Source organism: Anomaloglossus baeobatrachus, chromosome 5 (assembly GCF_048569485.1).
Source record: "Anomaloglossus baeobatrachus isolate aAnoBae1 chromosome 5, aAnoBae1.hap1, whole genome shotgun sequence".
NCBI lineage: Eukaryota > Metazoa > Chordata > Amphibia > Anura > Aromobatidae > Anomaloglossus > Anomaloglossus baeobatrachus.
In genome coordinates, this window is record NC_134357.1 from 451,227,977 (window position 1) to 451,372,155 (window position 144,179).

Sequence of the window (144,179 nt, forward strand, 5' to 3'; positions counted from 1 at the left end):
GTGCGTTTTTGGCCTCAAAACTGCAGGACTTTGCTTCCCCAGCAAAGTCTATGAGTTTTCATTTTTGCTGTCCGCACACATCTGTTTTTTTTCAACTACGTTTTTGTGGTGCCACAAAAACGTAGCAAGTCAATTATTCCCGCGTTTTTCACTGCGCTTTTCATCCATTGAGTTCAATGGGATGTTGAAAGAAGCAAAGAGAAACGCAAATAGCTGCGTTTTGGTGCGTTTCTAAGACTAAAAACACAGCTATAAAACGCAGGAGGTGGGTAGTAAAGTGACGTGTACAGGAAGAGGATTCCTTCTGTCAGTATATACAGAAGCGTGAATCCTCCCGGTACCGTCACCGCCGCTTCCACCTCCCGTCCTGTGCATGTATGCTGCCGTGCGGCGCCATGTACAGGCAGGAGGTGGAAGCGGCTGCGAAAACAAAAGTTAACAGTAGAAAAAAAAAAAAAAAAAAGTTATACTCACCTGTCTGCAGCCTCCCGGTGCCATGCCTGCTCCCATCTCCTCTCACGGTATCTCCACCCCCGCTCCGGCTGTGTGCAGACGGCCGGGAAACCTCCGATGGATGCAGGACCTGGCGATGGATCACCTGACGCATCAGGTGATCGTAAGTATCGCGGTGACGCGGGCGCCCGGCCGGTATCAGCGGATGCGTCAGGAGACTTCATCCCTGATTACCGGCAGCTGCTGCAGCGATCGGACGGGATCAGACTCCCGCCCCATCGCTGCAGGAGCTGCCGGTAATCAGAACATAAGTAAGTATTATTTTTTTTATTTTTTTTTGCACCGATGCATCAGCTGATTGTATAAAAGCCGATTATACAATCAGCTGATGTGTGATGGGATTCAGGCACTTGATCCTGACACATCATCTGATCGCTTTGCCTTCCAGCAAACCGATCAGATGATATTGGATCCGGATTGGACGGCGCGGGACCCTGACCCAGGATTACTGCGGAGGGGGGTTCTTTATTTCAATAAAGATGGAGTCACTAATTGTGTTGTGTTTTATTTCTAATAAAAATATTTTTCTGTGTGTTGTGTTTTTTTTTTTATCTTTACTAGAAATTCATGGTAGCCATGTCTAATATTGGCGTGACACCATGAATTTCGGGCTTAGGGCCAGCTATACAGCTAGCCCTAACCCCATTATTACCCAGCGAGCCACCTGGCATCAGGGCAGCTGGAAGAGTTGGATACAGCGCCAGGAGATGGCGCTTCTATGAAAGCGCCATTTTCTGGGGTGGCTGCGGGACTGCAATTCACAGCGGGGGTGCCCAGAAAGCATGGGCACCCTGCACTGTGGGTTCCAATCCCCAGCTGCCTAGTTGTACCCGGCTGGACTCAAAAATTGGGCGAAGCTCACGTCATTCTTTTTTTAAATTATTTCATGAAATTCATGAAATAATTTAAAAAAAAAAGGGCTTCCCTATATTTTTGGTTCCCAGCCGGGTACAAATAGGCAGCTGGGGGTTGGGGGCAGCCCGTACCTGCCTGCTGTACCCGGCTAGCATACAAAAATATGGCGAAGCCCATGTGATTTTTTTTGTTTAAGGGGGGGGGGCAAAGAAATCCTGCATACAGTCCTGGAAGGAGGATGCTGAGCCTTGTAGTTCGACAGCTGCTGTCTGCTCTCCTGCATACACTATTGGATGGAGGATGCTGAGCCTTGTAGGTCTGCTCCCCCTGACTTTCCCTCAAGCATACAGTCCTGGATGGAGCATGCTGAGCCTTGTAGTTCTGCAGCTGCTGTCTGCTCTCCTGAATACACTATTGGATGGAGTATGCTGAGCCTTGTAGTTCTGCAGCTGTCTGCTCTTCTGCATACACTAGTGGAGAATGAAGAACACATTGAAGAAGGAAATGACATCAGACCTTTTTTTTTTGTTCACTGATAAAAAACGCATAAAGACGCGGTGAGCAAAAACGCAGCAAAAAAACGCACCAAATTGCGGCAAAACGCGTGCGTTTTTTTGACGCGGGTGCGTTTTTGTGCGGTTTTAGCGGCCAAAAACGCACAAAAACGCAGCGTCAAAAAAATGCAGTGTGCGCACATAGCCTAAGTTTCCAAATGCTCTTAAGGATTAGCAAGCACCCAAGCATGCTCATCACTAGTGTTTACGGTATCTCTATCAGGAGTCTCATGGTCAGTTTGCCTCCATTAATCCACAAAGTGGTTGAAGTGCTACAAACACAAATATTGCGTATTCACCGTAAAATCTTTTTTGGAGCCTTCATTGGAATTCACAGACAACCAAGGGTGTATGCTGCTGCCACTAGGAGCCTGACACGAAAAAAAAAAAAGTTAGCATCTCTCCAGCAGTGTGTATACCTACCAACTGGCATAAAGCTAAATCAGTTTATCGGAAAGCCGTAGAAGCAATAGTAAAGTAAGAACATAACCGAAACACAATGTAATTGAAATATCAAACTATACACAATGGAGGGTGTTATGATACTAAAGAAGGCTCCAAGAAAGAATTTTTATGGTAAATAAAATTTTTCTTTATGAACTGCACTGAGGCACACAGGAAACCATGGGATATCCCAAGGCAGTCCCAAAGGTGGGCAGAAGCCAACCCCTCAGGGCTGAGCTCGGGCCAATGCAGGTTCCAGGCCCATACTCCTGAGGCTTGAATTGCATCTGACGAAGCGTAGGTGTGAACTCTGTAGAACCTAGTGAAGGTATGAATGGAAGACCAGGTAGCAGCTTTTTGTAGAGCTGCGAGATGGAAGCATGGTTACAGATGGATAGTATGCCCCCACTGCGTGAGTGGAGTGAGTCATGACCTTGAGTGGGTATGGTCTGTCTTATATCTGATAAAGTTCCAGGAACACAGACCAGATTCAGTGAGCATTGGTAGCTTTGGAGGCAAGATGGCTTCTGTAATCACAAATGTAGAATCTGCACATCTGAAAAGTGCCATCCTCGTGACGCAGAGATTTAGAGCTCTCACAAGGTCTAGCTTTAGTGACCTCTACCGTGGATGAGAGGGAGACTAACAAAAAGAAGGTAGTACAATGTCTTCTTTAAGGTGAAATGAAGAAACTACCTTAGGAAGACAGGGCGAAATCGAATGCAGAACCACCTTGTCCTGATGGAACATCAGATAAGGAGAACTGCAATAAAGTCGCTAGTTCAAACACTCTGATAGAGGTGATAGTCACAAAAAAAGGCAACCTTCCAGGAGATAGAAACCGGTTTTAGCGACTCAAATGGAGAGATGAGAAGAATGTGCAGAACAAGGTTGAGGTCCCTGGGTTCTACTGGGGGCTGGGAAGGAGGAACAGAATGAGCGATTCCCGGAAGGAAAGTCTTGATCTGAGGACAAGATGTTTCTGAAAAAGAATGGAAAGTGTCAAAACTTGAGCCTTAAGAATATTAAGGGACAAGCCAGCTTTGAGACCTGACTGCATGAAGGCCAAAAGGGAGTCTAGGGAAAATGTCATGGGGGCGATTTGGTTGGCAACGCACCAGTGGAAGAAGGCTTTCTAGGTATGATGGTAAATGGGAGAGGAAGAAGGCTTTCTTGCTTTGATAATGGGCTGGATGACCTTTTTTTTTTTTTGAAGAAGTCAGTAGGGAAATGAGGCTTCCTCAAGGTCCCTGATGCTGGCATACAAGCGAAGCGGGTCACCGGGGAGATGAGGCTTCCTCAAGGTCCCCGATGCTGGCGTACAAGTATGGCGCCAGAGGAGAAGGGGGAGGCGGAGCTGAAATGAGAGCACAAGTTCCCCCGTGGTAGATGGAGATTATAGCATAAGTTGTAGCAGGGGGAGTGCTGATAAAAGGGTGTGTGAGAAGCCAAAGTGCGTGATTGGCAAGTGCAGCTGGGGGGCATAACCCGGCCACAAGAGTAGGCTTCTGCTGAAGCCTGAGTCTAAACATTGTGGTCGCTGGAGAAGCCAGGGTGGCGTGGAGGGTGATGAGAACCTTCGGACACGGGGGAATGAAAGGCAGGGAAAGGAGGTAGAGGCTAAGGAACCTCAGACTGGAGCAACATTGCTCCCTAAGATAAAATATTGTTACTTTACATGACCACCTTTAATACCCATGGCCTGTTGGGACCTAGGAAAAAGGAATACCAGTCCTGAAGGCCATGGAATCCACATCACACGATGGCAGTGGAAAACAGACATCAGACATTTAGAGAATCATTATAAGACGACTGATAGGTAATGGTTGTCTGTCGATCATGCACAGCAGGCTCTGGAGGGTAAGCGAGCAGGGAAAGGGGGGCAAGGATAGTTTTCTGGAGAGTCCCTAACACTCTTCATGTGTTAGGGGGTTAGGGACCTGCCAAACAGACCTGTGAGGTACCAGTAGTGACACAAATCCACAATGTGGTCTCGATGTCTAGATGGGATGACAGAGTGAGAGGTTACACTGTTTCTCAAATCTCAGGATGTATGTGGAAGAAAAAGAAATGTAAGGTAGAAATGAGGCAGATGCGGACCAGTGTCTGCCTCCTACTGACACTAAGCTCAGACTGATTTTGCTTCCTACCAGTTGGTGGCTGTATACGACTGGGGAGAAGCTAGCTTTTTTTCGTGCTTAGTGTCAGCCTCCTAGTGGCAGCAGCATACACCCATGATTTCCTGTGTCCCCCAATGTAGCAATAAAGAAAAAATATATATATGCTTAGTGCACCATTGTAATATTGGTTCTGGTGGTCTGTAAAGTGTCTTATGCTGCTCACACCAGTCTTAGGCTGGGTTCAAATGTCCTGTAGTCATCCACTATCACGGATGCGTTAGGCTGTGTGCCCACGATCAGGGTTCACAGCATTTTAGACTCAGTGTGTTTTCCCTGCGCCCAAAACGCTGCATTGTACAGTACAACCACAGTGGATGGGATTTCTAGACTACCCATGGCCACTGTGCTTGTTTTTCCATCAGCGAAAACTGACCTGTGGTGCCACTTCCCGAGCCGCAGCATGTCAATTCATTGCTGTGGAGATACAAGTGTTCTTCACAGGTAGAACACAGCAAGAGACTGCAGCTACCCGAGCCCGGATCATGGCCATGAGCAGCTGCAGTCTGCTGCGTTCTCCTGCGGAGGAGTCTCAGGGCCCCGCAGGTCAGGATCCACCGCGTCCAGGATGCAGCGGGTCCTGATCGTGTGCACATACCCTTGAAGATCCGTTTCTAAAATGTTCTACAAATACAACTTTTTTGTCTGTTGTTAAATAACGGATGTCAGCCGGATCTGTTTTTAACATGTGGAGTCTATGGACAATGGATCCGGTAACAGATTGCTACTCATTGTCCATTTGTAATGGATCCATTGCAAAGGCAAGTACAACAGATGCCTAAAATAGCAATCCATTAACGAATTTGTTGTCCATAGACTCCCATGTTAAAAAATGGATCCGGCAGAAATCGGTTTCCCAACGGATCCATTCTAACAGATGACTGCAGGACAGGACATGTGAACTTAGCCGTATACTGTTTCCGCACCCCATGTCAGTGTTTTGGGGTTTGGGGGGGGGACCTGGCATTTTTTCACAAATAAATGACTCCAGGCATCATGTCCTCTAGTAAATGTTTATTTAGCAAACTTCACTCTTTAAACCAAAAAAATAGAACATTATTTTTTTTTCCTCCCCTCCCCGTATTACAAAACAAATTGCATGAGTTTCCGCTAATCGACCAAAAACTATTTATATCAAAGTGCTACAATGTCAGTGATTGGTCCGCAGTGCGAGGACGATGTTACCGGCGCCCGCCGTTCTATAAAATATACCTCCACCTATGGGGACGCAGGTCGGTATATTCTACATACAGGGTAACACGGAGGGGCACTTCCTGAACTCTACAGCTACATAATGCAAAAAAAAAAAAAAGTTTTACAGCTGAAATGTCTTTTTTTTCCTATTGCAAATATTTGAGGTTTCTGTTCGTGATACCACCTAGTGTCGGCGGCACAGTCAGCCGGTTTTATGGATACAATGTTCCACGCAGGCACAATACGGTAACACACGTGAGTAAAGAAATATATGACGAGATCTCTCCGCAGAAAGCGGAACACAACCCTATTCTTCTGCCACATAAGCCGGCATGGCCAGGAATTTGGTCCCCCCTGTGGAAAAAAAAAGGGGTGCATAGTAATCAATAATCTGGGGTGCAGCCTTCCTGCCGAGGTGCTGTTCCTTTAATGCTGGATCAGGAGCTAATGTGAATTTGCCTTGTCTGTCAGATTTCCACAATTGGAATACCCCTTTAATTTGTTTGTACCACATGGTATCGTTGACACTCTTATTTCTAAAAATGTATTTTTTTTTTAATGATGTGAATTTCTACTTTTTATCATTGTCATTTTCTGTCCAACTTTGGCATACATTTCTTTATATAGGTAGCAGATGGAGCTTCGTTTTTTTTTTTTATACTCTCCATAGACAGTTATATTCTGGCAGCCTGCAGCGGCCACTAGGGGGAGCTCACGTCTTACAGTGTTCTTATAGAGTCAGAATTTGCTCCCCTTGGTGGACAGATGATAAACAGCAGATTGGTTTTCAAGGATAAGACATTCATTTGTATCATCCAGTAAGGTTTAATCAGGGTAGGATTCCACTTGCGAGAGACTTGCGCGTATTTCGCATTGCATTACGCGGGGCGGCCTGCCTCTTTCCCGACAGGAGCGTCTCAGCTGCATAGAAATACATGCAGTCGACCCACTCCTGTCAGAAAGAGGCCGTCTGTCCCGGTAATGCAATGCGAAATACGCGCGAGTCTCTCGCATGTGGAATCCTACCCTTAGGGAAATACCTTTCTCCCTCCCCACTATGCCAATGGCACTTCACAGGACCTGTAAATTGCAAAATCAGTCCCACCAGTGGGACCCGGTGTATAATTACTGAACACTATCAAAGGCGATATTGAAGTTTATAGTCCTCTCCCACCCGAAAACGGAGCTCTGTGTCCCAAAGTGCTTTCATAGTATATAGGTAATGATTCCTTATACAAATTAAAGGGGAACACTGGAAAAATGATTGAACTAATATATATTATATATAGAAAGCGAGAGGAATGGATAGGCATTACCTCTGAATCACATACAATAGTCACAAGATTTGGTCTACCTTGCAATCACCACCAGAGGGCAGTGCGGGCAGGATTGTATCTGAGACTGCGATCCGAGTAGCTGTAGATATTGCGATGTTGAAGTGTTTTATATATCCCCTATATACCGTGTTTCCCCGAAAATAAGCCCTAGCATGATTTTACAGGATTTTTGGAGTATGCTTGAAATATAAGCCTTACACTAAAAATAAGCCCTAGTTACGGTCAGGGCCGGTGATAGGGGTAGTCATACTGCACAATTTCTCAGGGCCCCACTCTGTTAGGGGCCACAGCAGTTGTATTCTAAGGCTCAGATTAAGGACGTTTGACACAGTCATGTGACTACGATTAAGTCTCTTAATTGCAAGAGTCTAAAAAAACTGAACAGGAGCCAGACTGGTATATAGGACTGGCATTAGGGGGATGGGAGAGCAAACTATGAACTTTCACAGGACTCCTATTCTCCTAGGGGCTAGGGTTTATATAATGATGATAACACTGCAAGAGGACCTTTGTGACATCACATCATGTGACCAAAAGTCATTGCAGGAATCTAAAGCTGAAGAGGAGACAGGCTGGTATGTATGTGCAGTGTGTGTGGATGGAAGGATGGATAAGAGATAGGTAGATAGATGGATAGATAATAAAGATGATAGACAATAAATAGATAATTGAGATAGATATAAATCTACATATATATCTATATCTATATATATAATCTATTATATAAAGCTGAGTGTGTATGTGTATGTATGTGTGTGTGTGTGTGTGTGTGTGTGTGTGTGTGTGTGTGTGTGTGTATTATCCGCTAAAGGAATCCACACCGTCACATTTACAGTCATGACATTTTGCACAGACATCCCATGTGACTCAGGGAACATCGTAGACTAGGTTTTGAGGGGAAGTTTTAACCCCGTTCTTTACAATTATTTGCCAAAAAACCTGCCTCCATTAAGGTCAATGGAGCTGGGAGCCACAATGCAGCCAGAACTTCCGAAGAATCTTGGCATGTCACAATGCAGCCAGAGAAAGAGACAGACTGAGAAAGAGACAGACAGGGCAAGAGAAAAAGAAATAGAGAAACAGACAGAGAGAGAGAGAGACACTGGGAGGGATACAGACAGACTGTCACTATCCTGGGTAACACCGGGTACTACAGCTAGTGTGTATGTATGTATATGTATATGTACAGTTAGGTCCAGAAATATTTGGACAGTGACACAAGTTTTGTATGTTAGCTGTTTACAAAAACATGTTCAGAAATACAATTATATATATAATATGGGCTGAAAGTGCACACTCCCAGCTGCAATATGAGAGTTTTCACATCCAAATCGGAGAAAGGGTTTAGGAATCATAGCTCTGTAATGCATAGCCTCCTCTTTTTAAAGGGACCAAAAGTAATTGGGCAAGGGACTCTAAGGGCTGCAATTAACTCTGAAGGCGTTTCCCTCGTTAACCTGTAATCAATGAAGTAGTTAAAAGGTCTGGGGATGATTACAGGTGTGTGGTTTTGCATTTGGAAGCTGTTGCTGTGACCAGACAACATGCGGTCTAAGGAACTCTCAATTGAGGTGAAGCAGAACATCCTGAGGCTGAAAAAAAAAGAAAAAATCCATCAGAGAGATAGCAAACATGCTTGGAGTAGCAAAATCAACAGTCGGGTACATTCTGAGAAAAAAGGAATTGACTGGTGAGCTTGGGAACTCAAAAAGGCCTGGGCGTCCACGGATGACAACAGTGGTGGATGATCGCCGCATACTTTCTTTGGTGAAGAAGAACCCGTTCACAACATCAACTGAAGTCCAGAACACTCTCAGTGAAGTAGGTGTATCTGTCTCTAAGTCAACAGTAAAGAGAAGACTCCATGAAAGTAAATACAAAGGGTTCACATCTAGATGCAAACCATTCATCAATTCCAAAAATAGACAGGCCAGAGTTAAATTTGATGAAAAACACCTCATGAACCAAGCTCAGTTCTGGAAAAGTATTCTATGGACAGATGAGACAAAGATCAACCTGTACCAGAATGATGGGAAGAAAAAAGTTTGCAGAAGAAAGGGAATGGCACATGATCCAAGGCACACCACATCCTCTGTAAAACATGGTGGAGGCAACGTGATGGCATGTGGCATGCATGGCTTTCAATGGCACTGGGTCACTTGTGTTTATTGATGACATAACAGCAGACAAGAGTAGCCGGATGAATTCTGAAGTGTACCGGGATATACTTTCAGCCCAGATTCAGCCAAATGCCGCAAAGTTGATCGGACGGCGCTTCATAGTACAGATGAACAATGACCCCAAGCATACAGCCAAAGCTACCCAGGAGTTCATGAGTGCAAAAAAGTGGAACATTCTGCAATGGCCAAGTCAATCACCAGATCATAACCCAATTGAGCATGCATTTCACTTGCTCAAATCCAGACTTAAGACGGAAAGACCCACAAACAAGCAAGACCTGAAGGCTGCGGCTGTAAAGGCCTGGCAAAGCATTAAGGAGGAAACCCAGCGTTTGGTGATGTCCATGGGTTTCAGACTTAAGGCAGTGATTGCCTCCAAAGGATTCGCAACAAAATATTGAAAATAAAAATATTTTGTTTGGGTTTGGTTTATTTGTCCAATTACTTTTGATCTCCTAAAATGTGGAGTGTTTGTAAAGAAATGTGTACAATTCCTACAATTTCTATCAGATATTTTTGTTCAAACCTTCAAATTAAACGTTACAATCTGCACTTGAATTCTGTTGTAGAGGTTTCATTTCAAATCCAATGTGGTGGCATGCAGAGCCCAACTCGCGAACATTGTGTCACTGTCCAAATATTTCTGGACCTAACTGTATATATATATATATATATATATATATATATATATATATATATATATATATATATATATATATATATATATATAATTAATCACACACCTGTAACAGAGTTTGGAGAGTTATGTTGCTGTGATGATTATAATTGAATAAATGGTGATTTTTTTGTTGTTCAGGAATAAAGGTGGATTGTTGTTCATATTAAAAAAATAAGGCGTCCCCTGCAAATAATTCATATATTTTTTTGCTCCGAAAAATGGGCTAAGACCCTGTCCTATTTTCGGGGAAACGCAGCACGTAAAGGATATCCCCGATAGTTCACCTTCAGAGTTAAGGTACACATCTTATACTTTCTGTCTACAATAGCAACCTTGAGAACAAGATGTCTGTACAACTGACACCCTTAGGGGTGGTCTGTACCCATATATATATATATATATATATATATATATATATATATATATATATATATATATATATATATATATATATATATATATATATATATATATATATATATATATATTTTCTCATCTTTTATCAGTTCGCAGTTACAGACCCCACGGCCAGATATTCGGGGGAATGAAGCGTTGTAATATTTATTAAAAATAAAGAGCTCATACGTATATACACATATATATTTATATTTTTGTTAAGATGGAAAAATATAAAAAGTAAATTTTTCTTTAAGGCTTTAAGTGCTGATATGAGGAAACAATGTAAATGAAACAAATGATGTGTGGGCACTGAGGGGTTAATTGGCTGGGGAGCTGAATGTACAAAGGGGTCTTTCTGTGGGAGATGTTGTCCAAATGATAATTAAAGGGAATCTGTCACCAGATTTTTGCCACCTAATCTGAGAGCAGTATAAAATAGGGGCAGAGACCCTGATTCCATCAATGTGTCGCTTACTGAACTGCTTAGTGTAGCTATGACAAAATCACAGTTTAATCAGCAGTAGATTATCATTACAGGACTACTTGACGTGCTGTCCTAAGTCCAGCATATTAATGATCTTTGTATAACTGCTAGATCTGCAGTAGAAAAAACATTGATTTTATCAAAAAGACAGCAAACAGAAAAGTAGGTGACACATCGGTGGAATCAGGATCTCTGTCTCTACATTATGCTTTCAGATGAGGGAGCAAAACCTGGTGACAGATTCCCTTTAAGGGGGGTTGCCATTGATATAGGCCAGATTCATTAAGCCTGCCGATTTGTACCCCAGTGTCAATGATGGGTGTATAGGAGTAAGAGGCGCTGAATTAAGTGGTTAATGAATTCAACACATCTGTTTCCTGCACTGTGGTATGAAACGGCAGTCTTAATGAATTGGGTCACTTTAAATGAATATATCGGATATTTTTTGCCATGTCCCAGCTCTGCCTTCTTTGGAACCGGTGGCCAAAACTGGCATGAGAACGCCATAAGACAGATTCCCCCCACAACTTTGTGTTGCGCAAAAATATTGCCATAGTTGAAGGTGTTTTACACCAGTATTTTGTCCAAAACACCCTGATGAAACTGGTCATACATCGCTATAGTCGTGGTCTACAATCTGTGGCTCTCCTGCTGTGGAAGAACTACAGGTGACCGTGACAATTGAGGCCTTCTATGATTTGTACTTCTCCAAAAGACAACATTAGAAGGCTTGTCATCTAAGGCCTCCATCAGGACTCCACAGGAGGTAGATGCAGATGGCATCATCGAGTACGGTTTGCTTTGGCACCAAACACCAAAAAGACAGTCAGCTCCATGGCATAATAACTTGGCAAAGAAGAAACTTCTGAATATCAGGATCCCACATCTAACTGGGAGAATCTCTGCAACCCATCGGCAAAGTTCACGTAACCTAGACCGAGTGCGGAGGATTCTGCAAGAGGAGCATGGTCTGTCAGTAAGTGTCCGGGAAAAGGATAGCATACGATTGGTTCATTGTTACACCAAATTGTGACACAGATATAATAGATGGTGTAAATGTAAACCCCCATACACATTAGATGGCAGTCAGATGAACACTCATTCTGCCGCCAGCTATCTTGCTCAACTTTCCCATCCGCTTGCTCGCATGAGTGCTCCTGTGTGTTCTCTATGAGAGGTGCTGCCTGACATCTCGTGAACAGACAGATCTGCAGTCCAATATTGGACAAGCTCAATCCTTATCTCCCCCAACATCTGTTGTTGGGGTTCCCCATACACATGCAGGCCGAACCTGTTGATGTTGGCCGACGTTAGTCTAATGTATATTGGGGGAACTTGAGACTAGATAGCCTAAGATGTGCCATATACTGTATATCAACTGGTGTGAGCCACTGGAAATTGTAAATTTGGTGTTTTTTATGACTCTTTAGTAAATTGACTCCAGTGTCAAAGGTACCAGGGCTAATCAGGGTCAGGATGGGTTATTACATTTCCACCGCACTTTAAAGCCCCCCATACACATTAGATAGGTCAGTGGGATCGGCCGGAAATCTACTGTGTATGGTGGCCTTCCATCTGACCCACCAACAGATGATGTTGAGGGACATAAGGATCTGGCGTGAAGATAAGCAGCAGCCAAATAATTTTGTCAGCAGCTGTCTTATAGAGGACACTGGAGCACTTGTGTGGAGGAGATGGCGGTCAGCTGACAATCGTGGGGCCAACATTTATCTAATGTGTATGGTTTGCATTAAATACCCCCATATATATTAGATTGCAGTTAGCAGAACCTGCCGATACTGATGGATCGGCCTACTGTCTAAGGCTAGGTTCACATTTCCATTGTTTTGCATCAGTCACATGCGTTGCTTGACACTTGTGACTGATGCGTTGTACAACGGATGACAAGAATTGGAATTCATTGTCACGAAAAAGCGGATTCTGTTGTAAAACGAGTGATCGTTCACAATAGCCGGCGGCAGGCTTTTGAGAGCGATCAGCTGATTGCCCGGCTTCTGTGAACGATCAGCTGTTCTCCTGGCCGGCGGCTTTTGAGAGCGACTGATCGCTCTCAAAAGCCGGCGGCCGGGAGATCAGCTGATCGCTCTCATAAGCCGGCCGCCGGCTTTTGAGAACAACTGATCGCTCTCAAAAGCGATCAGCTGATCGTTTGGCCACCGAGAGCATGCGCAGCGAAATCAAAAGGATTCCGCTGCTCAAAAAAACGTTACACGCAGCGTTCCTGCCGTCCGACGGTCAGTCATTCCAGACTGATCAGTCAGGCGGCGGCTGCAACGCAAGGGCATCAGTCACATCCGCCGCTCATACAAGTCTATGGGAAACAATGGAATCCGCCAAACGGATTGCGTTGTTTATCAGAGCGGCGGATTGTGACTGATCCTAAATAACGGAAATGTGAACCTAGCCTAACGTGTATTGGGGTGCTGACCAGCTGATGGTCGGGAGAGCTGTCGATTGGAAAATGTTCAACTTTGGATTTCTGATTGTATTGTTCTCACCAAGATAAGCCTTCCAACAAGTCAATCGGCGGCTTTCTCTTAGCGAGCATAAAGCTGGGGTCACACTAAACGACAGCGACAACGACGTCGCTGTTACGTCACCATTTTCTGTGACGTAGCAGCGACCTTGTAAGTCGCTGTTATGATCGCTGCTTAGCTGTCAAACACAGCAGCCGAAGCAGCGATCATAACGACACGCGTCGCTGTGCTGCAACATGTGCAGAGAGCAGGGAGCCGCGCACACTGAGCGCTGGCTCCTTGCTCTCCTAGCTACAGTACACATCGGGTTAATTACACGATGTGTACTGCAGCTACATGTGCAGAGAGCAGGGAGCCGCGCACACTGCTTAGCGCTGGCTCCTTGCTCTCCTAGCTACAGTACACATCGGGTTAATTACACGATGTGTACTGCAGCTACATGTGCAGAGAGCCGGCGCTGGCAGCAAGAGCGGCGGAGGCTGGTAACGAAGGTAAATATCGGGTAACCACCTTGGTTACCCGATGTTTACCTTGGTTACAGCTTACCGCAGCTGCCAGATGCCGGCTCCTGCTCGCTTCATTTCGTCGCTCTCTCGCTGTCACACACAGCGATCTGAAGCTGGACATTCAGCAACGAGCGGCGACCTCACAGCAGGGGCCAGCTCGTTGCTGGATGTCACACACAGCGACGGGACTTCGCTGCAACGTCACAGAAAATTGTGACGTAGCAGCGACGTCGTTGTCGTTGTGTGTGACACCACCTTAAGAGAGCTCCAGTTGATGGAAAATTCAGATTAGAGAGTTGTCAGCCAAACGATCAGTAAAAGTATTGTTCGTCTGACAGCCGTCTCAGGTGTCCAGCCCAGACTTACAGACACCTGTTCATCTTCTGTTTATCCTTAGGTCTTCAATATCAGATTGGGAGGGGTCTCACTCCTGGCAACCTCACTAATTACAGGGGTCCCTGGGCATCAGAACTGGCACAGCTCCCCCCATTTACAGCATCACTTGTGTAATATACTAATACTTGTTCTGCAGGGTATCATTCCTGGCAGGACGTCCATTACGCAGATGCCAGACTACTATCTGGCCTCCAATAATTATGTCCTGGAGAAGAAGCTGGCATACAAAAGGAACCCATTGCTTCTTTATATCCATTAGGTGCAGCGCTGGGTACAAACCGCTGGCATGTTAGATGGACAGGAGAGGTTGCAGTGCCCTTTGATCCCAAAGCTTAGAGCGGCTTTTGTGCCTACAGCTTAGTTTATGACTTATTACCGAGGAATTCTGCCTTGCTGCTGTGATGTAATAGTATGCTGTAGGATGGGAAGTGGTTAATTATGGAGACATAAAACGTCAGCCACGTTATACTATAAGGTCCACTAAAGAGCGGCGGCAGAGGCTGCCATTTTCTACACTAGACGTGATGTTCACTGATAACCTTAAGGTGTCAGCAATGAGGTTGGGGATCCAATGTGACTGCCTCCGCTGTGTACTGTAGGAACCTGCTACAATTCTATATACCAGTTGTGCTAAAAAATTGACATACCCCGACAGGATTTTTACTTTCTTGGCCTTTTTTCAGAAAATATGAGTGATAACACAAAATCTTTTTTTCCCGCTCATGGTTAGTTGGGTGAAGCCATTTATTGTCAACCTACTGTATTTTCTCTTTTTAAACCATAATGACAACCAAAAACATCCAAATGACCCTGATCAAAAGTTCCCATCCCCTGGTGATTTTTGACCTGATAACATGCACAGACGTTGACACATATGGGTTTGAATGGCTAATAAAGGTAACATCCTCACCTGCGACCAGTTTGATTTTTCTTCCAAGTGTCTCATTGTGCATCTTGAAACAGCCACACCACTAGTTTTCAGTGAGTCCTGTATTTCAGCTGATGTTATTTGTGTTTTTTTCTTTGCCTGCCAAACAATTTTCCTGGCAGTTGTGGCCAAAATTTTTGTTGGTCTACCTGATCGTGGATTGTTTTTTTACAGAGCCCCTGATTTTCTTTTTGTTAATCACAGTTTGAACACTGCTGACTGGCATTATCAATTCCTTGGATATCTTTTTGTATCCCCTTCCTGTTTTATACAGTTCAACTATCTTTTCCCGAAGCTCCGTTGACAATTCTTTTGCTTTCCCCGTGATTCACAATCCAGAAACATCAGGGGCTAGATGAAAGATACAAGAGTCTGTCTGGATCCCAGAAACTCACTCGGCTTTTATACACACACACAAGCAAACAGGTCACAGGTGAGGATGTTACCTTTATTAGTCATTCAAACCCATTTGTGTGCAAAAATCACCAGGGGATGTGAACCTTTGATCAGGGTCATTTGAATGTTTTTGGTTGTCATTATGAAAAGAGAAAATACAGTAGTTTGACAGTTTGACAATAAATGGCTTCACCAAACTACTAACCACGAGTGGAAAAAAAAGGTTTTTTTGTGTTATCGTTCATATTCTCTGAAGAAAAAAAAAAGGCCAAAAAAGCAAAAAAAAAAAATATCTGCCAGCGTATGTAAACTTTTGAGCACAACTGTAAAGGCCGCTTTACACGCAGTGACATCGCTAACGCGATGTCGTTGGGGGTCACGGAATTCGTAACGCACATCCGGCCTCGTTAGTGACGTCGTTGCGTGTGAAACGTACGAGCGACCGCTAACGAGCAAAAATACTCACCTTATCATTGCTCGTTGACAAGGTGCTCCATTCCCAAATATCGTTCCCGTTGCAGGATGCAGGTTGTTCGTTGTTCCTGCGGCAGCACACATCGCTATGTGTGACACAGCAGGAACGAGGAACAACATCGTACCTGCGGCCGCCCGCAATGAGGAAGGAAGGAGGTGGGCGGGATATTCCGCCCACTCATCTCCGCCCCTCCGCTTCGATTGGGCGGCCGCTTAGTGACGTCGCTAGGCAGGTTAAGTAGTGTGACGGGTCCGAGCGATGTGGTGCGCCACGGGCAGCGATTTGCCCATGACGCACAACAGACGGGGGCGGGCACGCTAGCGATCTCGCTAGCGAGATCGCAGCATGTAAAGTGGACTTTAGTCACATACGACCATCATGAACTCATCTAGTGAAATGAAGCGCTCAGACACCAGCGAGTCGGAACAGACCGAGTGACGTTTCTGGTTACATGATGTAAAAGATTCGGCAAAACTCCCAACCTCCTGGTGTCTAAAATTATGAGGGTACCGTATAAAACATGTCCCGACTACAGCGCCCCCAAAAAATTGGCATAAAGAAGAGATGTTGGCGGAATGTGACTAATTTATGACCCCCCTGATAGGTATCTAGCAGCTAACAGAGAACAATAGCTTACACTGTTAATTTAATGTTTGATCCTATGTATCATAAAGAGGGTAAAATTACATTGTCTAATAAATAAAAGTCAACTGTTTGCCATTTTCAAGATTACTGCTTCCAGTTAGTGAATGGAAACACTATATAGGGCTGGCGCAAACCACACCCTCCCATATATTCCATGGTCAATACTATATATATATTTCTTGCACCCCACTCCCAAGTAGTCACTGGAGTTACTTGACCCTAAAGGCACGCCGGGAATGATGGAAACCAAGTCCAGACATGGCTGAGAACCTGGTTGCTATGGACATTGCCTATAAAGCACTCTACAATGTCCCTAGCAACCAGCCTGTCTCAATAACTTAAGGCAGATGAGGGGACAGGGAGGGGTGGCAGGACTGAAGCCAGATTTGCCTCTACTGCTACTACTGGCCAATATCTAAAGCAACTAACTAAATTTGGAAGAAATTAGTTGTCAGAAAGGAGAAGCTGCTAAAAAAAACAAACAAAAAAAAACAACAAAACAATGTGAGCGCAAGTTGAGCACTTCCTAAGGTAGCAGAGCTCTATGGAGTAGCTTATGTCTTGATTCACACTGTAAACGGTGTAGTGAGGTAATACGAGCGAGCGATGCCACCAAGACTGGTAAACAAACCCATTAGAAATGACTCCGACTGGTCTCCTCAGAGAGGAATTGTCTCTATGGGCACAGATCTGAAAGAGGTAGATGAGACTTGGCACTGGTACGGGGTCTTGGTTCAGAAGACCATTCTGACGAGGTGGCTGGGTGAAGGTGTGGCGATCGTAACGATCTTACTGTAGCTGCAAGACTTGTGCTTGATGAATGCCGTCCACCATCTTGTTCCATGCTGCCCTCTAACCCACCACCATCTTCACATTTTTAGGGGGGGGATCGTTGTGGTTTCCACCAGGGTGTGGAATGCCGCAGTCTCTGATCCTGAGGTATGATGTGCTGTTGTCAGACAAATGGAAGAGGTTAGCTTAAAAACAAAAATGGACAAATAAAAATAACTGCGAGGTCTCGAAATACGAGAAAAAAATAATAATAAAAAGGCACCAAGATGGCGCCAAGTGTTCTGTCTGGGTATCATATGAGGTAAGATAAGAAATGGTTTCACCGGGTTTACTTGAAGGCTTGGTGAAACTGAGGCAATGTTGTAGGGTTAATGTCTGAGGTATAATGAGGCAGGGGCAGATCGCTGCCACCTGATGCCAGGAATTGTTGATTTTCTCCCATGGATATCTCAGTGTTGGGTAAAGAGAGGTTACAAGGAGGGAGATTGACCGGCAAGAAGCTGAGGAAATGGTTAAAGTCTATGCCCGATGATAGGGGATCGCACAGGGCTGAGAGATAGGACTCATCCAATGCGGCTTGTGGCGTACATGCCACCAGCTCGGGTGAAGTGAGGGACAGCCCCACAGACCCATCAGACATGAAAGTATCCATTTCACTTTTGTGGAGGTATGAGGTAGAAGTGAACTGGAACCTGCTTGATGGGTCCGTAGAGAAGGTGGGCACACTTTCGGATGGGTAACTGAGCCCTAACGACAATGAGGTTGGCACTAAGGACTGGGGAATGCCAGCATTGGGTATAGGCTGAAATGGCGTAGTGTACATGCCCGAGGATATCATGTCTCTTGGCTGCATACACATGATGGATCCCCACTCCTCTTTCACCACTGCCGATTGGCAGCTCATGAGGGTCAAGTCATCTTGAGGTTCTGTCTTGATCCGAGGAGCTTCCTCACAATGGCTTTTCTTCATGTGTCGCGTTAGGTGGTCCTTGCGTCCAAACATCTGGGCGCAGCAGTGACACTGGAAATCTTTGCGGCCTGTGTGCACCACCAGATGGCGCCGGACATCCTTGCGGGTGTAGAAGCAGCGGTCGCAGTGTTCGCACGGGTATTTCTTTTCTCGGTTGCCCATGGATGGCCGATGGTTGTGGCTCTTCAGGTGTTCAAGCACTGACTGGCGGTCTCGGAAAACCTGAAAACATATGGCACAGCTGAGGTCGCCCCTGGCAATGGCATGTAAGGCAAGATGGCGGCGGTGTCCGTATTTTGTGCTGTAGTTCTTGCTGCACTCCGGGCACTGCAGGGCTACTCGGTTAGGGTTGTGGGTCTGCAGGTGATTCTTCAGGTGGTCTTTTCGGTGGAACATTTTGCCGCAGTGTGAACATTGGTGGGATTTCTGCATAGAGTGAGTGGCCATATGCCTGCAGTGGAGAAGAGAAGCCACAATAACATACAACGTTCCCATCACTTGTCCTTCTAATATCATTTCTATTCGATTTTGAGTTTCAATCCTTCTAAATTTGCAATACCTTTGCTTGCTGACAGTGGATGGAAACATTCCCACTCAGACTTGACAGCCATCCTGACCTGACCTGGACTCCAGACTGATACACTGTAACAAACCATCAGCACAGGAGATTTGCGCTGATGTCTAAACAGGATACGGTGGTAACAGTCATTAGGTTGAAATGAATGAATTGTTCTGGGAATGCACTCATTCACTGACAGATAGCAGTGGTCTTAAAAACAGTGTGAAAATAATAGCCATTTTGTGGCCTCGCATAAGCTTGTCCGCTCCCTGCCACTGGGCGCCCACAGTTTTCCTTTAAGCTACTACTCTTTCCTGTCTATAGATGGCGCCACATTCATGACAAGATACTGCAGAGGGGGTGCCATGTTTAGGGGGCTACATAGAGAACTTAAGGCATCTGTCTGTACCTGCACAGCTTGTATTTGGATGCAAAGGTCTTGTCGCAGAGCAGCTGGGGGCAGGTAAACCGGCGGGGAAGAGGTGGGCTCTCCTGCTCACTGCTACAAGGGGCATCAAGTCTGGTGGCGTCATGCAGGAGCTTGCTCTCAGCCGCGTCTCCCTCCTCCTGGGGTTTGGCCTCCGCTTTCCAATCAGTGCTGTGATTGTTGTTTGCAGCATTAAAGAAAAGCGTCTTCATCGCAGAACCAGTGGTGACTCGGCCGCGTGAGCGGTCATTTCCCCATCCGTGCCAGTGTGATGCCCGTCCTGGTGAATGGACAACAGTTAGAATGAAGCATTATAATGAACAATGTATGTTGTGAAGGATCATATGAAAGCTGTGTAACATGCCCTGAATTGGCAACATTATTACTTCTCACCCAGCTTTCCCAGACACAGATATGACAAGAAAAGCAGCAGTGTAGAACTTGCAGATCTATTTCTTGACAACCTGGTGTCAACCAATATGGCCGGCATTACAGCTTTCAACCAACTATTCTAAACTCCTGATCTGCAGGAGGAGCACAGTATGTATACACATCGCCTGTAAGTGCTACTAAAGGGTTATTCCCAAGATAGGAGCTCTCACATCCATAGGATGGGGCTAACTTACTGAACACTGGGTGCCAAATCCTGAAGACCATGACCAATCATGAGAAGGGGGCTTTATAGGTGGGAATTGATGGGGACCACAATGGGCAGTAATGCTACGATCAGTAAGTTAGAGGATAACCCTTTAATGGTAGTCTTACTGCTAGTCACCCAGCTTTCCCAGGAACAGATATAAATGGCTTGGTGATGTTACAGATGGCTCTTACCTGCTGCTGAAGATCTGGGATCACCCCTCTGGGAGACAGCGGAGGAGACGCCTCACCATCTTCCAACCTGCAAATAGAAGATGTATAAATCAACCTTAAAGCGATTGTCAAAGGTATTTCTTTATTTGTCCCTAAGCTTTCCCTTAACAAAATTAATAAACTTATAAAAGACAAATATGAAAAATCCAGGACCTGTCTAAGGTTGTGACATACAGTGTACATGGTTTACACCCAACTGCTCTGCCCAGTATATGTAATGTCACTGCTGACAGTAGAATATGTGCAGTGCTGAAGGTGGAAGAATGTGCATGTATCATCCCTCATTCCTCTCCTGCACTCTCAGCAGCATAGAAGTAGTTGGATCACGCATGCTCAGTTTCCACTGCCTCCCCGCTCTGTCGCAGTCATTGTATCAAGATCGCACTTGGAACAATCCCTGCTCCCTCTCCTTCTACACACGGGACTCCGGATTATCCCTGCCTATCAGGAGTCCATGGCAGGGACCACACTTCTTACTCATTTATGTATATCAGAAGAGAAATGAACCGCAGGATGGGACTGTGAGTATCAAAGTACTCTAGGATGGGGCTATAATGAGCGATGTATTCCAGGATCTACTCCAGGACGAAGATGTTGAGGAGGGATCTACTCCAGGACGGAGATGTTGAGGAGGGATCTACTCCAGGACGGAGATGTTGAGGAGGGATCTACTCCAGGACGGAGATGTTGAGGAGGGATCTACTCCAGGACGGAGATGTTGAGGAGGGATCTACTCCAGGACGGAGATGTTGAGGAGGGATCTACTCCAGGACGGGCCCGCCGAGGAGGGATCTACTCCAGGGTGGGGCCGCCGAGGAGGGATCTACTCCTGGACGGGGCCGCCGAGGAGGGATCTACTGCAGGACGGGACCGCGAGGAGGGATCTACTGCAGGACGGGACCGCGAGGAGGGATCTACTGCAGGACGGGACCGCGAGGAGGGATCTAATCCAGGACGGGACCGCGAGGAGGGATCTACTCCAGGACGGGACCGCGAGGAGGGATCTACTCCAGGACGGGACCGCGAGGAGGGATCTACTCCAGGACGGGACCGCGAGCGAGGAGGGATCTACTCCAGGACGGGACCGCGAGCGAGGAGGGATCTACTCCAGGACGGGGCCGCGAGCGAGGAGGGATCTACTCCAGGACGGGGCCGCGAGCGAGGAGGGATCTACTCCAGGACGGGGCCGCGAGCGAGGAGGGATCTACTCCAGGACGGGGCCGCGAGCGAGGAGGGATCTACTCCAGGACGGGGCCGCGAGCGAGGAGGGATCTACTCCAGGACGGGGCCGCGAGCGAGGAGGGATCTACTCCAGGACGGGACCGCGAGCGAGGAGGGATCTACTCCAGGACGGGACCGCGAGGAGGGATCTACTCCAGGACGGGACCGCGAGGAGGGATCTACTCCAGGACGGGACCGCGAGGAGGGATCTACTCCAGGACGGGACCGCGAGGAGGGATCTACTCCAGGACGGGCCCACGAGGAGGGATCTACTCCAGGACGGGACCGCGAGGAGGGATCTACTGCAGGACGGGACCGCGAGGAGGGATCTACTCCAGGACGGGACCGCGAGGAGGGATCTACTCCAAGACAGGACCGCGAGGAGGGATCTACTCCAAGACAGGACCGCGAGGAGGGATCTACTCCAGGACCGGCTTGGGAGGAGAGATGTATTCCTGGATGGGGCTGGGAGGAGAGATGTATTCTATGGTGGGGCTATGAGAAGCGATGTACTGTATAAAAGTGGGTATAAAAGGAGTGAGGTACTGCTTCAGGATGCATCTGTTTATTGAGGAGCTGTGAGGAAGAATCTACTGCAGAATGGTAATGTACATAGAGGAGTGATACACTGCAGATGGACATAACTGGAAAGCAGCAGATACACTAGTGCGTTTTAGGTTTTTTCTACCTCAAAACCTTGATACTTGACAATAAAAACACTGCAGTCAGGAAATAGGTTTTGCTTTGTTTTCCTGTTGAGAATTTTGTGTTTTGCCCACAGTACATGTTTAGGGCTCATTCAGACGACTGTTCCGTTTGTCCTGTTTAGTGCCTGTTTTTTTGCGGACCTACTGACAAGACCATCTTTTCAATGTCTTTTATGTAGGATCGGATGGCACAGAGAATCACTTCCATGCGCATCAGTTCCTACAAAAATAAAAAAAAATGGATGCCGTATGTCCGTTCCAATATTATGGAACATGTCCTATTCTGTTCCGTGATAACGGACCGTGACTCAATACAAGTCAATGAGTCTGCAAAATCCCCGGAAGCACTTCCTTGTGACTTTCGTCGGGTGCCCGTGCAGTCTGTGTCCCGCTCCAGCCTTGCAGCTGCCCGCACTGCAGCGTCTCAGCATCTGCCCGCACTGCAGCGTCTCAGCATCTGCCCGCACTGCAGCGTCTCAGCATCTGCCCGCACTGCAGCGTCTCAGCATCTGCCCGCACTGCAGCGTCTCAGCATCTGCCCGCACTGCAGCGTCTCAGCATCTGCCCGCACTGCAGCGTCTCAGCATCTGCCCGCACTGCAGCGTCTCAGCATCTGCCCGCACTGCAGCGTCTCAGCATCTGCCCGCACTGCAGCGTCTCAGCATCTGCTCGCACTGCAGCGTGTCAGCATCTGCCCGCACTGCAGTGTCAGCAGCTTCAGGGATGACGAGCACCGACATTAGGAGGTTAGCAAAGTTATTTACCTGTGGTGATGAAGTCCTGCACTCCTGACATCAGCGCTCGTCACTGACTTCCATGTCCGCCGCGTTCTCACATCAAGTCTTGTGGGCGGCCCGAGACTGTGATTAGCGGTGATGTCACAGGCTGCTCGCGATACTTCGTTTGTGAACTCGGCGGACAATGGAAGTCAGTGACGAGCGCTGATGTCGGGAGTGCAGGACTTCATCACCACAGGTAAAGAACTTTGCTAACCTCCTAATGTCGGCGCTCGTCATCAAGTGACGAGGGCTGACGTCAGGAGTGCAGCGGTGTTCATCACGCAAGTAATGTACCTAGCTAACCTCATGAAGTCAGCGCTGGTCATCCCCTGCAGTGACCTGGCCTGACCTATTGATGTTAGCTCAGGTCACTGCACTGCTCTCCCAGCCAATGGGGAACATTCTGTTCAATAACTGGGATAGTGAGTATGGTATGGATCACGCTTATTGGATTATGTTGGACCCGGATTTGTTTTTTATTTCCAATAAATTGGTGAAAGAGGGAGTGTTTTGGGGAGAGTTTTTTCAAATAAAAATTTGTTTGCTGTTTATTTTTTTTTTTATTATTATTGACTGAGTTAGTGATGTCGGGTATCTGGTAGACGCCGTGACATCACAACCCTGGGCTTCATGCCAGGTGACATTACACAGCCGGTATCAACACCATATATTACCCAGTTTGGCAATGCACCAGGGCATTCGGGAGGAGCCGGGACTGTCGCAGCTAATGGATGAGGCAATTCAGGCTGGCTGCTGGCTGATATTTTTAGGCTGGGAGGCTACCAATAACGTGGGTCTCCCGAGCCTGAGAAGACCAGCCAGCAATTGTGAGGCTTTATCATGGCTGCTATCAAAATTTTTGGGGATTGCACGCCGTTTTTTTAAAATTATTGTACTGTACAATATAGATCCGCCCACTGGCGGCTGTGATTGGTTGCAGTCAGACAGCGGTCACTTAGCATGGGGACATGTCTGACTGCAACTAATCATAGACGCTGGTGAGCAGGGAAGCAGTGAATATTAAAAGAGCCTAATGAGCGTCTGGCTCGGGAAGAACAAAGAGTTGCCGCGGGAGCAGTGTGAGCCGCCCCGGTGATCGGTGAGTATGTAGCGCTTGCTCCTACCCCTTTACGCCGGATTCTGTTCCCCATAGAACTTATATGGGGACCAGCATCTGGCCAGATACCCTGGACTATATTTAACTCTCCTTCTGGTTTTTTTTTTGCGGTACGCAAAAAAACCGGAAGTCACACGGATGACATACGGAACGAAACGGGTCGGATGCGGTTGTTACACGGACTGTATATGAACGAAACGGGCCGGATGCGGTGTCACACAGATGCATCCGTGGAAAAACAGGACCGTTTTTTGCAGACCGTAAAAACGGAACGGTCGTGTGATTGTAGCCTTAATAAAATGAGTCCTTTTTACCAAAAACAAAACCTTTTTGCTGCATTTTTTTCTACTCATTGTTTTCTATGTGAAAACGCAGCTTCTTATTTGCATTTAAAAAAAACAGCATAAAACGCTGCATGTGAACACAGCCTAAGGAGAATGTTGGTATTGGAGCCGCACTCTCCGCAGCAGATCTTGGCAGTTCCTGGCAGTTAGGGAGGGCTGCCCACACTGATAACAGGGGTGAGTGGACAGACGACCCCCTCCAGGGGGTAAACACACCAGGTGCCGGCTGTTTCACGCACAGAAAATTATTTTCTGAATCTATAAATGATCAGCGCTGATTTACTGATCAATATAAGCGGCTGCTGGAGGTTTTTATATTTTGATTCTGGAATCCCCCTTAAAGGGGTGTGCACATGGATAATGGGGTATATACCTAGTGGTCTGTATGTGAGGTGCAGGGTAATCTGGGGTCCAGCCTGATTTTATGGGGGCACAGAAGTGAATGTGTCTGGATTTTCTGACTATTATATTATTAATGACTGCTTCTGCGGCTTCTGACCAGATTTGATGATGTTATTGGGGTGCACGCCTCCAGGTGCTGGATTGGGGTCTCCACACGTGGGGGGCTGTGTACCCCTGATATGCTGGGCGCACATGAGGATGATGATGTGCAGTTCAGATGGTGGAGGGAATGATGGATGCCCCGAGCACTACCTACCCCGTTATTCCGCTTCCCGCCGGTTCCGTTATCCCCCGAGGCCGCAGGACGGAGCTGACGTCCGCGGAGGATTCTGGGAGAGACGTGACTCCGCGGCGTGGAAGGGAGCGGGGCTGACCGAGGCTCCGGAGAGCAGGACACCGGTCCACCGTGGCGGGAGAGCGGGCACTGCGGTGATGGTACTGCCTGAGGCCGGGCCTGGGGTCTCTGCGTGTCAAGGCCTCCCGTCACCCACCTGCCACCACCAACATGGCGGGTCCTCCCGCCCGTCCTCTACTCTGCCTCCGCTAACATGGCGGCCCCCTTGGGATTGCTTCCGGCCGTCATGGAGCCGCTGAGTTTCCTCCTGCTCCTTGTACTCCCGGGACTGCACCGGGCGGAGAAGGAATGGGACCCGGCCGGGTATCTGCTGTACTGCCCCTGCATGGGTGAGTCTGAGGGAGACCCTGTGCACCGAGCCACATATACGGGAGGGGAGACCCCGTGCACCTAGCCCCGTATACCGGAGGGGGGGGGAGACTCCATGCACAGAGCTCCGTATACGGCAGGGGGACTCCCCCGTGCACCGAGCCCCATATACCGGGAGGGGGGAGACCCTCCGTGCACCGAGCCCCGTATACCGGGAGGGGGGAGACCCTCCGTGCACCGAGCCCCGTATACCGGGAGGGGGGAGACCCTCCGTGCACCGAGCCCCGTATAAAGGGTGGGGGGGAAGACCCCCGTTCACCGAGCCCCGTATAAAGGGTGGGGGGAAGACCCCCGTTCACCGAGCCCCGTATACCGGGTGGGGGGGAGACCCCCGTGCACCGAGCCCCGTATACCGGGTGGGGGGGGACTCCCCCGTATACCGGGTGGGGGGGGGGACTCCCCCGTGCACCGAGCCCCGTATACCGGGTGGGGGGGGGGACTCCCCCGTGCACCGAGCCCCATATACCGGGAGGGGGGAGACCCTCCGTGCACAGAGCCACATATACGGGAGGGGAGACCCCGTGCACCTAGCCCCGTATACCGGAGGGGGGGAGACTCCATGCACAGAGCTCCGTATACGGCAGGGGGACTCCCCCGTGCACCGAGCCCCATATACCGGGAGGGGGGAGACCCTCCGTGCACCGAGCCCCGTATACCAGGAGGGGGGAGACCCTCCGTGCACCGAGCCCCGTATACCGGGTGGGGGGAGACCCCCATGCACCGAGCCCCGTATACCGGGTGGGGGGAAGACCCCCGTGCACCGAGCCCCGTATACCGGGTGGGGGGAAGACCCCCGTGCACCGAGCCCCGTATACCGGGTGGGGGGGAGACCCCCGTGCACCGAGCCCCGTATACCGGGTGGGGGGGGGACTCCCCCGTATACCGGGTGGGGGGGGGGACTCCCCCGTGCACCGAGCCCCGTATACCGGGTGGGGGGGGGACTCCCCCGTGCACCGAGCCCCGTATACCGGGTGGGGGGAAGACCCCCGTGCACCGAGCCCCGTATACCGGATGGGGGGGGGACTCCCCCGTGCACCGTATACCGGGTGGGGGGAGACCCCCGTGCACCGTATACCGGGTGGGGGGAGACCCCCGTGCACCGTATACCGGGTGGGGGGAGACCCCCGTGCACCGAGCCCCGTATACCGGGAGGGGGGAGACCCTCCGTGCACCGAGCCCCGTATACCGGGAGGGGGGGAGACCCTCCGTGCACCGAGCCCCGTATACCGGGAGGGGCAAGACCCCCGTGCACCGAGCCCCGTATACCGGGAGGGGGATACAGGGTGCACAGAGCCATCTCCATGAGGCAGTTGGGGGCTTTCTCTACACTTCTATCTTGGGTGGGGACAGCTCCTCTGTAACCTCATATTGTCCTTTCTCTATGAAGTGTTAGGTCTTTTCTTACCCCAGGGTATCTCCACCCAGTCCTGCACTGCTCGGCTGCCAATTCTCTGCCTGCTCCAAAAGAGCACAGATTTCATAGCGTCTACTCTCCATGTTACGGCTTCTACGGTGTATACACTGTTCAGGAACAGGAGATGTTATGAGCAGTGCATGGCAAAGCAGCACAGAGTGTTTCAGCATTTACATATAAGCAGGTGGGGAAGTCTTGGGTGCAGAATGTAGACGTCACGATATGATTTTCACTCATTAGTGGTTGCATGTCCTTGTGCAGGGCGGTTTGGCAATCAGGCGGATCACTTCCTCGGCTCTTTGGCCTTTGCCAAGATGGTGAACCGGACCCTGGTCGTCCCTCCTTGGATTGTTTACAACCACCATCGTCCTCCATACACCAATGTGAGTGTCCACATTCAATGCTCCTTCACAGTCTCTGACATCCATTTAGGCAGTTATGTTGTGTGTTGCTGTCATGATGGGGGATGTGTCAAGTAGCACCATTGTTGAGCACTAATCTGTGACCTTTTCTGCAGGTGCACGTGTCTTTTGAAGAGTATTTCCAGCTGCCCCCTCTCAGCCAGTACCACAGAGTGATGAGCATGGAGGGCTTTATGGAGACGTTTGCTGCTAAGTACTGGCCGGTGGAAAAGCGTGTGGCTTACTGCTTTACTGCGGCTGCTCAGAGGAGCCCTGATAAGAAGAGCTGCCCTATGAAGGTGGTTGTGGATCTAGTATTCAGTGTTGCTGTTTTGATGCTATCGATCCTTCTTGGTCAACCAACCGTTCACCTTAATATCGCAAATCGTCTCCTATTCCTAGGATAGAGGATTAAATGCTGTATGCTGGGGGGAGTCCTGATAAATGGACTTTTATACCCCCAAAAATTAGGCTTTCCATACTCGGTCTTCAAAGTGGAGTAGAGGTACGCATGCTAGACCTCCACCCCATTGGTTGTCTAATGGGCTGCTGGAGATGGGCACATCATTCTTTTATTTCTGGCGGGCCCATTGATATAATGAATGAAGTGGAGTCCTAACATACAGCGGATGAAATACAGGCACATCTCAATAAATTAGAATATCATCAAAAAGATAATTTATTTCAGTAATTCAATACAAAAAGGGAAACACATATATAGAGTTATTACACACAGAGTGATCTATCTCAAGTGTGTATTTCTGTTAATGTTGATGATTATGGCTTACAGCCAATGAAAACCCAAAAGTCATTATCTCAGAAAATTATTATAATTACCACAAAACACCTGCAAAGGCTTCCTAAGCCTTTAAAATGGTCCCTTAGTCTGGTTCAGTAGGCTACACAATCATGAGGATGACTGCTGACTTCACAGATGTCCAGAAGGCAGTCATTGACACACTCCACAAGGAGGGTAAGCCACAAAAGGTCATTGCTAGAGAAGCTGGCTATTCAGAGTGGTGTATTCAAGCATATTAATGAAAGGTTGAGTGGATATAATATATAGGAATAGATCACTCTGTGTGTAATGACTCTATATAATTCCCTTTTTGTACTGAATTACTGAAATAAATTAACTTTCTGATGATATTCTGATTTATTGAGATGCACCTGTAAGTGTTGAATACACCACCAGTTTTGTAAGTAAATTTCTAAAGGTGTTATTGCCAGGAATTTTTCACTAGATGTCAGTAATAGTCCATCAAATTCACATACGCAAAGAAATCAAACCATAGATGTCCATAAATTACAGTTATGTGTAATACTGAGAAATGACACAGGGAAAAAGTATTTAACATATGATGAAAGGGAGGTGTAAAAGGTAATTTAAAGTCATGACAGTAGCTGAAATATATCAGTAATTAGAAGGCAATCTTGACACTTAGTAAAAATCAGTTGGTTCAACTGATGGCCTATAAAAGGTTTCTCATACCAAGGTGCCACACAAGAAAGTGCGTATGATGGGTAAAACCAGTGAGCTGTCTCAAGACCTTCATAATCTTATTGTTGCTACACATATTGATGGCACTGGTTACAGAAAAGAATTCTAAACTACTGAAGATTCCAGTGAGCACTGTTGGGGCCGTTAACGGAAAGTGGAAAGAACTTAATTTAACCATGTACCATCCATGACCAGGTGCTCCTTGCACGATTTGAGACAGAGGAGTGAAAAGAATTATCAGAAGAGTTGTCTAATAGCCAAGGACTTCGTCCTGTGGTGAGCTACAGAAACACATGAAATCAGAAGAGACAATAGATTCAAAGAAAACAATAAGTAATACACTCAACCCCCCTGGCCTGTGTGCACACTCCATTGCTGAACAAAAGACATGTTCAAGTATGCTTATGTGACTCCCTGGCAAAACCAGGTAGTCACAGATGACTGTACCCCCCACCAAGGGTACAGGAATCGCCTCCTCCTTGGGAATTAACAGCATATCCCACACATAGGAACACCAGCCACAAATCCTAGTCGCCCCCCCCATGACAGCCAGGACACACCAGTGGGCGGGACCAGGCGGATGGGAATGCCCCCCTAGGGGTCTTGGTGACACGGGGAGGGAACCAGTTAGTCTTTCAGTTGAGTCTAGTTCAGAGGAGGTCGGAGTCTTTGAGTGGAGCTGAGTGGAAGTTGCAGTCGGGAGTCAAACATTGAGGAGTCTGCAGTGTGGTCAGGGTTGGAGCCCTTGGATCACGGGAGAACCGACTAGGTGGCAGACGGCTTTATAGGGCCCAGGCGACGGAGATCCGGTCGCGGGAGACCTGAAGTGGACCGGGGCAGGGTTGTAGCCCACCGGTACCGACAACGGGAATCCGGTCCGGAGGCCGTGCACAGGCGGGGTACCTGGACCCTAGGACGAGGCAAGCTTCAAGCCTCTTGTTAATTGACCAGCGGGACAAGGTACCAGGCCTTGTTCCCGAAGAGAGAAGCCCAGATAGAGCAGACCGGCAGCCCAACACAGGGGACAGGGTGTCCTCCAAGAACCCATTAAAGTCCCACGGGTCAGTGTCTGCGGGCAACGGCTCCCTCTGCGTCCAAATCTGCAGGGGAGCGGATTTCTCCCGTTCCAGGCGGGGTTAATCCATACACCACAAGACACAAGTGCAGGAGGAAGGGCCCCTACATTGTCAACCCGTGTGTGGGACCAGTACACCCCTCCAGAGGCAACCGGCATCCGGCCTGGTTTACAATACAGACTTGGTGTGAATTCTTCCTAATTGTGAGTACACCGGTGTCATCCAGTCCAACCTGCCGACAGTGCCCCAGCCCTGCTCCTTACCCACACCTGGGCCCCGGGACTACACCTTCCCCCTACCCGTGGAGGGGATACCACCTTGCTGCCCCCACGTCATCGTTTCCAGACGCCGGCCCCGAGAGGCAGCGGCGGTGCCACCATCTCATCACCACAAGCCACGGGTGGCGTCGCAGACAATCTCCCCTGTAAATACCTCTCTTTTTCACTGTGTGCGAGGACGGGTGGTTGCATGAGCCCCGGGTCCGGTCACCACTCGAGCCCCGGACACTATCCCGGATCCGAGCGCCACTCGAGCAGCCCCAGTTGATGCAGCGGAGGCGGCACCCTTCCGTGTCATTTATTAAAGTTTGCTCAACAACGTTTAGACTAGTCTGTGAAATACTGGGAGAAAATACTCTAGTCAAATAAGACCAAAATAGAAGTTTTTAGATGCCATAATACACAGCATGTTTGGAGGCCAAAAGGCACTAAATCACCCCAAAACACCACAGGAAGTAAAGTTTGGAGGTGGGAACATCATGGTGTAGGGCTGGATGACACCGGCAAACTTCACGTAATTGAAGGAAGAATAGACAGATGTACTGAGACATTGTTGATAAAAATTCTGCTGCCATCTATCAGGATGATGAAGATGAAATGAGGGTGGACATTTCAGAAAGACAATGATCCCAAACACACAGCCAAGGAAACTCTCCATTGGTTTAAGAAAACAAAAATAAAGCTGGTCCAGCCAATCACCTGACCTAAATCCAATAGAAAATTTATGGAAGAAATTAAAGCTCAGAGTTCATAGAAGGAGCCCACGGGACCTTCAGAATTTGTAGAGTGCTTGTGTGGAAGAATGAGCCAAAATCATACCCGAGCAATGCATGGGACTAGTTTCCCCATACAGGAGGCATCTTGAAGCTGTCACCACCAACAAAGGCTTTTGTACAAAGTATTAAATGTCGGTAAGCGTGTTCAATAATTTTTCCCTGTGCCATTTTTCATGTTATGGTGTCCCCTTGCTGTTTCTTTGTTTTCTAATTATAACGCTCCCCTTACATGTTGAGTAACAGCAATATGTAGACACGGGGTTCTGTTTTGTGTCCATTAACAACCCTTTTAATTGCTATTGTATACTCCTTCCAGGATGGAAATCCATTTGGCCCTTTCTGGGATCATTTCCACGTGGACTTTGCCCGCTCAGAGCTGTTCGACGGCATTAATTTCAGTGCTCATTACAAAGATGTTTGGCAGAGCCGGTGAGTAACGAGCAAATATGTTATCAGATGCCCCCAAATCCTTCAAAACACACGCACCTTAGTAAGCCTGTGACACGTTTTAATAAAAAAACAAAGCCTTCGTTTCATCCATGGCAATTGAGATCTTAAGTGTAAATGCTTCCTGCACTAAGGTGTCTTTATATGATTTTGCCAGGTACCCCGCTTCCACGCACCCTGTCCTGGCTCTCCCAGGGGCACCAGCGCAGTTTCCTGTACTGGAAGAACATAGGAGTTTACAGAAGTACATGGTCTGGTCAGAAAAGGTCGTTCAGGAGGGAGAGAAGCAAATTGAGACCCTGCTCATCAGACCCTATGTTGGGGTGCATTTGCGAATCGGCTCCGACTGGGTGAGGCTTGACTCTTAATAATGGTTGGGCAGTTGGAACTATTTTAATTTGTACATTTATAATTAGTGACGAGTGAGCACTAAGATGCTCAACTGCTTGATACTCGTTAAGAGCAGTTGGATGCTTGGATGGGCGTGACTCAAGTATAATGGAAGTCAATGGGGAACTCAAGCCTTTTTCTAGATTTCCTGGAAAAATACTTGAGTACCCTGTTGATTCTCATTATACTCAGGTGCTAGTGTCGCGCCCATCCGAGCATCCAACTGTTCTTAACAAGTATCCAGCACCTGAGCATCGTGGTGCTCGATCAGCACTAATTATAATGTATATTATTATTATTATTTATTCCATGGCGCTTTACAAGTGAAAGAGGGTATACGTACAACAATCATTAACAATACAAAACAGACTGGTACAGGAGGAGAGAGGACCCTGCCCGCGAGGGCTCACAGTCTACAGGGAATGGGTGATGGTACAATAGGTGAGGACAGAGCCGGTTGCGCAGTGGTCTACTGGACTGAGGGTTATTGTAGGTTGTAGGCTTGTTGGAAGAGATGGGTCTTCAGGTTCCTCCTGAAGCTTTTCACGGTAGGAGAGAGTCTGATATGTTGAGGTAGAGCGTTCCAGAGTATGGGGGAGGCACGGGAGAAATCTTGTACGCTATTGTGGGAAGAGGAGATAAGAGAGGAGTAGAGTAGGAGATCTTGTGAGGATCTGAGGTTGCGTGCAGGTAGGTACCAGGAGACTAGGTCACAGATGTAGGGAGGAGACAGGTTGTGGATGGCTTTGTATGTCATGGTTAATATTTTGAACTGGAGTCGTTGGGCGATGGGAAGCCAGTGAAGGGATTGGCAGAGTGGCGAGGCTGGGGAATAGCGGTATATGCTGTAATATAGCAGTTCCCAGTCCTCTGCTGTGCAGAACTACACTAGTGAGAGGATGGGGGAATGGCTCCATACGGTGATAAATACAGCACCAATTTTATTGTTTAATTTAGCAGCCTTACTTTGTCATTTATGTATTGTCTCCTGTTCCTTACAGGTTAATGCTTGCAAGATGCTGAAGGATGGCACGGCCGGCCCACACTTCATGGCTTCCCCTCAGTGCGTCGGGTACAACCGTCAGAAGGCAAAGCCGCTCACCATGAACATGTGTCTGCCAGACTTAAAGGAAATTAAGCGGGCGCTGACATACTGGGTAAAGAAGACCAAGGCAAGATCTGTATATATAGCTACTGACTCCACGTCTTACACTGCGGAGCTACAGAAGGCTCTGGGGGAGAAGGTGAGCAGGCAACAGAGCTCCTTAGCATCATACTCCAGTCACATCCAAAGCTGCGTTCACAAATTACTGTTGTCTATTACGACACCTTGTTGGTGAGTTAGTTAGTGAATGTTTTGCATACTAAGCGCTGGAAGGAAAGCAGCAGAATTGTGATTGCAGCTTTGGAAGTCATTGGGTCCGTTTCACACATCCGGCATTTCGCCGGATCCGGCACACATGCAGTACAGTACATTCATTTACAGTGGAAGTGCGACACCATGCGGTTGTGTGCTTCATGCACCACCGCATTTGTCCGCATGGTGTTGCGCTTCCACTGTAAATGACTGTACTGCATGCGTGCCGGATCCGGCGAAATGCCGGATGTGTGAAACGGGCCTTACACTTCCTTTATTAATCTTTTCTCTTTTTTTTTTCTTGTAGGTGAAAGTTGTGAGTTTACAGCCAGAAGTGGCACAAATAGATCTGTATATTCTGGGTCAGTCGGACCATTTTATTGGGAACTGTGTGTCGTCATTCACAGCGTTTGTGAAGAGAGAGCGCGATTTTCAGGGGACGCCCTCCTCCTTCTTTGGGATGGATTCAGTGGTTAGGAAGCCAGATGAGCTATGAGATAGCATGGTGTGGAGCAGCCATTGCCCGGGTGTACTTGCCTTGGTCAGGGCGATGAGGCACCAAGGGGTCAATTCTAAGCCTCACATGGGAGACCTGTACAGTCAGGTACCTGGAGCTCCCAAGAGATTTGGTCCAAGGTCTAGTTTTAAAGGGATCTTCTGATTTTGCACACGATTTGCATATCTCTGGGATATGCTCTCACTTAATGATCTTTGGGGGTCTCAAACCGTAAAGTGAATTGCACCAGTTAGAGTTCCCTTAACTGCAAGTAACTGGGAGCGCTGCTCTTTGGGGAATGTGTGTTGGTGCATCACTATGACCCTTTATCCTTAGGATCAGTCCTAGCTAGAGGGTGAACCTTCACTGATCATACAGTAATGACATATACTAATGGACATGGGGACAACCCTTCAAGGGGCTTCCACCATTAATGGTAATGATTTGGAAATGACTGTGGAGTTCCCCATAAAGGGTCTGCATATCTCAAAAAAGATGGCAGTACTCAAATAGGTCCCCTTTTTTGCATCTTCTATTTATTAGTCCATCCAGTGTGGCAACGTTTCGGTTCTATTCTCAAGCACTTGAGAAAGGTTCAATAGAACCGAAATGTTGCCATACCGACTGGATTAATAAATTGGTCCGTCCCCCCCTTTTTATTTTTTTGGTAATTATTATTACTGTTTATGGGATGGTTGGATATTGTCCAGGAGGGTTTGCACCATTAGGCATTCCATTAGTGTGCGGCTCCTTTTTTTTCTTTTTGTATATGACTGAATATATATCTTATATATATTCTGCTTAAAGGGACATTCCCTTCAATTAAGGACACCTATAAGATGCCCTGATATTGGAACGAATGAGGAGGAGTCCAGCTTGAAGAGTCCCTTAATATGCTGAAACTTTTACTTTGTCTATGTGTGACAAAACCTCCAACTCTTCGGCCTCCTTGCCACTTCTGAAGGTACAGTAAGAGATGTGGCATCTCACACACCTCTCTCCTATTCAGTATTTTTAGGGGCTCTTCAGCTTGACTGCTTCCCATCCTGGAGAACATCTGACCATTCTAATCTCCTATGAACTTTCCGTCAAAATAATTTCCAGTAAACTGTAATACCCACAATGGCTCATCCCGTGCGGTCAGTGGACCCTGTAAAATGTGACCATAGGCTGTCATCGGCCCACAGTAAGCTGGATGTGAACAGAAGCTACAACACATCCAATAGTGATCCTTGAGCGGTGTACATAGGGTGACAATAATTGAGTCACTGGCACATAATTAACGTGTTCCTATTATTTTATACTTATTTCTATAATAAAATATTAAATCTGATCAGTTTACAGTCGTCTTTCTGCATAAATGATGGTATTGGGCTACTGTTAGATCTCTGCTTGCTTTTAGCAAATGGAAACCTGTGTATATTGCACCCTGAGACTGGGATGCCGTTAATGGGGTTTCATATTTCATTCTTAAGCCCCCAGTACCCCGCATATACTTGGTTTGCCTTACTACTTGCTTAGCCGACTGCTATCTAGCCCCATACAGAGTAACATCCGGCTCAGTATGATTTTTTTTTTTTTTCTGTTAATAAAACTAGCCTGAGCAAAAATGATTTTTCCCTTTTAATATTTTCTTGTACCACCTTTTGAGGCAATCACTGCACACAAACGATTTCTGTAACCTTCGATGAGGCTTCTGCCCTCATCCACAGGTATTTTGGGCAACTCCTTGTGAGCAAACTGCTTCCTGTGTCTCAGGTGTGGAGGCGCCTTCTCCAGACTTCTATTTTCAGTTCCTTCCACAGATGTTCATGTTCCATAGATTTAGATCAGGGCTCGCAAAAGCCACTTCAGAAAAATCCAATGCTATGCGCTTCGCCATTCTTAGATGCTTTTTTTTGGGTCATTATCCTGTTAGAGGACCCATAACCTGTGACTCGGACCAAGCTTTCTGACACTGGGCAGCACATTTCTCTCTAGAATCCTTTGATAGTCTTGAGATTTCACTTTATCCTGCACAGATTCAAGACACCCTGTACCAGATGTAGCAAAGCCCCCCCCCCCAAATACATAACAGAGCCTCCTCCATGTTTCACAGTAGGTACGATGTTATTTTCTTTGCTTCATTTTTGTGTGTGTGAACATGGAGCTGATGTGATTTTGCCAAAAAGCTCCAGTTTTGTCTTATCTGTCCAAAGGACATTCTCCCTAGCTTTATGGCTTGTAAGTATGCATTTGGCAAATTCCAGTCTCTTTTTTTTATTATTTGCTTTCGACAGTGGTTTCCCCCTCAGTCATCTCCCATGAAGTCCACTTTGGCCAAGACAGAGACGGATGGTGCGATCTGACACTGATGTACCTTGACCTTGGAGTTCACCTCTAATCATGGGTTTTGGAAGTTGTTCTGGACTCTTTGGTTACCATTCGTATTATCCGTCTCTTCAATTCACCATCAATTTTCTTCTTGTTGCCACATCCAATGAGGGCGGCTACATTCCCATAGATCTTAATCTTCTGAATACTATGTACAATTGTAGTCACAGGAACATCAAGCTGTTTGGAGATTGTCTTATAGCCTTTACTTCTAATATGTTTGTGTATCGTTTTCTTCCTGATCCCCTGAGACAAACCTATCCTTAGTTTTCTTTGCTCCATGTTCAGTGTGGTACACACCATGATGCTAAACAGCACAATGACTACTTTTCACTATTTAAATAGGCAGACTGACTTACTAGTTTGTAGACACTTGTGATGCTAATTACAAAACTCAACTCAATTTAACATGTCCCTATAGTCAATTATTGTCAATCTATTTTAGAGGTACGATCATTTTTGACGAGGCCATTTTCATATTTGTTTGGTTTTGAACTGTGGTTAAACAGAAAATGTCGTATTCTAATAAAGTTGATATTCAGTAAATATAAATTAAACTTTTTTTTTTTTTTTTGCCGGATTCAAATTATTCTTACTTTACCAAAATGAACTAACAATTTTGTCCAATTTTTATTTTAAAGAATAACGATTCTTTTACTTTTTCATAATTCAATAGTACACATGAAAATAATAACTTTATTATATATTTTTTTAAAGAATTCCGATACTTTGTCCTCCTGGACTAATTATTCATTCTCAATTCCTGGGTAAAATGTGTCTTCAGTGTCTACAGACTTGCCATTATTGAGATAGGAGATGACAGTTTGTGCTCGTAAAGTTCTATGGAGAACTGTATCTGAAATTGTAGGCGAACTTGCAATAGACTGTCTGTATTGGCCTGTAGCTCCTCCTCTTACATAGAATTTATAAGATACCAATTTTACCCATGAATTGAGAGTGAATGATCAGTTTTGGCTGTGAAAGAAGCAGATTTCTCTGATTAAGATATATGGATCTATCTTATCTTATCGTAAGCCTGAGATCACATGTCCAGTAATCATCTATAAGGCTAAGGACACACGGGTATTTAGCATCCAATGCGAGAGCATAAGATGTGTTATGATAATGACCCTCAGCTTCCGCTCTTGCTGCGAGTGTAAACAGAGTGTCCTCATATTGTGGTGCGTTCCTGCGATCAGATCACAGCTGCGGAGAAGAGGGAGGGACTAATCTCCCTATCGCCCAATTATCAGCTGATGTGCATATCGCACTGCACTTCGGTGTCATGCGAGTGTAGTGTGATGTTTCTCTCGCACCCATAGACTTATATGGGTGCGAGTGAAAAATCAGGTTCCACCTGCAGCATGCTGCGATTGTTTTCTCTATCTGATTAGGGCTGATTTTTTTTTTTTATCATATTTCACTCGCTCCGTTTTACTCGCCTTGTGTCCTTAGCCTTAGGCGGGCTTTGCACACTACGACATCGCAGGTGCGATGTCGGTGGGGTCAAATTGAAAATGACGCACTTCCGGCATCGCATGCGACATCGTAGTGTGTAAAGGGTCGATGATACGATTAACGAGCGCAAAAGCGTCGTAATCGTATCATCGGTGCAGCGTCGGCGTAATCCATGATTACGCTGACGCGACAGTCCGATGTTGTTCCTCGCTCCTGCAGCAGCACACATCGCTGTGTGTGAAGCCGCAGGAGCGAGGAACATCTCCTACCGGCGTCACTGCGGCTTCCGTAGGATATGCGGAAGGAAGGAGATGGGCGGGATGTTTACATCCCACTCATCTCCGCCCCTCCGCTCCGATTGGCCGCCTGGCGTGTGACTTAACAAGGAGGCGGGTCGCCGGCCAGAGCGACGGTCGCAGGACAGGTGAGTCCATGTGAAGCTGCCGTAGCGATAATGTTCGCTATGGCAGCTATCACAAGGAAATCGCTGCTGCGACGGGGGCGGGTACTATCGCGCTCGGCATCCCAGCATTGGCCTGCGATGTCGCAGCGTGCAAAGTACCCCTTAGAGCGGATCCTGCAGAGATCAATTGGCATAAAAGTCCTGGAAACACAACTTTTTTTTGTCTGTTGTTAAAGGGAACTTATCGCCAGATTTGGTGGCTATAAGGTGGCCACCACCAGTAGGCTGTTATATACAGCATTCTAGAATACTGTATATAGGCGCCCAGGCTGCTCTGTATAGCATAGAAAATAATTTAAAGAACCTTTTCTCGCGCCTGCGGAGTACAGTAAACGAGCACCTGCGCATGTGCACTACAATACTTTGATCTACCCTGAGTAGGGCAGATCAAAGTGATCCTGTGCAAGACTGCAATGCAGGGCAGATCAAAGTGCGCCTGCACAGGAGATCGGCGATCGCCACAGAGTGGAGGCGCCAAACTGGAGTCCAGCGACATCCATTGGACCGGACTACCCCTATGTGAGAACTATAAAAGTGTTTGTACTGTATATGTTCTACAGAGCAGCCTGGGCTCTTATATACAGTATTCCAGAATACTGTATCTAAGGGCTTGACTGGTGCTGGCCGCAGCTTATAGTCGCCAAATCTGGTGCCAGGTTCTCTTTAAAAAACTGATGTCTACCGGTTCTGTATTTTTTAACATTGGAGTCTATTAAGAATGGATTGCTATTTAGATACCAGTTTTTGTTATAGGATCCATTTTAAATGGAAGATAAATAGCAAGCCGTAAACAGATCCGTTCTCCATAGACTCCCATGTTAAAAAAAAAAATAAAATCAAAAAACACAAAAAAAGCCCAAATCATCTCTGCAGGATCCGTATTAACAGAAGATTACAGGACATGTGAACTCAGCCTAAGAAAGTTACTCTACTTATTTTCATGTCTGCTGTTAATTTCTGAAAAATTAAAAGGATGGTTATGCTTGAAATAAAAAAAAATGCTAAGTAATTAAGAAATTAAATATATAGTTGTAGGTGCATAACGCTTCGGGGGAGTTGGGGTTAAAGAGGTGATGCAGCGTCTCGATACGTCCAGTCCTGTTGCACCAGTCGTGACCAGCACTGGCAAGTACAGTATTGTGAATAAAGTAAGATGAGGCATAGTGAGCGGCCGTCTCTGCAACGCCTGCAGCTCCGCTCACCTTCCAGTGCGGCAGTAATAGGTAATGGAAAAGCCCTTTAAATTTTGTGCAGTTATCGATAGACGCTGGTATGAGATTTGTGACACCGGAGGTCCAAGCCCAGCCGCTGCAGGAAATGGACCCATCTATATCGCCGTGTACCACAGGGCATCGTGCCGCCACGTAAACCAATGTGGTAACATGGACGTTTCCAATCATCTTGATATTTATATGTCAGACAGACAGAAGTCGCCGCTGTTCAGAGAGCAGATCACAGGCCGAAGCCTGAGGCTGTACTACTGTCATTTACCATCCATTGCAATATTACATGTGAGCCCTGAGGACACCTATACAAATATATAGAATTTAAGATCAACGCCCCATCTCGAAATGGAAATAACCTGAAAAATAGACGAATAAAATATCTGAATATTTATCCTATAATAAGGCAGAATAAGGGAAATATCGACACTGCAGAATCGATTGTCATGATCACGTCACCTCCAAGAGACGGTACGAAGAAACATATTCTGTCCATCAAAAAATAAAGCAGTTTTAGGCGGGCTTTGCACGTCGCGACATCGCAAGCCGATGCTGGAATGTCGCACGCGATAGTCCCCGCCCCCGTCGCAGGTACGATATCTTGTGATAGCTGGCGTAGCGAAAATTATCGCTACAGCAGCTTCACATGCACTTACCTGTCCTGCGACCGTCGCTCTGGCCGGCGAACCGCCTCCTTCCTAAGGGGTCGGGTCGTGCGGCGTCATAGCGACGTCACACGGCAGGCGGCCAATAGCGACAGAGGGGCGGAGATGAGCAAGATGTAAACATCCCGCCCACCTTCCGCATAGCCGCTGGCGGCAGGTAAGGTGATGGTCCTCGCTCCTGCGGCTTCATACACAGCGATGTGTGCAGCCGCAGGAGCGAGGAACTACATCGTACCTGTCGCTGCAGCATTATTATGAAAAAGTTGGAGCCTGCAACGATGATACGATAACGACGCTTTTGCGCTCGTTAATAGTATCATCTAGCATTTACACACTACGATCTCGAAAGTGACGCCGGAAGTGCGTCCCTTTCAATTTGACCCCACCGACATCGCACGCGCGATGTTGCAACGTGCAAAGCCGCCCTTAGGACTTGGAAGTCGAAGGGTCCTCCCCAGGGACTGTCACCTGAGGGTCCCCTCCCCCCCTGGGACTGTCACCTGAGGGTCCCCCCCCCCACCCCCCCGGACTGTCATTTGAGGCTCCCCCCTAATACATTTTTATGTGATTTTAATAGGGACTTCCAATAAACTAGAATCATACAATATTTGACAACATATTGTAATTAATACAGAACTCATCAAGGAAGTTGCTTACGGCTTCTCTTCACTAAAGTCATTAATGAGGTCTTCAAATTCCATACTTTTTGTCAATTCACTTTCAATGCACAGAAGAGCCAAAGATGACAGACGATCTTGACTCATGGGTGAGCATAAATAGTACTAAATGTGTTTCAGCTTAGAAAATGACCGTTCCCCTTCGGCATTAGACCCAAGTATCGATAAATAAATTCTGAACGCAATGTGAACATTGGGAAAACTGGAAGTCAGTTTATCTTTAATTTGAGATCTCAACGTTTGAAGAACAGACTTTTTGTCCTTATACAAAGTTATCTAACCTTAGAAACTCATCTAGAAAATCCTCAAAGTCTGAGGAATCCATGTTGACTAACATACAGTTAGGTCCAGAAATATTTGGACAGTGACACAATTTTCGCGAGTTGGGCTCTGCATGCCACCACATTGGATTTGAAATGAAACCTCTACAACAGAATTCAAGTGCAGATTGTAACGTTTAATTTGAAGGTTTGAACAAAAATATCTGATAGAAATTGTAGGAATTGTACACATTTCTTTACAAACATTCCACATTTTAGGAGGTCAAAAGTAATTGGACAAATAAACCAAACCCAAAAAAAAAAATTTTATTTTCAATATTTTGTTGCGAATCCTTTGGAGGCAATCACTGCCTTAAGTCTGGAACCCGTGGACATCACCAAACGCTGGGTTTCCTCGTTAATGCTTTGCCAGGCCTTTACAGCCGCAGCCTTCAGGTCTTGCTTGTTTGTGGGTCTTTCCGTCTTAAGTCTGGATTTGAGCAAGTGAAATGCATGCTCAATTGGGTTAAGATCTGGTGATTGACTTGGCCATTGCAGAATGTTCCACTTTTTTGCACTCATGAACTCCTGGGTAGCTTTGGCTGTATGCTTGGGGTCATTGTCCATCTGTACTATGAAGCGCCGTCCGATCAACTTTGCGGCATTTGGCTGAATCTGGGCTGAAAGTATATCCCGGTACACTTCAGAATTCATCCGGCTACTCTTGTCTGCTGTTATGTCATCAATAAACACAAGTGACCCAGTGCCATTGAAAGCCATGCATGCCCATGCCATCACGTTGCCTCCACCATGTTTTACAGAGGATGTGGTGTGCCTTGGATCATGTGCCGTTCCCTTTCTTCTCCAAACTTTTTTCTTCCCATCATTCTGGTACAGGTTGATCTTTGTCTCATCTGTCCATAGAATACTTTTCCAGAACTGAGCTGGCTTCATGAGGTGTTTTTCAGCAAATTTAACTCTGGCCTGTCTATTTTTGGAATTGATGAATGGTTTGCATCTAGATGGGAACCCTTTGTATTTACTTTCATGGAGTCTTCTCTTTACTGTTGACTTAGAGACAGATACACCTACTTCACTGAGAGTGTTCTGGACTTCAGTTGATGTTGTGAACGGGTTCTTCTTCACCAAAGAAAGTATGCGGCGATCATCCACCACTGTTGTCATCCGTGGACGCCCAGGCCTTTTTGAGTTCCCAAGCTCACCAGTCAATTCCTTTTTTCCAGAATGTACCCGACTGTTGATTTTGCTACTCCAAGCATGTCTGCTATCTCTCTGATGGATTTTTTCTTTTTTTTCAGCCTCAGGATGTTCTGCTTCACCTCAATTGAGAGTTCCTTAGACCGCATGTTGTCTGGTCACAGCAACAGCTTCCAAATGCAAAACCACACACCTGTAATCAACCCCAGACCTTTTAACTACTTCATTGATTACAGGTTAACGAGGGAGACGCCTTCAGAGTTAATTGCAGCCCTTAGAGTCTCTTGTCCAATTACTTTTGGTCCCTTGAAAAAGAGGAGGCTATGCATTACAGAGCTATGATTCCTAAACCCTTTCTCCGATTTGGATGTGAAAACTCTCATATTGCAGCTGGGAGTGTGCACTTTCAGCCCATATTATATATATAATTGTATTTCTGAACATGTTTTTGTAAACAGCTAAAATAACAAAACTTGTGTCACTGACCAAATATTTCTGGACCTAACTGTACGTGACTTTAGTTTATTTTCATCTCTTGACATGGTCTTGTCTGTGAGGAAACTGAATGTATCACATAATTCACTGTATGACAAACGGCTTTTCCTCATCTCTGTCATTAGTCAGTCAACGATAGTATAAAATGCTTAGACTCCAAAAGTGTCTCTTGCAGTTATTTCCTTTTCTCTAGCGGTGTCGTGCGTACCTCTGTTCGCTGTGACCGCACTTTTGAATGCCGGGTACTTCCAGTCACGTGCAGTATGAAGCCGGGTTTACATATCCCGGCTTCAGAGAGGTCTAGTGCGCATGACCGGAAGTGCCCGGCGTTCAGAGAAGTGGTCACTGTACCGCTGATGATGCTGCATTGAATAGCATGTTAGTACACCACTGTGGGCACATTACCATGCAAAGAGGGCGGCTAATCGGAAGATATATTGCCCTTGGAACTAGTCCCCGAGCTCATTAGCATAAAATAAAAGATATTTAGAAATACTTTTTCTAAAAATCTCTTTATCTATGCTAGTGTATACAAAGACAGTTAGGCAGGGATTAGAAATATACACCCACAACTGCTTGTGGTTCTGTGTGCATATTGCACCTGACAGGTTCCCTTTAAGTTGGTGTACGTAGGGCCTACGCACACCTAAATCCAGCCCTGCACCGTCCGTTCCCCCCGAGACTGTCACCTGAGGGTCCCGTCCCCCCCGAGACTGTCACCTGAGGGTCCGTCCCCCCCCCCCCCCGAGACTGTCACCTGAGGGTCCGTCCGTCTCCCCCGAGACTGTCACCTGAGTGTCCCCCCCCACCCCCCCGAGACTGTCATCTGAAGGTCGATCTGTCCCCCCTGAGGCGGTCACCTGAAAAGTTCCCTCTAAGCTTGTGTACCTAGGGCCTACGTAGACCAAAATCCGGTTCACCCGAGGGTCCCCCCCGGGCCTGTGTCACCCGAGAGTCGGTTGGGCCGTCCCCCCCGAGCCCGTGTCACTCGAGGGTCGGTCAGGCCATCCCCCCGAGCCTGTGTCACCCGAGGGTCGGTCGGGCCGTCCCCCCCCGAGCCTGTGTCACCCGAGGGTCGGTCGGGCCGTCCCCCCCCGAGCCTGTGTCACCCGAGGGTCGGTCGGGGCCGTCCCCCCCGAGCCTGTGTCACCCGAGGGTCGGTCGGGCCGTCCCCCCCCCGAGCCTGTGTCACCCGAGGGTCGGTCGGGCCGTCCCCCCCGAGCCTGTGTCACCCGAGGGTCGGTCGGGCCGTCCCCCCCGAGCCTGTGTCACCCGAGGGTCGGTCGGGCCGTCCCCCCCCGAGCCTGTGTCACCCGAGGGTCGGTCGGGCCGTCCCCCCCGAGCCTGTGTCACCCGAGGGTCTGTCGGGCCGTCCCCCCCGAGCCTGTGTCACCCGAGGGTCGGTCGGGCCGTCCCCCCCCCCCCGAGCCTGTCACCCGAGGGTTCGGTCTGTCCATCCCCCCCGAGCCTGTGTCACCAGAGGGTCGGTCCGTCCGTCCACCCCGAGACGTTCATCCGAGGGTCGGTCCGTCCCCCCCCCCCGAGGCGTTCACCCGAGGGTCGGTCCCCCCGACCGAGGCGGTCACCTGAGGGTCCATCCGTCCCCCCCGAGGCGGTAACCCGAGGGTCCGTCCGTCTCTCCCGAGACTGTCACCTGAGACTCCGTCCGTCTCCCCTGAGACTGTCACCTGAGGGTCCCCCCACCTCCCCCGAGACTGTCGCCTGAGGGTCGGTCGTCCCCCCCCCCCCCGAGACTCACCTGAGGGTCGGTCCGTCCGTCCCCGAGGGTCGGTCGAGACGCCCCCCCCCCGAGTCTGTCACCTGAGGGTCGGTCGGGCCGTCCCCCCCGAGCCCGTCACCCGAGGGTCGGTCGGGCCGTCCCCCCCCCCGAGCCTGTGTCACCCGAGAGTCGGTTGGGCCGTCCCCCCCGAGCCTGTGTGACCCGAGGGTCGGTCGGGCCGTCCCCCCCGAGCCTGTGTCACCCGAGGGTCGGTCGGGCCGTCCCCCCCCGAGCCTGTGTCACCCGAGGGTCGGTCGGGCCGTCCCCCCCCGAGCCTCTGTCACCCGAGGGTCGGTCGGGCCGTCCCCCCCGAGCCTGTGTCACCCGAGGGTCGGTCAGGCCATCCCCCCGAGCCTGTGTCACCCGAGGGTCGGTCGGGCCATCCCCCCGAGCCTGTGTCACCCGAGGGTCGGTCGGGCCGTCACCCCCGAGCCTGTGTCACCCGAGGGTCGGTCGGACCGTCCCCCCCGAGCCTGTGTCACCCGAGGGTCGGTCGGGCCGTCCCCCCCGAGCCTGTGTCACCCGAGGGTCTGTCGGGCCGTCCCCCCCGAGCCTGTGTCACCCGAGGGTCGGTCGGGCCGTCCCCCCCCGAGCCTGTGTCACCCGAGGGTCGGTCGGGCCGTCCCCCCCCCGAGCCTGTGTCACCCGAGGGTCGGTCGGGCCGTCCCCCCCCCGAGCCTGTGTCACCCGAGGGTCGGTCGGGCCGTCCCCCCCGAGCCTGTGTCACCAGAGGGTTGGTCCGTCCGTCCACCCCGAGATGTTCATCCGAGGGTCGGTCCGTCCCCCCCCGAGGCGTTCACCTGAGGGTCGGTCCCCCCCAACCGAGGCGGTCACCTGAGGGTCCATCCGTCCCCCCCGAGGCGGTAACCCGAGGGTCCGTCCGTCTCTCCCGAGACTGTCACCTGAGACTCCGTCCGTCTCCCCTGAGACTGTCACCTGAGGGTCCGTCCGTCTACCCCGAGACTGTCACCTGAGGGTCCCCCCACCTCCCCCGAGACTGTCGCCTGAGGGTCGGTCGTCCCCCCCCCCCGAGACTGTCATCTGAAGGTCGATCTGCCCCCCCCCGGCGGTCACCCGAAGGTCCGTCCCCCCCCCCCCCCCCGAGGCGGTCACCTGAGGGTCCGTAAGTCCCCACCCGGGGCAGTCACCTGAGGGTTACGTCCCCCCCGAGACAGTCACCTGAGGGTCGGTCGGGCCGTCCCCCCCCCCCCCCGAGCCTGTGTCACCCGACGGTCGGTCGGGCTGTCCCCCCCCGAGCCTGTGTCACCCGAGGGTCGGTCCGTCCATCCCCCCCGAGCCTGTGTCACCAGAGGGTCGGTCCGTCCGTCCCCCCCGAGCCTGTGTCACCAGAGGGTCGGTCCGTCCGTCCCCCCCGAGGCGGTCACCCGAGGGTCGGTCCCCCCCCCCCAAGGCGGTCACCCGAGGGTCGGTCCGTCCCCCCCAAGGCGCTCACCCGAGGGTCGGTCCGTCCCCCCCAAGGCGGTCACCCGAGGGTCGGTCCGTCCCCCCCAAGGCGGTCACCCGAGGGTCAGTCCGTCCCCCCCAAGGCGGTCACCCGAGGGTCGGTCCGTCCCCCCGAGGCGGTCACCCGAGGGTCGGTCCGTCCCCCCCGAGGCGGTCACCCGAGGGTCGGTCCGTCCCCCCCGAGGCGGTCACCCGAAGGTCGGTCCGTCCCCCCCGAGGCGGTCACCCGAGGATCGGTCTGTCCCCCCGAGGCGGTCACCCGAGGGTCGGTCCGTCCCCCCCCCGAGGCGGTCACCCGAGGGTCGGTCCGTCCCCCCCGAGGCGGTCACCCGAGGGTCGGTCCGTCCCCCCCGAGGCGGTCACCCGAGGGTCGGTCCGTCCCCCCCTGAGGCGGTCACCCGAGGGTCCGTAAGTCCTGCCCCCCGAGGCGGTCACCTGAGGGTCCGTTACTCCCCGCCTCTACGAGACTGTCACCCGAGGGTCCGACCGTCCCTCCCCGAGATTGTCACCTAAGAGTCTAAAGAGCTGGAGCCAGGACTGCTGGGTTGTTTTAAGTAACCCAGTCTCCCTGCATACATTGCTGCCGTATGTGGGCGTGGCTAAGCAGCTGTTGCTAAGGAAGTACAAGCCGCGGCCTGTTGACCGTTGCTAAGGAAGTGAGCGCGTCGTCGCCGGGCCTGTTGCTAAGGAAGTGAGAGCCGGCGGTCAGTCGGCATCCGGCGGCGGACAGAGGGACGGAATGACCGGCGGCTGGGACATGGCAGGTGAGGGGCAGACGCTGGGATCACGGGGCACTGTGTGGGTGTATCTACACATGGCGAGGCGGCGGCCGGGCACAGGACAGGGCCGAGGGGGAAGCAGCATGCCCTGGGTGCTGGGGGGACGGGAGAAACCGGGGCTCAGTGAGTGGAAGCTCAGCACAGTCTGTATCAGCCGCCGGGATACATACAGTGTAAATCAGCGACCTGGAGCGTGCCCTCTAAATGCAGCCGGAGCCGCGCCGGCCTGGTGATGTCACAGTGGAACCTTAGGGGGCGATGTCACAGTGGGACCTGAGAGGGGGGGGGCGATGTCACAGAGAGACCTGAGAGAGGGGGGCGATGTCACAGAGAGACCTGAGAGGGGGGGGGGCGATGTCACAGAGAGACCTGAGAGGGGGGGGGCGATGTCACAGAGAGACCTGAGAGAGGGGGGGGGGGGGGCGATGTCACAGTGGGACCTGAGAGGGGGGGGGGCGATGTCACAGAGAGACCTGATAGGGGGGGGGGGGCAATGTCACAGGGAGACCTGAGGGGGGGGGGGGGGGGGGGCAATGTCACAGGGAGACCTGAGGGGGGGGGGGGGGGGGCAATGTCACAGGGAGACCTGAGGGGGGGGGGGGCAATGTCACAGGGAGACCTGGGGGGGGGGGGGGGCAATGTCACAGGGAGACCTGAGGGGGGGGGGGCAATGTCACAGGGAGACCTGAGGGGGGGGGGGGCAATGTCACAGGGAGACCTGAGGGGGGGGGGGGGGGGGCAATGTCACAGGGAGACCTGAGGGGGGGGGGGGGGGGGGCAATGTCACAGGGAGACCTGAGGGGGGGGGGGGGGGGTGGCAATGTCACAGGGAGACCTGAGGGGGGGGGGGGGGCAATGTCACAGGGAGACCTGAGGGGGGGGGGGGGCAATGTCACAGGGAGACCTGAGGGGGGGGGGGGCGATGTCACAGGGAGACCTGAGGGGGGGGGGGGCGATGTCACAGGGAGACCTGAGGGGGGGGGGGCGATGTCACAGAGAGACCTGAGAGGGGGGGGGGGGCGATGTCACAGAGAGACCTGAGAGGGGGGGGGGGGGGGGGCGATGTCACAGAGAGACCTGAGGGAGTTATTTCACACTGAGCACTGAGGGTGCTATGTCACAGTGGGACCTGAGAGGGGGGGGGCGATGTCACAGTGGGACCTGAGAGGGGGGGCGATGTCACAGTGGGACCTGAGAGGGGGGCGATGTGACGCCTGGGACCTGAGAGGGGGGCGACGTCACACTGGGACCTGACTTGGTGAATATGATGTCGTCTGCTGGCTGATGTGATGGGTTATGTCGGGTGTCTGATGATGTCATATGTAGTGATGTCACGGCTTCCCTCCTGGCTTGGTGGATATGATGCTGGCTGATGTGATGGGTTATGTCGGGTGTCTGATGATGTCATATGTAGTGATGTCACGGCTTCCCTCCTGGCTTGGTGGATATGATGCTGGCTGATGTGATGGGTTATGTCGGGTGTCTGATGATGTCATATGTAGTGATGTCACGGCTTCCCTCCTGGCTTGGTGAATATGATGCTGGCTGATGTGATGGGTTATGTCGGGTGTCTGATGATGTCATATGTAGTGATGTCACGGCTTCCCTCCTGGCTTGGTGAATATGATGCTGGCTGATGTGATGGGTTATGTCGGGTGTCTGATGATGTCATATGTAGTGATGTCACGGCTTCCCTCCTGGCTTGTATACCCGGTGATTCTATATCTGCTTAGTCTGTGCCTCATGTTGTGTAGTGCTGACACAATGGCCATGATGTCTCATGTAATACAATGCCATCTCAGTGGCCGACATGATGTCCTACAAGTTTCTGAATGAGGTTGGATCTCTGATGTCATATTGTGTTTTACCTTGCAGTGATGTCACGTTTTGTCCGCGGCTTGTATACAGTCTATACGATGCTCTCCGCCTGGTGATGTCCCATCTGATATACACGTTCTCTGGTCACTGCTTTATCTGTGATTGGAGTCTCCGCACATATTTAGTTATTGGAATATTTATACATCTTTTTGAGATTTTCCTTATGGATCATTGCCCAAGCAGTGTTGCTACTCGCCGTGCGCACCGATATACTGTCAGAGCGGCATTTATCTTCTCTTGCGTGCTGTATATGACCCGTCCAGCTTCATGTGTATTTATGGTAAAACCTTTATATTAGAGATGTTTTGGGAATTTTCTGTTATTTCACTTGTAATTTGGTATTTATACGGTATATGATGTTGGAGCGTGACACTTCTAGAGATGAGCGGGGCTACACAGATACTGCGTCTCCCCTCCTGCAGGTACTTATTCTGTGTCAACCACTGATTTACTAACATGTACCCCCCCCCTTCCCCCAAGGATAAAAAAATAGGTTCTTCAGCATCTGCAAAGTGATATGTACAGTACATTGTCCAAGCTAATAATGTGCACCTCAGCTGCTGCAGAACCCCATAGTACACTCTTCATTAGATGCAAAACTAAATATTACACAGCTCAGCCGCTGCAGAACCTGACAATCCACAGCTCAGCCGCTGCAGACCCTGGCGATCCGCAGCTCAGCCGCTGCAGACCCTGGCGATCCGCAGCTCAGCCGCTGCGGAACCTGACGATCCACAGCTCAGCCGCTGCAGACCCTGGCGATCCGCAGCTCAGCCGCTGCGGAACCTGACGATCCACAGCTCAGCCGCTGCAGACCCTGGCGATCCGCAGCTCAGCCGCTGCAGGAGCCTGACGGTCCACAGCTCCGTTGCCGTAGATCTTTAGATGATGTGTAACCATACCCTAAACTGCCATGTTTTGTCCATGACTATCATTAAGTATATCACACTGAATGGCCCCTTTATTCGGGGCACCGATCTAGTTGGGTTTTTCACCTCATTTGGCCTTCAGAGCTGCTGGAATTTGTGGCACAGATGTCATTTGGTGATAGAAACGTTGGCCCTGCTGGACATCCTGACTGGTTCTAAATGGCCTTTGCTACCTTGTGCCAAGAAAACATTCGACCACCAACCTGCACTGTTCACTACGGACAGGAAAATTCATGCTGCTGCTACCAAATTCTGATACTGTCATCAGCTCAGTGCCACACAAACTCTGATTGGTCCGAATAGGCGATGGGTTTCCACATTGGTCACATTTTAGCTGATTTGCCCACTGTACTGCTACCCTTAGACAGTATCTGTGCTGGAACTACAGCCCATCCGGGCAAAGTAGACCCTCAAATCTCGCACCTCTAGGCGTCCCCAGCTTGTTCTCCTACTTCTACCTTCAATTAGCCAGGGCTAGAAGATGGCTTTATACACAGTAAAAACCAGACGTTTCCATCCACTATCGAAAAAGACACATCTGCAGGTTTTTCTCACTATCTGACATGAAATCAGAATAAACCTTTCCTGTTTTAGGTCAATTGGGAACCAAAATTATTTATATTTTCCAAATGCCAGAATAATGAGAGAAAGAGAATGTTTTAAGGCATTTTTATTACTTTCTGAAAAGTCAAAAGTTTACATACACTAAGGCGGGCTTTGCACGTTGCGACATCGCAAGCCGATGCTGCGATGTTGCACGCGATAGTACCCGCCCCCGTCGCAGCAGCGATATCTTGTGATTCCTGGCGTAGCGAACATTATCGCTATGCCAGCTTCAAATGCACTCACCTGTCCTGCGACGTCGCTCTGGCCGGCGACCCGCCTCCTTCCTAAGGGGGTGGGTCGTACAACGTCAGAGCGACGTCACACGGCAGGCGGCCAATCAAAGCGGAGGGGTGGAGATGAGCAGGATGCAAACATCCCGCCAACCACCTTCCTTCCGTATAGCCGCCGCCGGCGGCAGGTGAGCTGATGTTCCTCGCTCCTGCGGCTTCATACACAGCGATGTGTGCTGCCGCAGGAACGAGGAACAACATCGTACCTGTCGCGGCAGCGTAATTTTGAAAAAGTCGGCGCCTACACCGATGATACGATAATGACGCTTTTGCGCTCGTTAATCGTATCATCTAGGATTTACACACTACGATGTCGAAAGTGACGCCGGATGTGCGTCACTTTCGATTTGACCCCACCGACATCGCACGTGCGATGTTGCAACGTGCAAAGCCGCCCTAAGAGTACTATGCCTTTAAACAATATGGGACTGCCGAAATGATGATGTCATGTGTTTAGAAGCTTCTGATAGGTTTATTGGCAACATCTGAGTTAATTAGAGACACACCTGTGGATGTATTTTAATGCACACCTGAAACACACCGCTGCTTTGCGTAGCATCATGGGAAAGTCAAAAGAAATCAGCCAAGATATCAGGAAGAGAATCGTGGACTTAAAGATGAACCAGACTTGTTTAGGTGCAATTTCTAGATATGCATATGTGCCTCGTTCATCTGTACAAATAATACGCAATACAAACAAGATGGGAATGTCCAGCCATCATACCACTCAGGAATAAGACGGGTTCTGTGTACCAGAGATGTATGTAATTTTGTCAGACATATGCATATGAACCCAAGATCAAAAGCAAAAGACCTTGTGAAGATACTGGCGGAAGCTGGTGAGATTGTGTCATTATCCACAGTGAAACAAATATTTTATCAACATAGGCTGAAAGGCCACTCTGCCAGCAAGAAGCCATTACTCCAAAAGAAACAGAAAAAAGCCAGATTAATGATTGTAAATGCACACAGGTCAAAAACCTTAATTTCTGGAGACATGTCCTGTGGTCTGATGAAACTAGAATTGAACTGTTTGGCCATAATGACCATCTTTATGTTTGGAGAAAAAAGGGAGAAGGTTTGAAGCCTAAGAACACCATCCCAACTGTGAAACACGGGGGTGGCAGCATCATGTTGTGGGGTTGCTTTGCTGTGGGACTGGTGCATTTCACAAAATAGATGGCATCGTGAAGAAAGATAATTATGTGGCAATACTGAAGAAACATCTGAAGACATCAGCCAGGAACTTAAAGCTTGGGTGGAAATGGGTCTTCGAAATGGACAATAACCGAAGCATACTGCCAAACTGGTTACAAAGTGGCTTCAGGATAACAATCAATGTTTTGGAGTGGCCATCACAAAACCCTGATCTCAATCCTATTGAAAATTTATGGGCAAATTTGAAAAGGCAGGTGCGAGCAAAGCAACCTACAAACATGGCTCAGTTACACCAATTCTGTCAGGAGGAATGGGCCCAAATTCCTACCAATTATTGTCTGAAGCTTCTGGACGTATATCCAAAACATTTCACCCAAGTCATACAGTTTAAGGGCAATCATACCAAATACTAATGAAAAGTATGTACACTTTTGACTTTGCAGAAAGTAATAAAAATTCCTTAAAACATTCTCTATTATTTTTCTGGCATTTGGCAAATGTAAATAATTTTGGTAATACTAATTGACCTAAAACAGGAAAGGTTTATTCTGATTTCATGTCAGAGAGTGAGAAAAACATGCAGATGTGTCTTTATAGAGAATGGAAACTTCTGGTTTCAAATATATAACTTAAGGCTTGGACTACTGGGGACATTGGCCATATCAGCCGTCACACACCTTTACATTTCACCTTTATGATTACTGTGCTGCTGTGCCCTCTTCCCCGGCCACCTGCTCACCTTATTGCAAGCACTGCTGATATTAGAGGTTTTTGTAATGAAAATCATTCGTTCTTCGTTATTGAAATGTGGATTAATCTGATTAATCACACAAGCCTACATTTGACATTGTTACTCGAGAAAACGCCAGTGTCTGCTTCTGAAAAATTGATGTCCCGATGACCCTGCCTCGTTTAAAGCTGTTCCGATCAGTCGATTCTCTCATAATGTAGATTTGCACCAAAAATGATCCAAGGAAAATTGATCTCTTGATTTTATAAAGTGATGACCAAGGAAAATGGACCTGATTATAGACCTATAAATGCAATAACCCCATGTGACGGGGTCCTTCTCCCGTATCACACGATCAACAGAGCGAGAGATGGCTGTACAATCCAATAAGCATTTATTCCAAGCAAATCAAACAGTCCATGCAATAATCGACAAATCAGATGGTAAAATTGTCCAGTAATGGCATAAATGTCCCAGGGATCAGTCACCATCCTCCAGCAGTCCTTTTCCAGGCAAATGGAGTTTTCTCAGTCTCTCTGGCATGCTGGCCGCAGCCTCAGCTATTCCCTCCCAGAGGATCAATCTTCTTTCTTCAAGTTCTCCAACAGACTGACTCAATCTCCCAGGCAAGCAGAAAGTTTACAGGAGGTGGACCTCAGGTGGGTGCCTGTGCCTGCGTGTGGGCGGCAGTCGGGTGCCTGTGCCTGCGTGTGGGCGGCAGTCGGGTGCCTGTGCCTGCGTGCGGGCGGCAGCCGGCACTGACAGGTACCCGTCTGCCTCCCAGGCACAGGCACCCTGCTGCCACCCGCACACAGGCATCCGACTGCCTCTTTGATGAGAGCTCCATCTGCGCACGCGCCGCTCCAGGCGCCATCATTTGAACCGGGGCCGCGGACACAGACACTCACCGCATCGGCCTGCTGCACCACTTACCCGCGGCTCCCGCCACCACGGACCCCGCCGCGGCTCCCGCCACCACGGACCCCGCCGCGGCTCCCGCCACCACGGACCCCGCCGCGGCTCCCGCCACCACGGACCCCGCCGCGGCTCCCGCCACCACGGACCCCGCCGCGGCTCCCGCCACCACGGACCCCGCCGCGGCTCCCGCCACCACGGACCCCGCCACCACGGACCCCGCTGCGCCTGCCAGCACAATCTGCCTCCTGTGACCCCGCTTCACCACCACTGCTGTCCCCCTCCGATAAGAGAACACCGGAGTATAAGACGGACCCCATTTTTATTTTTTTACCTTTTTTATGTCTAAATTTGGGGTGCGTCTTATAATCCAGTACGTCTTATAAAGCGAAAAATACGGTATTTAAAAAAATTGTTTTACTTCACCTGCCATGATTCTGGCTGATTTTTATGCATTTTTCCAATAAAAGCAGTTTAAAAGAATGTTTATGGTGGCATTATATTCAATTGTATCATGTATCAGCAATTGAGACCCCTTTTGATCTCTTGATTTTGTGCTGCATTCAGGGGTCAAATGTCTCATTTTTGTTCATGAAAGCACAGATTTGTAAGAGGTCACGTGTCCCGTAGAATGGACAACTCGGTGTATGTTAATAAGACCAGTTTCGCATGCTCTCTGTTCATGGATCGTGCTCGGATTGGAAGACCCGGCCAGTCCGCTAGTTCCTTGACTCTACTAACTGCTTCATATATACCTATGAGACAGCAGATTCAGGTTGGGGGACGTGGGGTTCGGGATCGAGGGACGTGGGGCTTGGGATCGAGGGACGTGGGGCTTGTACTGGGTGATGTTGGGCTCAGCCTGGGGGGATGTGAGGCTGTGTCCCGATCTGCGCATAGTCAGTGTTTCATGGACGTGTGAAATTGGCCTTAATCATAGAGATACTGCCACATGCATTTAATGCAAAATCTGACGCTCCAGAATTCCAGCCAATCCCGTTTCCTATTATTCTGTTCTTCATGTACGTTCAGAAAACCAATGGCAAAAACAATGCGCTTTTGCCACCATCATGGAAAATTGTGGCCAAAAACGGACCATGGCCACAAAATGTGAACTTATGACGTCCAGCAGTGTGAACATGATCTGGTGTGATTAGCTTATTAACACCCCTGCTAAATGTCTCAATAACACATATACATTTTGGCAGATACTCTGCTTACTGATGGTTTCCAGGTAAGAATAGATTTTTTTTTTACGGTTAACAAATTGTAATTCTTCATTTATGACTTTTTTGAAAAGTCGCATAAATTGTCGCAATGTACTCCAGTCCGCCCCTCTTGGAGTGATTGTATTTATGCCAAAAAACATTGCGATATTTTGCAAAACATGACTTTTTGCCATAAAAAGTGGCAAAAAAGGTTAGAGCCAAAAATAAAGACCATTTTTGCCGTTGCATATAATTCATGAAATACATGCGTCAATTTGAAGAATTTGGGCCAGAAAATGTAAGGGAATGCCGCACGACAAAAAAAACCTAGCTAAAAAAAATCACAAATGATAAATCAGGCCTTGTGCATATAAGGCCATATGCGCATGCTGCGTTTTTTTTGGTCGCGTTTTTGGTGCAGTTTTGTTGTCAAACAGTTCTCACTTTTGACTTCCCCGCAAAATCTATGAGAATTCAATTTTTCTGTGCGCACGTTGCAGTTTTTTTTGTCTGCAGTTTGTCACAAACGTCTGACAAACTGCAGCATATTCATTCTTTTTGCATTTTATCCCTCTTTCTCACTAGTGATGGAAAGACTCGCAAATCAATCCCCCACCGACTCAGGGTCAGCGAGGCATCCACTGGTGTCTGGTTGCAGTCAGACGCACCCTCACATTGAGTAACAGTGTGTCTGAAGCTTCCAGTCACAGACTCGGTCTGCGGTTCTATAGTGTACAGTAAAAATAAATTTAAAAAAAATTGGCGTGCAATTCCCCCCCATTATGATGCCCAGCACAGATATAGCCGCGGCTACAGGCTCTAGCCCCCAGCCGTGTGCCTATCTTGGTTGTGTATCAAAATAATAGGAACCGCATACGTCTTTTTTAATTATTTAAACAAATAATTTTTAAAAAATGTTAGGAGGTCCACCCTCAAATTTTGATACCCAGCCAAGCTAAAGCCAGACAGCTGGTGGCTGCTATTCTCATGCTGAGGAGACCTATGCTTATTGGGCCCCCCAGCCTAAAAATAGCAGCCTGCAGCCACCTAGGATTGTTGCATCCATTAGATGCAACAACCCTAGCACTTTACCCGACTCTTCAAAAATTTACCTGGTGCGGTAGCAATCGGTAATTAGGGGTTAATGTCAGCACACAGCTGAAACTAAGCCCTAGATTAGTAATGGGAAGCATCTGAGACCCCCCTGTATTACTAATCTGTAAGTGAAAAGAAATAAACACAAACACTGAAAAAATCCTTTGATATAGAATACAAAAAAAACCCTCTTCACCACTTTATTAACCCCCAAAACACCCCTGCAGGTCCGACGTAATACACACGAGGTCCCACGATGACTCTAGCTCTGCTACATTTGATTCACAGTGCGCAATCATGGTACATGACCGCACACTGTAAATTCAGGCAGAGGATGAGCAGCGGTGAGCGGTGACGTCACACAGGTTAGCCACAGCTGGGAGTTCTCAAGGTCCAATACCTGTGACTGCAGGTAACCTGACCTCATGCGACCTCAATGAACTTAGGTGAGGTCACTGAAGTTACCTGAGGTCAAGTTACCTGCGGTCACAGGTGGAGGACTGTGGGAACATCCTGCTGTGGCGCCGCGACTAACCTGAGTGACGTCACCACTGCTGATCGCTGCTTAGTCTCTGCCTGAATTTACAGCGTATGGTCATGTACCATGATCGCACGCTGTGATTCAGATATAGCAGAGCTGGAATCATCGTGGGACCTTGTGTGGATTTCGTCGGACCTGCAGGGATGTTTTGGGAGTTAATAAGAGGGTGTTTTTTTTGTATTTTATTTCAAATTATAGGATTTTTTAGGTGTTTGTGTTTATTTGTTTTCACTTACAGATTAGTAATGGGGGGGTCTCATAGACTCCTCCCATTACTAATCTAGGGCTTAGTGTCAACTGTGAACTGACATTAACGCCTTATTACCCTGATTGCCACTGTACCAGCGCAATCCAGAAGAGCGGGGTTAAGTGTTGGGCCTATCGCATCTAATAGATCTGACAATCCTAGGCGGCTGCAGGCTGATATTTTAAGGCTGGGGGCACCCAATAAGCATGGGTCTCCCCAACCTGAGAATACCAGCACCCAGCTCTCTGGTTTCATCTTGGCTAGATATCAAAATTGGAAGGGACCGCTCGCCGTTATTTTTTTTTATTTAATAAAAATTATTTAAATTTAAAAAAAAAAGCCGCATGTGGTTCCTCCTATTTTGATACACAGCCAAGAAAAGCACATGGCTGGGGGCTGCAGCCTGAAGCAGTGGCTTTTATCTGTGCTGGGTATCATAATATGGGAGGACCTATGACAATTTTTTTATTTATTTTTTACTGTATGCTATAGACCCGCAGACCACGTCTGTATTTGAAAGCGTCAGACAGGCTGTCACACAGGTGGGGGCGCTGTCTGACTGCAGCCAATCACAGACACCGATGGGCGGAGAAAGTGAATGTGCATGAGCCTAACGAGCAGCCCTGGAAGGAGAATGATCAGTCGCTGGAGCAGTTACAGCTGTGCCAGAGACTTTGTAAGTATAGCGCCCTTGCTTTACACACACACATATATATATATATATATATATATATATATATATATTCTTTATTTTATTTATTTTTACTCTGTTTTTATTTCCCGAGTGCCTAATCCGGATCAGTACCTGCAATTCCCTGAGCATTCCGGCCTGGGCCCGGCACTCGGGTGCCTTTCAACCTACAGGGGTCGGACTTTACAATCCGCCCATCACTATTTTTCAGAAAAAAAATCAAATCAGAATTGCCAAAAACGCACCATCATTACAAGCATTTTTTTTTTTCTTCCAGGCTCTCTGGGACAAGGTGCAGTTTTTGGTGCAATTTTCATGTCTCAATGGTGCAGTTTTTTTTTATGACAACAAAACTGCAGCATGCGCATGTAGCCTAAAGATTTTCAGAGTGGATGCTAATCAGATGTGTGTTACCGGCCCTTTAAGAGCCCTGCCTGGGAATTGGTCCTGCGATCAGCAGATGAGGATTCTAGTGACGCTGTCTCAGTCCAATCATCGGCGTCTTTGCAGAATCATCATGTGCGCTGATTACAGGTCCGTTCAGTGCTGAGGACATCATACGCTGCACAAATATGTTTTCTGAACTCCCAAAAGGCCATTATTACAAGCACAAGCTTTAAAGGTAAAGTATTTTCTGCCTGATGACTTCACCAAGGCTGGATGGCGAGACACCCATGTAACCTAAGAGGGGAAGCGAGTCCCCATAATGCAAATGTACATTTATTATACTATATAGTCCTACATCGGCTGCTCTGATCAATACATAGTGCCAGCGGTATCATTCTGGAGTATGTATGCTCTGGTGGGGAGGAATATGATGCCTGATTATTATCTGGAAAATAATGAGACTAGCAAATGGGTGTACAGATACAATGGGGGATCAGGTTCTAAATAATGATACCGGCTTAGCTTTTTAGTTATTACTAATATATGTGTGTACATACATTACATGACTTATCCTTATTATACTCCAGAGCTGCACTCACTATTCTGCTGGTGCAGTCACTGTGTACATGCATTACTTATCCTGTACTGATCCTGAGTTACATCCTGTATTATACTCCAGAGCTGCGCTCACTATTCTGCTGGTGGAGACACTGTGTACATACATTGCATTACTTATCCTGTATTCATGCTGAGCTACATTCTGCATTATACTCCAGAGCTGCACTCACAATTCTGCTGGTGGAATCACTGTGTACATACATTACTTATCCACTACTGATCCTGAGTTACATCCTGTATTATACTCCAGAGCTGCACTCACTATTCTGCTGGGGAAGTCACTGTGTACATACATTACATTACTTATCCAGTACTGATCCTGAATTACATCCTGTATTATACTCCAGAGCTGCACTTCCTATTCTTGTGGTGGAGTCACTGTGTACATGCATTGCATTACTTATCCTGTATTGATGGTGAGCTATGTTCTTCATTATCCACGAAAGCTGCACTTACTATTCTGCTGGTGGAGTCCCTGTGTACATTACACGACTTATCCTGTATTATACTCCAGAGCTGTGCTCACTATTCTGCTGGTGCAGTCACTGTGTACATACATTATACAACGTATCCTGTACTGATCCTGAGTTACATCCTGTATTATCGCTGAGAGCTGCACTTAGGCCCTGTGCGCACTAGGCCATTTTACCCGCGGATTTACCCGCGGTTTTGCTGCGGAAATTTCTTGAGAAATGTTTGACATCTTTCTGCAGACATTTCCCTGCAAAACCTATGGCAAAAAATAGCTGTGCGCACGCTGCGTTTTTTTCTCAAGAAAATTCTTTGTGAAGATTTTCTTGAGAAAATTTCTTGAGAAAATGTGCATGTCACTTATTTCCGCAGGTAACTGCAGTATACCCCCGGAATTTCACTCCATTCACTGTAATGTAATCGTGAAATTCCGGGGGTATACCGCAGGTAGCAAATGATGTGCGGTATACCCCCGGTATAGCCGCGATTTACCTGCGGTAATGCTCATCGCTGCCTGCGATTTTGCAGGGAGTGATGTCATTATGCCAGGAAGAGGAGGCGAAGCAGAGTAAACACAGACGTCACACTCCCTGGACGCCGCACAGAAGCACTTCCGTGTGACCTCCCGGTGCCCGTGCAGTCTGTCCCGCGCCGCGCGGCTGCCGGCACAGCAGTGTCAGTGTCTGCCCGCAGTGTCAGCGGCTTGTCACGCTGCAGCGCAGGCAGACACTGACACACAGCAGTGCTGGCAGCCGCGGGGTTGACAGGCGCTGCTGTCAGGAGGTGAGATGAGATCATTACCTGCTGTGACGATCTCCTGCCTCCTGACGTCACTGCAGTCTATGCCCGTCTTGCGAGCGGCCCGAGACTGTCACTAGCGGTGACGTCACGGGCTCTCGCGATACTGCTGACAACGCGGCGGGCATAGAAGGCAGTGACAGCGCTGATGGCAGGACTGCAGGAGATCAGCACAGCAGGTAATGATCTCATCTATCCTCCTGACAGCAGCGCTCGGCATCCCCTGCAGTGACCTGGGCTGACCAATTGATGATAGCTCAGGTCACTGCATTGCTCTCCCAGCCAATGGGAAACATTCTGTTCTTCACTTACTGGGACCGTGACTATGGTATGGATCGTCGTGGGACACCCCCCCCCCCCCACCTTATTGGATTACGCCGGACCCGGATTTGATTGTCCTTGTCAATAAATTGGTGAAAGAGGGAATGTGGGGCGTGTTTTTTCAAATAAAACTTTTTTTGTTGTCTATTTTTTATTTCTTACTGACTGGGTTGGTGTATCTGATAGACGCCTGACATCACGAACCCCAGGGCTTGATGCCAGGTGACATTACACATCTGGCATCAACCCCATATGTTACCTCGTTTGCCACCGCTCCAGGGCAACGGGATGAGTTGGGGCGAAGCGCCAGGATTGGCACGTCTAATGGATGCGCCATTTCTGGGGCGGCTGCGGCCTGCTATTTTTAGGCTGGGGAGTGTCCAATAACAGTGGACCTCCCTAGTCTGAGAATATCAGACCCCAGCTGTCCGCTTTACCTTGGCTGGTGATTCAATATGGGGGGACCCCACGTTTTTTGTTTTAAATTATTTACTTAATGTAAAATAACAGCATGGGGTGCCCACTGTTTTGGATTACCAGCCAAGGTGAAGCTGCAGCTGTGGTCTGCAAGCTGCAGCCGTCTGCTTTACCCTAGCTGGCTACAAAAGATGGGGGGGACCTCACGTCATTTTTTTTTAATTATTTATTTTTTTGGCTAAATACAAGGCTAGGCACCCTTTACTGCCACATGAAAGTCACTAAAGGGTGCCAGCTTAGAATATGCAGGGGGGTGGGACATTATATAGGTCTTTCTCATCTATCTATCTATCTATCTATCTATCTATCCATCTTTCCCTCTATCCATTATCTGTCTATATATCGATTATCTATCTATTATCTATATTATTTATTTCTGTTCAGCATAAAAAAAACGCAGGGACCAACCTGCGGCAAAACAGCAGCAAAAACGCATGCGTTTTTCCCGCGGATTTGGTGCGGTTTTTTTACCGCAGGTGCGGTAATCCTCAACTCCCAGAAGTTTCTCAAGAAATTTTCTTGAGAAAAATCACTTTTCTAGTGCGCACATAGCCTTACTGTTCTGCTGCTGGAGACACGGTGTACACACATTACATTACATTACTTATCCTGTATTCACTGTATTCATGCTGAGCTACATCCTGCATTATACTCCAGAGCTGCACTCACAATTCTGCTGGTGGACTCTGTGTGTTACACGACTTATCCTGTTATCCTGTATTATACTCCAGAGCTGTGCTCCCTATTCTGCTGGTGCAGTCACTGTGTACATACATTACACGACTTATCCTGTACTGATCCTGTTATATCTTGTACTCGCTGTACTACCCGGCTTCGCCCGGGTTAATAACTGCTGTTAACAAAATAGAATGTATTGATATTGTACTGGTACCTGTCATCAGAGACTTTAGGGGATCGGGTGGTGACAGGAGAGGTGGAAGTTTTATCTTGCCATTTGCACAGCATAAACCTGGCGGTTCATCTTTCCATTTCAGGGCACTGCAGTACATGCAGACCACATCCATTTTTCCTATCTGAACTTTAGGATGATCCTGATAGTTTATGTCTGACTAGTAACAAAAGGCAACATGTTTCAAATCTCCAACCATTTCCTGTGCCCTGGTGGAAGAAAGCAATTCTCAGTGGAAAGTCGGCCTTCTCTCTGCTGAGATGACTCATTGGCCCTTGAGGAAGCAGTTCTTGTTGTCTTGTCTGCAAGCCTCGCTTCCCTCTCCTCAGAAAGTTCTTTGGCCCTTGAGGAAGCAGCTCTTTTCATGTCTGCAAGTCTTGCTTCCCTCTCCTCAGAAAGTTCTTTGGCCCTTGAGGAAGCAGCTCTTGTTCTCTTGTCTGCAAGCCTCGCTTCCCTCTCCTCAGAAAGTTCTTTGGCCCTTGAGGAAGCAGCTCTTGTTCTCTTGTCTGCAATCCTCACTTCCCTCTCCTCAGAAAGTTCATTGGCTCTTGATGAAGCAGCTGCTGTTGTCATGTGTGTCAGCCTTGTTTCTCGGTCTTCACATTTTTCGTTGGCCCGTAATGCAACTTTTCTTTTTGCTTCAGCTGACATTCGTGCCAAGGAATTCCTTTTCTTATGAGGCATTATTGTGGTAAAATAGTCTGTAACTTACAGTTTCTACATCCTCTCACATAGAGGTAATGTGACTGACATCAGCCTTTCCACCAACACACCCTAACTGACATCCTATTACCTCACACAAGCTTTTTTATACTGAGAAAGTCCTTTTGTTGACTATATTAACCAATCAGAGCTCAGGTTAATTAACTGTAGCAAAATAGAAGCTGAGCTGTGATTGGTTGCTATTGGCAGCCTGATAAATCTCCAGGCGACAGAAAGCCCTCCCCCTGACAGTATATATTAGCTCACACATACACATAATAGACAGGTCATGTGACTGACAGCTGCCGTATTTCCTATATGGTACATTTGTTGTTGTTGTAGTTTGGCTGCTTATTAATCAGATTTTTATTTGTGAAGGCTAATACCAGACTTGTGTGTGTTTAGGGCGATTATGTGGTGAGGTTGGTGTATGTGTGGTGAGATGTGTGCTGAGGGTGGTATATGTGTTCAAGCACGTGGTAGTGTGTGGCGCATATTGTGTGTGTGTTCATGTCAATCCCCGAGTGTGGTGAGTATCCCATGCCGGGGCCCCACCTTAGCAGCTGTACGGTATATACTCTTTGGCGCTATCGCTCTCATTCTTTAAGTCCCCCTTGTTCACATCTGGCAGCTGTCAATTTTCCCCCAACACTTTTTGTTTCACTTTTTCCCCATTATTTAGATTAAAATTGATTGGTAAATTGGAACGTGCGGGGTTAAAATTTCACCTCACAACATAACCTATGACGCTCTCGGGGTCCAGACGTGTTTTTAATGTGCTAAATTTTGTGGCTGTAGCTGCGACAGTGCAGATGCCAATCCCGGACACACACACACACACACACACAGCTATTCTGCTGGGGTCACTGTGTACTTACATTACACGACTTATCCTGTACTTATCCTGAGTTACATCCTGTATTATACTCCACAGCTGCACTCACTAATCTGCTGATTGCAGTCACTGTGTGCATACGTTACCTTACTTATCCTGTACGTATTTTGGGTTACATCCTATAGTATTCTCCAGAGCTGCACTCAGTATTCCGCTGGTGTAGTCACTGTGTACTTACATTACTTATCTGATCCTCTGTCAGCTTTCTAGATCAGTTAGTATCTCAGAAGACACCTTTTGTATGCTTAGCTTAGCCCATAATGATAGGTTGGAAGTGCTGACATGTGATCTCTTTTACTCTTTCTGATTGGCTTGTTTGCCCTCTCCAATATGCTAATGAGGCACCTTTAGCAGATGGCAGGGGCAATGTTAGGGCTGGTTCACACTAAGCGACAGCGACAACGAGGTCGCTGTTACGTCACCATTTTCTGTGACGTAACAGCGACCTTGTAAGTCGCTGTTATGATCGCTGCTTAGCTGTCAAACACAGCGACGCAGCAGCGATCATAACCGCGAGAGCAGGGAGCCACGCACACTGCTTAGCGCTGGCTCCTTGCTCTCCTAGCGACAGTACACATCGGGTTAATTAACCCGATGTGTACTGCAGCTACATGTGCAGAGAGCAGGGAGCCGCGCACACTGCTTAGCGCTGGCTCCCTGCTCTCCTAGCTACAGTACACATCGGGTTAATTAACCCGATGTGTACTGCAGCTACATGTGCAGAGAGCCGGAGCCGGCAGCACAGGCAGCGTGAGAGCTGCGGAGGCTGGTAACTAAGGTAAATATCGGGTAACCACCTTGGTTACCCGATGTTTACCCTGGTTACAGCTTACCACAGCTGCCAGATGCCGGCTCCTGCTCCCTGCTCGCTTCATTTCGTCGCTCTCTCGCTGTCACACACAGCGATCTGTGTGTCACAGCGGGAGAGCGCCTTTGAAGAAAACGAACCAGGGCTGTGTGTAACGAGCAGCGATCTCGCAGCAGGGGCCAGATCGCTGCTCATTGTCACACACAGCGAGATCGCTAATGAGGTCACTGTTGCGTCACCAAAACCGTGCCGTAGCAGCGATTTCGGTAGCGATCTCGCTATGTGTGAAGCACCCCTTAGCCGGTAGGATCCAGCACTGGATCATAAGATAGAACCTCCCTGGCTCAATGATCAATACTTTATGCCCCACGTCTTCAGTGATGAGAACGTCTAGGGACGTTTACATTCATGGGTGTCACAGATATCGTCCACTGCTTTTATAATGTTTCAAGCTGCTGAATTTGGGGTTACTGGCCCTTTAATAGTAATACACCTGTATGTAGCTGTATTTGGTTGGCTCTGTGCATAGCGACAGCTATTATTGTCTCTTCCTCTGCTCTTCCTCTCCTGTGACCCACTTTGCTGGCACACTGACCTTGAACAGGCGCTCCCCACAGAGATGACAGATGTTGTGCAGAGCCGCTATGTAATACACTACATGCCAAATCACATGCAGGAATGCAGGATTCACAACCTCCACTTTTAGATTCACTTGCGTTACGCTCACAATATAATCCATTTTATTTTTTTATGTGTTCTCTTTCTTGCTTTTAGGGTGGTAGTTGGAAGACCTGTGCAGTGTTCTGGCGTTCCAGACCCATCGAAACGTTACAAAATGTCCAAATCAAAGAGCTCTGAGTCTGTGCGAGTTGTGGTGCGATGTCGGCCCATGAACAGCAAGGAGACAGCTGCTGGGTTTGATAAAGTAGTAGATGTGGACGTAAAGCTTGGTCAAGTGGCAGTAAGGATTCAGAAAGGAGCCTCTAATGAGCTGCCGAAAACCTTTACCTTTGACGCCGTCTACGACGGTAACTCTAAACAGGTGGAGCTTTACGATGAGACATTCAGGCCTCTGGTGGATTCAGTCTTACTTGGCTTCAACGGAACCATTTTTGCATATGGCCAGACAGGCACTGGGAAAACGTACACGATGGAAGGGTTAAGGGGCGACCTCGAGAATAGGGGGGTCATACCAAACTCATTTGATCACATCTTCACACACATTTCAAGGTCCCAGAACCAACAGTACCTGGTGAGAGCTTCATATCTAGAGATCTATCAGGAGGAGATCAGAGATCTTCTCTCTAAAGACCAGTCTAAGCGGCTGGAACTGAAAGAAAGACCCGACACCGGTGTCTATGTAAAGGATCTGTCCTCTTTTGTCACCAAGAGTGTGAAAGAGATCGAGCACGTCATGAATGTGGGGAACCAGAACCGCTCAGTTGGAGCAACGAACATGAATGAGCACAGTTCCCGTTCACATGCCATTTTTATGATTACCATTGAGTGCAGTGAGCTCGGGTTGGACGGTGAAAACCATATCCGCGTTGGAAAGTTAAATCTGGTAGACTTGGCCGGAAGTGAACGGCAAACAAAGACCGGGGCCCAAGGAGAAAGGCTCAAAGAGGCTACAAAAATTAACCTGTCCCTCTCTGCACTAGGAAATGTGATATCTGCCCTCGTGGATGGCAAGAGCACCCACATACCATACAGGGATTCCAAACTTACCAGGTTGTTGCAGGACTCTTTGGGCGGCAATGCCAAAACGGTCATGGTCGCAAATATTGGCCCTGCTTCATATAACGTTGAGGAGACCCTAACCACTCTACGTTACTCCAACCGTGCCAAAAACATCAAGAACAAACCCAGAGTCAATGAAGACCCAAAAGATGCGTTATTAAGGGAATTCCAAGAAGAGATTGCACGGCTCAAGGCCCAGCTGGAGAAAAGGGTTGTGGGTAAAAGACGCAAAAGGGGAAAAAGAAGATTTGGTGTAGATGTAGCTGGAGAGGACGATGAAGATGGAGACTCTGGTGAGGGAGAAGATGAGGTGGAAGATAAAGAAGACTATTGGCGAGAGCAGCAGGAGAAGCTTGAAATTGAGAAGAAGGCCATCATAGAAGACCACAGTTTGGTGGCAGAGGAAAAACTGAAACTCTTACAAGAGAAAGAAAAGAAAATGGATGACCTAAGAAGAGAGAAAGAAGCTATGGAAATGCTGACAGCCAAAGTAAAGGTAAAAACTTTCTTCTGTAATTCACTTCCTGATGTGTCATGGAGAGCTCTGTTGTGGTGAGTTCTCCTGTTCTTGATACAGTAAACTTCATCAGTAGTTGGAAAGGTTCATCACCTACAGGCATAGCCGAAAGTGTTGGCACCCTTGATATTGTTCTAGAAAAGGAAGTAATTCTCACAGAAAATTATTGCAATTACACATGTTTTGTTATACACGTTTATTTCCTTTGTATGGAACAACATAAAAAATCTGGGGTAAAAGGCAAATTGGACATAATTTCACACACAACCCCAAACATGGGCTGGACAAAATTGTTGGCACCTTTCAAAAAATTGTAAGTAAACTATTTTGTTTCAACCATGTGATGCTCATTCAAACTCATCACTGGCAAGTATCCAATTTGGGCAATATAAAAATCATACGTGACACCAGATAAAAAGGGGGAAGATGACTCAATCTTTGCATTATGTGTCCGTGTGTGCCACACTAAGCAAGGAGAACAAAAAAGAGGAGAAGAGAACTGTCTGTGGACTTGAGAACCAAACTTGTTGAAAAATATCACCAATCTCAAGGTTACAAGTCCATATCCAGAGATCTTGATGTTCTTTTGTCTACGCTGCACAGCATAATCAAAAGTTTACAACCCATGGCACTGTAGCTAATCTCCCTGGATGTGGACAACAGAGAAAAATTGATGAAAGGTTGCAACACAGGATAGTCTGATTGGTGAATAAGCCCCAATCAAGTTCCAAAGAAATTCAAGCTGTCCTGCAGGCTCAGAGTACATCATTGTCAGTGCAAACTTTCCACCGACATTTGAATGAAATGAACAACTATGGCAGGAGATCCAAGAAGACCCCACTGCTGACACAGAAACATGAAAAAGCTAGGCTGCAGTTTGCCAAATTCTACTTGAGTAAGCCAACATCTTTCTGGGAATGGTCTGGTGGACAGATGAGACCAAGATAGAGATTTTTGGTAAAGCACATCATTCTACTGCTTGAGTCCTACAAAGAAAAGAGCACAGTACCTACATTCAAATATGGTGGAGGTTCAAAGATGTTTTGGTTTTAATTTGCTGCCTTTGGCACTGGGTGACTTGACTGTGTGCAAAGCATTATCAGATCTGAAGAATACCAAAGGAGTTTGGGTCACAATGTAGTGCCCAGTGTAACAAAGCTGGGCTTGCGTTCTAGGTCATGGCTTTTCCAGCAGGACAATGACCCCAAACATACTTCAAGAAGCCCACAGAAATGGATGGCAACCAAGCGCTTGAGAGTCCTGAAGTGGCAGTAAGGAGTCCGGATCTATATCCGGTTGAGAGATCTTAAAATTGCTGTTGGGAGGAGGCGTCTTCAAGTGGGAGAGACCTGGAGCAGTTTGCAAAAGAAGAGTGGTGCTAAAATCCAGTTGAGAGGTGTAAGAAGCTTGTTAATGGTTATAGGAAGCGATTGATTCCAGTTATAGGTGCCAATAATTTTGTCCTGTCCATTTTTGGAGTTTTGTGTGAAATTCTGTCCAATTTGTCTTTTTTTTTTATCTCAGTATTTTTGTGTTGTTCCAATATACACAAAGGAAATAAATGTGTGTAACAAAACCTCTGTAATTGGAATAATTATCTGGGAGAAGTACTTCATTCATCCGAAACAATTTCAAGGATGCTAACGCTTTCGGCCATGTCTATTTACTGTGCGACTTTCTTGTCACTACCACTGTCAGCATAGAGTAGACCAGTATTGCCTCAACTCCAGTCCCCAAGAGTCACCAATCGTGCATGTTTTTAGGATTTCCTTAACAGTGCACAGATGTTGGAATCGTCAAGGAAATCCTGAAAATATGCCCTTTTGGTGGCTCTTGACGATTGGAGTTAAAGAACGCAAGACCTCAGTAACCGCACTAGGGCTCAGAAGTCCGTATCGAACCCCTGTATAATTTCTGGCCAATCATGCAGGTTCTCTAATGAACTATGAATATTCCTCTCACTTTCTTTATCGTTCCTATGGGAGACCCAAACCATGGGTGTATAGCTACTGCCCCCGGAGGATACACAAAGTTACTACACTCAAAAACGTGTAGCTCCTCCCTCCTAGCATATACACCCCCTGCTAGCCAGATCTAGCCAGTTTCTTGCTTTGTGTCAGGAGGATCACACACACACATGCATCCTTTTTTGATTTTTCATTTTTTCTAAAGATTTGGAAGAAAAGCGGGTCCACTGGACTCCCGGCATGTCCCTTCTCACCCCCCTGGCGGCGGTGCTGTTAAGGTTGACTTCAGGGCAGGAGCCCTTCATGCCGCGCTCCTTCACCATCCCTTAGGGGCTGTGGCTTGAAGTTGGAGCCAACACGGTTCTCACTGCCTTGCAGGAGACCGGCCTCCATCCGCAGCCCTTGTGCAGGACCCTGCTGGAAGGAGCACTGAACCCCCACCCCACCAGGGACTGGGCCCTGCGTCTCAAAGCTAAGTATAGAGACACGTTGTTCAGAGGGTCCTTCTGCAATGTGGGGCACTTTTATTGGGGGGGACAGTGATTGCTTGATAATGCTGCTTTTTTACTGTGTTTCCGGCCGGTTCCACGGTTTTTACTGAGAACCGCGCCGATGATGCCTGATTCTCGGCCGCATGCACAACTCTAGGCCCCGGCTTCAGCCGCGGCCTAGTTTCGTTTCGTTCCCCTGCATGTCAGTCATGCAGGGGGACACTGCAGAGCCGCCCGCCGGCCGCTCTGCACAGGGGAGGACACTCGTTTTTGAGGAGATGATTCCCTCCCCTGTACATCTCCTTCGCCCTCCGATTCCCGCTCCTGGGTTAACCCCCGCCCCCCCCCCTCACTCTGGCGCCATTTTCTCAGCGTCTTAGTACACTGGTCGGCGCTGGCTGCTCTGCAGTGCAGAGGGAGTGAATATCTGGCTGGGGGTCCAGGCTTGGAATTCGGATGGCACTCATAATAGCGGCCTGATAAGTCACAACCTCTGGTTGTGCACTTTTATTCACTCTCAGGGCATTCTGAAGGAGTTAATTCTTTATCATAGAACCTCCTCCTCAGCAGCATGTCTCACTCTAGCAGCAAAGCTCCAAGGCTGTACACTACATGTTCTGCATGTAACCTCATATTGCCTGAACCGGCACACTGTAATGGTTCTTATGTGGTGGATGGTGGTCAAGATGCCTCAGCCGGAAGTCTCCCCAGGCTGAACCCCTGTCTTGGGTATTCTAGCCATTCTAGACAGAGCCCCCACCTCTGCAGCATGTCTCACAGAGCGAGGCTGCAGGCTGTTTTTTATTATCCACTGCAGGTAGTCTCGTACGGCTATACCGAGCTCATAACCACTGTGGCCCCTCAGCTTGGGAGCTCATTAATGGTCCCTCCAGCTGCTCCGGTTTCGGTGGCTGACCCCTGTGGGAATCCTATTTCCAGGGGTCGGCTGTCCCGGCATCTGCTGAGCATGCAGCCCCCTTCTCAGGGCGTTTTCTGCTTCGCTCAGCAAAGCTCACAAGGGACTCTCCTTCTGGGCTCAGACCCCGTCCTCCTGACAGGGAGACGCAGGGTCCCCTGTCCTCCCCGTCCCGCAGCTCCGATTACGAGCTGACTCACTGGACGAGGAGGATGTCTCTACCACGGGCTCGGACGCTACTTTATGTACATTGATCCGTCCGTAGGTGACGCAGATGCGAATGATTGGATTGCGTCCATTATTCTTGTACTGGACCTCCATCCGCCTGATCAGGGGAGTATTCCCCGCTGGCAGAAAGGCATCAGTATACCTTTAACAGGACGAGGAGTGTGTTCTTTAACCACTCCAGTTTTCAGCCCGCTGCGTCCAAGCCCACTGCCTATCCTGCAGACCCCACAGCGGAGTTCTGCTGCCTGTCTCCCCCTCCCATCAGAGGTGGTCAAGGAGTGTACTCATTCGCCAAGGGTAGCCACTCCGGTGTCTAGACTTTCAGCCCGGATAGTTGTATCAGTGGCTGACGGCACCTCTATATGGATCCTACGGTACATTAATTTTGTACTGGACCTCAATCCGCCGGTGTTACCTTATCTAGGTGAACACAACGTGTGTTCCTTAACCACTCCAGTTTTCAGGCCCCTGTGACTAGCCCAGGGTCCGCTCTGACAGTCGCTTCCCATGAAGCGTGATTCTGAGGACTGTATTCCCCTGTCCACCAATGGTGGTCAAGAAGTGGGCTCATTCACCTCAGGTGGCTCAGCCCGGGCCGTTATGTCAGTGGCTGATGGCTCCTCTCTTAAGGTTCTGCGGTCCGTCCGGTTGTCCTTTGGGCCAAGTCGGTATGGGGACGGCAGGAGCTTCGTTCTCCTCAGCTTTACAGCAGTGCGGTTTTTTTGTACCTTCTCTGGAGGAGATGCATTCTCTCACAGGGACTCTATGCCCAAAACGGTTGCCTGAACTTCCAGACTTCAGTCTTTTCATCCTATGCCAGGTCTGCCATGCTGGACGCCGCACGGCGGTGGTCTGGGCTACCTTCCTCGCTGTCACTGAGTCAGCTTCCTCCGAGCTATTTAGCCACGCCAACAACCTCCTTGGTCGGTGGCAGGCTCTCTCCACTTGGCGACGTAGGGTTCTAACACGTCTCCGTTCAGTGGGGGCGAGATTATATCTCCCTTGGCTACAGGATGGACTTCTGTCCACCCGCCAAACAGATTTTTTCTGTCAACTCCTCCCGGCTCCAAGGCCGCCGCCTTCTCACAGGCCGTGGCATTTCTTGCAGGCCAATGGAGTAATTGTACCGGTTCCCGACTGGGAACGGTTCTGAGATTTTTGCTTAAATCTATTCCTAGTCCCCGAAGAGGGCGGTGCCTTCCGACCTGGATCTTTAGCTTTTCAAGCATAGCCAGGTGTGGCGTTTTCACATTGAGTCTTGGTTTTGTTCCGTGTGTTTTTTTCACCGGATCAATCAAGAACCCAAGGAGATTCCCTAGCAGCCATCGGCATCAGAGATGCCTATCGGCAGGAGTCAATCGCAGTTTCACACCAGCGTTGACTACGTTTTGACAATCGGAGTGGTCCAATTCGTGGCTCTTCCCTTGGGGTTAGCCAAGGCCCCTCGAGTATTCTCATTGGGGCAGCTGTGATTAGGGTCCTGCCCCCCTAGGGTTTGGCAGTGATCTTTTGCCCTGGACGGCCTTCTTGTTGGGGCTTCATCCAGTGCTGACTCTTAGCAGAGTGCTTCGCTCACTCTCACCACTCTGATCTATTCGGGTGGCTTGTCTTTCTGTCCAAGTCCACTCTGACTTCGAACCAGAGGTTCTCAGGGCGTCAATGGAAGCGGTTCCTTGCCCAGTTTTTCCTGCGTCCTCTGAGACTGGATGTTTTCCGCTGTACAAGCGAACTCACTCCTCCCACGGGGTGGTGGCTTCGCCACTGGCCAGGGGCTCGTTTCAGTGGTGGCTTCGGCCACTCTGTCTCAGGGGCGCTCCTTTCTGGCCCGTCCCGGGTGATCCTCACCAGGATGCTAGCCTATCCGCCTTGGGAGCAGTATATCTCCACCGTGGAGCGCAGGGCGCTTGGACTCTGTCCGAATCAGCCCTCTGGATCAATGTGCTGGAAATCAGAGCTGTATTTCTTGCTCTCTAAGCCTTCACGATCTGTGGGCGGCTAGGCACATTCGAGTCCAGTCGGACAACGTGACAGCGTTTTCCTACATCAGCTTCCAGGGCGGGACACTCAGCCGCCTGGCAATCTTGGCGGCTCAACATTCTTCAGTGGACAAGGGACTCCTAGTCCACCGTATCCGCAGTCCACATCCTAGATGTGAAAACTACGAGGCAGGCTATTTCAGCTGTCCAACCGTGGTCCACAATCCTCAGGTTTTGCGGTAGACACACTGGTTCATGTTTGATCCCAGCTTTGTCTCTTTACGAATTTCACCCTCTACCTCTTGTCCAGAGTCCTGCGCAAGATCGGTAAAGGGGGCCGTCGGGTCATTCTTCCAGACTGACCCAAGCAGGCTTGGTACTCTGACCTGCTCCTTCTGTCCGTTGGGTTGCCATGGCATCTTCCGGACCGTTCAGACCTTTTCTCAAGAGGTCCGTTTTTTCCCGTCAGAATTCTGGATTCTCAGATTGACGGCGTAGCTCTTGAGTCCTGGAGACTTCTGATATCCTTCCTGAAGTCATCTCCACTATGACTCGAGCTCCAAAGTGTCCTTTGACCTTTTTGGCCTTGCCGACCCTCCTGTCCCTTCCACAGTCCGGTCTACAGCTAGGACTATCCCTCATTAAGGGACAGGTCTCGGCTCTGTCAGTATGTGCCAGCGGCGTATCGTCCGGCTGGCTCCGGTGCGCTCCTTTAAGGGCGCATCTCACATCATTCCGCCTTTCCGGCGGCCTATGGAGACCTGGGACCTTAATCCGGTCCTCCCGGTTCCCGGAAACCCCCCTTTGCGCCTCTTGGGGAGGTTTCTTTGTTGTGTCTTTCACAGAAAGCAGTCTTTCTAGTGGCTATAATTTCCCACCAGAGAGTTCTGGCTGCACTCTCTCGGAGTCACCCCCTTTTTTTGGTCTTTTGCATCAAGACAAGGTGGTCTTCATCCGACTCCGGACTTTTTTCCCTAAGGCGGTTACTGCTTCCACCTTATCCGGGGCAATTTTCCTGCCTTCCTTTTGTCCGGCTCCTGTTCATCGCTTGAGGAAGCGTTGCATATCCTGGATCTGGTGCGGGCGCTCCGGATCTATGTGTCTCGCACCGCCGTTATTAGGCGGTGCACCTCTCTGGTGCTGACTGTTCGTCAGCGTAGCGGTCTCTCGGCATCTAAGCCGACCCTGATCGTTGGCTTAGGTCGGCCATTTCCGAGACCTACAAGTGTACTCAAGTGCCTTCCCCGCCGGGGATCAGAGCACATTTGGTCAGACCTGTCGGCGCCTTTTTTGGGCTTTCAGGCACCAGGTTACGGCTCAGTAGGTCTGTCAGTCTGCAGCTCGAATTAGTCTGCATACTTTTTCGAAGCACTACCCAAGGCATGCTCATGCTTTGGCAGACGTGGGCTTGGGCAGACGCATTTTTCCGGCGTCTGTCGCCCATTTGTGAAGTTAGGTTTGCCTGCTTCTCAGTTGTCTGTTTATTCCCACCCATGGACTGCTTTTGAACGTCCCATGGTTTGGGTCTCCCATAGGAACGATAAAGAAAAAGAGAATTTTGTTTACTTACCGTAAATTCTTTTTCTTATAGTTCCGTCATGGGAGACCCAGCACCCTCCCTATTGCCTATTGGCAGGTTTCCTGTTCCGTGTGTCTTCACCGGCTGTTATTGTTGTAGACAGAGGTTCCGGTTCTTCCGGATTTTACTCTGTCTCTTCTTGTGGGTGGATGTCCTCCTTCAGCTTTTGCACTAAACTGGCTAGATCTGGCTAGCAGGGGGTGTATATGCTAGGAGGGAGGAGCTACACGTTTTTGAGTGTAGTAACTTTGTGTGTCCTCCGGGGGCAGTAGCTATACACCCATGGTTTGGGTCTCCCATGACGGAACTATAAGAAAAAGAATTTACGGTAAGTAACAAAATTCTCTTTTTTTTTTAGAAAGGGTCAGCCAAGATGTAATTGATTTTACGCTCTGGATCACATATATTGTGACTTACAGAGCAGATTTCTCTTCCCATAGATGATGATAATTAAAAGAGCAGGTCGATAGCTGTTACATAGGCTTTATACATCTAATGAAAGTCTTATAACTTGGCCATGTTACAAAATCTTGTCCCCTTTTCAGTTATTATCCATCACGCTATCTTGTGTCCATTTGAGCTCAATGGTCCTCAGCGATAAAGGCTTTTCTGGGCCCAATCAAAGCTCCTATTCCTAAAGGCAAAGGCACTTTCATGGTTGCAGGATTTACATTTTATGGTCCCTTAGTGCTTTAACTCATGGCTGCTCTTCATAAGTCACACTAATGTTGAGTCTGTTTCTCAGGCTATGGAGAGTAAACTTCTTGTCGGTGGAAAGAACATTGTTGACCACACCAATGAGCAGCAGAAGATCCTGGAGCAGAAGAGACATGAGATCGCTGAGCAGGCAAGTAATAAATCTGCTTGAACAAGCCCATATTGTGGCTACAGTAGGGGGCACAAAGGTCTCACTTATGTCCATATTTTCTAGAAACGTCGAGAACGAGAGATGCAGCAAGAGATGGAGAATCGAGATGAGGAGACGCTGGAGCTCAAAGAAACATACAGCTCCTTACAGCAAGAGGTCGACATCAAAACTAAGAAGCTCAAAAAAGTGAGGGTTATCTGCACTGGACCATTTTGCTGGTAGCACCAACATGGATTGTGGAAACATGGCATGGTGGCACCATTGAAAGACCTCTCCTTACCTTTTGTTTTCCAGCTCTTCTCCAAGCTGCAGGCTGTGAAAGCCGAGATCCATGATTTACAAGAAGAACACATTAAGGAGCGTCAGGAGCTGGAACAGACACAGAACGAACTCACCAGAGAGCTGAAATTAAAGTAAGTATCTAGGATCTATCCATAGTGGGCACAAGTGAGATTTGTCAGACAACTAATGCATTTGCCACACTCATGCATCTACCACTCCAAACTGCTGGTCCGCAGATTGAGTTTACTAGAACAGCCAGATGACAACCAGAATGGCCACCATTAAAATGCTTACATACATAAGTGAATAGACCTCTCTGTAATGGGTTATCCTATGCTCTGGAGTTGGTGTATCACTGTAAGGGAATGTGAGCCCTGGTCAAAAAGCTATACAAGTATGCTAAAAGTGATTAGGCACTAATGTCATTTAAGGTTATCACCAGCAGATACATAGACATTGCGCCGGACTGAGATCGCATCTTGATTTAGCCTGTTTTGGAAATGGAGAGCAGGATGTGTGAATTATTTATCAGGCTGTTTATATCTGGTTTATTATTGCAGCACGTCCTAAAGAAACCGAATCATTGAGAATAGCACGAGGGAGGATTTAGCCATCACTCTGGCACTACAAGATCGGCACATGATACCCCCCTGATATACCACACCTACTTGAACATGGCCATCTTTAAAATCCACACTGGCCTCTGTGCCATTCCGTATAGCCAATAGGGCGCTTTAGCCGCCACAGTGACGCTCTGTTGCTTTGGCATTTCATGAGTTACAATTAGGTCTACAAATATTTGGACTGTGACACAAATTTTGGAATTTTTGCTGTACAACAAAATTTTCTCAAGATACAGTTATATAATCAATATGGGCTTAAAGTGAAGACTCCGCTTTAATTTGAAGGTACTCACATCCTAATTGGAGTAAAGGCTTACGAATTACAGCTCTTCAATATGTAGCTGCTTCTTTTTCAAGGAACTAAAGGTAATTGGACAATTATCTCAAAAGCTCTTTAGTGGGTTGCATGGGCTATTCCCTCATTAATCCATCAGCAGCAGCTAAAAGGTCCAGAGCTGATTCCAGGTGCAGCATTTGTATTTGGAAGCTGTTGCTGTGATCCCACAACATGCGATCAAAGGAGCCCTCAATGTATGAGAAACAGACCATCATTAGGCTGAAAAAAAGAAGTCCATCAGAGAGATGGCAGAAATGTTAGGAATGGCCAAATCAAGAGCGCACTGGTGAGCTTGGGAACTGAAAAAGGCTGGACATCCAAGGCACACAATAGTGATGTATGATCGCAGAATCCTTTCCTTGGTGAAGAAAAACCCCTTCACATCATCCACACAGGTGAAGAACACTCTCCAGTATGTAGATGTTTCAGTATCTACCATAAAAAGAAGACTTCATAAGAGCAAATACAGAGGGTTCACCACAAGGTGCAAAGCATTAATCAGCCTTAAAAATAGAAAATCAAGATTAGATTTAGCGAAAAAAAAACATCCAAAGAAGCCACCCAGTTCTGAAAAAGCCGCAGAGGACAGATATAACCAAGATCAACCTGGACCAGAATGATGAGAAGAAGAAAGTATGGAGAAGGCTTGGAACGGCTCATGATTCAAAGCATAGCACATCCTCTATAACATGGTGGAGGCAGTGTGATGACCGGGCATCTATGGCTTCCAATGGCCCTGGGTCACTAGTGTTTTTTGATATGTCTGAAGACAGATGAAGCAAGGTTGATTGGACGGTGCTTCACAATACAGATGTAAAATGGCCCAAAACATATTGTGAAAGCAATCCAGGAAATCGCAAAGCAGTGGAATATTCTGCAATGGCTGAGTCATTCACCAGATCTCAACCCCATCGAGCTGCATTTCACATTCTTAAGACAACACTAAAGACACAAAGACCCACAAACAAGCAGAAACTGTAGTGAGTAACAACAGTAATGGCTGTCAAAGCCTCCCAAAGGAGGAAACCCAGTGTTTGGTGACATCCATGGCTTCCAGACTTCAGGCAGGCATTTCTTGCACAGGATTCTTTACAAATTGTTCTAGATTAACATTTTATTTATTTATGGTAACGTTACTTTGTCGAATTACGTTTCAGCCCCTGAAAAGAGGAGTCTTTGTAGATAAATGGTTGCAATTCCTAAACATCTTACAGGATATTTTTGTTCAGCCCCTTTTAATGAAAACCTAAAAACCTGTGCCTCAACTGCATCTCCCATGTTTCATTTAAAAAAAAAAAAAAAAAAAAAAAATTAGTGGCATGTAGAGCCTAAATCATAAAGAACCGGTCACTGTCCAAATATTTCTGGACCTAACTGTATTTATTGGCCGTAATTGTGCCCACCAGTTTTGATAATGCTAGGTACAAATGATCTATTAAAAGGCAGATTGCCCTGTACAGCTACATCAGCTCCTGGTGGTGGGGCTGAAGATAAGAGAATATCTCGTTTATCTCATTCTAACGACCGTGATTTTTCGCGAAGATATGTCACCAGTGGCATCAGTGTTTTGGATCAGAGTTTGATCAGTGTTTGGTCCATGTGTCAGTGTTTACCATCAGTGTTTGGTCCATGTGTCAGTGTTAACTACCATCAATGTTTGGTCCATGTGTCAGTGTTTACCATCAATGTTTGGTCCATGTGTCAGTGTTTACCATCAGTGTTTGGTCTGTGTGTCAGTTCTTACCATCACTGCTTGATCCGTGTGTCAGTGTTTACCATCAGTGTTTGATCCGTGTGTCAGTGTTTACCATCAGTGTTTGGTCCGTGTGTCAGTGTTTACCATCAGTGTTTGGTCCGTCTGTCAGTGTTTACCATCAGTGTTTGATCCGTGTGTCAGTGTTTACCATCAGTGTGTCAGTGTTTACCATCAGTGTTTGGTCTGTGTGTCAGTTCTTACCATTACTGCTTGATCCGTGTGTCAGTGTTTATCATCAGTGTTTGGTCCGTCTGTCAGTGTTTACCATCAGTGTTTGATCCGTGTGTCAGTGTTTACCATCAGTGTGTCAGTGTTTACCATCAGTGTTTGGTCCGCATGTCACAGTGTTTACCATCACTGCTTGGTCCGTGTGTCCATTTTTACCACCAGTGTTTAGTCTGTGTGTCCATTTTTACCACCAGTGTTTAGTCCGTGTGTCCATTTTTACCATCTGTGTCTCATCACGGATTTTCCCATATGGATAATTAAATAACAAAGCTTGTAAAGCTCCCATCCTTTGCCATGTTAATCGCAGACGGCATATGGACTGTACATTGATGCCATCCTTGTGCTGTCCATGATTTTCATAGACTTATAGACTTCTATGGTAATTTTTATCCAAGACTCTGATAAAGTGGATACGTCTGTGATTTTTGCACGGACACACAGTTCTCAAAAACACAGGCCATACGAAGAGCCCCATAGACTATAATGGGTTTATTTCTATCCGTGAAAATCAAGAATAGAACACGTACTTGGAAAATGGACATCTGACTTAGCCTTTATTGTAATTGCTGCCTGCTGTGTGAGGCCTCATTCAGATGTGCACTTTTCATGTACGTGTTCTATTCTTGATTTATTTTCACAGCTAGAACATGTACCCATTAGTTTAAGGGTCTGTTGACATGGCCATGTTTCTTTCCTGACTGTTTGTCCACGCTAAAATAACAGCAGTGTGTCCTGTTTTTTACCAGTGTCACGGATGAAAAGAAGCAATCCAAGTCTATGGGTCTGTGAAATTCCTTGATAGCAACCGGATGGCATCTGTGTATGATCCATGTGCTGTCAATGATTTACTCTGCAACGGTTGGGAGAAGCTTTGCCATTTATATATCCATATGTGACAATTGCTGATTAGACACTGATTGTACAGTCATATGAAAAAGTTTGGGCACGCCTATTAATGTTAACCTTTTTTCTTTATAACAATTTGGGTTTTTGCAACAGCTATTTCAGTGTCCTATATCTAATAACTGATGGACTGAGTAATATTTCTGGATTGAAATAAGGTTTATTGTACTAACAGAAAATGTGCAATCCGTATTTAAACAAAATTTGACCGGTACAAAAGTATGGGCACCTCAACATAAAAGTGACATTAATATTTTGTAGATCCTCCTTTTGCAAAAATCACAGCCTCTAGTCGCTTCCTGTAGCTTTTAATGAGTTCCTGGATCCTGGATGAAGGTATATTTGACCATTCCTGTTTACAAAACAATTCCAGTTCAGTTAAGTTTGATGGTCGCCGAGCATGAACAGCCGCTTCAAATCATCTCACAGATTTTCAATGATATTCAGGTCTGGGGACTGGGATGGCCATTCCAGAACATTGTAATTGTTCCTCTGCATGAATGCCTGAGTAGATTTGGAGCGGTGTTTTGGATCATTGTCTTGCTGAAAAATCCATCCCCTGCGTAACTTCAACTTCGTCACTGATTCTTGCACATTGTCAAGAATCTGCTGATACTGAGTTGAATCCATGCGACCCTCAACTTTAACAAGATTCTCGGTGACGGCATTGGCCACACAGCCCCAAAGCATGATGGAACCTCCACCAAATTTTACTGTGGGTAGCAAGTGCTTTTCTTGGAATGCCGTGTTTTTTTGCCTCCATACATAACGCCTTTTTGTATGACCAAACAAATCAATCTTTGTTTCATCGGTCCACAGGACGTTCTTCCAAAATGTAACTGGCTTGTCCAAATGTGCTTTTGCATACCTCAGGCGACTGTTTGTGGCGTGCTTGCAGAAACTGCTTCTTTCGCATCACTCTCCCATAGAGCTTCTCCTGGTGCAATGTGCGCTGTATTGTAGACCGATGCACATTGACACCATCTGCAGCAAGATGACGCTGCAGGTCTTTGGAGGTGGTCTGTGGATTGTCCTTGACTGTTCTCACCATTCTTCTTCTCTGCCTTTCTGATATTTTTCTTGGCCTGCCACTTCTGGGCTTAACAAGAACTGTACCTGTGTTCTTCCATTTCCTTACTATGTTCCTCACAGTGGAAATTGACAGTTTAAATCTCTGAGACAACTTTTTGTATCCTTCCCCTGAACAACTACGTTGAATAATCTTTGTTTTCAGATCATTTGAGTTTTTTTGAGGAGCCCATGATGCCACTCTTCATAGGAGATTCAAATAGGAGAACTACTTGCAAGTGGCCACCTTAAATACCTTTTCTCATGATTGGATATACCTGCCTATGAAGTTCAAAGCTCAATGAGGTTACAAAACCAATTTAGTGCTTTAGTAAGTCAGTAAAAAGTAGTTAGGAGTGTTCAAATCAAGAAATTGATAAGGGTGCCCATACTTTTGCACCGGTCAAATTTTGTTTAAATGCAGATTGCACATTTTCTGTTTAGTACAATAAACCTCATTTCAATCCAGAAATATTACTCAGTCCATCAGTTATTAGATATATGAAAATGAAATAGCTGTTGCAAAAACCCAAATTGTTATAAAGAAAAAAGGTTAACATTTAATAGGGGTGCCCAAACTTTTTCATATGACTGTAACTAGTGATGGGCAAGCACTATCATGCTCAAGTGCTCGGTACGCGAAATGAGCAGGTCAGACCCTAGGATGGGCGCGAATGGAGAACCCAAGTATAATGGAAGTCAACGGGGATCTCTTCCGGAAAAATGCTCGAGTTCCTCATTGATTTCCATTATACTCGAGTTGTGTCCATCCATTTGTCCAACTGTTCTTTACGAGTACCGAGTATGGTAGTGCTCACTCATCACTAATGCTAAAAACTGACACATGGACTGAACACTGATGAAACTTGGATCTAAAACCTTCATGACACCTTGACCATTTTTTAGATATGTGGAAATCATCCAGCCTGGGCTTATAGTTTTCTTTTAGAATTAGTTACCAGTCATGACTGAGACAAGTTGATGTTTAGGGTTGATTGTCTCTTCTTGTGCCACAGACATCTGATCATTGAGAATTTCATTCCGATGGAAGAGAAGAATAAGATGATGAACCGCTGCTATTTTGAGGAGGAGGAGGATCAGTGGAAGCTCCATCCAATCACCAGGCTGGAGTAAGTACTTGTGACCTTCCTCTCGTAGCCTGCGCCCATTCTGTGACCCCCCCTTCCTCCCTTAAGGTCTGGTAATTGCGCACTTTTCTTCCTAGCAATCAGCAAATGATGAAACGACCGACGTCTGCCATAGGCTACAAGAGGCCATTGTGTCACCATGCCAAGATGTCCATGATGGTCAGACCTGACCCCAGATACCGGGTAAGAGTAGCGCTTAAGTAAAAACTACCCTCAGTAAACTGAAAGCTTCAACAAATTTCCAACACATTTTGTGTTTTTCAATTCTTCACTATTGTGAGGACACCTGCTTGCTGTCATTGAAAGTGAACATTCCTGTGGGAGGCATAATACCCACAGAAATGCTTCTCGCAGCTGAGTGTTTGTGACACTTGTATCCATTTTACACAATCTTCTATGAACTACACAGTCCTCTATGGGCACCTGATTGATTTAGTTTACCTGCACTGATACATTGTGACAAAGTCCCAGGACAGGGGTTAGGCCTTGTGCCCACGTTGCTTTTTTCCTTGCTTTTTTTAATCAATAAAAGCAAGGAACACGCCTCGCAGCAAAGTCTATGAGAACCCTGACTTGCTGTGCACATGCTGCTTCTTTTTGCCTTGCAGTTTTTGTTGCTGAAAAAAGAATCAGCCTGTCAATTGTTTCTACAGTTTTTACTGCTTTTTTCACCAATTGATTTCAATGGAGTCAGTGAAAAACGCAGGAATAAACACATGTGTAATGCACATGTTGCTTTTTTTCTGTGCGTTTTTATGTGCTTTTTTGACGTCACTGGGGTTCCCTGCAGCCATTTCCTCATCTCTCGATCTTCACCGTGGGACCTTGCTGCAGAGAACTCCAGTGACATCACAAGGTGAATAGAGTTCATGCCGGCAGATCACGGGGTTTCTTGCAGATTCGCCGGCAAGAACTCTGTTCACCTTGTGACATCACCGCGGTTCCCAGCACCTAGGCCACATAGCCAGTGTAAACAGACATTTTATCATTTCGCGGTCTTTACCGCGGGACCTTGCTGCAGGGAACTTGGGTGACCTGGTCTCTGTGGCGATCCGTAACTCAGTAACCCTGAGTTACCATGGGAGCAATCGAGTCCTTGTGATCGCATTACAGTGACCCGACCAGCAGGAAGAGATAAGCAATATCTCTCCTTCCCTGCCTCCTAAATGCTGCAATCACACTGATCGCAGCATTTAGGGGGTTAAACTGCCAGTAGCGGCATGGGCACTACTCCTGGCAGCAAGAGCTGGGTCCCGGGTGTAAGATCAGCCGGTGGCGATCGCGGGTGTACAGCGCCTGAACCCCTGCGGTCGCCACGAGTAAAAATAACAACAAAAAAAAAGACTTAGATTTGTGCTGCTGTTGTGTTTAGCTTGCAGAGTGGATACCTGTGTAACCAACCTTAGAACGGGTATGTAATCCCTAAATATATCCATGAATGTCTCCATTCACTGACAGTATGCAGAGATTTTGAGAATATTGAGGCATGAAAGCGCAAAATATCAGAAAGTTGCAAAAAAATGTATTTTACCAAAAGGAAATGTGATCTACGTAACCCCCCATTACACCCTTTGGGTGGCCGAATTCCTACATTGGCATGGTTAGGCCCCAGCCGTCATACAGAAAGCCTGCGATCAATGGTCTTATCAATATTCCAAAATTGTGAAAGAAAATGAGTCCATGTACTAGATAGTCATAGAGGAGTTTATACGTAATATATTATCATCCCCGAAGGCTGAGAATATTGTTCTTCTGGAACTCGATATGCCAAGTCGTACAACCCGGGAGTACGAGGGACCGGCTGTGGCCCCCAAGGTCCAGGCTGCTTTGGAAGCTGCTTTGCAGGATGAAGATGACATCCAAGTGGACGCCTCAACGTTTGAGAGCTCAGCCAGCAAGAAATCCAAAGCCAGGTGAGTGGTCCTGCAGTATTGAGGATGGTACAGGTACTAAAGCAGGTATGTACGTCGCCTTGGATCGCTAGGACCAGTTGCTCCAACCAACCTGCAATGTCTGCTGGAGTCTAATGTAGTCTGAACGTTTCTTTTATTACACTTTGTCCTTTGTGCTTTACACAGCAGCTTTGCATGCTGGATTTTTTTATATAACCTAAATCCAGTGCTATACTGGCACTACCAGGCTGATTCTATACATACCTTTAGTGGTCAGCTCGGATGTATAGGTTTTGAAACACAAGCAAGTAAAATTTGTGAAATGAACAGCTTTTTGATTGACAGCAGCTGTCAATCAGCTAATAGCTGGGGTGGGTATTCATGTGATTCCCGCCCCCTACCTGTCTGTCCTCCCCCTGTTGTTTATGCTAATTCTATTATAGAATCGCTTTACTAAGTGACTAGAAGGACCTGTGCTGATGTCATACCCATGTGGCCAGAAGGGGCAAGGCCTCAGCCAACATAGCTGATACCAGGAAGCAACATTTTCTTCGGCGCTCCATTGGGAGACCCAGACGATTGGGTGTATAGCACTGCCTCCAGAGGCCACACAAAGCAATTACACTAAAAAGTGTAAGGCCCCTCCCCTTCTGGCTATACACCCCCAGTGGGATCACTGGCTCACCAGTTTTCTGCTTTGTGCGAAGGAGGTCAGACATCCACGCATAGCTCCACTGTTTAGTCAGCAGTAGCTGCTGACTATATCGGATGGAAGAAAAGAGGGCCCATATGGGGCCCCCAGCATGCTCCCTTCTTACCCCACTTGTGGTTTGTAAGGTTGAGGTACCCATTGCGGGTACGGAGGCTGGAGCCCACATGCTGTTTTCCTTCCCCATCCCCCTGAGGGGCTCTGAGGAAGTGGGATCTTACCGGCCACCAAGCCCTGAGGCCGGGCTCCATCCACAGACCCATAGAACCTGCTGGATGTGGAGCGGGAGTGCCGTTCAGGGACAAGGCCCTGCAACTTTCAGGTACTCTGTGTCCCCGTATGGCAGGCCACGCACACCCCAGGCTTGCTGGGTGTGCTAGTGCGCCGGGGACTGTAGCGCTGTGCGCTGGGCTTATAGTCCCCGCAGATTACTGGGGGACTTTATGTGTGTGGATCGCCGCGCCGACCGCCCCTGGAGCGGCGGCGCAGCTGCGACTTGTAGTGCGCCGGGGACGCGCCGACCGCGCTTTTACGGCGGCGGCGCTTCTAACTTTAGTCCCCGGTTTTCTGCGGCCTAGCTCCGCTTCGTTAACGCCCCCCACCCTGTCAATCAGGGTAGGGGAGAGACGTTGTTCAATCGGCAGCGCCGAGGGCTGGAGCACGATTTACATGCTCCAGCCCTCTCACTGAGCACAGTAGGACACAGGCTTCGCGCTTTTTCTCTGTGCACGCCCTAGGCCCGCCCCCAGGCCCGCCCCCAGGCTTGCAGCTCCCCAGGACGCCGGCAGCCATTATACACATGCAGTCTGGCTGGAGAACGGACGCAGGCTCTGGGGGACCCAGGCTAGGGGTTTCTGGCGACCACACACCTGCGCTAAGCGGGCGGTAAGCAGCACATACGTGCGGCCCCACTAGTGCCACAGTGTTATATTTTTCGCTGTACCAGATATATTTATATACTGCACTGTAAGGTCGCTTCTTGGCTGTACACCCTATATTGCTTTGAGGAGACAACAGCATGTCATCCGCAAAACGCAAGGGTGCCAAGGCACGGGCTGTATACACGGCTTGTACAGCATGTGGGGCTAATCTACCAGCAGGCTCCAACGACTCTCATTGTGTGCAATGTTCAGTCCCAGTGGCACTTCGTCAGCCAGAGCCTATTGTGGTGGTAGCCCAGGCAGAGACGCCTGTGAACCCTGCCCCGGTGACGGGGACAGAATTTGCAGTCTTTGCTGATAAAATGTCTGTGACTATGACAAAAATCCTGGAGACCTTGCAGTCCAGGCCAGTTGCTCAGACCATAGACACTGCTGTGTCTATGTTCCCCGGTCCCCCTCAGTTGGAACTAATCCGTACTTCAAGGGGGTCCCAGGCATCACAGGCTGAGGGCTCTGACTCCGATGACAGTCCCAGTCCGCCTAAGCGAGCTCGCTGGGAGAGACCCTCCACGTCATCACGCGGATCAGGGTCTCAGCGAGAAGGGTCCCTATATGATGGTTCAGAGGTGGGTGATCAGGAGTCTTGTCCTGACGCCGCACTCAATTTGGATACGCCAGATGGTGACGCCATGGTAAATGACCTTATAGCGGCCATCAATAGGCTGTTGGATATTTCTCCCCCAGCCCCTTCTGCAGAGGAGGCAGCTGCACAGCAGGAGAAATTCCATTTCCTGTATCCCAAGCGTAAATTGAGTACTTTTCTGGACCACTCTGACTTCAGAGAATCCATCCAGAAACACAATACTTATCCGGACAAGCGTTTTTCTAAACGCCTTAAGGATACACGTTATCCTTTTCCCCCTGACGTGGTCAAACGCTGGACCCAGTGTCCAAAAGTGGACCCTCCAATATCCAGGCTTGCAGCTAGATCCATAGTTGCAGTGGAGGATGGGGCTTCACTTAAAGATGCCAATGACAGACAGATGGACCTTTGGTTGAAATCTGTCTATGAAGCTATCGGCGCGTCGTTTGCTCCAGCATTCGCGGCCGTGTGGGCGCTCCAAGCTATTTCAGCTGGTCTGGCACAGGTGGACTCTCTCATACGTCCAGCAGTGCCGCAAGTGGCGTCCCTAACTACGCAAATGTCTGCGTTTGCGACCTACGCTATCAATGCGGTACTGGACTCTACGAGCCGTACCTCAATGGCATCCGCCAACTCTGTAGTTTTGCGCAGGGCCTTGTGGTTAAAGGAATGGAAAGCAGATTCTGCTTCTAAAAAATGTTTAACCAGCTTGCCATTATCTGGAGACAGACTGTTTGGTGAGCAATTGGCGGAAATCATTAAACAGTCCAAAGGTAAGGACTCCTCCTTACCCCAGCCCAGATCAAGCAAACCTCCACAGAGGAAGTGGCAGTCAAAGTTTCGGTCCTTTCGAGGCTCGGGCAAGCCCCAATTCTCCTCGTCCAAAGGGACTCAGAAAGAGCAAAGGAGCTCTGATTCCTGGCGGGCTCACTCACGCCCCAAGAAAGCAACCGGAGGTACCGCTTCCAAGGCGGCTGCCTCATGACTTTCGGCCGCCTCCCTCCGCATCCTCGGTCGGTGGCAGGCTCTCCCGCTTTTGCGACATTTGGCTGCCACAGGTCAAAGACCGGTGGGTAACAGACATTTTGTCTCACGGGTACAGGATAGAGTTCAGTTCTCGGCCTCCGCCTCGGTTCTTCAGAACTTCCCCACATCCCGACCGAGCAGATGCCCTTCTGCAGGCGGTGACTTCTCTAAGAGCAGATGGAGTGGTGGTCCCTGTTCCTCTTCAGGAACAAGGTCAAGGTTTTTACTCCAATCTCTTTGTGGTGCCAAAAAAGGACGGCTCATTCCGTCCTGTTCTGGACCTAAAACTGCTCAACAAGCATGTGAACGCCAGGCGGTTCCGGATGGAATCCCTCCGCTCAGTCATTGCCTCAATGTCTCAAGGAGATTTCCTAGCATCAATAGACATCAAGGATGCTTATCTCCACGTGCCGATTGCTACAGAGCACCAACGCTTTCTACGCTTCGTGATAGGAGACGACCATCTTCAGTTCGTAGCTCTGCCATTTGGTCTCGCGACAGCCCCACGGGTGTTCACCAAGATCATGGCGGCAGTGGTAGCAGTCTTGCACTCTCAGGGACACTCTGTGATCCCTTACTTGGACGATCTACTGGTCAAGGCACCCTCTCAAGAGGCATGCCAACTCCGCTTGACTGTTGCACTGGAGACTCTCCAGACGTTCGGGTGGATCATCAACTTCTCAAAGTCAAATCTGTCACCGACCCAGTCACTAACGTATCTTGGCATGGAGTTTCATACTCTCTCAGCGATAGTGAAGCTTCCGCTGGACAAGCAGCGGTCTCTACAGACTGGGGTGCAGGCTCTCCTTCAAGATCAGTCGCACTCCTTAAGACGCCTCATGCACTTCCTCGGGAAGATGGTGGCTGCAATGGAGGCGGTTCCGTTTGCGCAGTTTCATCTGCGCCCACTTCAATTGGACATTCTCCGCCAATGGGACGGGAAGTCAAAATCCCTGGACAGGAAAGTCTCCCTTTCCCAGACGGCCAAGGACTCTCTGCAGTGGTGGCTTCTTCCCACCTCATTATCACAGGGAAGATCCTTCCTACCACCGTCTTGGGCGGTGGTCACGACAGACGCGAGTCTGTCAGGGTGGGGAGCAGTTTTTCTCCACCACAGGGCTCAGGGTACGTGGACTCAGCAGGAGTCCACCCTTCAGATCAATGTTCTGGAAATCAGAGCAGTGTATCTTGCCCTACTAGCCTTCCAGCAGTGGCTGGAAGGAAGGCAGATCCGAATTCAGTCGGACAACTCCACAGCGGTGGCATACATCAACCACCAAGGGGGGACACGCAGTCGGCAAGCCTTCCAGGAAGTCCGGCGGATTCTGATGTGGGTGGAAGCCACGGCCTCCACCATATCCGCAGTTCACATCCCCGGCGTAGAAAACTGGGAAGCAGACTTCCTCAGTCGCCAGGGCATGGACGCAGGGGAATGGTCCCTTCACCCAGACGTGTTTCAGGAAATCTGTCGCCGATGGGGAAGGCCGGACGTCGACCTCATGGCGTCCCGGCACAACAACAAGGTCCCAACCTTCATGGCACGGTCTCGCGATCAAAGGGCGCTGGCGGCAGACGCCCTAGTGCAAGATTGGTCGCAGTTCCGGCTCCCTTATGTGTTTCCACCTCTGGCACTCTTGCCCAGAGTGCTACGCAAGATCAGATCCGATTGCAGCCGCGTCATACTCGTCGCTCCAGACTGGCCGAGGAGGGCGTGGTATCCGGATCTGTGGCAGCTCACGGTCGGCCAACCGTGGGCACTACCAGACCGACCAGACTTACTGTCCCAAGGGCCGTTTTTCCATCGGAATTCTGCGGCCCTGAACCTGACTGTGTGGCCATTGAGTCCTGGATCCTAGCGTCTTCAGGATTATCCCAAGGGGTCGTTGCCACCATGAGACAAGCTAGGAAGCCCACGTCCGCTAAGATCTACCACAGAACGTGGAGGATATTCTTATCCTGGTGCTCTGCTCAGGGAGTGTCTCCCTGGCCATTTGCATTGTCTACCTTTCTTTCTTTCCTGCAATCTGGGTTAGAAAAAGGTTTGTCGCTCGGCTCCCTTAAAGGTCAGGTCTCGGCGCTATCCGTCTTTTTTCAGAGGCGTTTGGCACGCCTTCCTAAGGTGCGCACGTTCCTACAGGGGGTTTGCCATATCGTACCCCCGTACAAGCGGCCGTTAGATCCATGGGATCTGAACAGGGTACTAGTTGCCCTCCAGAAGCCGCCCTTCGAGCCTCTGAGGGAGGTTTCACTTTCTAGACTATCACAGAAAGTGGTTTTTCTGGTAGCGATCACATCTCTTCGGAGAGTGTCTGAGCTGGCAGCGCTATCATGCAAGGCTCCCTTCCTGGTCTTCCACCAGGACAAGGTAGTGCTGCGCCCCATTCAGGAGTTTCTCCCGAAGGTGGTATCCTCTTTTCATCTTAATCAGGATATCTCTTTGCCTTCGTTTTGTCCTCATGCAGTTCATCGGTATGAGAAGGATTTACATTTGTTAGATCTGGTGAGAGCACTCAGAATCTACATTTCCCGCACGGCGCCCCTGCGCCGCTCGGATGCACTCTTTGTCCTTGTCGCTGGCAAGCGCAAAGGGTCGCAGGCTTCCAAAGCCACCCTGGCTCGATGGATCAAAGAACCAATTCTTGAAGCCTACCGTTCTGCTGGGCTTCCGGTTCCATCAGGGCTGAAGGCCCATTCTACCAGAGCCGTGGGTGCGTCCTGGGCATTGCGACACCAGGCTACGGCTCAACAGGTGTGCCAGGCAGCTACCTGGTCGAGTCTGCACACTTTCACCAAACATTATCAGGTGCATAGCTACGCTTCGGCGGACGCCAGCCTAGGTAGAAGAGTCCTGCAGGCGGCAGTTGCCTCCATATAGGGGAGGGCTGTCTTGCAGCTCTAACATGAGGTATTCTTTACCCACCCAGGGACAGCTTTTGGACGTCCCAATCGTCTGGGTCTCCCAATGGAGCGCCGAAGAAGAAGGGAATTTTGTTACTTACCGTAAATTCCTTTTCTTCTAGCTCCTATTGGGAGACCCAGCACCCGCCCTGTTGTCCTTCGGGATTTTTGGTTGTTTTTCGGGTACACATGTTGTTCATGTTAAACGGTTTTCAGTTCTCCGAGGTTACTTCGGAGTGAATTTGTTTAAACCAGTTATTGGCTTTCCTCCTTCTTGCTTTTGCACTAAAACTGGTGAGCCAGTGATCACACTGGGGGTGTATAGCCAGAAGGGGAGGGGCCTTACACTTTTTAGTGTAATTGCTTTGTGTGGCCTCCGGAGGCAGTGCTATACACCCAATCGTCTGGGTCTCCCAATAGGAGATAGAAGAAAAGGAATTTACGGTAAGTAACAAAATTCCCTTCTTTCTGTTGGCTGAGGCCCTGCCCTTTCTGATCACATGGGTATGACATCGCACAGGTACTTCTAGCCACAACCATTTGAACAGGCAGGGGGCGGGAATCATAAATACCCACCCCAGCTGATCAGCAGCTGCTGCCAATCAAAAAGCTGCTCATCTTACAAACTATATTTGCTTGTGTTTCAAACCTAAACATCCTAGCTGACAAGTAAAGGTATGTATAGAATCAGCCTGATAGTGCCAGTATAGCCCTGGCTTTAGCTTATATAGGAAAATCCTGGTGATTGGTGCACTTTAACTGCTGTGAGGTCAGTGGATTTTTGTTGCTATTGCCGTTACTCTTTTTTTTTTTTTTTTCTTATTTATATTATGTATTTATTATTTCACTCCCATTTCCAGACCCAAGACTGGCGGCCGAAGAACAGCTCCACCTCCAGGGCCTTCTGGATCTTCACAATTCCCACAATCGAGGGGGTTGGTTCCGAAGTAAAGAAACTGACCCCAAAACCGAGACTCTCGAATAGGTAGACGAAGTATTAGGATGAACTGATTAAAAGACAACCTGCACGTGCCCCGGGGCAGATCCCCTCACCTCCTGTGGTTAAGCTTACTGAGAAGTGAAAATATGGGGGGAGGGGGTCATCCGTAACAAGTCAAAGGCGCTGGACTTGTAACACGGCAGTGCCCCTGTGCTTGGCATGACTTCAACTTTGTGGAAAGTGTTTCTATGTAGGACTTAATTTGTGATGGATCTGAAGACATGGAGACCTTGAGTGTATACAGCTCCACCTGAAATCGAGCGTCGACTGTACACGTTTGATGTACCGGGCGCTCGGCCTCTGCACTGATCTCTCAACACCCTGACCTTTCTTTTTTTGGTATTTATGTTTTTTTTAGATGTATATTTAGTTGTCATCTTTTATACTGTAAATTAGTGGCTTTTTGTTTCATTACTTCGGATGGCAACCTGTGCTTTATCTCGAGCGACAGGCCCAGGTACGAAAAATATCAGTCACTAAGCTTGCTTCCTTACCTCTACTACAGATATCATAGAGTCCTCTGTAAGTTGGACACCCGATCTTCTCCGGCCCACCTCACGCTGTCCGCCATCTTGCTGCTTGGTAACCTGACTGCACTTGTTAAATGGTGATGGCTTTCCTTGGCATCTGCTTGCTGGTTTGAGCCCATCCATGCTTCTCTCGGTCACATTCAGCCTCAGAGGTGCGATGTGACCGGGAGAAGCGGCAGATCCTCGGCCTTATCTGAAGAAGCCATAGATACTGTGAATTTTATAAGGCGACGCAGTGTGATGGCTCCTTCCCCATCTAGGATCACGCAGGAGGGAGATCTATTTATTTGTACCTTTCTCTATCGGCGAATGTATATTTAAATAAAATCTCTTTACCGCCCCTGGCCCTGGGGTGTGCCTCCTATTTTACCAGTACACCTCCCACCATTCATCACTACCTTTATTATGACACTGTGGGTTGGCAATGATACCAGATCCTGAGAGGCATCATGGCTGGCTGTTATGATAAGGATCTAACCTGCATGGTGGACGGCTCTGATCTGGCTGCTACTTTTAAAGGGATTCTCCCATTTCAAAGATTCTTAAGAGTAGAGCTAGCCACAATGCAGGTTAGATCCTCATATAATAATACCAAGCCACAGTGTTCCTTTGGTCCCCCATAACAGTAGCCGCGAGTGGGAGCCACCATCTTTTTTACATTTCATCAGCATTGAGAAAGGAGTATAAGCCAGCGTCCCAAAATGGGCCAACCACAATTTGCCATAAACCGAAAGACCCTCTGAAAAATAATCAAATGAGTCATCATTTGATGATTTTACTTATTTATTTATTTTTGCTATGGCATGTAATGGCTAGCCCGTTTTTGGGACAGCGGCTCAAACTTGTCTCACAACAATGATTGACTATAAGGGAGATAGCAGTTCACACTGACGGCGATTGTTCTGGGGACAATGGCTGGTAGTGGTAGGAGGGCCTGAAGGACAATGGCCCAAATTTATCAAAAATAGGATATTTTGTGCCATGTGGTTGGCACTGCTATCCCTTTTAACAGGTACTACATAGTGGTGTCTGTGCTTGTTTGCCCAAGAACAGGACAAAGATACATAATGAGCTCACCAACATGACTGCAAATATATGATCACCAGGGGTCCCACCAGACATCACTGCAAGAGGGGTCCTGAGTCCCTTTTTTACTTTTTATAGTCCAACCACTAAAGAGGCTTCTGTTACCCGTCATCAGTCAATTTTTGTCTTCTGCAGGTAAGCAATGAATATCCCTATTTACTGGCAGACAGCAAGCTGAGCTCCGGAAAATGGAAAATATCATACGCTAATTCTCCGAACCATCATTTGCATCTTTATTTCAAGTCCCTTTTCTTTTTCTGTATAGGGGTACTCGTTGCTTGTTTTTCACTAAATTCTTCAAAATGGTGTAAAAAAAAATTAACTTAATATATTACTGCTAATCGATGAAGACTTTGCCCCAGCTAATAACAGCACCTCCATTTATATACCACATAAGTTCATTGTTTTTTTACAGGTATTTTTCTATTTAGTACCTAGTCTCACCATCGCTGGACTCTTTTTTTTTTCCCTAAAGGAGCATGCCATCTCCTGTGACTCTCTAAACTGCTAGCTAGGCAAGTCGCCCCCCCCCCCTTTACTCACTCTACACTGGTTGTTACCAGTGCAAATCCATGCACCATGTATAATCCATCCTATAATTTGTAATCTGTTTTTTGTATGCAGGATTCAATTTGCCTCTGCACCTTACAGTGTCCCATCCCACTGCTACATTACATCCATCAGGTATTTATTCATCAACATTCACCATTTTTTTCCCCATGAGTTAGCGTGGTAGTTCTGACACCTCTTTGGCTCCAATTCGTATTACCCGTCTCTTCAGTTTTCCTCTTGCGGCCACATCCAAGGAGAGTGGCTATAGTCCCATAGATCTTCATCTTCTGAATAATATGTGCAACTGTAGTAATAGGAACATGAACATCAAGCTTATTGGAGATGGTCTTATAGCCTTTAGCTCTAACATGTTTGTGTCTAGATTTCTTTCTAATCTCCTGAGAGAACTCTCCCCTTAGCTTTCTTTGCTCTATGTTCAGTGTGGTACATACCATGATACCAAACAGCACAGTAACTACTTTTCACCCTATAAGTAACCAGTTAACTGATTATAGTTAGTAAACACCGGTGATGCTAATTACACGACATATCTTAGTTTAACCCCTTAATGACCAGGCCACATTTTAGAAATCTGACCAGTGTCACTTTATGATGTAATAACTCTAGAACGCTTCAATGGTTCCCAGTGATTCTGAGATTTTGTTTTTATTGACACATTGTACTTCATGATAATGGTAAATATAGGACATTATTTTTTTAATTGTGGAAATGTAGCAATTTTCAAACTTGGAATTTTTATACCCGTAAGCTAGCATTATGTCACACAAAATAGTTTTTTTTAAAATTTAAAAATTAACCTTTAATATTTCCACTAAAATGGTCAAAGACCAAAGACAAACAACACTAATAGATAGGTTTTAACCCCTCCTGCCTCTTAGGGGATATATATAAACCAAAGTGAGTTTCAACATCAGTACTAGATTAGACCCATCTCACCAAATCATGGGTACCTTTAAAGTCCACTAGTAATGATCATAATAAATTAGATTAATCTCACCAAATTAATACAGGTGCCGCTCATCACAGAAATTGGGGTCCAAGTTATTCCATAATGGAGCCCTTAGGAAATTGGATTTATCTCACCAAATTTATAAAGGTGCCACTCTTCATGAGGATATTGGGGTCCAATTCATTCCAAATGGAACCCTTAAGAATGTTTTCTCCCGACGCGTTTCATTCAAAATTCACTCTTCAGGGGAGTCAGAAATCCATCTCAGGTCTCATTCAAATATGTACCTGTGGGCTGCACAATATGCCAGAATATACAGAATGACAAAAAAATAATAATAACGGCAAACCTGCAAGCCCTGTCTAAATTCATAAAAAGCACTCACCAGTCAGCCTAGACCCATCAAGGAGTCATAGATGCAGCGGACCCACTCTTAGTCCCAAGATACATGGACCAGATACCTAAATGACACGCCGAAAAATGCACAGTAACAACAAAAATCAGCAATTCAGCGGTCCTCAAAGATCCCACATACAGATGTAGGTAGACGGGGAACTTACCACGTGGCAGGAGCGGCCGTAACTCTCGCTCTCAAGGAGCCGCCGCATAATGCCAAGTTTTAAATGTTCCCCCTCATCCGGCCATGTGACGCTGTTTCCGCCCATTTAGTCACATGACAACGGCCGGATGCCGCGTCATGTTGTTTACAATAACTAAGGCAACCAAGTGCCGTCCCCTCACTGCCTGGTCACGTGAATACCACGTCACACAGGCTGAGTATAGGATTACATCAGTCTCAAAACAGAGACAGCACTTTCATTTAATTCATTAGGGCGAACAGCACAGTGTGGTCATTCTTCCAATAAACGGATGTGACCATCACACTAGACAGGAGGAGATTTCATAAAAAGTAGCTACAATAGCATACAGTATTATTATTGTTAGATTGTTTGTAGCATGGAATGTCCACACCGCTGTAAAAGACGGTTCAACCAACGATTGCCACAAACAATTTTAAGGTGACTGCATATTGTATTACAAATTATAGCCATGTTACCAAATTATTAGGACACACCTCTTAAACAAACATCAGAAGTGTGTCACCCATATGTATGGCAGTGTCATTATCATCCAAAAATCAATATTAAAACTCAAAGAATCCCAATAAGGCAAAAGACATCTCCAAGAGAAACATTTTTATATATATATAGATTTGATCATTAAAGAGATCCCATATGTGATGACAATATATGGGGGACTATCCCAAAAAAAACCTGACTATGATCTAGAAAGATGAAGAAGATGAAAGGGAGGGTAAAGAAGGAATGGAAGAAAAGAGTGGAATGAAAGGGACTGCCCTTGCCCTAAATAAACTAGCTGTAAATTCTGACCCTACCTATCATGTGGGGGTTGGCGCCCTAAGATAGAACGGTGTGTGGGCGCCCCCACTCGGCCGACGTGTGTCCCTCCTCTCTACCACTGACCCTGCACCACCACTAGATAAAGGGTGCAAAGGAAATTTCCTCATTTAGTCCATTAGGGTGTAGAGTCTTTAACCAATAAATCCATCTGGACTCTTGTTGCAACAACCTCCTGTCCCAATTTCCTCCTCTAGGTAGTGGCTTAACGTGATCAATACCCTGAAATACAATAACAGTGAGGTCCCCATTATGCATGCGATTTATATGTCTTTTCAGTGGTGTATCGTTGTTCAGTCTGATATCCCTGAGGTGTTCACCTATCCGCCGTCTGAACTCCCTACGGGTCTTACCCACATATTCCATTCCACAGACACAGGTCGCCTTATAAATTACCCCCTGTGTCTTACAGTTGATGAAGGATCGAATATCATATTCCTTCTTCGTCACCTGACTTGTAAACCTTTTGCCAACAAGAATCGAATTGCAGGCTATACAACCGCTACATTTGTAGCAGCCCTTCAGGGTTGGAAAACTGACGAAAGGATTTTTCGGATTGAGATAACTATGGACTAGTCGATCTTTAAGTGACCTTGCTCGTTTATATGTAATGGAAGGCCTATCGGTAAGCAAACTCCCAACATCGCCGTCCATCTTCAAAATGGGCCAATATTTCTCAAGGATTTTCCTCACCTCATACGCCCCGTTATCAAAAGTCGTTATGAATCTAATCGTGTCCTTTCCATCATCCTTTGCCATGTTCTTAGGGGGATAAAGAAGGTCTGTTCTTCTGACCTTCCCAATGTCAGCAGCCGCCTCTTTTATTACTTTCATTGGATATCCTCTTTCTAAAAATCTCCTTTCCAGATCGCCTGACTGATCCATAAAGTGCCTCTCATTAGAACAGTTCCTCCGAATTCTTGCGAACTGTCCCTTTGGGATGCCTTTTTTTAGACTGAGTGGATGACTACTCTCCCACCTCAAGAGTGAATTTGTTGAGGTGGGCTTCCGGTAGGTACTTGTTATCAGATTACCCCTCTCGTCTTTTTCAATCAATAGATCCAGAAAGGATAGTTTAGACCTGTCCATTTCAAATGTAAAAAACAGACCCAGGTTATTCGTGTTCAGATCGTTCATGAACAACTTCAATTCATTTTCACTGCCTTTCCACACTAAAAAAATATCATCTATGAATCTGTACCAGATTCCGATGTTCTCATTGGCAGATTCACGATCCTCCCTGAAGACAACCGTTTCCTCCCACCAGCCCAGGAGCAGGTTAGCGTACGACGGGGCACATGGACTCCCCATCGCCGTACCCCTGAGCTGGTGGAAGGTGTGGCCATCAAAAGAGAAGATATTGTGTGTCAAGCAGAAATTGAGGATATCCAAGACAAAGTTAGTGTGTTCCTCACACTGTATCCCCCTGCCTTTCAAAAAATATTTTGTTGCTGTCAAACCCAGATCATGGCGTATGGATGAATACAAGGATTCAACATCAATTCCAACCAAAATTGTCTCTTCATGAAAAGAAAGTCCCGACTTCCTGTTCCTGTCCTGGCTGAGGTGGAAGCTTAGAGGAGAATCTCCTGCCACCCCTCACAGAAACCGACTAAAAACAGACCCCCCCGGACGAGCCACCAAACAGAGAGCAGCACAGGAGGTTACCTAAAGCAGACAGCTATGGAAAGGTACCTCCTGAGAAGCTCTGGGAGCAGTGAGTCAGCCTGGAGAAGCTTTGATATGGACAGGGGAGAAGATAAGATAATGGCGCGGAGCCTGATGGGGGAGGAGCCTGAACGCATGGTGAGAGACACAGAAAAGCAAACACAGAGCTGGAAGGGGAGAGATAAGGGAGATATGAGCGAGGAGACAGGAGATAAGGAAGATATGAGCAAGGAGTCACAGGAGGACACAGCAGGAGAGAGGTGGATGCAGGGGACTGATGACCGTGGATCGCAATGGGAGGATGAAGGAGATATGGAGGCAGAGGGGAGAGAAGATGCAGACAAAGCAGGGCAGCTCAGAGACACAGCAGTGTTGGAGGATGAAACTGACAAACAGTACAGGGAGATTAATCCCACTCAGACTCACAGGAAGTCAAATGCAAGAATTCATAGTACCCCTTCCAAAGGAAACAAAAAGCAGCTTACTACACCAACATCACAAGCCTGCAAGCTATTGGGGGATGGAGGTGGTGGCCCAGTCCAGACAAAGAGAACTAAGAAAACAGCACCACCTGCAGGCCAAGACAAGTACACACAAAAGCTTAATGTGGACTATAAAAAACTGGCTGAAGAAGTGACATCACACTTGTCAAAAGAGGTTAAAGTGGCTATTGAGGCAGCCATACAAACATCATTAGCTAATATGCAAAAACAGATAAATGCCCATGCCTCTAGACTGGCAGAATCAGAGCAGAGAATATCTGACTCCGAGGAGACAATACTGGCTATGCAAGCACAAATAGCAGCTCTAGCAAAATCTAATGAATACTTGAAGGATAAAGCAGACGATTTGGAAAACAGATCGAGACGAAACAACCTACGTATAGTCGGGTTGCCAGAGTCTGTGTCGATTGGACAGTTGGATAATATATGCGAGTTGGAGCTACCGCAGGCCCTGGGCATAAAGGCGAAATTCAGAGTTGAAAGAGCCCACAGAGTGGGTCCACTGAGACACCAGGAGGCGAATAAGGGAGAGGGCCAAAACTCAAACAAGAATACCCCGATAAGAGCCAGGCAGGTGATTGTCAAATACCTTGATTATAAGCATAAGGAGGAAATATTGAGGGCCTTTAGAGAACAAAAGCGTCCACTACAATATCAAGGCAACAGACTACTAATTTTTGGGGATTATTCAGCGGAAGTATCCAGAAGGAGAAAAGAATTTACCAAAATTTGCTCATTTCTGTACAACAAAAAAGTAAAGTGCCAGCTATTATACCCTGCTACACTGAAAGTTAGAAACCCCAATGGCTCGTTTGTATACTACAAGGACTACAAAGAAGCAGAAAACATTCTCATGGCAGAGCTCAACAAGACTAGGTCAGAAAGGCAAGAAAAAGGAGCTAGTGGAGAAGGGAATAATAGAAGAGGATCCCCCACAAGCTCAGGAAGAGGTGTGGGACGTCTTGGGGGACAAAAGCAAGTCGAGACCAGGGAGGAAAGGAGGCCAAGCCCGGGTCGACAGCATAATTCTCGCCTGGAACACAGGAACCAACCCTTGGAGAGAAACCATGATACCTGAACTGGAACTCGCTCATTGTTTTTCCTTTTTTTGCCTGTTTTTTTTTTTTGTTTTTTTTTTTCTCTTCCCAAACAGGGAGAGGCGTTGAGGAGGATGCATTACGGAGAGAGGGTTGGGGAGGTGAGAGGAGGAGGGGGAAGGGAGAAAAGAGAGGAAAACATCCCAAAGTCTGGGTCCTCTCCCCCCCTCTCTTTTTTTTTTTTTTTTTTTTTTTTGTTCTTCTTCTTTCTTTCTCCATCTTCTCTCCCCTTGGTCTTTTTTTTCTTTTTCTCCTTTGTCCAGGAACATCATCCAAATTCAAATGAAGTGGGCCTGTTCTGGGCGGACTGATGGCTACCTGGAGTCAGAGATAAGTAGGACTGGAGAATCTTGCTGAGGTTTTGACATACTGTGCTAATTTTTGCATAATTTTCAAAGGCTTATTCAAGTTAGTCCGGGGATAGAACATATATTTTTTGGGGGGTGATTAGGGAGCTACATATTTTGGCTAGGAATAGGGGAGCTCACCAACGTGGCGGGAAGCGCCGTGGATTTCTCGGAAGGGAAAATATGTTTTACAGTTACATGCTTTTTGTTGTATTTGTTATATTTGCAAGGTGGGGAAAGGGAGTGTCGATTTTGTGGTACCAACTGTGATTCTAGTGTCGAACATCTCGTCTTCCTTGATGCAGGGGCCCATAGGGGAGGGAGTAGTAAAAGCAGAATACACAGGTAAACATGATACAGATAACTACGTGGAATGTTAAAGGGCTGAGATCACCTAACAAACGAGCAATGATATTGAGACATCTGAAAAGACTAAAGACAGACATTGCCTTATTACAGGAAACCCACTTGGGGGGGGAGGACTTTTTCCGCATGAAGAAACATTGGGTGGGCACCGTTTACGGGGCAGCGGCACAAGGTAGAAAAGCGGGCACTATGATTCTAATAAATAAACAATTCAGTCATGAGGTAGTGGCACATGAGGCAGACGACCATGGAAGGTGGCAGCACTTAACAATCGTTAGTCCAGCGGGTAAACTCAGTATTTATAATGTCTATGGCCCAAATTCACAACAAATCACATTTCATGATGACATAAAGGCCATCATATTAGCAGATGGGGAGGCTAACATTATAGTGGGAGGCGATTTTAACACCGTCCCAGACTCAGCTGAAGATAGGAGGAGGGGCGAGGAGGGGACAGCTAATGTGGGCAGGAGTTTAGACAATAGGGATGTAACATTAGAAGACGTAGGACTGAAAGACATCTGGAGACTAACTCACCCACATGACAGAGAGTATACACACTTCTCTCACCCTCATGATAGCTGGTCACGTATTGATCAGTTCTGGATCTCGCAAGACTTACTGAGTGGTACGCAAGATTGTGTGATAGAGAATATGGTGATCTCTGATCATAGTCCGGTGAGATTGGGCATTAGAGAGAAATTCAGGAGAGGTACAGATATCATATGGAGATTCCCATCGTTCCTTCTCAGGCAAGATAATTTCCATAAGGTGCTACAGGAGTGGTGGGGAGAATTCGCAGAGGACAATAAGGAACATAGAGAGTCCCCAGTGATATTTTGGGAAACGGCAAAAGCGGTCCTAAGGGGCCGTCTGGTGGGGTACGCAGCCATGATCAAACGGAAAACCAATGAGAATTATAATTTCCATAGTGAAGCAGTACGGGTAGCATATACAAATTATGTGACAAATAGATCTCCCATGACAAAAGGCAGATGGCTGGAGGCAAAAGAGGGATTTGACGAATGGGCCAAAAAAAAGGAACAACTATTCTGGTCGCACAAGGAGGTTGACTTACATAGGTTTGGCAACAAGGCGGGAAGGATGTTGGCCAATCTGGCAAGGGGCAGCAGAAAGATGACAGTGATCTCTAAACTGAAAACAAAGGGGGGAGAGGTGACTACGGATCCTAAGGACATTAATAAACTGTTGGGAGATTACTATAGAAAACTATATGGGTCAGGGAACAACGACATGACTGATGAGGCAGAGTGGCTAAGACAAGCCCAGATGCCTAGCTTGACGGAGGAAGATTTGAGTGCCTTAAACGCAGATATCACAGTAGAGGAGGTGACGAGAACAATTGGGGAGCTTAACACCAACAAGGCACCGGGACCTGACGGTTTCAATAGTGAATTCTATAAGGCTCTGAAGGATCTGATCTCGCCGGATCTAACCTCAGTCTTTAATGCTTTCCTGGGAGGGGCGGAAATAACCAAAAATTCCAACATAGCATATATTAAATTACTCCCCAAGGGAACCAAGGACCTGGATGATCCCTCTAGTTTTAGACCTATATCGCTCATAAATCAGGATTTAAAAATTATGTCCAAGATCATGGCTAATAGACTGGCCGAGATCTTACCTAGGATCATTACGAATCACCAGGTGGGGTTTATTAAGGGGAGAAATGCCGTTACCAATATCCGAAAGACAATTCTAGTGGTAGACGCGGTTAGACTGGGTCTCACTGAGGGAGGGGCTAGACCTGCCCTAGTTACACTTGACGCAGAAAAAGCGTTTGATAATGTAAATTGGGGGTGGTTAGACAGGGTAATGGAGGCCATAGGGATTGTAGGCAAGATGAGACTTTACATTAGAAACCTTTATGCCAACTCGGGAGCTAGGGTACACACTCCGGGCTTTCTATCAGACGTGTTCCCTTTGATGAAGGGAACAAGACAGGGCTGCCCATTATCTCCTCTTTTATTCAACCTGGCAATCGAGCCGTTGTCAAGAATACTACAGGGACAAAATAGCTTTAAAGGAATCAAGATAAGGGGTTCAGAAGTAAAGACAGCGCTTTTTGCTGATGACATCATACTTTATATGGGGGACCCCGGTGCGGATTTGCCACAGACTCTTGCCTTGATTGAAAAATTTGGCTCATTCTCCGGTTTCAAACTGAACAAAAAAAAATGCGAGATCATGTTCCTAAAGGGGCATCATGGGACAATGGGGGGACAAATAAGGGATGGCTGTCTATGTGGAATTCCTATAGCACAATCTTCAATTAAATACCTGGGAGTGCATATAGGAAGATCGGTGGAAACAATCTATAACTTGAATTATGGACCGCTAATCAGGAAAATTATAGTTCAATTAAAGGGATGGAAAGGTCTGCCACTTCCATTACTGGCAAGATGCCACCTGATAAAAATGATGAGCTTTCCTAGGCTGCTGTATCCCTTCCAGACAATCCCGCTATTGCTAAAACTAAAGGATGTGAATAAGCTCAACTCCGCGTATACAGAATTTCTGTGGAGGGGAAGGAAACCCAGAATAAAGCTGCGTACGCTGATGAAGTCAGCAGAGGAGGGAGGTCTAAACTTTCCAGATGTCCAAGGGTATAATCTTGTATGTATCATGAGGCATGTAATTGATTGGGTGAGAGGAACGAGTAGGCACTCAGATCATGCGATGGAAACTAAATATGCGTCACCGTGGGATCTGACGTCCATTCTGCACTCCCCACTATCCAGGGTTGAAGGGCACATAAGGAACTCAATTATATTCCGAGACACCATGCTAACATGGAAGTCGGTAAGGAAAAAACTGGGGCTCTCATGGAAAGTGTCCAAGTACTTGAACCCCTGGGCATTCCCAAATTTTCCCCTGGGACGAGAAAACAAGCTATTTACTAGATGGAAAGAGAGGGGAGTCAGGAGAATGATAGATGTTATGAATGTGGAGGACAGGAGGTGGATGACAGGTCGGGAAGTGTTGGATAAGTACAACCTTAATAGCTCACATGTCATCCAGTATGAACAATTGAAACATGGAATAATAGGAGACCTGGGTGTGGTTGGAAGAGAGCTGAACAGAAGTTCGATTGATGAGTTACTGGAATGTGATGTAACAAGTATAAATGTCTCTAAAATATATCGATCGCTAAGGGGGGTGCTTATCTCACGGGAGGATAGTCGGACTTTAAAAGCGTGGGGGAAACAATTGGGAAGGGAAGAAGTGGTGGATGATATACTGAGAGGATGGGTACAAGTGCGGAAACATATTACCAATGAGAGATGGAGAGACACTCAATTCAGAATTCTACATAGGGCCATTATAGGTTTCAACATACCAGGTAGGGATAGGTGGTGTCCTAAGTGTCAAAAAGAAAAAACGGATATGCTGCATGGGCTATGGGAATGTGAGACAATCGCTAGGTTCTGGAACCAAGTCAGACTATTTGCCCAGTCAACATGGGGAATTTTCAGCAAACTAGACTTAATGGTGTGGATTTTCCACTCCTTTGAGGGAGGAGTAGGAGGAGGACCGAGCACGCAGGAAAAGAGGAAATACGCAATAACGCATGACATAGCCATGATAGCTAAGCGTTGCATCTTAAAACACTGGATTCAAAGGGAGGGCCCATCCATAAAGGAGGTTGTGGGCGAATTACACAACCTTCTGAAGTGGGAAAAACTAGAAGCGGAGAGGGATAAAGATGGGTTGACAGCCAAGTTTTTTGTGAGATGGAGACATTTTATTGAAAGCCAATTCACACAGGGAGAAATAATTAACCTGATGGCACCTTTTGTTCACTCGGAGTGGTATATCCTGAGCGATATCCAGGACAGCCTGGGTAAACTGAGAATCACCTAGGAGGGGGCTCTGGCGGGAGGGGGAGACGAGACGGTTGGGAATACCAAGACACGCTAGCAAAATTGAAATCATTCAGGGACGACACAGAGATTTAACGAATTGTATTGCATATGTTATATTATATTTCATTACCTCTGTTTTGGTTTAATGTTACTGTATACTATCTTAAATCGAACAGCAACATGGAACTCCAAATTGGGGTATCACCCACCTCTATGTCACATTTTGTCAGACGAATGTTCTTTTTTTGCAATGATACTTGTCATGTTTTTACAAATTTGAAAAATCAATAAAAAACGTTTTGGAAAAAAAAAAGAAAGTCCCTCCAGTTTTTTCAACAAATCAGTCGTATCTGCTATATAGGAACCCAAACCTAATACAAATGGTTTCAAGATGTCATCCAAATAGACCCCCAAATTCTGTGTTAGATTGTTCACACCAGAAATTATGGGCCTGCCCTTCAAAGGATCAACACCCTTATGCAACTTAGGTAAACTATAAAAAGTTGCCATAGTCGGATGTTTAGGGAAGAGAAAATCAAATTCAGATTTACCTATCAAATTTTTATTCAATGCGGCAAGGAGGATGGATTTTAGCTCCCTTGAATACTGCTGTGATGGATCAGACCTCAATTTTGCATAACCATTCTGGTCTCCAAGTATATTATAACACATAGTCAAGTATTTGTCACGATCCATCACAACAGTATTCCCCCCCTTATCCGATTGCTTGATAATAATATCTGTAGCTCTCCCCAAAGTGTCAAGGCTCTCCATCTCCTCCCTAGTCAGATTAAATTTCGTCCTATGCTTGGGTTTCAAATTCTCCAGTTCATGAGACACAAGATTACAAAAAACATCAATAGCACTGAGGTCACTCTGGATTGGTGGCATCTTCGTGCTCTTCAACCTGAGATCTGTAAAGGGACCTTGACCAGTTAGGTCAGGCCCCATGACATCCAGATTATATAGAAGTCTGACATCTTCAAGGATGTCATCTGGGATCCCCATATCCATACATATCTTCTTATTGTCTCTAATGAAGAATTTCTTCCATTTTAGTTTTCTGATGAAGAGATTGAGATCCTTGACACTTTCAAAATCATTATAATCCGTTGTGGGCACAAAAGAGAGACCCTTGCTTAATACACTCATCTCTGTCATAGACAGAGCCCTACTTGAGAGGTTCACTACTTGTTGGTATCCTGAGGATTTTGAAAGCCCCCCCTGTTCATTCGATTCCTGAGGAAGTGTTCCCTTGGTTCTAAAAAATGATTACTCTGATAGGGTTGGTTAAACCTGCCTCTACCATTCCCAAAGTTCTTCTTCTTCCTACCTCTTGCTCCTATATTTCTCCCCTCAGAATCAGACACATCTGTGTCTGTTGTGGAGCACTCAGTTTCGCTAGGTCTCACAAAACGTGGGGGGACAAAATTGTAGATCTTATTCTCTCTGAAATCTTGCATATCTCTATTATAAAATTTGTGTTTTTTATCTTTCAGATGGTACTGATATTTTTCAATCGTGTTTTGCAGAGTTTTTTCCTTCCCCTGAAAGTCTGGTTCTTTCGAGAAAGTATTGGTCATGTCTATCTGCTCTTTAAGCGATTTTTCTAGGTCTGCAAGGTTCTTTTTTTCTTCCTCCAGGAGCAACGTCATGAGTCGAAGGGAACTCTCAGTTGCTTCCTTCTCCCATTTAGCAGCTAATTCCTGACTTCTATAACGATAGCCAGGCTGTAGGGAGATTCTCAAATGCCTCGGTACTATCCTATCACGCAAGTAAACCTCTAGGGACTGCACCTCCCACCAGGAGGATGTCCTATTTTTATAAATTTTAGTTAATTCTCGAAAAGCACCATTCAAAGTAGGGGTGTACTTTTTTTGAATAAATGTTTTCTCTGAAAATACGTCCCTCGCCTCATTAGCCCAAGAGCCCGTATCAAAACTTGTGCTCAAAAAACCTGCCATATTCATCAATTAGAACGCAAATAGCCAATGGGTAAATTTCAATATTCAACAGTTACAGCAATTAACAGATGGCAACTCTCTCAGTGCAAAAAAAAATTTTTTTTAAAAAATTAACCTTTAATATTTCCACTAAAATGGTCAAAGACCAAAGACAAACAACACTAATAGATAGGTTTTAACCCCTCCTGCCTCTTAGGGGATATATATAAACCAAAGTGAGTTTCAACATCAGTACTAGATTAGACCCATCTCACCAAATCATGGGTACCTTTAAAGTCCACTAGTAATGATCATAATAAATTAGATTAATCTCACCAAATTAATACAGGTGCCGCTCATCACAGAAATTGGGGTCCAAGTTATTCCATAATGGAGCCCTTAGGAAATTGGATTTATCTCACCAAATTTATAAAGGTGCCACTCTTCATGAGGATATTGGGGTCCAATTCATTCCAAATGGAACCCTTAAGAATGTTTTCTCCCGACGCGTTTCATTCAAAATTCACTCTTCAGGGGAGTCAGAAATCCATCTCAGGTCTCATTCAAATATGTACCTGTGGGCTGCACAATATGCCAGAATATACAGAATGACAAAAAAATAATAATAACGGCAAACCTGCAAGCCCTGTCTAAATTCATAAAAAGCACTCACCAGTCAGCCTAGACCCATCAAGGAGTCATAGATGCAGCGGACCCACTCTTAGTCCCAAGATACATGGACCAGATACCTAAATGACACGCCGAAAAATGCACAGTAACAACAAAAATCAGCAATTCAGCGGTCCTCAAAGATCCCACATACAGATGTAGGTAGACGGGGAACTTACCACGTGGCAGGAGCGGCCGTAACTCTCGCTCTCTCAAGGAGCCGCCGCATAATGCCAAGTTTTAAATGTTCCCCCTCATCCGGCCATGTGACGCTGTTTCCGCCCATTTAGTCACATGACAACGGCCGGATGCCGCGTCATGTTGTTTACAATAACTAAGGCAACCAAGTGCCGTCCCCTCACTGCCTGGTCACGTGAATACCACGTCACACAGGCTGAGTATAGGATTACATCAGTCTCAAAACAGAGACAGCACTTTCATTTAATTCATTAGGGCGAACAGCACAGTGTGGTCATTCTTCCAATAAACGGATGTGACCATCACACTAGACAGGAGGAGATTTCATAAAAAGTAGCTACAATAGCATACAGTATTATTATTGTTAGATTGTTTGTAGCATGGAATGTCCACACCGCTGTAAAAGACGGTTCAACCAACGATTGCCACAAACAATTTTAAGGTGACTGCATATTGTATTACAAATTATAGCCATGTCACCAAATTATTAGGACACACCTGTTAAACAAACATCAGAAGTGTGTCACCCATATGTATGGCAGTGTCATTATCATCCAAAAATCAATATTAAAACTCAAAGAATCCCAATAAGGCAAAAGACATCTCCAAGAGAAACATTTTTATATATATATAGATTTGATCATTAAAGAGATCCCATATGTGATGACAATATATGGGGGACTATCCCAAAAAAAACTGACTATGATCTAGAAAGATGAAGAAGATGAAAGGGAGGGTAAAGAAGGAATGGAAGAAAAGAGTGGAATGAAAGGGACTGCCCTTGCCCTAAATAATTTGATAGGTAAATCTGAATTTGATTTTCTCTTCCCTAAACATCCGACTATGGCAACTTTTTATAGTTTACCTAAGTTGCATAAGGGTGTTGATCCTTTGAAGGGCAGGCCCATAATTTCTGGTGTGAACAATCTAACACAGAATTTGGGGGTCTATTTGGATGACATCTTGAAACCATTTGTATTAGGTTTGGGTTCCTATATAGCAGATACGACTGATTTGTTGAAAAAACTGGAGGGACTTTCTTTTGATGAAGAGACAATTTTGGTTGGAATTGATGTTGAATCCTTGTATTCATCCATACGCCATGATCTGGGTTTGACAGCAACAAAATATTTTTTGAAAGGCAGGGGGATACAGTGTGAGGAACACACTAACTTTGTCTTGGATATCCTCAATTTCTGCTTGACACACAATATCTTCTCTTTTAATGGCCACACCTTCCACCAGCTCAGGGGTACGGCGATGGGGAGTCCATGTGCCCCGTCGTACGCTAACCTGCTCCTGGGCTGGTGGGAGGAAACGGTTGTCTTCAGGGAGGATCGTGAATCTGCCAATGAGAACATCGGAATCTGGTACAGATTCATAGATGATATTTTTTTAGTGTGGAAAGGCAGTGAAAATGAATTGAAGTTGTTCATGAACGATCTGAACACGAATAACCTGGGTCTGTTTTTTACATTTGAAATGGACAGGTCTAAACTATCCTTTCTGGATCTATTGATTGAAAAAGACGAGAGGGGTAATCTGATAACAAGTACCTACCGGAAGCCCACCTCAACAAATTCACTCTTGAGGTGGGAGAGTAGTCATCCACTCAGTCTAAAAAAAGGCATCCCAAAGGGACAGTTCGCAAGAATTCGGAGGAACTGTTCTAATGAGAGGCACTTTATGGATCAGTCAGGCGATCTGGAAAGGAGATTTTTAGAAAGAGGATATCCAATGAAAGTAATAAAAGAGGCGGCTGCTGACATTGGGAAGGTCAGAAGAACAGACCTTCTTTATCCCCCTAAGAACATGGCAAAGGATGATGGAAAGGACACGATTAGATTCATAACGACTTTTGATAACGGGGCGTATGAGGTGAGGAAAATCCTTGAGAAATATTGGCCCATTTTGAAGATGGACGGCGATGTTGGGAGTTTGCTTACCGATAGGCCTTCCATTACATATAAACGAGCAAGGTCACTTAAAGATCGACTAGTCCATAGTTATCTCAATCCGAAAAATCCTTTCGTCAGTTTTCCAACCCTGAAGGGCTGCTACAAATGTAGCGGTTGTATAGCCTGCAATTCGATTCTTGTTGGCAAAAGGTTTACAAGTCAGGTGACGAAGAAGGAATATGATATTCGATCCTTCATCAACTGTAAGACACAGGGGGTCATTTATAAGGCGACCTGTGTCTGTGGAATGGAATATGTGGGTAAGACCCGTAGGGAGTTCAGACGGCAGATAGGTGAACACCTCAGGGATATCAGACTGAACAACGATACACCACTGGCAAGACATATAAATCGCATGCATAATGGGGACCTCACTGTTATTGTATTTCAGGGTATTGATCACGTTAAGCCACTACCTAGAGGAGGAAATTGGGACAGGAGGTTGTTGCAACAAGAGTCCAGATGGATTTATTGGTTAAAGACTCTACACCCTAATGGACTAAATGAGGAAATTTCCTTTGCACCCTTTATCTAGTGGTGGTGCAGGGTCAGTGGTAGAGAGGAGGGACACACGTCGGCCGAGTGGGGGCGCCCACACACCGTTCTATCTTAGGGCGCCAACCCCCACATGATAGGTAGGGTCAGAATTTACAGCTAGTTTATTTAGGGCAAGGGCAGTCCCTTTCATTCCACTCTTTTCTTCCATTCCTTCTTTACCCTCCCTTTCATCTTCTTCATCTTTCTAGATCATAGTCAGTTTTTTTTTGGATAGTCCCCCATATATTGTCATTACATATGGGATCTCTTTAATGATCAAATCTATATATATATAAAAATGTTTCTCTTGGAGATGTCTTTTGCCTTATTGGGATTCTTTGAGTTTTAATATTGATTTTTGGATGATAATGACACTGCCATACATATGGGTGACACACTTCTGATGTTTGTTTAAGAGGTGTGTCCTAATAATTTGGTGACATGGCTATAATTTGTAATACAATATGCAGTCACCTTAAAATTGTTTGTGGCAATCGTTGGTTGAACCGTCTTTTACAGCGGTGTGGACATTCCATGCTACAAACAATCTAACAATAATAATACTGTATGCTATTGTAGCTACTTTTTATGAAATCTCCTCCTGTCTAGTGTGATGGTCACATCCGTTTATTGGAAGAATGACCACACTGTGCTGTTCGCCCTAATGAATTAAATGAAAGTGCTGTCTCTGTTTTGAGACTGATGTAATCCTATACTCAGCCTGTGTGACGTGGTATTCACGTGACCAGGCAGTGAGGGGACGGCACTTGGTTGCCTTAGTTATTGTAAACAACATGACGCGGCATCCGGCCGTTGTCATGTGACTAAATGGGCGGAAACAGCGTCACATGGCCGGATGAGGGGGAACATTTAAAACTTGGCATTATGCGGCGGCTCCTTGAGAGAGCGAGAGTTACGGCCGCTCCTGCCACGTGGTAAGTTCCCCGTCTACCTACATCTGTATGTGGGATCTTTGAGGACCGCTGAATTGCTGATTTTTGTTGTTACTGTGCATTTTTCGGCGTGTCATTTAGGTATCTGGTCCATGTATCTTGGGACTAAGAGTGGGTCCGCTGCATCTATGACTCCTTGATGGGTCTAGGCTGACTGGTGAGTGCTTTTTATGAATTTAGACAGGGCTTGCAGGTTTGCCGTTATTATTATTTTCTTCGGCGCTCCATTGGGAGACCCAGACGATTGGGTGTATAGCACTGCCTCCGGAGGCCACACAAAGCAATTACACTAAAAAGTGTAAGGCCCCTCCCCTTCTGGCTATACACCCCCAGTGGGATCACTGGCTCACCAGTTTTTCTGCTTTGTGCGAAGGAGGTCAGACATCCACGCATAGCTCCACTGTGTAGTCAGCAGTAGCTGCTGACTATGTCGGATGGAAGAAAAGAGGGCCCATACTAGGGCCCCCAGCATGCTCCCTTCTCACCCCACTTGCGGTTTGTAAGGTTGAGGTACCTATTGCTGGTACGGAGGCTGGAGCCCACATGCTGTTTTCCTTCCCCATCCCCCTGAGGGGCTCTGAGGAAGTGGGATCTTTCCGGCCACCAAGCCCTGAGGCCGGGCTCCATCCACAGACCCATAGAACCTGCTGGATGTAGAGCGGGAGTGCCGTTCAGGGACAAGGCCCTGCAACTTTCAGGTACTCTGTGTCCCCGGATGGCAACGCACACTCCAGGCTTGCTGGGTGTGCTAGTGCGCCGGGGACGGTAGCGCTGTGCGCTGGGCTTATAGTCCCTGCAGATTACTGGGGGACTTTACGTGTGGGGACCGCCGCGCCGACCGCCCCTGGAGCGGCGGCGCAGCTGCGACTTGTAGTGCGCCGGGGACGCGCCGACCGCGCTTTTACGGCGGCGGCGCCTCTAACTTTAGTCCCCGGCTTTTGCGGCCTAGCGCCGCTTCGTTCCCGCCCCCTCCCTGTCACTCAGGGAAAGGGAGAGACGCTGTTCTATAGCAGCGCCGAGGGCTGGAGCCTTATTTGCATTCTCCAGCCCCCTTCACTAGACACAGTGGGCGCCGGGTTCCCGCTCTTGTCTCGGGCACGCCCTCGGCCCGCCCCTCTCCTCTGGACGCCGGCAGCCATTCCGGCACGCAGAGCGGGAAAACTGAGACAAGCGCTGAGCTACCAGCACAGGATTCCGGCGCCACACACCCGCTTTTGTGCGGGCGGTAAGCGGCAACTAAAGTGCTGACCCACTAATGCCGAAGTGTCCTGTTGTACTTTTGTACGGTCGCTATTCAGGATGCAGACCTAGAAACAGCAGCAAAAGATCAGGGGTGCTAAAGCACAGGCTCTATATGCTGCTTGTCTTGCATGTGCTGCAGTGTCATGTGTCCTTTATGCTTGTATGCTTTACATTGCACTGTAAGGGCTATTCTTGGCTGTCTACCCGCCTAGATGGCTAGACAGCGGCAGCAAACAGCAATGGTGCTAAGGCACAAGCTTTCAATGCTGCTTAGATTGCATGTACTGCAGAGTTTATTTTCATGCTTGTACATTCACTGCATGTCGCTATTCTTGGCTAATGCTCCTTGATGACTAGACAACAGCAGCAGAAAAGCAAGGGTGCTAAGGCACAAGCTTTCAATGCTGCTTGGATTGCATGTGCTGCAGTGGTTATTTTCATGCTTGTATGCTATACATTCACTGTATGTCGCTTTTCTTGGCTAATGCTCCTGAATAACTAGACAACGGCAGCAGAAAAGCAAAGGTGCCAAGGCACAGGCTTTCTATGCTCCTTGTACTGCATGTGCTGAAGTGTTTATTGTACTTCATGCTTGTATGCTATACATTGCACTGTACGGTCGCTATTCTTGGCTAATGCTCCTAGATGGCTAGACAGCAACAGCAAAAAAAAAAAAAAAAAAAGCATGGGTGCCAAGGCACAGGCTTTCTATGCTGCTTGTACTGCATGCGATACTGTTCCAGGACCCCCAGTGTGTGCAATTTCTCAACGGGGTCTCTGCTACAGGTGGCCAAAAGAACCACCTGTGATCCCTGTCCAGGGACAGGGACGGAGTTGCAGTTTCCGCTGATATATTGTCTGTGACTATGACTAACATCTTACAGACTTTGCAGTCCAGACAGACCTTGGGCAATGTTGATTCAATGCCCCTGGCCACCCATATTTCGAAACAAATCATGGCTCCAGGAGGGTCCCATGCATCCCAGAGTGCATGCTCTGACACGGACGACAGTCCCAGACGGCCTAAGCGAGCTCCCTAAGAACGGCCCTCGACTTCATCACAGTACTCTCTGTATGATGATGCAGACGTAGCTGTTCAGGACTCTGATCCTGAGACCGCTCTCAATCCGGATACACCGGATGGTGACGCTATAGTGAATAATCTTATAGCGTCCATCAATGGAAGGTTGGGTATTTCTCCCTCAACTCCTCCAGTGGAGGGGTCAGCTTCACAGCAGAAGAAACCCCTATTTCGGTATCTCAAGCGTATATTGAGTACCTTGCTGGTCACTCTGACTCCAGAGAAGCAGTCAGGAACATCACGCCTATCCCGATAAGCGTTTCTTCAACCGTATTGAGAATACGCGTTGTCTCTTCCCCCCTGACGTGCTCAAGCGCTCCAAGGGTGGATCCCCCAATCTCCAGGCTTGCGGCTAGATCTATAGTTGCAGTGGAAGATGGGACTTCACTTAAAGATGCCATTGACAGACAGATAGCCCTCTGGTTGCAATCTGTCTATGAAGCTATCGGCGGGTCGGTTGCCCCGGCATTCGCAGCCATAGAGGCACTCCAAGCTATTTCAGCTAGTATTGCGCAGAGGGACGCGGTCACATGTACATCTTGGCCGCAGTAGCGTCCTTCACCTCGCAATGTCGGCATTGCGACTCAAGCTGTTTATGCTGTCCTGGACTCTACGAGCCGTACGTCAGTGGCGTCCGCCAACTCCGTGTTGTTACGCTCCTAGTGTTAAGGGATTGGAGCAGATGCTGCTTCCACAAAAGTGCTTAACCAGATTGCCTTTATCTGGTGACAGGCTGTTTCGTGAGCGGTTGGATTAAATCATTCAACTGTCCAAGGGTACGGATTCTTCCTTACCCCAGCTATCAAACAAGACCCATCAGGAGAAGGGACAGTCGAGGTTTCGGTCTTTCCCAGGCTCGGGCACGTCCCAATTGCCCTCGTCCAACAGGACTCAAAAGGCTCAGAGGGGCGCAGGTTCCTGGCGGGCTCAATCACGCTCGGAGAAGGCAGCCGGAGGAACCGCTACAAGGCGGTTTCCTCATGACTTTCAGTCCTCTCTCTCTCCGCGTCCGCGGTCGGTGGCAGACTCCCCCGCTTTAGCGACATTTAACTGCCACAGGTCAATGGCCGGTGGGTGAGAGACAGTTTGTCGCAAAAACTTCCTCACCGGCCGAGCCGAGGCTCTTCTGCAGGCAGTAGGAGTCGTAATCCCGGTTCCTCCTCAGGAACAAGAGACACTTTTTACTCCGTTCTGGTCGGGGTGACAAAATAGGACGACTCCTTCCGTTCCGTTCTGGACCTTAAACTGCTCAACAAGCACGTGAAAACCAGGCGGTTCCGGATGGAATCCCTCCGCTCCGTCATTGCCTCAATGTCTCAAGGAGATTTCCTAGCATCAATAGACATCAGGATGCTTATCTCCACGTGCCGTTTGCTCCAGAGCACCGGCGTTTGCTACGATTCGTTTTTGAAGACGAGCATCTTCGGTTCGTAGCCCTACCCTTCGGTCTGGCGACAGCCCCACGGGTTTTCACCAAGTTCATGGCAGCAGTGGGACCACTCCCGCACTCTCAGGGTCACCCTGTGATCCCTTACTTAGACCATCTACTTGTCAAGGCACTCTTTTAAGAGGCATGCCAACACAGCCTGAACATGGCGCTGGAGACTTCCCAGAGTTTCGGGTGGGTCCTCAACTTTTCAAAGTTAAACCCAATCGCTGGCTTATCTTAGCTTGGGGTTTCACACTCTCTCAGCGATGGTGAAGCTTCCACTGGACAAACAGCGGTCACTACAGGCGGGGGTGCAGTCTCTCCTTCAAGGAGACACCTCATCCAGAGGCAGTCCCTTTCACGCAGTTTCATCTGCGTCCACTTCAATAGAACATTCTTCGCTAATGGGAGGGGAAGTCGATGTCCCTACACAGGAACGTCCCCCTTTCTCAGACGATCAAGGACTCTCTTCAGAGGAGTCCACTCTTCAGATCAATTGTCTGGAGCTCTGGGCAGTGTATGTTGCCCTGCAAGACTTCCTGCAGTGGCTGGAAGGCAACCAGATCCGAATTCAGTCGGACAATCCACAGCGGTGGCATACATCAACCACCAAGGCGGACTACGCAGTCGGCGAGCCTCCCAGGAAGTCCGCCGGATTCTGCTAGGGGTGGAAGACAGAGCATACACCATATCCGCAGTTCACATCCCGGGCGTAGAAAACTGGGAAGCAGACTTCCTCAGTCACCAGGGCGTGGACGCAGGAGAATGGTCTCTGCACCCGGACGGGTTTCACGAATCGGCACAACAGCAAGGTCCCGGTTTTCATGACGATCAAAGAGCTCTGGCGACAGGCATCTCACGGTCGGTCAACCGTGGGCACTACCAGACCGGCCGGACTTACTGTCCCAAGGGCCGTTTTTCCATCTGAATTCTACGGCCCTGAACCTACCGTGTGGCCATTGCGTCCTAGATCCTAGTGTCCTCAGGATTATCCCAAGGGGTCGTTGCCACCATGAGACAGGCTATGAAGCCCACGTCTACTAAGATCTACCACGGAAGTGGAAGATTTTCTTTTACTGGTGCTCTGTACAAGGAGTGTCCCCCTGGCCATTGGCATTGCCTACTTTTCTTTCCTTCCTGCAATCTGGGTTGGAAAAGGGCTTGTCGCTCGGCTCCCTTAAAGGGCAAGTCTCGGCGCTATTGGTGTTTTTTCAGAAGCGTCTAGCACGACGTCCGCAGGTACGCACGTTCCTGCAGGGGATTTTGTCATATCCTCCCCCCGTACGAGCGGCTGTTAGATCCATGGGATCTGAACAGGGTACTAGTTGTTCTCCAGAAGCCGCCTTTCGAGTCTCTGAGGGATGTTTCACTCTCTCGACTATCACAGAAAGTGGCCTTTCTGGTAGCGATCACGTCTCTTCGGAGAGTGTCTGAGCTAGCAGCGCTGTCATCCAAGGCTCCCTTCCTGGTGGTCCACCAGGACAAGGTAGTGCTGCGCCCCATTCAGGAGTTTCTCCCTAAGGTAGTATCCTCGTTTCATATTAATCAGGATATCTCCTTACCTTCCTTTTGTCCTCATCCGGTTCACCGGTATGAAAAGGATTTACATTTGTTAGATCTGGTGAGAGCACTCAGAATCTACATTTCCCGCACGGCGCCCCTGCGCCGCTCTGATGCACTCTTTGTCCTTGTCGCTGGTAAGCGCAAGAGGTCGCAGGCTTCTAAGGCCACCCTGGCTCGATGGATCAAAGAACCAATTCTTGAGGCCTACCGTTCTGCTGGGCTTCCGGTTCCATCAGGGCTGAAAGCCCATTCTACCAGAGCCGTGGGTGCGTCCTGGGCATTGCGTCACCAGGCTACGGCTCAACAGGTGTGCCAGGCAGCTACCTGGTCGAGTCTGCACACTTTCACCAAACATTATCAGGTGCATACCTATGCTTCGGCGGACGCCAGCCTAGGTAGAAGAGTCCTGCAGGCGGCAGTTGCCTCCCCGTAGGGGAGGGCTGTCTTTGCAGCTCTAACATGAGGTATTTCTTTACCCACCCAGGGACAGCTTTTGGACGTCCCAATCGTCTGGGTCTCCCAATGGAGCGCCGAAGAAGAAGGGAATTTTGTTACTTACCGTAAATTCCTTTTCTTCTAGCTCCTATTGGGAGACCCAGCACCCGCCCTGTTGTCCTTCGGGATTTTTGGTTGTTTTTCGGGTACACATGTTGTTCATGTTGAATGGTTTTCAGTTCTCCGAGGTTACTTCGGAGTGAATTTGTTTAAACCAGTTATTGGCTTTCCTCCTTCTTGCTTTTGCACTAAAACTGGTGAGCCAGTGATCCCACTGGGGGTGTATAGCCAGAAGGGGAGGGGCCTTACACTTTTTAGTGTAATTGCTTTGTGTGGCCTCCGGAGGCAGTTGCTATACACCCAATCGTCTGGGTCTCCCAATAGGAGCTAGAAGAAAAGGAATTTACGGTAAGTAACAAAATTCCCTTCTTTTTGTCATTCTGTATTTCTTCGGCGCTCCATTGGGAGACCCAGACGATTGGGTGTATAGCACTGCCCTCCGGAGGCCACACAAAGCAATTACACTAAAAAGTGTAAGGCCCCTCCCCTTCTGGCTATACACCCCCAGTGGGATCACTGGCTCACCAGTTTTCTGCTTTGTGCGAAGGAGGTCAGACATCCACGCATAGCTCCACTGTTTAGTCAGCAGTAGCTGCTGACTCTATCGGATGGAAGAAAAGAGAGCCCATATAGGGCCCCCAGCATGCTCCCTTCTCACCCCACTTGCGGTTTGTAAGGTTGAGGTACCCATTGCGGGTACGGAGGCTGGAGCCCACATGCTGCTTTCCTTCCCCATCCCCCTGAGGGGCTCTGTGGAAGTGGGATCTTACCGGCCCCCGAACCCTGAGGCCAAGCTCCATCCACAGACCCAGAGACCCTGCTGGAGGAGCTGAGTACAGTCAGGGACAAGGCCCTGCAACGTTCAGGTACTCTGTGTCCCCGCACAGACAGGCCACGCACACTCCAGGCTTGCTGGGTGTGCTAGTGCGCCGGGGGCACTAGCGCTGCGCGCTCGGGTTAGAGTCACTGCAGCTTAGTTGAGTGATTTTTGTCTTGGGAACTACCGCGCCGGCCGCTCCGGGAGCGGCGGCGCCGCTGGGACTTGTAGTGCGCCGGGGACTCGCGCTGCCCGCGCTTTTACGGCGGCAGCGCTCATAAATCTAGTCCCCGGCTTTTGCGGCCTAGTTACGGTTCGTTCCCGCCCCCACCCTGTCAATCAGGGAAAGGGAGAGACGCTGTGCAATAGGCAGCGCCGAGGGCTGGAGCCTTATTTACATGCTCCAGCCCTCTCACTGGGCACAGTGGGGACGCAAGTTTCCCGCTCTTGGTCTCAACACGCCCAGGGCCCGCCCCTCTCCACAGGACGCCGGCAGCCATTCCTGCATGCAGTCTGGCTGGAGAATGGACACAGGCTCTGGGGGACTCAGACAAGGGACTCTGGCGACCACACACCCGCGTTTATGCGGGCGGTAAGCTGCACATAAGTGCTGGCCCCACTAGTGCCACAGTGTTATTTGGTGCATTTTTTCTCTGTACCATATATATTTATATTGCACTGTACAGTCGCTTCTTGGCTTATACCCTCATTGCTCTGAGGAGACAACAACATGTCATCCGCAAAACGCAAGGGTGCCAAGGCACAGGCGGTACGCACTGCTTGTGCCGCATGTGGGGCTAATCTACCGGCAGGTTCCAATGACCCCCATTGTGTGCAATGTTCAATCCCTGTGCCACTTCGTCAGCCAGAGTCTATGGTAGTAGTGGCCCAGGCAGAGACGCCTGTGAACCCTGCCCCGGTGACGGGGACAGAATTTGCAGTTTTTGCTGATAAGATGTCTGTGACTATGACAAAAATCTTGGAAACCTTGCAGTCCAGGCCAGTTTCTCAGACCATGGACACTGCTGTGTCTATGCTCCCCGGTCCCCCTCAGTTGGAACTAATCCGTACTTCAAGGGGGTCCCAGGCATCACAGGCTGAAGACTCTGACTCGGATGACAGTCCCAGGCAGCCTAAGCGGGCTCGCTGGGAAAGACCCTCGCCGTCATCACACTGGTCAGGGTCTCAGCGAGACGAGGCTCTGTATGAGGAGACAGAGGTGGGTGATCAGGAATCTACTCCTGACACCGCTCTCAATCTAGATTCCCCTGATGGTGACGCTATGGTAAATGACCTTATAGCGGCCATCAATAGACTGTTGGATATTTCTCCCCCAGCCCCTTCTGCTGAGGAGGCAGCTGCACAGCAGGAGAAGTTCCAGTTCCGGTATCCTAAGCGTAAATTGAGTACTTTTCTGGACCACTCTGACTTCAGAGAATCAGTCCAGAAACATCATGCTTATCCAGATAAGCGTTTCTCCAAACGTCTTAAGGATACACGTTATCCCTTTCCCCCTGACGTGGTCAAACGCTGGACCCAGTGTCCAAAGGTGGACCCCCCAATCTCCAGGCTTGCGGCTAGGTCCTTAGTTGCAGTGGAAGATGGGGCTTCACTTAAAGATGCCAATGACAGACAGATGGACCTTTGGTTAAAGTCTGTCTATGAAGCTATCGGCGCGTCGTTTGCTCCAGCATTCGCGGCCGTGTGGGCACTCCAAGCTATTTCAGCTGGCCTGGCACAAGTGGACTCTATCATACGTCCAGCAGTGCCGCGAGTAGCGTCCCTAACTTCGCAAATGTCTGCGTTTGCGACTTACGCTATCAACGCTGTCCTGGACTCTACGAGCCGTACCTCAATGGCGTCTGCCAACTCTGTGGTTTTGCGCAGAGCCTTGTGGTTAAAGGAATGGAAAGCAGATTCTGCTTCCAAGAAATGTTTAACCAGCTTGCCACTATCTGGAGACAGACTGTTTGGTGAGCAATTGGCTGAGATTATTAAACAGTCCAAGGGTAAGGACTCCTCCTTACCCCAGCCCAGATCGAGCAAACCTCAACAGAGTAAGTGGCAGTCGAGGTTTCGGTCCTTTCGAGGCTCCAGCAAGACCCAATTCTCCTCGTCCAAAGGGACTCAGAAGGAGCAAAGGAGCTCAGATTCCTGGCGGGCTCATTCACGCCCCAAGAAAACAACCGGAGGAACCGCTTCCAAGGCGGCTGCCTCATGACTTTCGGCTTCATCCCTCCGCATCCTCGGTCGGTGGCAGGCTCTCCCGCTTTTGCGACATTTGGCTGCCACAGGTCAAAGACCGGTGGGTAGCAGACATTTTGTCTCACGGGTACAGGATAGAATTCAGTTCTCATCCTCCGCCTCGGTTCTTCAGAACCTCCCCACATCCCGACCGAGCAAATGCCCTTCTGCAGGCGGTGTGCTCACTAAGAGCAGAAGGAGTGGTGATCCCTGTTCCTCTGCAGGAACAAGGGCAAGGTTTTTACTCCAATCTCTTCGTGGTTCCAAAAAAGGACGGCTCGTTCCGTCCTGTTCTGGACCTAAAGCTGCTCAACAAGCATGTGAACGCCAGGCGGTTCCGGATGGAATCCCTCCGCTCTGTCATTGCCTCAATGTCTCAAGGAGATTTCCTTGCATCAATAGACATCAAAGATGCTTATCTCCACGTGCCGATTGCTACAGAGCACCAACGTTTCCTACGTTTCGTGATAGGAGACGACCATCTCCAGTTCGTAGCTCTGCCATTTGGTCTGGCGACAGCCCCACGGGTTTTCACCAAGGTCATGGCGGCAGTGGTAGCAGTCTTGCATTCTCAGGGACACTCGGTGATCCCTTACTTGGACGATCTACTTGTCAAAGCACCCTCTCAAGAGGCATGCCAACACAGCCTGAATGTTGCGCTGGAGACTCTCCAGACTTTCGGGTGGATCATCAACTTTTCAAAGTCAAACCTGGCACCGACTCAATCACTAACGTATCTTGGCATGGAGTTTCATACTCTCTCAGCGATAGTGAAGCTTCCGCTGGACAAGCAGCGGTCACTACAGACAGGGGTGCAGTCTCTCCTTCAGGGTCAGTCGCACCCCTTAAGGCGCCTCATGCACTTCCTAGGGAAGATGGTGGCAGCAATGGAGGCAGTCCCGTTCGCGCAGTTTCATCTGCGTCCACTTCAATGGGACATTCTCCGCCAATGGGACGGGAAGACAACTTCCCTAGACAGGAAAGTCTCCCTTTCTCAGACGGCCAAGGATTCTCTGCTATGGTGGCTTCTTCCCACCTCATTATCGCAGGGAAGATCATTCCTGCCCCCATCCTGGGCAGTGGTCACGACAGACGCGAGTCTGTCAGGGTGGGGAGCAGTTTTTCTCCACCACAGGGCTCAAGGGACGTGGACTCAGCAGGAATCCACCCTTCAGATCAATGTTCTGGAGATCAGGGCAGTGTATCTTGCCCTATTAGCCTTCCAGCAGTGGCTGGAAGGAAAACAGATCCGAATTCAGTCGGACAACTCCACAGCGGTGGCATACATCAACCACCAAGGAGGGACACGCAGTCGGCAAGCCTTCCAGGAAGTCAGGCGGATTCTGATGTGGGTAGAGGAAAGAGCATCCACCATATCAGCAGTTCACATCCCGGGCGTAGAAAACTGGGAAGCAGACTTCCTCAGTCGCCAGGGCATGGACGCAGGGGAATGGTCCCTTCACCCGGACGTGTTTCAGGAAATCTGCCGCCGCTGGGGTGTGCCGGACGTCGACCTAATGGCGTCTCGGCACAACAACAAGGTCCCGACCTTCATAGCGCGGTCTCGCGATCAAAGAGCTCTGGCGGCAGACGCCTTAGTGCAAGATTGGTCGCAGTTCCGGCTCCCTTATGTGTTTCCACCTCTGGCACTCTTGCCCAGAGTGTTACGCAAGATCAGATCCGATTGCGGCCGCGTCATACTCGTCGCCCCAGACTGGCCGAGGAGGTCGTGGTACCCGGATCTGTGGCATCTCACGGTCGGCCAACCGTGGGCACTACCAGACCGTCCAGACTTACTGTCCCAAGGGCCGTTTTTCCATCGGAATTCTGCGGCCCTGAACCTGACTGTGTGGCCATTGAGTCCTGGATCCTAGCGTCTTCAGGATTATCCCAAGGGGTCGTGGCCACCATGAGACAGGCTAGGAAGTCCACTTCTGCTAAGATCTACCACAGAACGTGGAAGATTTTCTTATCCTGGTGCTCTGCACAAGGAGTATCTCCCTGGCCATTCGCGTTACCTGTTTTTCTTTCCTTCCTGCAATCTGGGTTGGAAAAGGGCTTGTCGCTCGGCTCCCTTAAAGGGCAAGTCTCGGCACTATCCGTGTTTTTTCAGAAGCGTCTAGCACGACTTTCTCAGGTGCGCACGTTCCTGCAGGGGGTTTGTCATATCGTACCTCCGTACAGGCGGCCGTTAGATCCGTGGGATCTAAACAAGGTCCTTGTTGCTCTCCAGAAGCCGCCCTTCGAGCCTCTGAGGGATGTGTCACTTTCTCGACTCTCACAGAAAGTGGCCTTTCTGGTAGCGGTCACGTCTCTTCGGAGAGTGTCCGAACTAGCAGCGCTGTCATCCAAGGCTCCTTTCCTGGTGTTCCACCAGGACAAGGTAGTGCTGCGCCCCATTCAGGAGTTTCTCCCTAAGGTGGTGTCCTCTTTTCATCTTAATCAGGATATCTCCTTGCCTTCCTTTTATCCGCATGCAGTTCATCGGTATGAAAAGGATTTACATTTGTTGGATCTGGTGAGAGCACTCAGAATCTACATTTCCCGCACGGCGCCCCTGCGCCGCTCGGATGCACTCTTTGTCCTTGTCGCTGGTAAGCGCAAAGGGTCGCAGGCTTCCAAAGCCACCCTGGCTCGATGGATCAAAGAACCAATTCTTGAAGCCTACCGTTCTGCTGGGCTTCCGGTTCCATCAGGGCTGAAGGCCCATTCTACCAGAGCCGTGGGTGCGTCCTGGGCATTACGACACCAGGCTACGGCTCAACAGGTGTGCCAGGCAGCCACCTGGTCGAGTCTGCACACTTTCACCAAACATTATCAGGTGCATACCTATGCTTCGGCGGACGCCAGCCTAGGTAGAAGAGTCCTGCAGGCGGCAGTTGCCTCCCCGTAGGGGAGGGCTGTCTTTGCAGCTCTAACATGAGGTATTTCTTTACCCACCCAGGGACAGCTTTTGGACGTCCCAATCGTCTGGGTCTCCCAATGGAGCGCCGAAGAAGAAGGGAATTTTGTTACTTACCGTAAATTCCTTTTCTTCTAGCTCCTATTGGGAGACCCAGCACCCGCCCTGTTGTCCTTCGGGATTTTTGGTTGTTTTTCGGGTACACATGTTGTTGATGTTGAATGGTTTTCAGTTCTCCGACGTATCTTCGGAGTGAATTTGTTTAAACCAGTTATTGGCTTTCCTCCTTCTTGCTTTTGCACTAAAACTGGTGAGCCAGTGATCCCACTGGGGGTGTATAGCCAGAAGGGGAGGGGCCTTACACTTTTTAGTGTAATTGCTTTGTGTGGCCTCCGGAGGGCAGTGCTATACACCCAATCGTCTGGGTCTCCCAATAGGAGCTAGAAGAAAAGGAATTTACGGTAAGTAACAAAATTCCCTTCATTCTGGCATATTGTGCAGCCCACAGGTACATATTTGAATGAGACCTGAGATGGATTTCTGACTCCCCTGAAGAGTGAATTTTGAATGAAACGCGTCGGGAGAAAACATTCTTAAGGGTTCCATTTGGAATGAATTGGACCCCAATATCCTCATGAAGAGTGGCACCTTTATAAATTTGGTGAGATAAATCCAATTTCCTAAGGGCTCCATTATGGAATAACTTGGACCCCAATTTCTGTGATGAGCGGCACCTGTATTAATTTGGTGAGATTAATCTAATTTAATATGATCATTACTAGTGGACTTTAAAGGTACCCATGATTTGGTGAGATGGGTCTAATCTAGTACTGATGTTGAAACTCACTTTGGTTTATATATATCCCCTAAGAGGCAGGAGGGGTTAAAACCTATCTATTAGTGTTGTTTGTCTTTGGTCTTTGACCATTTTAGTGGAAATATTAAAGGTTAATTTTTAAATTTTAAAAAAAATTTTTTTTGCACTGAGAGAGTTGCCATCTGTTAATTGCTGTAACTGTTGAATATTGAAATTTACCCATTGGCTATTTGCGCACACAAAATAGTTAATAAATAACATTTCCTACATGTTTACTTGACATCAGCACAATTTTTTAAACAAAGTTAGAAGGGTTAAAAATTCACTAGCAATTTCTCATTTTCCCAACAAAATTTACAATAGCATTTTTTTAGGGTCCACATCACATTTGAAGTGACCTTCAAGAGGGCTAGGTGAGAGAAAACACCCAAAAGTGACACCATTCTAAACACTGTGCTGTGCCCCAGACGCTGTAGTGGGTGAAGAAACGGGGAATCTTATCTCCCGGTAGATTTATTAGGCGAGCTTGAAGCGTTCCCTAACCTAGGGCTCTACACCCCAACTGCGCCGGTCCCGGGGAACTGATACCGTATCCCACCGGCGACCGTAAATCCTCTGTCCCACTGATGTCACTAGGTGAGCTTTTCTCGACCGAAGTCCCTCATGACTCAATTACTCCAACTGTCAGCTTTCAACTGTCACTAACGGTTCCTTGGCTCCTCCCACTCCCCAGTGACTACTCCTCCCCGACCCTGAGTCCCGGATCCAGTGGATCGGGAGTCCCTAAGTACGGTGGCATGCTATAGACCCAACCGCTGTGGTGACCCCCTTTGTGACCCGACCCTGGTCCAAGTCCCCATTGGGGAAGGAAGTCTGCGGTGTGAAGTATGTGATGTTGTGTGGAACCATCACTGATCTCCCAGGAAACCGGGATAAGCACCGTACCTTAGATCAGGTGCAGTACCCTGTGGCGCCGGAAGCCTCAAAGATGCCACAACTGCACCCCTCAAACTGCTCAAAACCACATACAAGAGCTTTATTAACCCTTCAAGTGCTCCACAGGAATAAATTCAAAGTGTAATGGAAAAAAATATATATTTTACCTAAAAATGTTGCTTTAGCCCCAATTAATTCACTTTTACAAGAATTGGCTCTGTAAAGTTTTTACCCAGTTTCTTCTGAGCGCGCTGATACCCCACATGTAGTCAGAAAGTTCTGTTTGGACAAATGGGAGGGCCCGGAACAGAAGGAGCAATATTTGAATTTTGGAAAGCAAATTTGGCTGAAATAGATTGCGGGCGCCATGACACATTTGCAGGTTCCCTAAGGTACTTAAACAGGAGAAACCTCCCACAAGTGACACCATTTTGCAAACTAGACCCCTCAAGGATTTTAACTAGGGATATAGTGAGCATTTTGAACCCACAGGCACTTCACAGAATTCGATAACATTAGGCCGTCATATTGAAAAGTTAAAATTTTTTTCCCAATATATATTTTTATTAAAGTTTTTTTGTTTTGTTTTTTTTTTTTTTGCATGCAAACGTTTACCATTACATAGAACAACACAGTACAGCAAAGGAATGACTCCTGGTAAACCCGTGAGTCACAAAAAAAAAAAAGAGGGGGAGACGCGGTCTTATAAAACTATATATATTTAAAGCAAATACTACTACATTCATAAAAGTATAAAAAATGAGAGATGGGTAAGGCATGTACAGAAATCAGCCAAAGGTGCCACATTTTAAGCACAGAAGATTTGGCATTGGCTGACAACGCTAAACCGTATTCATGCCGAAAGCTAGAGTTAATTCAATCCGATCTTCCACAAAAAAAACAACTTTTTTTTCACAAAAAGGTTGCTTTAGCACCAAATTTCTCACTTTTACAAAAGATGCCACCAAAAATTGGACCCCACAATTTGTTACCCACTTTTTTATGAGCTCTGTAAAAGTCCATATGTAGTCAAAAAGGTCTGTATGGAAAAAAAAAAACTGAGGGCTCAAAACTGAAGGAGCAATATTTATATTTTGGCTAAAATAGATTGCGGGCACCATGTTGCATTTGCATGACCCCTAAGAGACCTAAACATCAGAAACCCCCACAAGTGAGCTCAGTTTGGAAATTAGTGACTATTCGCACATCACTAGATATAATAAAATATACAGTTAATGTGGTACCCCTGAGGCTTTAAGCGCCACAGGATACTGCGCCTCCATTAAGGTGCAGTGCTTATCCCTGGTAACTGGAGGGGGCCAAATACTGGTGCCAACCACAATAGACTTTACACTCAGTGAGCGGAGCTCTCCCAGTGGGATTAAGCTGGGGTGGTCGCAGGAGACAGCCATCAATAATATGGGATTCCCGGTCCACTAGCGCAGACCGTTTTGGGGGCGGGGCTTCCGCATGCAGAAAAGGGTCACCCTAGGGTGGTGTAATTTCACGTTGCATCACCACATTCTGCCAAATGGAGAGGTTTCAGGCTTCTTCGACCACCCAAGTGTCCAGAGCCAGGTGGCATATAGGACTCCCGGGGCCTAGATCACGGTCAGACTCAAGGGGATCCACGCTACTGGCATAGGGAACAGTGCTCTACCTAGTACGGAAGGGACTCCAAGTGCTTCAAGCCACAGGGACCCTCACTAAAAAGCGCAGGGAGGAAGGGCCCACAGATTACCGGATCGGTTCTGACCTCCCGCGGATTTGGGATCAACCTGAGCCCATCATGGCAGTGACCAGTGTGACCGGGCTGGCAGCTGAAGTTGTGAGTAAACTACACCCTGAACCCGCAGAGACTGCTTGTCCTTATTGGCGCCGCCGCCCAGCGCTTAGGCGCCAACGGCCATTATAACCCTCATCATCCACCCGGGGCCCGCTCCGCCTGTGGGGAGCAACACCATCCCGATTGCCATAACACCTGCTCCGGCGAGGAATCCGGCAGCAGCAGCTACTCCTGGCCGAATACCACAGGTGGCTTGACGATAAACTTTCCCATTACCCTGCTTCCCCCACCATTTACTGTATGCCTCGGGGCAACGGAACCGGGCAAGGCCACCCCGTAACAACGCCTGACCTGACCCGAAACGGCCCGGCGACGAGTAGGTTAACCACCTGCCCTGTGGGGTGCTACATGTAAACTTTCCCACAATCATGTTTCCCCCAAGAATAAGCCATAGCACTTTTTTCGGGGCAAAAAAAAAAATATATAACACAATGTCTTATTTTCGGGGAAACACGGTATAAGATAATTCGTATACAAATTGAATAATATTTTACATATGAACGATTGATAGGTAAAAAATGATTGTACCCAGGGTTAGGATATCAAGGGATATAAGAGTACTTATACAACTTGATGTAAAAGTATATGAAGTGCAGTATGCAAAATGATATACAAATATAGGTACAAAGCATATATTATAATAAGCAGCAAAGAGTATAATCATACACGCCCCACAATAGGTGGAAATAATGATGTATCGGTGAAATACAGTCAGCTGGATAAATTCTGTTATATAGCTGACTAAAAAGAAGTTAAAATGCATAACTAAAAGCAAAGAAAACGCTAAACATACAAAGATCACAAAGGAACAAAACTAATGTTTTCACTGAGGCCAGATGGATGTATTGTGTTTAGAGACAATCCATCTGGCTTCAAGTTGAGCCAGACGTTGTCTAATCCCACCTCTTTGGATGTTCACATTGAGTAGACCAATGCCCCTAACCTTAAGAAGAGACCAATTGGAATTATATAATTTAGAATGCCTGTGTATTGATTTTAGTGTGGATATGTCCGTGTGGACAGACGCTGTTGTAATGCTGAACATGTGTTCCCTACCACGGACCTTGAGCTTGCGTGTAGTGAGACCTATATAGATCTTAGGGCAGGGACACGTGGCATAATATATGACTGCTTTGGAGTTACACTGGATAGGCTTTTTGATGTCAAATGACCTAAGGCCAGTGGACCCCGTGAATGAGTGGTTACGTTCAATATTTGGACAGGCAACGCATCTGCCATACGGAACACATCCACACAAAGGAAGGAGAGGCAGGGTGTCTAGATAGGTTTAATCATTCTTTCCACAATAGTAGCTTTGAATCAGATGATCACTGCGATTCCTGGAGTGGCATATGGTAACATTCGGACGATCTGGTAAGAATTTGGCTAGAATAGTGTCAGTTCTCAAAGTCGGCCAAGATCTCTCCAGACACCGACGCATTGATGTAAATTTAGAGTGAAAGTTGGTGATGAACTGAACCTAGTCATTGGGTTTGAGATCTTTGGTTGAGTACAGTAGAGAATTGCGTGGCGAGTATTTAGCTGTCCATCTGCTGTACCCACGTTCCCTAAACCTGTCCACTAAATCCTGGGCCCGCTTTTCAATCTGTGAAGCATACTCGGCGGAGGTGTAAAAATTGTGCAATAGGAATGGACTGTATCATGAATTTAGGATGGGAAGAGGAGGAGGCAAGAAATAGTACATTGGTGGAAGTGGGCTTCCTAAATAAATCAGTTTGTATAAAGTTATTGGAGTCTCTTTTAAGGGTAACATCAACAATGTCAATGTTATCGTGGGCCCAGTGGTAAGTAATGGGGATATTGCGTTCATTAGTATTGAACCACATCATAAATTGATGGAGAGATGCTTCCGAGCCCAGCCAGATCAGGAGAATGATGTCAAACAACCGCACACAAAAAAGAATGCAGTCCCTCAACGCCTGCCGGTCTCACAAGTAGAGGTCCCTGTCCCACAGCCCCAGGAACAAGTTGGCATATGAGGTGGCAAAGGAAGCACCTATCACAGTGCCCTGGAGCAGCAGGTAGATGGACACCTTAAAAACAAGTTATGAGTAAAAGTGAATTTTAGGAACTGTAAAATGAGTGTATTAATGTTGGGTGGCATACTGGACATATTGGAGCAGCAAGACCATCATCATGTCTGATATTGGTGTAGAGGGATTCGACATCCCCTGTTACCAATAGTGTCCTCACCAATATAAAACCCATCTACTCTCTTAAGGAGGTCTCCCATGTCATTGATACAGGAGGCATTCGACCAATGGTTGCAGTTTAGAGTCAACCATTTACATTTCCTACAACCAATAAAGCTCCCCCTCCCAGAAATAATAGGTCTCCTAGGGGGCGTGCTTGTGTTTTTGTGCAATTTAGGTAGGAGGTAGAGCTTGGGAATTGTCGGCTCAGTTACCTGTTGTGCCAAAGCCAGCACCTTGGTGATATCATAGCTTTTTATTTTACTTTTTCATGTGTCCGTATAATGAAAAATTTATTTTTTTGTACAGTATTCACCACACGGAATAAGTAACATGACTTTTTTATAGCTTGGGTCATTCCGGACGCGGTGATACCAATTATGTGTACGTTTCTTTGTTTATTTTTGTATGTATAAAAAGTGGTGAAACAAGTTTTTGGGATTTGTCTGCCCTCCTTTTATTTTTTATTTTTTTTACACATTTTTTTTATTTCTTTGTCGCTCCATTGGGAGACCCAGACAATTGGGTGTATAGGCTATGCCTCCGGAGGCCGCACAAAGTATTACACTAAAAGTGTAAAGCCCCTCCCCTTCTGCCTATACACCCCCCGTGCTCCCACGGGCTCCTCAGTTTTTTGCTTTGTGCGAAGGAGGCAGACATGCACGCATAGCTTCACAGATTAGTCAGCAGCAGCTGCTGACTATGTCGGATGGAAGAAAAGAGGGCCCTTAACAGGGCCCCCAGCATGCTCCCTTCTCACCCCACTCTTGTCGGCGGTGTTGTTAAGGTTGAGGTATCCATTGCGGGTACGGAGGCTGGAGCCCACATGCTGTTTTCCTTCCCCATCCCCCTTAGGGCTCTGGGTGAAGTGGGATCCTATCGGTCTCCAGGCACTGAGACCGTGCTCCATCCACAGCTCCTGAGGACTCTGCTGGATAGGAGCCGAGTATCGTTCAGGGACATGGCCCTGCTACTTTGAGGTACTCTGTGTCCCCGTGGGGACTGCGCACAGCGACACTCCAGCATTGCTGGGTGTGCTAGTGCACCGGGGACCGCGGAGCTGACCGCGTTTGTGCCATTACACACTGCAGCATCGCTGAGTGTGTTACTGTATGGGGACTACCGCGCTGACCGCCGCTGCCATTGTTATCACTGCGGCGCGGCTGGGACTGTTAGTGCGCCGGGGACTTCCGCGCAGACCGCGCTTATACGGCGGCCGCGCTTATAACTCGAGTCCCCGGCTTTTGGGCCTAGTCTCTTTTTCTCCCCGCCCCCAGCCCTGCCAGTCAGGGGAAGGGCGGGACGCTGTACAGCACGGCAGCACTGAGGGCTGGAGCATGCTTTGCATACTCCACCCCCCTAACTGTGCACAGTGGGGCACCAGTTCCCGCACTTTCTGGGTCACGCCCACGGCTCCCTCCTCTCCTCAGGACGCCGGCAGCCATTCCTGTCAGCTCCTCGGACGCTGCAGAGGGGAGACAAGCTCTGGGGGACCCAGGCAGGGATTCTGGTGGCCACACAACCGCTTTAAGCGGGCGGTAAGCAGCACCTCAGGTGCTGGCCCCACTTGGTGCAGAAGTGTAATTATAGTTTATATGTTTACAGGCTATACTTTACACTGTATGGTGCACAGTTGATTTCTAGCTATATACCCTGTTGTGTTGCTCAAAGGAGACAACAGCATGGCGCCCACAAGAAGCAGGGGTGCCAAAACACAGGCTTACTATGCTGCCTGCGCCGCATGTACAACCTCGCTACCGGCAGGTTCCACTGACCCTCATTGTGTGCACTGCTCGGCCCCTGTGGCACTTACTCAGCCGGAGCCTCTGCTAAGGGGGGCCCAGGGGGAACAACCAGCTAACACTGTCCAGGTGACAGGGACGGAGTTTGCAGTTTTTACTGACAGACTTTCTGAGACTATGGCTAAGATTCTAGAAGCTTTGCAGTCCAGACCGGTATCTCAGACCATGGGCACTGTGGAATCAGTGCCCCCTGGTTCCCCTCAGTTGGAACAACAATGTTCCCCCGGGGTGTCTCATAGATCCCAGGGTGAGGTCTCTAACACGGACCGCAGCCCCAGACCGCCTAAGCGAGCTCGCTGGGAAATCCCCTCGACCTCATCACATTGTTCAGGGTCTCAGAGGGATGCCTCTCTGTATGATGAAGCGGAGGTAGCTGATCAGGATTCTGAGCCTGAGGCCGCTCTCAACCTTGATACTCCTGATGGTGACGCCATAGTGAATGATCTTATCGCGTCTATACATCAAATGTTGGATATTTCTCCCTCAGCTCCTCCAGTGGAGGAGTCAGCTTCTCAGCAGGAGAAATTCCGTTTCAGGTTCCCCAAGCGTACAACGAGTATGTTTCTGGATCACTCCGATTTCAGAGAGGCAGTCCAGAAACACCGAGTTTGTCCAGATAAGCGTTTTTCCAAGCGCCTTAAGGATACACGTTATCCCTTCCCCCCTGACGTGGTCAAGGGCTGGACTCAGTGTCCCAAGGTGGATCCTCCAATCTCCAGACTGGCGGCTAGATCCTTAGTTGCAGTTGAAGATGGGGCTTCGCTCAAGGATGCCACTGACAGACAGATGGAACTATGGTTGAAATCCATCTATGAAGCTATCGGCGTGTCTTTTGCTCCAGCATTCGCAGCCGTATGGGCACTCCAAGCTATCTCAGCGGGTCAAGCGCAAATTGACGCACTCACACGTACGTCTGCGCCGCAAGTGGCGTCCATAACTTCTCAAACGTCGGCATTTGCGTCCTACGCTATTAATGCTGTCCTGGACTCTGCGAGCCGTACGGCGGTTGCAGCCGACAATTCGGTGGCAATACGCAGGGCCTTGTGGCTACGGGAATGGAAGGCAGATTTGGCTTCCAAAAAGTCCTTAACCGGTTTGCCATTTTCTGGCGACCGTTTGTTTGGTGAGAGGCTGGATGAGATCATCAAACAATCCAAGGGAAAGGAAACATCCTTACCCCAGGCCAAACCAAAATTACCCCAACAGAGGAGGGGACAGTCGAGGTTTCGGTCCTTTCGGAGTGCGGGCAGGTCCCAATTCTCCTCGTACAAAAGGCCTCAGAAGGATCAGAGGAACTCCGATCCATGGCGGTCTAAGTCACGCCCTAAAAAGACCGCTGGAGGTGCCGCTACCAAGGCGGCTTCCTCATGACTTACGGCCTCCTCACACCGCATCCTCGGTCGGTGGCAGGCTTTCCCGCTTTTCCGACATTTGGCTGCCACAGGTAAAAGACCGTTGGGTGAGAGACATCCTTTCTCACGGTTACAGGATAGAGTTCAGCTCTCGTCCTCCGACTCGATTTTTCAGAACATCTCCGCCTCCCGAGCGAGCCGATGCTCTTCTGCAGGCGCTGGGCACTCTGAAGGCAGAAGGAGTGGTGGTCCCCGTTCCTCTTCAGCAACAGGGTCACGGTTTTTACTTCAACCTGTTTGTGGTTCCAAAGAAGGACGGGTCTTTCCGTCCTGTCCTGGACCTAAAACTGCTCAACAAACACGTAAAGACCAGGCGGTTCCGGATGGAATCCCTCCGCTCCGTCATCGCCTCAATGTCCCAAGGAGATTTCCTTGCATCGATCGATATCAAAGATGCTTATCTCCACGTACCGATTGCTCCAGAGCATCAGCGCTTCCTGCGCTTCGCCATAGGAGACGAACACCTTCAGTTCGTGGCACTGCCGTTCGGCCTGGCGACAGCCCCACGGGTTTTCACCAAGGTCATGGCTGCAGTAGTGGCGGTCCTCCACTCTCAGGGTCACTCGGTGATCCCTTACTTAGACGATCTGCTGGTCAAGGCTCCCTCTCAAGAGGCATGCCAGCACAGCCTCACCGCTACTCTGGAGACTCTCCAGAGTTTCGGGTGGATCATCAATTTTCCAAAGTCAAATCTGACACCGGCCCAATCGCTGACATATCTTGGCATGGAGTTTCATACCCTCTCAGCGATAGTGAAGCTTCCGCTGAACAAGCAGCGTTCACTACAGACGGGGGTGCAATCTCTCCTTCAGGGTCAGTCACACCCCTTGAGGCGCCTCATGCACTTCTTGGGGAAGATGGTGGCAGCAATGGAGGCAGTCCCTTTCGCGCAGTTTCACCTGCGTCCTCTTCAATGGGACATCCTACGCAAATGGGACAGGAAGCCGACGTCCCTCAACAGGAGCGTCTCCCTCTCTCAGGCAACCAAAGCTTCCCTTCGGTGGTGGCTTCATCCCACTTCATTATCGAAGGGGAAATCCTTCCTACCCCCATCCTGGGCGGTGGTCACGACGGACGCGAGTCTGTCAGGGTGGGGAGCACTTTTTCTCCACCACAGGGCTCAGGGTACGTGGACTCGGCAAGAGTCATCACTTCAGATCAATGTTCTGGAGATCAGGGCAGTGTATCTGGCCCTAAAAGCGTTCCAGCAGTGGCTGGAAGGCAAGCAGATCCGAATTCTGTCGGACAACTCCACAGCGGTGGCTTACATCAACCACCAAGGAGGAACACGCAGTCGGCAAGCCTTCCAGGAAGTCCGGCGGATTTTGATGTGGGTGGAAGACACGGCCTCCACCATCTCCGCAGTTCACATCCCGGGCGTGGAAAACTGGGAAGCGGATTTTCTCAGTCGCCAGGGCATGGACGCAGGGGAATGGTCCCTTCACCCGGACGTGTTTCAGGAGATCTGTTGCCGCTGGGGGATGCCGGACGTCGACCTAATGGCGTCCCGGCACAACAACAAGGTCACGGCATTCATGGCACGTTCTCACGATCACAGAGCTCTGGCGGCAGACGCCTTAGTTCAGGATTGGTCGCAGTTTCAACTCCCTTATGTATTTCCTCCGCTGGCACTGTTGCCCAGAGTGTTACGCAAGATCAGGGCCGACTGCCGCCGCGCCATCCTCGTCGCTCCAGACTGGCCGAGGAGGTCGTGGTACCCGGATCTGTGGCATCTCACGGTCGGCCAACCGTGGGCACTACCAGACCGACCAGACTTGCTGTCTCAAGGGCCGTTTTTCCATCTGAATTCTGCGGCCCTCAACCTGACTGTGTGGCCATTGAGTCCTGGATCTTAGCGTCTTCAGGATTATCTCAAGAGGTCATTGCCACTATGAGACAGGCTAGGAAACCAACGTCCGCCAAGATCTACCACAGGACGTGGAAAATATTCCTGTCGTGGTGTTCTGATCAGGGTTTTTCTCCCTGGCCATTTGCCTTGCCCACTTTTCTGTCCTTTCTTCAGTCCGGATTGGAAAAGGGTTTGTCGCTTGGCTCCCTTAAGGGACAAGTCTCTGCGCTCTCTGTGTTTTTTCAGAAGCGCTTGGCCAGACTTCCACAGGTACGCACGTTCCTGCAGGGGGTTTGTCACATCGTCCCTCCTTACAAACGTCCGTTGGAACCCTGGGATCTGAACAGGGTGCTGATGGTTCTTCAGAAACCACCGTTCGAGCCAATGAGGGATATTTCTCTCGCACGCCTTTCGCAGAAAGTGGTTTTCCTAGTAGCAGTCACTTCACTTCGGAGAGTGTCTGAGCTAGCAGCATTGTCATGCAAAGCCCCTTTCCTGGTGTTTCACCAGGACAAGGTGGTTCTGCGTCCGGTTCCGGAATTTCTCCCTAAGGTGGTATCCCCTTTTCATCTCAATCAGGATATCTCCTTACCATGTTTTTGCCCTCATCCAATTCACCAATGTGAAAAGGATTTGCACTTGTTAGATCTGGTGAGAGCACTCAGACTCTACATTTCTCGTACGGCGCCCCTGCGCCGCTCGGATGCACTCTTTGTCCTTGTCGCTGGCCAACGTAAAGGGTCACAGGCTTCCAAATCAACCCTGGCTCGGTGGATCAAGGAACCAATTCTCGAAGCTTACCGTTCAGCTGGGCTTCCGGTTCCCTCAGGGCTGAAGGCCCATTCTACCAGAGCCGTGGGTGCGTCCTGGGCTTTGAGGCACCAGGCTACGGCTCAGCAGGTGTGTCAGGCGGCTACCTGGTCGAGCCTGCACACTTTCACGAAACACTATCAGGTGCATACCTATGCTTCGGCGGATGCCAGCCTAGGTAGGCGAGTCCTTCAGGCGGCGGTTGCCCACCTGTAGGACGGAGCCGTTACGGCTCTATTATGAGGTATTATTTACCCACCCAGGGACTGCTTTTGGACGTCCCAATTGTCTGGGTCTCCCAATGGAGCGACAAAGAAGAAGGGAATTTTGTTTACTTACCGTAAATTCCTTTTCTTCTAGCTCCAATTGGGAGACCCAGCACCCGCCCCTGTTTTTTTGTGTACACATGTTGTTCATGTTGAATGGTTTCAGTTCTCCGATATTCCTTCGGATTGAATTTACTTTAAACCAGTTTATAATTTTTTCCTCCTTCTTGCTTTTGCACCAAAACTGAGGAGCCCGTGGGAGCACGGGGGGTGTATAGGCAGAAGGGGAGGGGCTTTACACTTTTAGTGTAATACTTTGTGCGGCCTCCGGAGGCATAGCCTATACACCCAATTGTCTGGGTCTCCCAATTGGAGCTAGAAGAAAAGGAATTTACGGTAAGTAAACAAAATTCCCTTCTTTTCACTTAGTCCCACTGTGGGACATGATTTTTTTTTTTTTTTTTTAATACTATGATCACTGATCTTATATGCTGCTGTTCCAAAACCGGTCGTGGCCGATGCCCGAGGGTGTCAGCCGACACTTTACGTGATTTCGACAAAAAGACTGACTGCACTCCCAAAACTGCAATGTGAACAGGTGCATAACTTAACATGACATAAAATGACAAAAATAGAGACAGTTGCACTGCGAAATGCCACAGCCTGAAAAATCATGAATGCAAGAATACAGACATGCATTGCTGCTAAAGGAAATCTAAAAAAAAAGAGAGATTTAGCTACAAAAATGGCCATTTTCATATCTGCACAGTAGCCACGTCACGGCATACCACGTACACTGGGTACCCACTCTGAACTGAAGCCTCCTGTGTATGGGCAAGTAGGAACCTGCTATAGAGAATAAAATCACCTGTGGCTAGTGGGGGAGGGATGAAACCCCTTAGATTAGAATCTCTTAGGCTACTTTCACACATCCGGTTTTTGCTCTGCGGCACAATACGGCGCTCTGCAGAAGAACCGCAACCGGTTTTTTTGCCGCCGGTTGCGGGTTTTTTTGCATAGACTTACATTAGTGCCGTATTGTGCCGCATGGGCTTGCGTTCGGTCCGGTTTTTGCCGCATGTGGCAGATTTAGCCGATGCCGCGGCCGGATGGAACGTTGCCTGCAACGTTTTTTGCTCCGGCAAAAAAAAACACATTGCGCCACATCCGGCCGCTGCGGCACATTTTCAATGCATGCCTATGGACGCCGGATGCGGCGCGATGCGGAAAAAAACGCATCCGGCCGCCGCATGCGGTTTCTTCCACTGTGCATGCTCAGTAGCGTGCCGCAACCGGAAAAAAACGGACCGGCAGCATGTAAAAACTTGTGCAAAGGATGCGGTGTTTTTGCCGCATCCGTTGCATAGGTTTCACAGCCGGATTGAGCCGCACGGCTCAAACCGGATGTGTGAAAGTAGCCTTAGCTTTCCTTTAGCAGTAATGCATGTCTGTATTCTTACATTCATGGTTTTCATGCTTTGGCATTTCGGAGTGCAACTGTCTCTTTTTTTTTTTTTTTGTCATTTTAACCCATGAGATTTCCACGTGAAGTATTTACTTAATCCTCTGCGCCATTAAAAAGTACCCGCGGTAACTGCTGTTAAGACGCATATACAGTTAGGTCCAGAAATATTTGGACAGTGACACAAGTTTTGTTATTTTAGCTGTTTACAAAAACATGTTCAGAAATACAATTATATATATAATATGGGCTGAAAGTGCACACTCCCAGCTGCAATATGAGAGTTTTCACATCCAAATCGGAGAAAGGGTTTAGGAATCATAGCTCTGTAATGCATGGCCTCCTCTTTTTAAAGGGACCAAAAGTAATTGGACAAGGGACTCTAAGGGCTGCAATTAACTCTGAAGGCGTCTCCCTCGTTAACCTGTAATCAATGAAGTAGTTAAAAGGTCTGGGGTTGATTACAGGTGTGTGGTATTGCATTTGGAAGCTGTTGTTGTGACCAGACAACATGCGGTCTAAGGAACTCTCAATTGAGGTGAAGCAGAACATCCTGAGGCTGAAAAAAAAAGAAAAAAATCCATCAGAGAGATAGCAGACATGTTTGGAGTAGCAAAATCAACAGTCGGGTACATTCTGAGAAAAAAGGAATTGACTGGTGAGCTTGGGAACTCAAAAAGGCCTGGGCGTCCACGGATGACAACAGTGGTGGATGATCGCCGCATACTTTCTTTGGTGAAGAAGAACCCATTCACAACATCAACTGAAGTCCGGAACACCCTCAGTGAAGTAGGTGTATCTGTCTCTAAGTCAACAGTAAAGAGAAGACTCCATGAAAGTAAATACAAAGGGTTCACATCTAGATGCAAACCATTCATCAATTCCAAAAATAGACAGGCCAGAGTTAAATTTGCTGAAAAACACCTCATGAAGCCAGCTCAGTTCTGGAAAAGTATTCTATGGACAGATGAGACAAAGATCAACCTGTACCAGAATGATGGGAAGAAAAAAGTTTGGAGAAGAAAGGGAATGGCACATGATCCAAGGCACACCACATCCTCTGTAAAACATGGTGGAGGCAACGTGATGGCATGGGCATGCATGGCTTTCAATGGCACTGGGTCACTTGTGTTTATTGATGACATAACAGCAGACAAGAGTAGCCGGATGAATTCTGAAGTGTACCGGGATATACTTTCAGCCCAGATTCAGCCAAATGCCGCAAAGTTGATCGGACGGCGCTTCATAGTACAGATGGACAATGACCCCAAGCATACAGCCAAAGCTACCCAGGAGTTCATGAGTGCAAAAAAGTGGAACATTCTGCAATGGCCAAGTCAATCACCAGATCTTAACCCAATTGAGCATGCATTTCACTTGCTCAAATCCAGACTTAAAACGGAAAGACCCACAAACAAGCAAGACCTGAAGGCTGCGGCTGTAAAGGCCTGGCAAAGCATTAAGAAGGAGGAAACCCAGCGTTTGGTGATGACCATGGGTTCCAGACTTAAGGCAGTGATTGCCTCCAAAGGATTCGCAACAAAATATTGAAAATAAAAATATTTTGTTTGGGTTTGGTTTATTTGTCCAATTACTTTTGACCTCCTAAAATGTGGAGTGTTTGTAAAGAAATGTGTACAATTCCTACAATTTCTATCAGATATTTTTGTTCAAACCTTCAAATTAAACGTTACAATCTGCACTTGAATTCTGTTGTAGAGGTTTTATTTCAAATCCAATGTGGTGGCATGCAGAGCCCAACTCGCGAAAATTGTCACTGTCCAAATATTTCTGGACCTAACTGTATGCGGTGGTTAAGGTGTTGACATGTCTCTATGGTCAAAATATTTTCAAGCTTTTCTAGGGGTACCATCATTTTTTTTTTTTTTTTCCTGCCATTTTCATTAGTGTTTTTTTATGTTTCTGTTGAACCACAAATAAAAATCAATGTGATTCTCCTTAGTTGATAGTGATGAGTGAGCTCTACCATGCTCTGGTGCTACCGTAGGTACTCGTAAAGAGCAGTTGGATCCTCAGATGGATGGGACTTGAGCGCCCAAAAATAATCAAATTCAATGGGGGACTCAAACATTTTTCCTGGACAAATTTCCATACATGCTAGAGTTTTCAATTGACAAAAGACCAAAAGGATATAGTATCAGGGGTATCAACTATTAAACTAAACAAAAACCTCCTAATAAAATTGTATACGTTTTTTTCTATATCAATTAAAAAAGGTAATATTCATACAACCAGAAACACACAATGTGCATAAAGTGTTAGATACACCAGATGGAAAGTGTAAGGGTAAGGGTACCGTCACACTTTAGCGACGCTCCAGCGATTCCACCAGCGATCTGACCTGGTCAGGATCGCTGGTGCGTCGCTACATGGTCGCTGGTGAGCTGTCAATCAGGCAGATCTCACCAGTGACCAGCCACCAGCGACGCGTGGAAGCGATGCTGCGCTTGGTAACTAAGGTAAATATTGGGTAACCAAGCAAAGTCCTTTGCTTGGTTACCCGATATTTACCTTGGTTACCAGCACACACCGCTTAGCGCTGGCTCCCTGTACTCTTAGCCAGAGTACACATCGGGTTAATAACCAAACCACTTTTTCTTATTTACCCGATGTGTACTCTGGCTACGTGAGCAGGGAGCCAGCACTGGCAGCCTGAGAGCGGCGGACGCTAGTAACCAAGGTAAATATCGGTCTAACCAAGCAAAGCCCTTTGCTTGGTTACCCGATATTTACCTTAGTTACCAGTGTCCGCAGCTTCCAGACGCCGGCTCCCTGCACATTCAGACCGTTGCTCTCTCGCTGTCAAACACAGCGATGTGTGCTTCACAACGGGAGAGCAACGTCCAAAAAATGAACCAGCACTGTGTGTAACGAGCAGCGATTTCACTGCAGGGGCCAGATCGCTGCTCAGTGTCACACACAGCGAGATCGCTAATGAGGTCACTGCTGCGTCACAAAAACCGTGATTCAGCAGCGATCTTGATAGCGATCTCCCTATGTGAGAGAAGTACCCCTAATTGTATCTAGGGGCTGTGCAGATCAATGGTACATAAACCTAATAGATTCAGATGCTGGACCCTAGGGGATATGACTCACCCTTAATTGGTCCCTGCCTAGCAATGGGGCTGTAAGCACCCTAACTTTCTTGGTGCGCCCATTCCACGGCGGCTGCCCCTATTGTATCCCTTACTACCTTGACGATAACCATCACCAAATTTCCAGAATAAAGTGCTAAGTGCAAAACCACATATACACATACAACAGACACAGATTAATAGAGTGGTTGCTTCCCAAAGGAGTCAACTGCAACAAATATTTACACTACACCTTAGGGGTACTTCACACACAGCGAGATCGCTACTGAGATCGCTGCTGAGTCACGGTTTTTGTGACCTCATTAGCGATCTCGCTGTGTGTGACACTGAGCAGCGATCTGGCCCCTGCTGTGAGATCGCTGCTCGTTACACACAGCCCTGGTTCGTTTTTTTATTGTTGCTCTCCCGCTGATAAGCACACATCGCTGTGTGTGACAGCGAGAGAGCAACAATCCTGAATGTGCAGGGAGCAGGAGCCGGCGTCTGACAGCTTGCAGTAAGCTGTAACCAAGGTAAACATCGGGTAACCAAGGTGGTTACCCGATATTTACCTTCGTTACCAGCCTCTGCAGCTCTCACGCTGCCAGTGCCGGCTCCTGCTCCCTGCACACGCTAAGCTAAGCGGCGTGCGCTGGTAACTAAGGTAAACATCGGGTAACCATACCCGATGTTTACCTTAGTTACCAGTCTCCGCAGCTTCCAGACGCCGGCTCCGTGCAAGCGCAGCGTCGCTTGCACGTCGCTGCTGGCTGGGGGCTGGTCACTGGTGAGATCTGCCTGTTTGACAGCTCACCAGCGACCATGTAGCGACACAGCAGCGATCCTGACCAGGTCAGATCGCTGGTGGGATCGCTGCTGTGTCACTAAAGTGTGACGGTACCCTTAGAGTTACCCAGGACTGGTATCATCAGTAAATCACTGGATCCATTGAAATAGAACAGAATGAGATCGAGGCACCCTAGATTGTTGCTCATTATATTCACTATCAAAGAAAGATGCAAAATAACATACAGCTCACTTGTTGAATGTCTACAATCCAGGGATTACAGTTAACATATACAAGATATAGCACCATACTCCATTATTCCAAGGATAACATGTCCCCAGAAACATCCCTATAAAGAGGCATGAATCATATCAGATGACTATAGGTAGGTGGGTGGCAAAAAGAAGTACACCCTTTGGATACTTTACAATTTGTTGGTAGCGCCTCCAGGCTTACTGTCGAGCCATGCAGGTCAGCAAAGAATGACAATTCATATGTCAGCAACGCTCAGTTGTGTCTTTGACCTTGCCCTTCTCCCAACGCGTTTCCCCCCATTTGTGCCTGGGGTTCATCAGGGGATCAAAGCTGACAACAGGGGAGAAAGTCACATCCCGTCGTCCTTTCCAAACAGTTCAAGAAATATATACCCGGTATCAATACACTGTGGGGTATAGCATGTGGATCACAGAAGCTCATAGCCAGGTGTCACCTGGCTATGAGTGACGGGGATGTGACTTTCTGTGTGTGCTCTTTTACCATTCACGCCAGCCAGGCTGCGTGTCAGACTGTTAGCGTCTGCAACTCAGCACCATGTACAGTGTACTAAAGCTCCTCCTGCTCTGTTGTTCCCCCTCTCTGGCTGAACTTGCAGGTGAGTGACGCACCTCCCCTTTGCTGATGTAACTTTACAGCCAGAGAGAGCTTTGGAGGCAGGCGGGTGGCAGCCATTGGTGATTGTGCTGCTTGCGGGCAGCTCAGCATGGCACTGCACTGCCTAGACTGGTCCTCTGCAGATGGAGCCGGGCCCGGTAATAGTAGACTATTCTCTTGTGTGCCCACCCCTATGGACCCCAGTAACTTGTATGCCCCCCCACTGGTCGCTCAGTAACTTGTCTGCCCTTCCCACTGGCCCCCAGTAACTTGTATGCCCTCCCCACAGGTCCCCAGTAACGTGTAGGCCCTCCCCACTGGCCCCCAGTAACTTGTTCGCCTCCCCCCCAGTAACTTGTATGCTTTTCCACTAGCCCCTAATAACGTGTATGTCCCCCAGTAACGTGTATGCCGCCCCCCAGTAACGTGTGTGCTGCCCCCTGTAACGTGTATGCCATCCCCAGTAAAGCGCAGAACAGTGGACATGTTGAGGAGACTGGAACAGCGGGGGAACGGGAAGTGAGTATGTCTTTAATTGCGGTGGCCAGACGACTATGGGGGTTGCATAAAAGTATATAGGGTGCATAATACTATTTGGGGGAGCACAATACTATATGTGGGCTGATAATACTATATGGAGGCATATTGGAGCTGCATAATACTGTATGAAGACTGCATAATACTATATGAAGGAATATGGGAGTTTCATAATATTATATGGAGGAATATAAGGGGTACCTAATACTATATGGAAGAATATAAGGAGTGCATAATAGTATATGGAGGAATATTGGAGCTGCTTAATACTATATGAAGACTGCATAATACTATATGGAGGAATATAAAGGGTGCATAATACTATACGGAGGAATATTGGAGCTGCATAATACTGTATGGAGACTGCATAATACTATATGGAGGAATATAAGGAGTGCATAATACTATATGGAGGAATATGGGGACTGCATAATACTATATGGAGGAATATAAGGGGTGCATAATACTATATGGAGGAATATAAGGGGTACATAATACTATATGAAGGAATAAAAGGGATGCCTAATACTATATGGAGGAATATAAGGGTTGCCTAATACCATATGGAGGAATATAAGGAGTGCATAATACTATATGGAGGAATATAAGGAGTACCTAATACTATATGGAGGAATAGAAGGGGTGCATAATACTATATGGGGGCTGTATAATACTATATGGAGGAATATGGGGGGTGCATACTACTGTATGGTTAAATATGGGGCTGCATACTACTATATGGAGGAATATGGGGCCTTCATAATACTATATGGAGGAATATGGGGCCTTCATAATACCATATGGAGAGGAATATGGGGTTCATTATAATACATGGAGGAATATGGGGTGCATTATAATACATGGAGGACTATGAGGAGTGCATTAAACTATATGAAGGACTATGGGGTGTGCATTATAATATATGGATAACTATGGGGAGTGCATTATAATATACAGTATGAAGAACTATGGGGTGCATTAAACTATATGGAGGACCATGGGGAATGCATTATAGTATATGGAGGTCTATGAGGTGCATTATAATACATGGACTATGGGGTGCATTAGACGATATTGAGGACTATGTGGGGCCCATTATACTTTACGGAAGACTATGTGGGAGCACAGTATATTATATGGAGGACTATGTGTGGCCCATTATACTATATGGAAGGCTTTACAGGGCCAATTATATTATTTGGAGGGCTATCAGGGAGCCTTTATACTTTATCTACAGTTATTAGAGGGCCATTATACTGTATGCAAGCATATATACAGTATGAAGGTTTGGGGTCCATCATAGTGTGCGGAGGGCTGTCTGGGGGACATTATACTATTTGGAGTGATGGTAGGAGCCATTATACTATATGTAGGCCCATTATACTGCATGGAGGGCTATGTGGGGGTGACAGTTGGGTATCTTACTTTGTCGTGGTCACAATTCATTGTCATTGTAGTTGTAGGGGGTATAGTAGGGTCATCATACTGTGCATGTGGAGGATACTGTGGAGGAATTTATTGTGGGGTATCATACAGTGTTTGTGGGGCCCTTTTTGTTGCATCATACCTTATGGCTACAATGAAAGGAGAATCTAGGGGCGTCAATAGGAAGAAAATTACTTTGTAATAAGGGCTGTAAAATTGTGAAATATGCTCTTCTGTGACCCAGCTGAATATTATTTTTTTTTTTTTTTGGGGGGGGGTATTTCTGCTATTGGACCCCATGATTTTTATGTACATCCCTGGACACATTACTACAAAAAGGAGGCAAGGATGAGGACCAGTGTCGCACCGCAGGCCACGCCACTGCTGTGGGGCCTGGGGGCAGTTGCCCGCTGTGTCAGCTCCAGCACCGGGCCCCCCCTTCCCTACAGGATCACACTTTCAGATATATCGGTATCTTAGTGACAATGAGACTGAGCGCAACGCGCCCTCTTATCATTGTCCCTCTGTGTTCTTAAAATTTAGCATAGCGGTGACGTCACTAGTAAGCGCCAGCCGTCATTGTGTTGAGCTGTGCAGAGTACAGACAGCGTGTGAACAAGGAGGAGCTGCGGGGGACCGAGGTGAGTATGCAGGGTTGACAGCGGGTTATTCCCTGGAGGGTCCCGGGTCCTCAGTGGACCCCCGTGCTTTCTACAGGGCTGGTTAACTGCGGGCTGCTATCGGCTGGCTGGGCTAGGGCAGGGGGCCCCATGCAGCTCCACCAGCGCCTGCGCCGGGACCGCCTGTTTCTATGTTGGCCGGGGCTACACTGCGCCTTCAGATGTTTGTGTGCTGCCCCGGCAGTGTCACAGTTAACAGACACTGCCGTGTCCGCTAACTGTGATGTCATGCTGTGCACCCTGGACTCCTGCTTCAAGCTGGGGAGGATCATCAATGTAGCCTGATGGCCGGGCTGGAGACAAGCCGTGGGAAGCTAAAAACTCCTAGTGTGTGTGTGTGTGTGTGTGTGTGTGTGTGTGTGTGTGTTTTTATATGATTTTTTTTTCGTATGAATGAGAATATATCTGTGTACGTGTGTGTGTGTGTGTGTGTTTTTATATGATTTTTTTTTCGTATGAATGAGAATATATCTGTGTACGTGTGTGTGTGTGTATGTGTGTGTATGTATATGCCTGTGTGTCTATTTATTTGTGCCTGTCTTCGCTCTGTGCGCATGTATGTGCCTACGTATGTACAGTATGTCCACGAACACACACCACATACACCAAATACAGTCTGTGCAGGCTTGTGCCTGTGTCTACATATATGTGTGCGTGTGTCTGTATGCATCTGTCTGCGTGGTTATATGTATGTGTGTATGTCTGCGTTCATGTGCATGTCTATGTGAATATGTGCATGTGTGTCTGTGCATCTGTCTGCATGTACGAGGGGCGATCCAAAAGTAATGATAATCAGTTATTTCTATTGCACACAGAAATTAAAAAAAAATGTTTTCTTCTCTCTTAGGTACCCACTAGTCCAGGAAAAAAAAAATCACTTAAATAGGCCACGATTCCCGGGAACTACATTCATTTGAATATGAACTGCCGAGGAGTGAACATCAAAATGGAAAAAAACGAGCTCAGAGCTGTCATCAAATACCTCTGCTTGAAAAAAATGACTACCAAAGACATACACAGCGACTTGGTGGAAACATTGGGGGACTCTTCTCCTCCATATTCCACAGTTGCACGCTGGGCCAAGGAATTTAAGCTGAGAAGAACATCGACGGAAAAATGAACATCGTGAAGGACGCCCATCCATGTCCCTCAATGAAGAAAATGTGAAAAAAGTTGAAGAAGTTGTATTGGCAGATCGAAGAGTGACTATCAGGCATGTAGCTGAGGTCACAGGCATCTCATATGGCAGTATTCAAAGAATCCTTGCAAAAGAATTGCATATGAGAAAGGTCTCCGCGCGTTGGGTGCCAAAAATGTTAACCGACGAGCAAAAGAAGAAACGAGTTGACATTTCAATAGCAAATCTCGAAAAGTTCCAAGCAGACAAGGAGAATTTTTTGGCACGTTTTTTGACCATGGACAAGACCTGGATCCACCACTTTGATCCCGAAACTAAACAACAATCGATGACATGGAAACGAGCCGACGAACCGACGCCGAAGAAATTCAAAGTGTCAAGCTCAGCAGGGAAGGTTATGGCATCCGGTTTTTGGGACGCTGAAGGAATTATTATGGTGAACTATTTGGAGAAGGGAGCCACTATTACGGGCTCCTACTACGCAAAACAAATAAGAAGATTGCGGGAGGCTATCAAGGAGAAAAGGTGCGGCAAACTGCGGGCTGGAGTGCTGTTTCACCAAGATAACGCGTCGGCTCACAAAGCTGCAGTTGCCATGGCAACCATTCAAGAAGCGGGATTGAACTGGTGGAACACCCCCCCTATTCACCAGATCTAGCCCCCAGTGACTTCTTTCTCTTTCCTCGCCTTAAGGAACACCTCCGGGGCAAGAAATTTGACGACAATAGCGACGTGATAACTGCTGTTGGGGATTTTTTTGAGGGTCAAGATCTAGAATTTTTTTCGAAGGGAATTCTAAGTTTAGAAAAGAGATGGACTAAATGTATAGACTTGTTAAGAGACTATGTAGAAAAATAATCTTTTTTTTTTAATATATTCATTGTGTTTATTATTATCATTACTTTTGGATCGCCCCTCGTATGTAAATGTTTCTGCATGTGTGCATATGTGTCGGCCTAGGTGTACGTGTGCCTGTTTGAGTGTGTCAGCATGTCTGTACATTTGTCTGTGTGTCTATGTATGTAAGCATATATGTGTGTACAGTACAGATCAAAAGTTTGGACACATCTCATTCAAAGAGCTTTCTTTATTTTCATGACTCTAAAAATTGTAGATTCACATTGAAGGCATCAGAACTATGAATTAACACATGAGGAATTAAATACTTAACAAAAAAGTGTGAAACAACTGAAAATATGTCTTATATTCTAGGTTCTTCAAAGTAGCCACCTTTTGCTTTGATTACTGCTTTGCACACTCTTGGCATTCTCTTGATGAGCTTCAAAAGGTAGTCACCGGAAATGGTCTTCCAACAGTCTTGAAGGAGTTCCAAGAGATGCTTAGCACTTGTTGGCCCTTTTGCCTTCACTCTGCGGTCCAGCTCACCCCAAACCTTCTCGATTGGGTTCAGGTCTGGTGACTGTGGGGGCCAGGTCATCTGGCGTAGCACCCCATCACTCTCTTTCTTAGTCAAATAGCCCTTACACAGCCTGGAGCTGTGTTTGGGGTCATTGTCCTGTTGAAAAATAAATAATGGTCCAACTAAACGCAAACCGGATGGAATAGCACGCCGCTGCAAGATGCTGTGATAGCCATGCTAGTTCAGTATGCCTTCAATGTTGAATAAATCCCCAACAGTGTCACCAGCAAAGCCTCCCCCCCACACAATCACACATCCTCCTCCATGCTTCATGGTGGGAATCAGGCATGTAGAGTCCATCCATTCACCCTTTCTACAAAGACACGGTGATTGGATCCAAAGAGCTCAAATTTGGACTCATCAGACCAAAGCACAGATTTCCACTGGTCTAATGTCCATTCCTTGTGTTCGTTATCCCAAACAAGTCTCTTCTGCTTGTTGCCTGTCCTTAGCAGTGGTTTCCTAGCAGCTATTTTACCATGAAGACCTGCTGTATAAAGTCTCCTCTTAATAGTTGTTCTAGAGATGAGGTGTCCAAACCTTTGGTCTGTACTGTATGTACGCATTTCTGTGTCTACATGTGTGCATGTCTGTGTGTTCATGCCTATGTTTACGTATATATGTGTATGCTTGTCTGTGTGTATTTGTATGCATCTGTCTGTGTGCTTATCTGCATGTCTGTGTTGCTGTCTGCAGGCATTTGTCTGTCTTCATAGATCTGTGTGTCTATATATTTAAGAATGTGTGTGCATATATGTGTCTCTACATACGTTTGCATGTCAGTGCATCTGTGTCCGTCTGCATGCATGTGTCAGTGTGTGCCTGCCTACATGTGTATGCATGTATGTGGGCCTACATTACATCTTTCAACATCGCTGCTAAGTGCCGCGCTCTGATGTCATCGCATGGCCTCGGGTGGGTGGGGTGGCCATTTGACCACATGGGATATGAAGCCGCAAGAGGATACCGGGGGAGCGCAGGGAGGTGAGCAGAATCTTTTTGTTCCTCCCTCTGTGAATGGACAGAGTAGTGGATGTAGGAGCCCAGGATTGGGCAGTTTAGGGGCCTGGGATGGAGGAACATTGCGGCCCAGGATGGGGCAGCTTAGAAGACTGGGATGGAGGAACATGGGGGCCCAGGATGGGGGAATATAGGGGCCTAGGATGGGAGACATTATTAAATACAGGGGGCCAAGAAGGTAGACATTATTAAATAAAGGGGGCTAGGATTGGAGACACTATTAAATACAGGGGGCCAGGATGGGAGACATAATTACTATATGGGGCCAGAGTGAGGAACATGCATTATTGGTTTATGATGGCAAATAGTGGAGATAATTACTGTAAGGGCAAATTAGGGGACATTATTACTGATGAAATATAGTT

The 144,179-nt window shown here is 47.9% G+C and overlaps 3 protein-coding genes across 4 annotated transcripts; 2 read left to right on the forward strand and 1 right to left on the reverse strand.

Annotated features, from left to right (window-relative positions):
* Positions 1-15,730: 15,730 nt before the first annotated feature.
* Positions 15,731-25,365, reverse strand: PLAGL2 (PLAG1 like zinc finger 2). The gene is made up of 4 exons (XM_075350551.1): positions 25,105-25,365; positions 20,240-20,306; positions 19,391-19,688; positions 15,731-18,873 (listed from the first exon to the last, which is right to left on the reverse strand). The coding sequence occupies exons 3-4, from the start codon at positions 19,618-19,620 to the stop codon at positions 17,781-17,783; spliced, it is 1,323 nt and encodes a 440-aa protein (XP_075206666.1). The 5' UTR covers positions 19,621-19,688; positions 20,240-20,306; positions 25,105-25,365; the 3' UTR covers positions 15,731-17,780.
* POFUT1 (protein O-fucosyltransferase 1) lies at positions 25,306-36,585 on the forward strand. The gene is made up of 7 exons (XM_075350552.1): positions 25,306-25,532; positions 27,248-27,369; positions 27,504-27,686; positions 31,335-31,447; positions 31,623-31,815; positions 32,857-33,099; positions 33,520-36,585. Exons 1-7 carry the CDS (start codon positions 25,397-25,399, stop codon positions 33,706-33,708), a joined length of 1,179 nt encoding a protein of 392 aa, XP_075206667.1. The 5' UTR covers positions 25,306-25,396; the 3' UTR covers positions 33,709-36,585.
* A 9,863-nt stretch (positions 36,586-46,448) lies between these two features.
* KIF3B (kinesin family member 3B) lies at positions 46,449-89,784 on the forward strand. 2 transcript variants are annotated; one of them, XM_075350553.1, is made up of 9 exons: positions 46,449-46,548; positions 64,013-65,474; positions 73,398-73,499; positions 73,584-73,706; positions 73,815-73,933; positions 79,734-79,847; positions 79,943-80,048; positions 81,600-81,778; positions 88,775-89,784. In XM_075350553.1, the coding sequence occupies exons 2-9, from the start codon at positions 64,074-64,076 to the stop codon at positions 88,863-88,865; spliced, it is 2,235 nt and encodes a 744-aa protein (XP_075206668.1). In that variant the 5' UTR covers positions 46,449-46,548; positions 64,013-64,073; the 3' UTR covers positions 88,866-89,784. The 2 variants fall into 2 exon arrangements, with proteins under 2 accessions (XP_075206668.1, XP_075206669.1); XM_075350554.1 differs by lacking the exon at positions 46,449-46,548 and adding an exon at positions 57,388-57,473.
* The last annotated feature ends 54,395 nt before the right edge of the window (positions 89,785-144,179 follow it).

What these genes read in the sequence shown, in the direction of transcription:
- KIF3B (XM_075350553.1), top strand. Translation starts at nt 64,074, where the DNA reads ATGTCCAAATCAAAGAGCTCTGAGTCTGTGCGAGTTGTGGTGCGATGT. An exon ending in GACATGAGATCGCTGAGCAG is followed by an intron (nt 73,500 to 73,583) that starts GCAAGTAATAAA and finishes CATATTTTCTAG; the next exon opens with AAACGTCGAGAACGAGAGAT. An exon ending in GACCTGACCCCAGATACCGG is followed by an intron (nt 80,049 to 81,599) that starts GTAAGAGTAGCG and finishes TCATCCCCGAAG; the next exon opens with GCTGAGAATATTGTTCTTCT.
- PLAGL2 (XM_075350551.1), bottom strand. Translation starts at nt 19,620, where the DNA reads ATGAAGACGCTTTTCTTTAATGCTGCAAACAACAATCACAGCACTGAT. An exon ending in TCCAAATACAAGCTGTGCAG is followed by an intron (nt 18,874 to 19,390) that starts GTACAGACAGAT and finishes TCTCCACTGCAG; the next exon opens with GCATATGGCCACTCACTCTA.
- POFUT1 (XM_075350552.1), top strand. Translation starts at nt 25,397, where the DNA reads ATGGCGGCCCCCTTGGGATTGCTTCCGGCCGTCATGGAGCCGCTGAGT. An exon ending in GCTGTACTGCCCCTGCATGG is followed by an intron (nt 25,533 to 27,247) that starts GTGAGTCTGAGG and finishes GTCCTTGTGCAG; the next exon opens with GGCGGTTTGGCAATCAGGCG. An exon ending in TGCGAATCGGCTCCGACTGG is followed by an intron (nt 31,816 to 32,856) that starts GTGAGGCTTGAC and finishes TGTTCCTTACAG; the next exon opens with GTTAATGCTTGCAAGATGCT.